We start from the raw sequence: 144,179 nt of genomic DNA, 5'->3' as shown, positions 1-144,179 counted from the left end.
CCTTGCACTTGCTAACATGTCCTGGTCCAGTTTACTGCACAGAAGCTGCACCGATTGTGTCATGTCCCGCATCCCTGCAGCCATCTCCTGTTCACATCAACTAGTTTTCTGATGCCCTTCCCTATATCTTCCACATTTGTGTTCAGGTTCCTCATCTGGCGTTGGACAGACAGGATGGCCTTCCCCTGCAGCTTTTGAATCTTGACCATGCTACCCTTCAGGCCACGGAAGACACTGGGACCCTCCACATGTGCTGCAACACTGCTATCTCTGTGCCTGCGGCGTCTGGTACCTGTACGGGCACCCTCTGCACTGGACTGCTGTGTGGCAGTGCTTCCTTCCCCAGCCAAGGTTTGAGTGTCACCCCCCTCCATGTCACCTGCTGATGATTCCATTTGGACTATTGGGGCACCTACATGCCTCTTGCTCTTTTGTGATGCTGGTGTGGTTAGAGCCAATGACGCAGTCAGTTCAGGTGAGGACAGTGGCAGAGGGGATCCTGAACGTTCTGGGGACGCCTGCAGTTGTGGAGACATTTCAAGGTCTTGGGATGATGGCTGTGTTGTTGGTGCACCTGTGTCCCCTGTGACATTCTCTGCATTTGTGGCTGCCTCCTGGCTGTCATCCCTCTCTGGTGCCGTGCCTTCCTTCTCCCGGGTACGCCTGCGAGATGTCTCACCTGTGGACATATAAGTGTACATTAGCTCTGTGCTCCTCCCTCACAGCCTCTACAATTAAATAATTCTCACTGAAACACTGTACATGTTGCCTGCGCTTGATTATGTCTGAAAAGATTTGCCTAACTTGTTGCTTGCTGTGCTGTATGACATGGTGTTTCATTTAATGACTACATGTCCCATAATGCATTGCTCCTGTATAGTGCTACCTCTACTGGACTGGGGTTAACTTTGCCACTTAGGAAAAAGGGAAGGTGATTGGGTGGGGGTGATTGCGGTGCATGCCTCTTACCTTTTCTGGTGGCAGCTCTGGCTGAGCTGTCTTTATCTCCCAGTCCACAGACGCTCTCTGGTACAATGGTGGACCCCACCAGCCCCTCCAGCTCAGTCAGGGGGTGCACGGTTCTTCCCTCCTCCAGTTTTGTGTGCCTCTTTGTGGAGCTCAGCAACTTTTTTCTTAGTCAGGCTCCTCAGGTCATACCACCTCTTTTTCAGGTCATCTATGTCCCTTGCAGTCACTCCTACAGCATTCACCTTTGCTTGTATTTCCAGCCAAATCTTCCTTTTGGCAGATTCAGCCACAGTCAGGGACGGCTTTCCAAAAAATTTCTGGTGTTCCTTCACCAACTCCTCCACGAGGACCTGCAGCTCCATGGTGCTAAATTTAATTTTTCTCTTCCTCTGTGTATGTTCCTTCTCACTGCTGCTTGCCATTTTCAAAGTTTAAAAGCACAAAACTTTTCCTGTGGCTAAGGGACTCAGCTCAGCTTTCACAGCCTCTCCAGAAGCTTCTAATTTCTTGCAGCTGCCTGTGTAACCAATTCCTGGTAGGGAGGGGGAGGGTGGTAGCACCTGATTGGCTGCCTACTTAAGTTTTACTTTTAAAAGCTTTCCTTTACCGAATCGGTATTTCCCATTCATTCCTTTGGGCCTTTGCCCATAGGAATGAATGGGAAATACCGATTCGGTAAATACCGATTCGGTAAAATCCGAATGGCTGATTCCAAATTTTACCGAATCGGTAAAAAATACTGAATATTTACCTACATTGCATTTACTGATTCTGAAATACCGAATCGGTAAAATGTGGTATTTTAGAGTCGGTAAATTGCAATAACCTACATCTAGCCATTAATGTTTTGCAAGTCTGTGGTATTTGAGAGTAGTTCGGTTTGTTTTTTCATTATACTTTTTACTGCGATGTGTGTAATTAAAGGGGTATTTAGAACGCTCAGGTCAATTTGTAGGGTTGCTGATGTCGTCATTAGATACATGGACCATGGGTTGTTTTTACATTTGAATATATCTTGCAGAATAAATGGCAAGGTACACGGCAATGCAATTATGCATCTGTAGAATACTTTTAAAAAAAGACCCCATGCTAGACCATGCGATGCCCACGAGGCCAAATTCACGTCTCACCAAGGGTCCCCTGATGTACTGGGGCAATTTGAACACTCTTTTATAAGTTTTAAGGTGTAGTTTTTCAATAGTTTTGGTGAGTTGAGCCGGAAAGGCCTTGCTGTCATAGGTAAATACAGGGGGTAGTACAGCCCTAAGCACTTTTCTAATTGGGGCTGGGGAGGGGCTTTCAAGGGCTGTATATAATTGGCAAAGTCTAGTAATTATTAAAGCTGCCTTATCCTTTAAGTGGCGCTTGTGTATTGTTGGTACGCCGTTCGCAGAGAACCAATGCCCAAATAATTGGAAGATTTAGCTCCTGAGATTTTTAGGGGACCCAGAGACCAGTGACAAATTGTTTGTTTTAGCGTCCTTCCAAAGGATAACACCTTTGTTTTGGATTCATTTACTATCATCTTGTTTGCACTATTGTATGAATGGAGTAAATTTAGTGCTCTCCAGAGCAATGTTCCCTCTAATTTTTTTCGTCTGTGTGCGGCAGTGGAGGGTCTCTGTGCACTGCAACCATGGCTTTGTACGCCAGGAACCAGACCGCGCGCGTGCGCAGTGCCAAATGTCACTCCAAACGTTTACCGAAAAAAGTGAAAAGATGGTGCATTTTCACACATACAGCGCCACGTTAAGGGTCTTAAGTTCGGTTTGCAAAGTGGATAAACACGCCATGACAATAATTGGTTACACAGGCAAGTACACTTCAGGTTTAGAAAAGCAAAAGACTGCAACTGTGGCACCATCATAAGATTTTACTAAACATTCATAACTGGAACACTGTTCATTGGGTGGGGAAATGTTGAGAGCCTATACAATGTCACATATACACAATAAGTTAAAAAAATTACATAACATATTTACAATTTGATGTGAAAGCTACTGAGTAATGTTGGGCTATTTCGCCAGAGATAGTTTGTAAAACTCTGACATACAGGCAAAGATGGACTGCGGGAGAGGGTCGTTCAGACACGTCAAGTGGCATCACTAGATGGGAGACAGGGTTGCTTCTCACAGCGATCCTTGCAATTTTTCCAGTGCTGATAAACTCTATTGAAGTCAACTTTCCCATTGAGGAGGTAGGCCTTTGTCCTCATCAGCAAATCTAAATGCTTCTGCTCTAGTTTATTTCTCAATTTACTCTTGATAGTATTCATGAGGCTGAATCCTCATTCACAATCTGCACTAGATTCTTGAAATGTTGTGTAGACATCAACAAGCTAAGACACCACACTATACTGAGCAGTATTGCGTACAGTGAAATTCATCATGTCTTGAAAGTTGGTACATGACCCACTCTTTACATATTCTGCCACCACATGTTTATAGTCTCTGTATTGGCGATCAACATTTTCTGTGTTTCAGAATCACCCAGGACCAAGACAGTGTTACACTTTTCAACAAGTCTTTGTATATTCTCACTCCCAAAATCAAAATGTGATTGTGTTGCTATTGCCTGGATTTCAAAACTTGCCCATTCTTTCAGTTGATCTTCAGGGAACATTTTTGCATATGCTCACAAAGAAGGGAAACAAAAGACAAAATAGGCCCACTGTCAAACTCTTGCCTTTCCTTGTACTACACCATCAGATCTCTTACATTGTTGCTCCAAAAGACAGTGTCCCCCAAATACTGTTCCTTAATTTTGCCAATCTTTGCTCTTGCATACTGTGCAGCTTCAACAGAAGTGAACAAACCTTTTTGGAACAGTTTGCACAAAGATGCAAATTCACTCAGAATGTCATTAACTACTACAAGGGAAATATGTTAGTTTGAGTTAGATAGCTTTTTGTAACAGTATTTAGCAATAGGATCATTCTCCTCAACTTTCTCATTCTCAAAGTACTTAAGAACAGCCTCGTAAGTCCGAATTAGAGCACCAACTGCAAAATGCCTTGAAAGCCACCGAACTTCATTCAATGGTCAAAAAGAGACCACTTCACAATCAGTCACCGGTGCTATTTCATCCAGCTTCGACTTCCTTGCAGGAGATCTGGAGAACACAGTGTAGACAGTCCTCAATAATTTATCTATCTCTTTAATCATTGGAACCCTCTTCCAGGCATCATGAACTCCCAAATCTTCTTGATGAGCAACATAATGCAGCTCAACGAGATGGGTAATGGATTGTTTAAGGCGAGTAGCACCACCATTATATTTACCCAGCATCACAGATGCACCATCGGATGTGAACATGATCATTGTCATGAGGTCCAGTTCATTGGCAGTGTAGAATCCTTTCACAGCAGTAGTGATAGCCTCAGCAATACAACTAGTCAGCTTCACTATGCCCCCAAACAGTGTTTTGTGCACTGTTGAGGTTACAGGTTGGAACTTGAAGTAAAGGATGAACATTTTTGTAACAGAAATATCTGTTCTCTCATCAACTATCAACGTGTGATACAAAGCGTTACAAAGTTCTGTCATACCTTCACAGTTTTTCACGGTATTGATGGCCTCAAGGAACTCAAAAGCATAGTTCTTGCTCCTCCAGCTGTCTGGGATCTTCACATACAAAGATCACATTGCAGTATTCATCTTGACTGCCAGCAACATGTTGTTGATGAGAATCTTTTTCTCCTCAGGCAGGGATATTTGTTGTTCAACTACTTCCATTCTATTTGCTTTGTCAGTGACAGTTTCTGTCAGCATTGCCCGTACTCCAAAACCAAAACTGGCAGCAGCACTTCTGTTTCTCAATATCACCATGGCAGACTCGTGATCTTTGCTAATTAGATGGCGTTTCAGGTAATCCATTTTCCAGCCATCACTCGATTTCTTCCCTGTAGAAAAGCCCCCAACAATCTTTGTTTCGGCACATGCTTTTCAAATCAAGCCCATGTCTGGACTGTACCGAAATAGTTCCCCAAGTTGCACGCAAACCTTGCTTCGTGATTTCTGTGTTTTGGCCTCCACAATTTCTTTCATCCACTCTTCCTTGAATACAAGGCAACATTTCCTCCTCTGTGGTGAAGCATCTCACTCTGCAAAAGGTACAGCTTTGCGCTTAAACATTTTCATGCCCACCGGTTTGAACCTGCCATGCCACAAACACGTGTTGGCTTGGGAAAATTTGAACAACTGGCAACAGGAAGACTGATTAAAAAGAAAACCGAAAAATTGACCTGTTTTGTTTTGTGTGTTAATAATTTCTGAAAAGATTCTTTTTGAACTTAAATGTGCTGGGGTACAGTGTTGTAGCTGCTGTGCCACAAAGCCTGCAACATAAAGGAACATTGATTACGTTGACGCCCATGCTCATGAACGCAATCTTTTGTCATACTACAATGTACAAGATGCTTCACAGTTTAATTCTACCAAACAATTACCTGTTCTGCTTGAACTCACGAACACCTGTTTAAATGTGTGGGGTTTTTGTCTGTGAAACTTGCAACAGAAGAAAACATGGGTAAGTATATTATACTACAATGTACAAGATGCACCACAGTTTAACTCTACCAAATAATTACCTGTTCTGCTTGAACTCACTACACCTGTTGAAATGAGTGAGGTACTATCTGCAAACCCTGCAACAGAAGAAAACATGGGTAAGTATGTAATACTACAATGTACAAGATGCACCACAGTTAAACTCAACCAAACAATTACCTGTCCTGCATGTACTCACGTATGCCCGTTTACATGTGCGGGCACTATCTTTAAAACCTGCAACAGAAGAAAACATGGGTAAGTATATCATGCTACAATGTACAAGATGCACCACAGTTTACCTCTACCAATAAATTATTTGTTCTGCTTGAACTCACATACACCTGTTTAAATGTGTGGGTACTATCTGCAAAACCTGCAACAGAAGAAAACATGGGTAAGTATGTTATACTACAATGTACAAGATGCACCACAGTTTAACTACCAAACAATTACCTGTTCTGCTTGTACTCACGTACACCCATTTAATGTGTGAGGTACTATCTGCAAACCCTGCAACAGAAGAAAACATGGGTAAGTATATAATACTACAATGTACAAGATGCACCACAGTTTAACTCTACCAAACAATTACCTGTTCTGCTTGCATTCACGTATACCTGTTTAAATGTGTGGGGTTCTTTCTGTCTGCGAAACCTGCAACGGAAGAAAACATGGGTAAGTATATTATACTACAATGTACAAGCTGCACCGCAGTTTAACTCTACCAAACAATTACCTGTTCTGCTTGAACTTACGAACGCCCCTTTAAATGTGCGGGGTACTGTCTGCAAAACCTGCAACAGAAGATGCACCAGTTTCACTCTACCAATTACCTATTTGTTCTGCCTGTACTCGCGTCTGTCTGTGCAATTGTATTCATAGTACAGTCTCACAAACCTGCAAAAGAAAAGGGGTGCAGATTGTGAATCTATTCATCCAGCAACCCCAACCCAATGAGGAACGTAAACAAATTACCTTGTCTTTGTGGGTACTCACACCTGACCACTCAAATCCAAATAACTTACAGACTAGAAACCTGCAATTGAAGACAATATAGTCAGCAAACGCTCGTAGAGTTGCAAACTGTGAATGGGATTGGTCTAAAGACCCCAAATGGAAAAATGACCAAATAATTACCTGGGATTACAGTCTAGACCAAACAGGCACATTCCCATGTACTTCATTATTAGCATCCATTATCTTAAACTGGTCTATAAATCTGTATTTTTGTTACACCTTCTGTGATGCAGCTTTTCCCTGGCATTCAAACTGTGCAAATGGTTGTGGTGGGTGAACGAGGAAATTCACAAAGAGGACAGAGCAGCACACAAGCGATCAAAAGATCCCACCTGAAGATGATGCAGTGGCATGCAAAAAACATGATAAAGATTTTCTAGCAATTTTCAGGCAACCATAAAAATATCAAGATAACTCTGAAGATTTATGGACCTGCTGCAGAGAGATCCGAGTTTTTTGTAGTGGAAGTTGACTCATAATAAAGTAGCAGAGGAGGTTAAAATGCCTGATGTAAAGAAGCTGGTGAATCATGCAGATCACAAATTGCATGCAGAGAGAAGTGGAGAAGTGGAGAAGTGTGGCTCACCGATTAGAGCGGCAGACCCTGAGGCAGAGGTCTGGCCCGGGACCAGGGTTCAATTCCCGACGCGGCAGGGTCTTGGGCTCAATGTCCACAGACTCGATAATTCTCGCCTCGGTGCCTATTCTAATCATGGGTCCCACTCTGCAACTCTGGGCAATAGCTTGCTTAATCTCCACAACGGCCTCGAAAGCGCTAGGATGCCTGGCTTCACCTTGGGGGTTCCCAGTAGGGGGCATCTCACAGTGAAAGCCAGGAAGGGTTCCGCAGCGGTATGCAGCACCAGGATGCCTGAACAGTGATAGTGCGCTTTACAAGTATACATACATTTACACATTCAATGTAAATGGGTCAGTGCATTACTGCTTCTGTCAGACAGCCCCTTTTGTTACTTGCAGTTTATAAGTTTAAATCCTAATATGGAACAGTGAGCTATTAACTATCAAAGAGCTGTATTTCCATTCATTGCAATGCCAGAAAACCTGCAACAGACCACCTGTGCGGAAGAGTAACTTAGCTTTTAATTGTAAGAACTTAAGGGCGTTTTTGAACAGTAAATACAAAAATTCAGCCTTAAATTTAAAAATCAGCATCAAGAGGAATAACCTTCAATCATGTTTTCCTTGCAGATAAGTTTAAACAAAACTCAGAAGAACGCACAGTAGGGCAGCCTGTTCAAAGGAGTTCCTCAAATACTAAAAAAGATGCCTAAATAACAGCCAACCACTATACGTCTCAAACCACAAAGTGACTAGCTAATACTCAAGCTCTGCATTTTTGACCCCATATCTCGTGCTATGCTGTAGGAACCATGAGGGAGAGGGGGTGCAGCTTGCACCACACACACTGAAGCGTCGCAGAGTAACTACATTTAATACAGTTAGCGAGATTGAGTATGAGTATGAGTGCGCATGCATGAATGTGTGTGACTGGCGCATTTCCAGTATATCACTTCCAAGTAAACGAGAAGCAGAAAGCTACAATCTCCTAGAGGCACAAAATCAGCATTGCACTTCTTGCTGGTACTTTCTGCATGAAGTGAGATAACTCTGGTTATGCACCATCTAGAGAATTGCAGTGCCATTTATGCAGTCCTTGAGAAAATGTCCAAGGGCCAAGGACAATGCCACTCATACAGTTTATGGCAAAGTCTGTCTGTTACCCAAATCATACGGCATCAAACCAAAATATCGAAATAACACAAGGCATAAACCTATTAAGATGTCAGACATACAGTAGAATGCATATCCCTTTGAAATAAGACATATTGAGGCATGAGCATCCAGTATACAACAGCCCTGCCAAGTATCATGCCAATGATCCGCATCACTGCATGAAAATGCAAAGTCACACATTCATAGAGCCTTGTGAAGTTGCTGACAACAACTTACGTAGGAGATGGGAGTGCTGATTTTAGCACTCATCTGACAGCTCAGTGTGTGACAGTCTAGTCAGACGTGCGCTGCTCTGCAGCGGCAGTCACGTGACATGGTGTCACATGACTGCAACATTGTGTCCATGAATTGCCATGGTGCAATCAGTGGGCAGCAGTATATGCTTAAGTTTCCTTTTCGTACGCACTGTTGCCTGTGGCATTCCTCATGCAAATACGTCCCTGCGACCGGACTCCTGCTGGAGACTCATTTTCGCTTGGATCTCCATCACTGACACTCAGGTCAGACTGTAATATCGGACTTTAATTTTAGAGCGTCACTGAGCAGCGCTCTCCTCAGCTGACACATCATGACGATGGTAGCCACTTACCGCCTGATGGTGGTGAGTTTGGACCACACGGAGAATATAGTTTGCCCTTCCTCTGAGGTTGTTTATTTCATCGAGGGCCCAGATCGCCGAGGCTCCGTGGCATTGCAGGCTTTGGATATCAGCGGTGAGAGGGGCACTGGGGCAGGGCTGAGGGTATTTCCCAAGGAGTGCAAGACACGAGACTGCAGCCAGTTACTGCTTTATGTTGTATCATGAAAGAAACTCCTCTGACTGCTCTCTGAGTTGCGCTTGAGTTTAGTTTCACTGAAAGGACAAGCGCGTAATAAAAGTCCAGCTGCAGCAACTCAAATTAGCATTGTGATTAATCACTTCTATGCAGTCCTCTGTGCATTTCTCTACTCTACTCAGCTGAGAGTAGGACCGGCTGTCAGAGACTCATCGTGGCTGTGGCACACATTTACTTAGGGCTCATTCTCAATATATTTATTTTAAAGCTGAGCGTGCATCAGCATGGGCCTGCAGCTCCCTGTTTATGTCCTCGGGCTACGCTGAAATGGTACCTCTGCAGGCTGGGCAGCGAGGTCAGTGGCTCTAGATAACTGATTTATATTATAGCATCCAAGATCTTTTACTGCGTGATACGATGACTTTTGGGATCAAAGCTAAAGTACTGCTTAATATAACTGCTAAAATATGTTAGCACCCTTCCATTTTGCTGTTTTACAACATTTTGTGGAGCTTCTTAGAATTTCCAGTTGCTCAAACGGAACTAATTAGTGATATTTATATATTTACCTCGTCGTTATTGCTTGATTTTGCACGCGAGAAAGTGTCACTCATAGTTGTTGAAATATCACCCATAATGAACTGAAATTATGAAATTGTCACACATAGCAATCTGAAACCTTGGCAGCTATGATACAACTGGATGAGGTCCATGTAGCCTACGATCTTCCCCGCACCGCGCTTTACTAACTAAAGAGCACAGCAGGTACAAACACACAGTGTGTACTTTTAAAAGTGCACGCTGTGTTTTTAAACTTGCTCTACTGTGATTAACATGAATACTTAAACGAAAGACCACAATCTTCCCTGCACTGCGAGTAGAGCAAGTATAAAAACACAGCGTGTACTTTTGAAAGTACACGCTGTGTTTTTAATTTTGCTGTGCTCTTTAGTTAATAAAGCGCGTTGCGGGGAAGATTGTGGGCTTTTGTTTAAGTATGTATGTGAATCACAGCTCATGAAAGGGCTGTGATTAACATGAATACTTAAACAAAAGCCCACAATCTGCCCCACAAGTGCCAACAGCCTCCAGCCCCCAAGCCCCAAAGCCAGCCTTACCCGCACTCCGAGTCCCGACTTTTCCTCAGGCACACCGCATCCAGGAATTGACTGATTTTCACGCTGCTTGCTTTTTTAAAGCAGCAGCGCGGCTCTCTCACAGTATGTCCTGTGTTTATGCGCGCTGTACATATGGCAATACGTACTCACGTTAGGAGCGGTGCACACGCACGCACCTTAATGGGAACAGTGCTCTGGAGTCCTATTACTGAATTATCAAGCAGGACAATGTCATCCGCGAATTGCAATATTGGGATCTTAGCATTGCCTATTTTTGGGGGGATTAAGTTGGCGTTGTTAATTGCCCGAAACATGTCCACAGTATATAAATTAAACAACATTGGAGCGAGGACACACCTTGCTTTAGCCCTTGATTGGTGTTAATCGTCCTAGTTAGCTTAGTATCCAACAGCTTGAACCTCACCCAAATGATGTATATAATGATATATTGGCATTAAGAAGTCCACTAGGAATACCCCACACCTGGACTTTTCTCCATAGATTACCTCTGTCCACAAGATCGAATGCAGATGAGTAGTCCACGAAACATACGTAGAGTACTGTTGTCTTCTGGCTTTTTGCCTGGTGGATAAGCTAGGATTGGGTGATTATATTATCCAGTGTGGAGGAATTGGGTCTGAAACCGGTTTGACAGAAAGGGATTATTGCATTAGTTGTTGTCCAAGTCTCTAGCTCTGGCACAGATTGTGAACAGTGAGGAGAATATTGAGGGCCATAATGCCAAGTCTTCTTTAAACAGATGGGCCAGGAGACCATTTGGGCCAGGTGCACCTGCAGATCTTGTTTTACTTAGTGCTTTTTAAATACTGTTGGACGTAAATGTGGAGACACAGCCTATTGAATCATCAGCGAGGTCTAAGTGTTTGAGTGGAAAGGCTCTTGGTAGATCAACTACGTAAAGCTTTTTAACATGCAAAGACAACATGGCTTCAGTGGTGGAATTACTCCTTATTACTTCCTGGCTTGTTTTATTTTTAACATGCCTCAATAGACTGCCTGATTATGCTTGCTCATTATTGAATATACGTGTTGAGAGTACTTTTCCCTCAGATGGTTCTTTTCTTGCCATATCATTTGTTTATGTCGTTTTCTGCCACCTTGAAATTCCAATGTTATTTCCGCTTTGGCTTGTTCATTCCGGATTTAGTTGTGTGCCGTGGTCAACTTTTGAATGTACTGTGAGCTAGACAGAATGGCTTGATTTTTATTAGGGGATTTTAGCTGGTGTTGCGGAGGGCCTACAGGGAGGTTCAGTGTTTCATGGGCGCCCCTGGGTATAAAAGCCCAATGAGGTAGTAAAAATTCACCACTTTGGGCCTGCAGACTCTCCAGTAGCGACTTTCCATGATGCTAAATTCCGTAAATTGGGATAGGCCATTTGATTCTTCGGGTTAGGTGTACTGTTTCATCATTGCAAGAGGTGCCCAAAACCTTATGGCCTTTGCGTTTGGGTAGATTAATAATAAAAATTGTACAAAGAGGCAGAAGGTCACTATCTTTGAGGGGTGCACTTTAAAGCTCATAATTTCCTGAGGCAAAAACATAGTCGATAGTGCATATCCCCCTGAAAGTTTTCAGGAACTGTGAGTTACACATCTACTGACAGACCCACACACAGTCTCACACATTCCCTCACAGACCCACTTGGGAACTCACACACCCATACAGCCACACACACACCCACAAAACCACTCACACACTGATACACTCACTCACACGTAGATACAGCCACTCACACAACAATACAGCCACTCACACACCCACTCACAAACCGATACAGCCACTTATACACCCATCTACACACCAAAACAGCCACTCACACATGCAGCTACACAATGATACAGCCACTGTCACACCAAGTGGCACACTGATTTACCTACATGCATGCAGCCACACACTGATACAGCCACTGTTGCTCCCAGCCATACACTGATAGAGCCACTTACACACTGAGACAAACAGTAATACAACCACTGATACACTTACACACTGATTCATCCACTCACAGACTTACTCACTAACCGATACAGCCACTGAAACAACCTGCCACACATCAATATAGTCACATACACCAAACCAGACACCGGTATACCATTGATACACCCAGGTACATACTAATATAGTCACGTACATACCTACTTACACATCAATTTAGTCACCCACTGATACAGCGACTCCAATACCCATAGAGTGACTGACAAACCTGCTATCACACCCATAGATTCATTCACACATCATTTGCACACCCAATAAAACACTAAAACACCCAATCAAATTTGCATATATGTAGACATATAGCAATAGGTATTCACATATTTACAAACAAACATATAACATATAGATTTTCTTTCTTTAAACCACAGCAGGTGGTTCTAAAAAGAACAGCTTTTTAAATTGTTTCTTCTTGTAGTTTTTCAAATGTGTTGTTCTATTTTTCCTGTTTTTTCTTTAAAGAAGAACTAAAAATTATGAAGGGGCAGATTTACAATAAACTAACACAGTGCGGTGCAGCAAGTCATTTTGCTGCACTGCGTTAGTTTGGAAGCACAGGGAAGCAACATTTTTTACAAAATATGTTGCATCTCAGTGCTTCTCCCTGCGCTGGTGGACAAATTGCTGCTATGCTCCGATGCAGGCACCCTTGCACCATGATGCAAGGATACCTATGTCACGGGGATGATTGTTTATGTGCAGGAAGGGTTCCTTTCCTGCACATAAACAATCGGAAATGGCATTTTACAACATCTATGTGTGCTGCATTAGCAAACATGGAACTTGTAAAATGTCTTTATTTAAATGATTGCTTATGTGCAGAAAGGGACACCTTCCTGTACATAAACAATCACCAGAGGTGATTTCCTCTTTCTATGCATGCTGCAGAATGCAGAAAGAGAAAACAAAACGAGGAGAAATGTATTCATCCCTTGGGGAGGCGTAGCATTCCAGATTTATGATTTCTTGGAAATCTGGAAATGTGCCTGCTTCCATGGGTGTTGCATTGAAACACCCACAGCAACACCCATGGAACGCCCCTTTCATGCAAAGTTGTAAATGAGCTGTATTTACGAGGACAGGAAAAGCCACGCTGGGTGGCTTTTCCTGCTGTGCAAATATGGGGCAAAGAAAGGCGCTGCTGGTACGTCACAAAAAGTGACGCACTGGCAGTGCAAGGGGCTTGTAAATCTGCCCCGAAGTTCTGAAACAAAATGCACTGAAGTTGTGCTTAACTATACTGCATGGATGGGCTGCTCCCCAACAGTGATAACTTTTTTGCATTCTCTGCAAAATGTTCGCAGGTTCAGAAATTCTGGAACTGTAGCAGAGAGGTAACGTGCAGCTGTAGGTGTCAGTTGGTCGCAAGTCGCTACCTGTAATGCAGAAGATGCTATTGGCTGCAGCACGTCATGTTCTCACTGTGTTCCTGTGAGGTGGAGAGGATGAAGAGTTTTCAGATGCTTCATCGTTCTACTAGTTCCATGACTATTTTTCTTCGAAGTGCCCCATGATTGTTTTTTCTCACAAAGGGTTCACTGCACCACTTTTACAACAACCTTCTTTTCTCTAAAATGCATGTTGGAAATTTTTGACACAATGGATTACTTAATTTTGGTGGTTTATCTTCCTCTGATGACAGATCTTTAAGCTGCTCCTCTGTACTTTCTCCATTGTTGCAACAAAAACGCACCAATTGAAATCTAAAAAGAGCAATGGAAAAAGAACTGTATCAGCTCAGTGTATCTGAAGGTGTGATTTCTCACAGCAACACCCAAAGGGGAAAAAACTAGGAGGGACTTCCTCTAAAGAGGCATGAACGGTGTTTAAACCAATGAAATTCCATTTCTGCTGTTTCACATGGTATCCGCAGAGACGTTGCGTTAATGTCGCAACATTGCAACAAATGTGTAAATATGTAATAAAACAACCTAGTTAGCTAATAATATTATTGGAATACACGTTGTTATTTTAGTAAATCATTTAAGTCAACCATCAATTTTATACTCACTATATAAGTTTGTAAGTCAAGTGTTAATTTCAATCTAACCACTACTTACTTTATTCTAATGCTGGACACGGTATATTATTGTTAGGAAATAAAATTAAAAACTGAATGGGAATTCACAAAAAAAACTAAGGTTACAGGGATTTTATAGTTAAATAATTAAGTAAGAAAGCCTTAGAAAATCACTTAAAAACCAAAGGTTACAGGGACAATATAGTTAGGAAATAGCATTAAAAAAACCTTGACATTCACAACAAAACAAAAAAAACCATTACAGGGATGTTATAGTTAGGCTCAGATTTTACATGACCATAACCATAGACATTCAGCAATTCTAGTTACCTGAGCTAACTATAACTTACAGCCCCACAATGCACTGCTTATGACCTCACATATTACATCATGATAAGGGCGGTGACATCACTGATGGCATCACTGATGACATCTCAAATGACATCACTAATGACATGCACAGATATTTTCCCAGGGATGTGGTGGTTCCACGACCAGAAGTGGTAGGTCAATAATGTGATGCTCATTTAATTTTAGTTTACTATGCATGTATGAAAGCCACCAAAATATCTTCTTACTTTTATCCTGCCCAGGAGAGACAGAAGCTTGAAACACACTGTCTTCCGTATGAGAGCAGGCTTCTTCTCTCCACTTCACCACATTTTGTTTAAGAGAAAAGCTCCCAAAAATAATTTTCAGTAGAAGAACAATAACTTTTTGGGAACATGATACAATAATTTATATGGAAGTAAATATTTCACAAAGCAGTTTTGCCTTTTTGTAGGTGCTGTAAATAGCGAGGGTTGTATTATATTAGGTGTTTCAGAGTCACAAGGGGCATGTTAACTTGCTATCTGCTCCCAAAGGTAGTTTGGCATTACAGAAGGGGCATTACAGACGCCCTGGTGGTACACTTGCACCTGGGCGATCTTCTACAGAGCATTTGACTATCGGCTTGGCTCCATGTAAATGAGTGATGTTTGTAGAGGAAGGGCAGAGGCAAAGAAGCTCTCAGGGAAGCACTGATTGTGCCCACTTATGAGGTTGCAAGAGCTAAAAAGGCTCCCATGTTGCATAGATATTCCCCTGTAGTCAGTTGCCATCACTCACTGCACCCTCCTGCAGGGGAATATCTGGTCCCCTTTGAAAGGTAGACTGCATTGTTAGCTGCAAATTGAATGATGGGATGGCTGGTTTAAACAGCCGGCCCACATTTTACAAATGTGCTGCCCCCAGGGAAGGCTTGAGTTTGTTGTTGTCTTGGAGCAGGGTATTAATTGCAATAGGACACACTGAAAAGGTCTGCACTATATTGAAGATCAGGGCTGAATTCCTAATTTTGACCAATAGATAAGAGCATATGCCAGCAGCGAGCAGTTAACTCAATTGGCCATCTCGCTTGTACTTGGAATGTGATAAGGATATTGTTTGCAGAGAGGCATACAAGCATTGCATCTGTCTATCTAATTACATTTTGCATTGGTTTTAGAACTGTAATCTTTGCACACAACCCTCTAGTGCTCAATGGACTTGCCCACAAAGTCATGGCATTTAATCTGAACAAATGAATGAATACGTTATTTCCAAAGCGCTCTGATTACCGATCTAAATTGATGTGAAAAAGGGCAGATCTTATTGACAGCAAAAATGAATACCAAGTTCTAGAGATGATGAAGACAAGGGATCTGCCCCCCAAGGGCGGAAGTGTTTTATATGTAAAGCTTCAAGGACTATATCATTGCTGGAATGTAAGCATACAGTGGGTAGATAGTGAACACGTCTGTCTTTGCTGTAAGTATGCAAGTCCAACTTGTTGGCAGGCACTGTGTTCCAGGAAAAGAGCCTTGAAGCTACACCTCTTTCTGATTGGGAGTCAATCATAATTTTGAGATGTTGCCTTGTTGGTGTGCGCCTATGAACGTTTAACACTAGCTTGGCTGCAGCATTTGCAACATTTGTTATCTGTTAAGGAGATACTCTAGTAGGACAGAGTAAATGCAGCTCCAGTTTTCCAGTTCTGTTGCAGTAATTCATAAACATCTTAGTAAATAGAGAGAGTATCCACATCTCTAAGCCCAATGTGAAGTCTTTTCCCTATCAAGTACACGAAAAATACAGAGTAAAATTCATCCAAATAATTTTAAAATTTCCTGTCATTATCAGGACAGATATTACTGACTCCTGGCATAAATTTGTGCTAAAGAGTTTGCAATGAATAAGAAGGTTGTATGTCAGTAAATTGTCTACAGAAATATAGTCTTCAATAAAGGTTGTGTTGTCTTATTGGGTTCAGATTTTCTATTATTACCTCCAATGGGACGATATTTTTGTAAATGATATTTAGGAGACAATAATTATGACAGATGACATTATGCCAACAATATTCTTGTACTACATTGATAAGAAACAATTTGGTATAAGTTACTTGAATGAGTGCAACAATACCTTTCAGAGATACCAGAGTTAAAAGAATACAGCATCGCAAGTAAACACAGATGTATATATATGTATATATATATATTTATATATATATTTATATATATATTTACTAAAAAACATAGGTTTCAGGGACGTTATAGTTAGTTGGACATCTGTCTCATATAAAACCAAATTCGCCTGTTATAGTTAGTTGAGCTAACTACAACTTGCACGCCCGCAATGGACTGCTGGTGATGTCACATATTATATCACTCATGACATGGTCAGTGACATCACTGATGACAACACTGATGACATCTCAAATGACATCACAGCGAGTTTCTCTGGTTTTATATGAGTCAAATGTTCAACTAACTATAACGTCCCTGAAACCTATGGTATTTTCAGTGAATTTCTAAGTTTTTTTAAATGCTCTAATTCCTAACTATAATGTCTGTAAAACCCATGTTTTTTTCAGTGAATTTCAAAGGTTTTTTTAAATGTTAATTTCATGTTTTACTGTTTATAAAACCTATATTTTTTCTAATTATGTTTTTATATTTTGCAAATCTATTGTCCTTTTTTTAACTTTCAAAAATATGTAATGTTTTATATCATTCCCCAAAAATATGTATTTCATTTTTATTTTTTAGAAAAATACAGTCCCGTACCAGTAATTTACCAAGCTCGATCAGCAGGCAAATCCTATCCACCACATTTAAATGATGTGCATTCCGTATTCGACAGGTTTGTGGCACCGCATCCCGCGTAACAACATATCCATATGAGGTTGCTCCAGCTGCTACTTTGGTATGCAACGAGTACGCACTACCAAGCTGCGCGTTACATCATATATGTATGGGGTCGCGCCCGCTGCACCACGCCCTGTGTTGCATCATAGACGCCATTCTCTCATTTTTTTTGTCTCAAAACTATATCTAAATAACCTTAAAGTGTATATGAGAGCAAGCGATAATGAAAAATATTTTAAACATTTATATTTTTCTAAATATAATAAACCTATATTATAGTAAATATATTTTCTCAAAATCATATCGGGTGCGGTCTCCTTGCGCGCTGGGTTCGCGATTGCCTTGTGACCATAAAAAAAAGCATATCATTTCCCATTGTAACAGTTGGAAAACGCCACCCATTTTAGTCAATCTCTGTACTGCGTTTGATGAGACACACCTCTTCTGCTTAGAGAGCTTTTTTCTAAACTTTTTGTAATGTACACATATCTTACACTACACACAACATGCAACCATCATCTTCATCAATATTCATACTTTGTAAAGTAGCCTTCCACCTGTGATAGCCATGAAGTTGAAGTTGAAGTTGAAGTTGAAGTTGAAGTTAAAAGGGTTTTATAAAGCGCTCTAATACCAAGTGGTTTCTTGGCGCTACGGAAGGACAGCCCTGAGGGGAAGCAGGAGGATTGTTACAATGGATAAGCTAAAGAGAAATGATGGGTTTTGAGGGCTTTACGAAAGTCCATATAGATGGGGATGGACCTAATGGCAAAAGGAAGGGCATTCCAGAAAGAGGGGGCAAGGGTAGAAAACCTTGCTCGACCAAGTTTTTTCCTCCGATAGCGAGGAACGCTAAGGAGGAGCCTGGTGGAAGAGCGAAGGTTTCTGCCAGGGACATAGGCACAGATCTTTGAGGTAATAAAATCTGGGACAGTGCCCGCCAATGTCATGAATATCAGGCAGCCCATCTTGAAAAGAGAGCGCTCTAAGATGGGCAGCCAATGAAGAGTCTTAACCGCTTCAGCGCGGCGCGAATTTTCGCGCTGTGCTGAGCGTTCTAAGAAATGGGTGTGGTCGTGACGGAACGGTTCCGTCATGAGCACAGCTCAACCGTCGCTCATGACGGAAGCGTTCCGTCATGAGCATCGAAGGGGTTAAGCAGAGGAGTGGATCGGTGAGATTTAGGGAGCTATAGATAAGGCGTGCTGCCTGATTTTGAATTAACTGCAGGCGCCGGCGCTCGTAAGCAGGAATACCTACATACAGGCCATTGCCGTAATCAAGGCGAGACAAGATCATGGCCAGAAGAATAAGTTTGAGGGCTTCAACAGAGAAGTAACAAGAGATTTTGCGTATAATTCTGAGAAACAGAAAGCAGGATGAGACCACCGTGCTGATCTGCGGGCGCATGGAGAGATCTTGGCTAATTTTGATACCCAGGGTTTTCACAGAATGCAGAGGGTTGGGGAGGAGAACCAAGGACTGGGGGCCAAACGACGGGGGTCCAGGGGCTAGAGGGGCCACCCGTAAGGACCAGCTCCGTCTTATCAGGATTCAATTTCAGATGATTGAGATTCATCCAATCATAGATGAATGTCAAAGTAGGTTGAAACTTAAGAATAGAGTCAGGGGAAGAAGAAAGATTGAAGATGAGCTGGAGGTCATCGGCATAATTAAATACCGTGACCTCCATTTCCTGTAGAGCGGCGATAAGAGGGTAGATATAAAGATTGAAGAGAAGAGGAGAAAGAGAAGAACCCTGGGGGACCCCACAGGAAACAGAGCGGGGGCAGAAAAGCACTCCAGTTGGACGGCCTGGGTGCGATCCTCTAGGAAAGAGGTGACCCAGGCCAAAGCCAACCCCCGAATGCCGGTGCCCCCAACACGATCGAGAAGGATGGAATGGTCAACCGTGTCGAAGGCGGCGGATAAATCGAGGAGGACCAGGGCCTGAGGAGAGTTGATGTCAGCACTCCTCCTAAGCTCATCCAAGACGGAGAGAACTACGGACTCCATAGAGTGAGCAGGGCAAAAGCCGGCCTGATGAGTGGCCAGGAGGTAGTTCTCTTTGATAAAGGTAGAGAGGCATGAGGTAATATGACTCTCCAAGATCTTTCCCAGGAGGGGGAGCAAGGAGATAGGTCTAAAGTTTGGGAGGAGAGTGGGGTCGGCACTCGTTTTTTTTAGAATCAGGATAACGATAGCAGTTTTAAACAGGTCTGGGACATTTCCCAGAGGGATAGAAGTATTGAGAAGGGTTAAAGGGGGTTCAGAACAGCTAGAGAAAATGTCCCTCAAAATATGGGCGGGACAACGGTCAGAAGGAGACCCTGATTTAACTATCCTAAGCAAAGTGAGGAAAGCCTCCTTGGATATCAGGGGAAACTGGTCGAGGGTGGGAGAGGTGAGAGGCGGTAGGGGACGAGAAACGGAAGAGGGAGGCAAGGGAATATTGCGTTTAACCGTGGCAATCTTCTCAATGAAATAATCATTGAGGGAATTGCAGAGGGATTGAGAAGGGATGGGCTTGGGGGCTACTCTGTCAGAGGCTGCTAGCTCATGAACAATGGTGAAGATCTCCTTGGGTTTATTGGCCGCTTGATGAATCTTCTGGGAAAAATACTACGTTTTAACTAAGAGTATAGCTTTTTTATAATCCCGGAGGAGGGCCGAATATTATATCTTGATTATGGGACAGTACTCGCGCCTCCAGCAGCGCTCAGCCTGCCTAAGTGCAAGTTTCTGGGTTTTGAGTTTGTTGGTGAACCATCTATTAGCGTCGTGGGAACGACAGGTTCTAAGCGATTTAAGAGGGGCGACTGAGTCCCACGCAGCAAAAAGCCAGCTGCTAATGGCAGCCACCTGAGAATTAGGAGAAGAGTCGACCAGAACGGGAGGTGAGGCCGCTAGGGAACGGCAGAGGGTGGCATAATCCACGCCTTTCCAGTTCCGAGCCCAGACATTTTTAGGAAGAGAGGGATTGTTGGCGGCCCCAAGTTCAAAAGAAAAGGAATGGTCCGACCAGGTACATGGGAGAACAGTGGGGGGTGAAATAGGCAGATTAGCTGACCAGATCTGGTCGAGGGTGTGACCGTGTGTGTGGGTGGGGAGGGAAATGTGGGAAGTGAAGTTAAGACAGGGAAGAGAGTCTGTGAGATCTTTAGCTGTAAGATCCTCACGAGGATCATTAGGCCAAAAATTAAAGTCACCAAGTATCAGTACAGAGGAGTTATTGACCACAAGAGTGGCTAGCAGTTTCTGTATCGCAGGAATAAAATGGGGCATCGCTTGAGGGGGTCGATAGAAGGGTGCGCAGGTGAGGGGGACCGTGAGGTTGGTAGAGCGGACAACTAAAAAGTTGACTGCTGTGATGGAGGGATGGGGAAGAAGTTGAAACTGGAGGTTAGAGCGGACAAGCATGGCCACTCCACCGCCAGTCTTCCCCTCCAGGCGGTCAGCCCGAAGAGCATAATAGGAGTCAGGAAGGGCCACTAGAACATCTGGCAAGGAATTGGGAGAGAACCAGGTTTCAGTGGGAAACAAAAAGTCAGGCTTAGCTGTGTCCAAGAGATCAAAGAGCTCCAGTTGATGTTTAACCTCTGACTGGGTGTTAAGGAGGTAGGCCGTGGCCACGGGAGGAGGGTTAGTACGGGACTGAGGGAGAGGGGGTGATATGGCAGAGGGCAGTACGGGTTTCTGAAATCCGGGCGTGTAAGCCGATGAAGTTGTGAGATTTAGCTGTAAAATCCCAAGATTATCAATACGGGCCAAGGCGGAATTGCTGATAGACCAATTGCCCTGGCATGCCTGCAATTGTGAAAAGGAATAATTTAAAAAACGAGCATGATGAGGGGCCCGAGTCCCGGCCAGGCGCGGACGGCTGCATACGGGCTGCCTTTGGCGTGCCGCTGGTGCGCCCGCTGCGTGCGTCCGCTGCGCGACCTGCAGGGGGTCATCCTCATATGCTGATAAGGAGTGGGCGTGGCCGAACGACTGCACCGTCACCCAGGGCTTCCCCCGAGATGGCGGCGATCCTCCCCGTAACCCGCTACAGCGCCTAATCGGCTGTACGGGCAAGATTCAATGTGTTGAGGAGGAATGAAAAATAAGGGGTAAGTGCCCAAACAATCGTAATTTAAAACACACAAAGTTTAAAAACAAGCTAGCCATGCTCCCGGCTTTCCGCCTCAGGAGTAGTCAGGGATTCCGTGGTTGAGGCGCACGAAGCAGAATGCGCGATTAAGTAGTGGAGGAGTGGGTGTGGCCGAACGACTACACTGTCATCCAGGGCTTCCCCCGAGATGGCGGCGATCCTCTCCGTAACCCGCTACAGCGCCTAATCGGCTGTACGGGCAAGAAGCAATGCGGTTAGAAGGAATGAAGAATAAGGGGTAAGTGCCCAAACAATCGTAATTAAAAACACACAAAGTTTAAAAACAAGCTAGCGATGCTCCCGGCTTTCCGCCTCAGGAGTAGTCAGGGATTCCGTCGTTGAGGCGCGCGAAGCAGAATGCGCGATTAAGTAGTGGAGGGGGTGGGCGTGGCCGAACGACTGCACCGTCATCCAGGGCTTCCCCCGAGATGGCGGCAATCCTCCCCGTAACCTGCTACAGCACCTAATCGGCTGTACGGGCAAGAAGCAATACGGTGAGGAGGAATGAAGAATAAGGGGTAAGTGCCCAAACAATCGTAATTAAAAACACACAAAGTTTAAAAACAAGCTAGCGATGCTCCCGACTTTCCGCCTCAGGAGTAGTCAGGGATTCCGTGGCCATAGACCTAAAAGTTACATAACCGAAGTTTTCTCCACTACCAGAGGTAAAATGGTTGCATACGCTGTCCACAGCATAATGTAACGTATTACGGCCCAGAGGCAGTATCATGGATAGATAATAAACACACTGACACAGATAGATAGTGGAAGTGGGTACGGGCAAGTGTGCTCGACTCCTTTTTATTACCAGTGTCACATATCCAGTGATGTCTGTGCTGGATGCGTGTGGGGTGAGTTTAAAGCAGCCCTGAGGGAATGGTTGCTGCTAGCATCAACTAAAACAGTAATCATTGGATCACACACAGAGATTCAGTATTAAAAGAATCAATAATTTGTGCTGCAGTAAGGTAGGGACAGTAGATGTGAAATAATACAGAAAAAATTCTATCGTAAAATAACCACAACTTTTGCTATACTGAGACACAGTCACTAGATCTGAAATAATACACAAAAAGGTTATATCATAAACGCTCCATCACTTCTAGTGCACTCACATAGCCACATGAAAAGCATTCAGCATGTGCACAGCCAGCGATTATGCGAGCTGCGGGCGGGCCATACTAGGAGCAATATCTGTTGCCATCAACACTGCATCGTCTGTAATAGCGACTCGATATGCATTGTGAACACTGCTGTCTGCAGTGTCAGCCAGACAAAGCGGTCAGCAAAGGCCCACAGCCATGTGGCATTGACTTGAGCTCCACAGTTTGCAGTACGTGAAGCAACAAAAAAGCATGTGCGGAGCCAGCCCTGATGCGTATGAGTGGTGCAGAGAGAGCGCACTGCAGCAATGTATTTTCCTACAGGACTGCGTCATCTACAATACCGACTCAATCTCAAATGTAAACACTGCTGTATGCAGTGTAGGCCAGAGAGAGCATTCAGCAAGGGTCAGCAGCCAAGTTCCATTGACTTGAGCTCCACAGTGCGGCGAGACCGCACAGCAGCAATGTCTTTTCCTATAGGACACCTCATCTACAATATTGACTCGATCTGAATTGTGAACACTGCTGTCTTTAGTGTAAATTGAAGGCAGTACTCACGCAGACATCCATGAATAATTTTTCTGACTTCCTCTTCACAAAATTCAACAACATAAATTACAGAAAACTCTGCAAAAAATAAATCAAAGCAATTCAAATTACGATTTCTGCTGTCCACAGTGTAGCCTATTCAGTGTTCCTTTGCACTTGCAAGATAAATTTGGTCATTGTACTAAACCTATAAGTCATCTAAAAAAATTCTTCAAGCAAGTATACTAAAAGGGTATAGTGTATATTTCAATAGACGTTCTAGTTACTTGACTACTGGATTCTGTAATTAAACAATCACCCTTAGATCTAAATTGCGAGCCCTGCTGACTGCAGTGTAGATCAGAGGCACTATTAATTAACGCCTCACAGCCACGTACCGTTGAATTAGAAAGCATGGAGTTGGTTGCACCAGATCGGAGGGGGTACACAGAAATAAACACAGACTTGAACTTCTGACATCCTCAATCATAGAATCAAGACCCCGTTTCACTGTTCGGACCTGCTGTACCGCGGTATACTCCACCGACTGGTGCCAATTAAGCACAATAATCATGTATAACAGTTAGCTATGCAAGCACAGAGTCTGATGCACCTCAACGGAGGGAGTTCTATGAAAACCAAGCAACAAGTAATATCGGACATCTTCCATTGTGAGATCAAGACACCGTTCTACTGTTGGGACCTAGAGTAGATTGCACCTGATCAGTGGGGGTACATAGAAATTATCACAGACTTTAACTTCTGACATCCTCAGTCATAGAATCAAGACCCTGTTTCACTGTTCGGACCTCCTGTACCCCCGTGTAGTCCAGCGATTTCTGTCAGCCAAGCCCAATAGTCATGTGCAGCAGTTAACTATGGAAGCACAGACTGTGATGCACCTCAATGGAGGGAGTTCTGTGAAAAGCTAGCAGCAGGTAATATCGGACATCGTCCATTGTGGGATCAAGACACCATTCCACTGTTGGGACCTAGAGTTGGTTGCACCTGGTCGAAGGGAGTACCTTCATCTCCACTCCCAGATGCAGTTCTAACATCGTCCATTATGCAATCAAAACACCGTTCCACTGTTGGTACCTGTTGGACTACTGTGTTAGTAATATACAGAGCACTCCACGGTGCTGGGCCTCAGGCTGGGCGCTGTGTGCCTGTGTTGCAGTAGCCAGCATTGATCTTATGAACATTCTGACCTTGCAGACCTTGGCCCAGGAGCTTCCGCCCGCACGTGGTGGGCCCTCTTTCACATAATGCGGGAGCAAAAGGTGAACTGTGTGGCATATGTGCGTCGCAGCGGAGATGATGGTTTCTGGATACCAGCAGGCTGAGAGCATCATTCACGCAGCCACCTTCGCTCACGGGGTCAACCTCATGGTGGTGTAAGCTGCGCAGACCTGTCAGACACGTTCGCCATTCCTGAGCAAAACCACACCCACAGAAATGTGCCTTTTATTCATACCCTTACGCTAGCCTTGCTTACGCCAAGCCAGCCCTCTACGTTAAAGATTTTGGGGGAGAGGGGGCACGTACGAGCTATCTTTTCATAATCTTCCCTACTGACTGTACTATCATGGTTGTGTCCACTGTCTACTACTCAATAGACCATAAGTGTATGTTCACATGTACATGTCTGTACTCTGCCTACTCAAGTCTGTCCGGCGCATCCCCTCAACACTTTGCATTGTATACTTTTATAATTAAGAATCACTTCCCACCTTTGCATATACTTTACTCCTATCTCTCCGCGTATTCGGCATTGTGTGGCAGCGGTGCCATGCCATGTTTGGTTTGTATACATGGCTAGCCACGGTTCCCACAGTACGTAGTGTTGTTGTGTCTGCAAGGTGTACACGTTGTTTGTCATGTTGCATGTGATTATATAAGGTAGTGTGTTTATTCATGAGCAGTGGTTTCTCCGATTTACATTTCGCTGTCTTAAAGAGGATATAGAACTTTTTTCTCACAGGTGAAAAGTGCTACCACAATTGCACTCATTCATTATTATCCAAGAATGTCCAACTGCACAACGCTTCTAAGCTTACAGCCCCCAATCGAGCGTGCTTTCTTAAAACCACGCCAACTCCAACAATCAGCCCAACATTCACACAGCTTTCTAACAGCACTTACCTGCTTCTCAATATCATGCACTCCTACAGAATATGAGCTGGCATACCGTCTGTCCGTACTGTTTCAAACTGAGTAACTTTCTGTGGCAATGTCTATTCCCACCCACACAAAACAACTCCCAAACTTCAACTTGAACTTCAAAACCTACTTTGAAAACAGATTTCATTAAACTAACCAAAGTGAAATAACTTTTGTTCAGAACAGAAGTGTGCCTCACTTCTGTAACATACATTTATTGACTGCAGGTAACAAAAAATTCAAGTAAAATACAGCCCCTTTTAAATACGAACCTCCCATTACACTTTGTGAATTGATACACAATTTTCAACACATCTCACACTCAAGGTCTGGCACACTTTTTTAACACGGTCTCCTCCGGCCTTCTCACACTCTTTCAAACTGTTTTTGGTATAATACCAGACTTCATTTATTCGATCATCTATGGAATAACAGGAACAGTGCCAATAATTCTTGCTCTCCTTGCGGACATCCTAGTACTATTTTTGCTTGTGAAAAATGGCTGCACTACCTGTGCTAACAACCATGTCCGACAGAATACGCCTCTACGCAAAGCTACATCAATACTATCAAAAAAAGGAACAACTTTTCGGCTGCCTGCCTCTACCTATTATCGGAGTCAGCTACACCATGGCATTTATTTACACATATGCAATCTGCATACAACCATCTTTTTATTGCAAAACTTGCCCATTTGACTGGGGAATGGATCTTTGCCTTGCCAACATCCCAACAATCGCTTTCGATATCCAGCATGTAATGGAGTATCTTGAAAACCCTGAACTTATTTGTTCTGGCAATAGAGAAAATGCGGATGTAACGCAAAAAGGTATTGTGGTGGAATGGGATTTCTGCGCAGCCGCAAAAGATCTCCTGCAATGTGCGACCTTTGACAACATCCCAGATTGCCTGCCAATTCAAATTACCTCTCCAACATTCGAGGAACATTACTGTCCCTTTGAGGATATGAATTGGATCGCTTCGCTTTCCTCACACGATGGCAACAATGACCTCTTGGAACTTTACGCATCTTAAGCCCCTGAAGAACTTCCGGACTGCAATCTCCAAGACTTGTAAGAAATTCACGCTATTCTTGGATTGATTTTTTCCAATTTTTTTTACTTTTCCTTTACATTTTTTTAATACACTTAAACTGAATTTTTTTCATATATTAACTTTCTGAGTATGTTCACTCATTTGTTTTTATTATTGCCCCTTACGTCTCCACTCTAACAAGGGATCGGTGATGTTTGGCCTCTGCAAATACTGTTTTCTGGGAGTTTCAACAATTCTCTATTGCAGTATAAAGTTCTTGTAACATGAACTTACTCATATAAGTTCTCTAATGACTGTTTAGCCCTGGCTCTCAGTGTAGCTTAAATCTCATAATATTACATTCCTGATATCCTTCAGTTATTGTCAGTATAGCTTAAATCTCATAATATTAAATTCTGACATCCTTCATTTATTGCCTAAATATTATAAAAGGTTATAAAAAGTTGTGCAAATCCTCCGTTGTATTCAACCCATTAGGATACTTGCTATCAAGTTCTACTATAGAGCCTGTCTCCTTTCCCCTCAACAATTTTTCGCTGTCACCACCTCTCCTTAGGGGGGCCACAGAGTCAATCACAAAGTATGAGAGGCATGCTAAGTTGTTGTCATGTGTGGCGCTAAAATGCCGGGCCACCGGATAAGCTTTGTCATTATTTACGATTGCCCTGAGATGCTGCAATATTCTGACGTGCACCTGCAGCTTGGTACTACCCACATAACGTAAGCCACAGGTGCACGCCAGAACATATACAGCAAACTCAGTGCGACAACCGTAATTGCCTTTGATTGCTGTTTGACAATTGGAGAAACGAGTGTCATAATGGGTAGTATTTGTCCCAAGTTTACACGCTCGACAAGATGAGCATTTGTAAAATCCGTCTTTGGATTTTAGCCAGGTACTGCCACTACCTATTTCTGGACTTGCTCTTACCAGTTTGTTTCGCATGGATATGGCTCTCCTATATGTAATGGTAGGTGTATCGGGTAATCTGCTTCGCAAGACCCCGTCAGTCAGTACGATGGGCCAGTTCTTCTTAATGATCGATCTGATCTTTCTCTCTTGCTTGCTGAATGTCATTATCAAGCGAGGAGTATCATTTTCCTCTGATTCATGTTTTTTTTTAGGTGTTAACAAAGATTCCCTAGACCGTTCTTGTGTCTTGTTAGTGCCTTTGATTGAGTTAGATCACTGTAACCTCTTGCTTTTAGGCGTCCTACCATTTCCTTTGCACCCTTTTCAAAGCTTTCAGGAGCGCTACAGATTCTCTTTAATCGTAAAAGCTCCCCATAAGGGGTGCTTTCAATTAGGTGTCTCGGATGCCAACTGCTGGCATGTAAAATACTACTGCGAGCAGTAGCTTTGCAGAATAGAGATGTTGCTATCGTGTGGTTTTTTATTTCAATTTGTACATCTAAAAATTCAGATTTTGTCCTACTGACATTAGATGTAAAGAAGAGGTTATGTTGGTTGTCGTTCAGTGACTCCACAAATGTCAGTGCACTAGACTCATACCCCTCCAACACACAGAAAACATTGTCAATAAAACTAAACCAATGGCGTACATGATTAAAACCAGGGGTGAAGATGAGATCCCGCTCCTCCCACCAGCCAACAGGTAAACATGCATAGCTGGGGGAGAAGCAGGATCCCATCGCCACACCCCTTGTTTGTCTCCACATGTCTTTACCGATCATAAAGAAATTGTTATTCAAACACCAGCTCATCAATTCATATAGCATTTGATTATGGCTATAGTATTCACAGGATCTCTGTCCTTAAAAATGTTGAATGGCTTCCATTCTTTTATCGTGATTGATACAAGTATATAATGATTCAATGTCCAATGTTAACATGCACCAATCATCTTGCCACTTTATCAAATTCAATCTGTTTAAAAAATCTCCAGTGTCTTTAATGCAACTTGGAAGATTTTTTACCATGTCCTGCAAATAGAAATCAATATATTGAGAGATATTTTCGCTGATGCTGTTGATTGCTGAGATGATTGGTCTCCCAGGTGTTGGGACCCTCATCTTATGTACTTTAGGTATTAAATACATGCTTGGAATTACCGGATTCTCTGAATGTAGGAAGCCAAATTCTGTCGATGATATCAAGCCTTCCCTTTTAAAAGCGGCCAATCGCTTTTTCAGACCTTCCATTGCTTTCTTGTATTCCATACCATTGGATTTAACATAGCAATCAACATTCTCCAACTGTCTCTGATATAGTCCTTTTTTCGCCAGAGTACAATATTCCCTCCCTTATCAGATTTGTTGATTACAATTTCTTTGTTTTTGCTGAGTTTGTTCATTAAATTCACGTATTGTACTTCATTGTGTGTTCTTGTATGTTTTTGACTGTTGACTTTCTTATTCAGTTTTTTTAAATCCACACATTCATGGAATATATCTACGGCGTATTTAGGCATCATTGGGACAAAAGCACTTTACTATTTAAAAGGGCTTTCTCCTGCTCCTTTTTGCACAACATCTATTCTTTGTAAGCTATTTTGAGTGCTCAGTGTTTCCATCTCATTAGTTCGTAAAGCTGTGTTAGAAGTTCTCCCCAAATCACAAAGGGTTAGCAATAACTTGAAATCTGCTGCGGCGGCTATAGGTATTTTTTCGAGTTCATTGCAAAGAGGCTTCATAGCTAAAATTTTACTATCATCATCATGAGCATTTCCTGTTTTGATTGTAAAAAACGTTCTCAACTTTAATTTTCGAATGCCCTTCATTTGTGCTGAATTCAGAGCCTGATGTACTCAACAATGACACTGTACCTCCATCCGACTCTAATGCATTTCCATTATTGCTTCTTGTTGTGTTTTACTATTGTTTGTGCCACTGAATCTTAATTTTTTGGCATGGTCGAATTTGCGAGAGAAGGTAAAAAGTTGTCCCAGTCATAATCTCTCTGATCCCTTTATCTTCATGTTTGCGCAGCCTATCGCTTATCTCTTTACGTGTTTTCAATATTGGATCCTTCTGCTCGTTTTGAACTACTTTATCAAGCTCCTCATTGATCTTTGTAATTTCTTCCAATAGTATTTGATGATGTAGCAAAGCGTATTTTATCAAGATCTTGACTAAATTCATTGAGGCGAGCAAATTACTTTCTCCCCACTCCTTCAGCATTGAGGGATTAGGCTCCTCGAAGCTGGATGCTAGCAATATTCTCAAGCCTCTGGGTACTCGTCCTGCTTCCTCGTATTTGGTGAGAGATTTGTGTTCCCACCATTTTGTGATTTCAGATTTAGCTTTTTTTTCTAAAACTTTCAACAATTGTTTTACATCCTGGTTCATGTTACTCCATTCGCTAGTCACTTTAGTTGAACTTGCACTAGCTTGCGGCGGGTTACCAAACAGCTTTTCTGCTTCTGCCTCTCGTTCCCTTTCCAGACTTGCTGACATACTGTTAGATTCGATTCGGTGCGGAAAGGATCTATGCTTTTTTGGAGTTGGCAAGCGCCATTCTCCTAACTTGGCTTGAACGCTGATACCTCCCCACCTGTTCTCCGCTAGATAATGCTACTCACCATCAGTGTGCGTTTCAACAGGTCCTCCTACCACGTCGTCTAACCTCACTGTCCGGTTTCCGTAGTTCCTATCGCAGCTGCAGGGGGCCTCGTGTGATATTCCTCGCCGGAATCTTTGTGCTTGTAGTTGTAAAACGAGGCCACTTCAAGGGAGGGGATACCGCTGATGGAGACAACCCGCTTCCTCATAACCTCCTTGAGGGCGAAATGAAGAAGCGGGCCCAACAGCTTCAGGCAAGTCGATGTTTTTATTTAATCCGACCTTTCAAGTTGACGCGTTTCGAGCACCAAATGCTCTTGTTCACACAACGAGCACCACGCCAGCCATTGCTTTTTAAACGAAGCTAGTGAATACCACCTCCCTTACTGAATCACATGACCACACCAAGAAACCAAGTAATACAGATATTCACAGTTTAGTCACTATCCAATATATTTAGTGAGACACTATAAATTACTCAAGTAAACAATCAATCATCAATCACAAGGCTACTAAATCCACTATCCAGATTTCTATATATCCGCTCATTCTTCAATGCAGATTGCTGTATATATAATACATGTTTAAATATGGAACCAAACCACATTCACTGGATTATGTCATCAGTGATGTCATTTGAGATGTCATCAGTGATGTCATCAGTGATGTCAATGACCATGTCATGGATGATGTAATATGTGACATCATCACCAGTGGATTGCAGGCGCGAGAGTTACAGTTAGGACAACTAACTATAACGGAGGAATTTCAATGGTTTTGTATGAGTGAAATGTCCAGCTAACTACAACACCCCTGAAACCTATGGTTTTTTCAGTGAATTATATATATAGATATATAATTACCTACTGGCAGTCGCCAGTCGGTAGTATAGTTAGGACCTAGTTACCATAGGAAAATCACAACATTCTATTCCCAATAACTTTGGCGCCGATTGACGAATCTTCACGAAATTTTCAAAACTTATGGCCCGCTTCTGTTTGTTCCTATCTTGACAGTTGTGGGGTGTTTCGGAAAGCGGGGGCGAGAAAAAAGGGGGTCCCAAAAGTGTTTTCTCCATGCAATTTTCCATAGGAAACTTAAGACACAGCTACCGCCCAAACTGCTGAACGGAATTACACCAAATTTGGCAAAAAGATAGCCCTTGATTCAGAAAGAGCCCTTTTTGTTAAATGGTGTAAATCCATTCAGTAGTTCATGAGAAATTAGAAAAAGAACAAGTTTCAACATCTGGGCGGAGCCTAACCACACATCTCATCGTGAGATATTATTGGCTGTCAGTACTTTATCCAAGAAGTGTTGGCAGCCATCTTGGGACCAATATACATGATAGCACCTCATTAAAAAGCATTGCAGTTAATAGAAGGTTTTAAGACTTTAGTCATATTATAAATCATTTGTTGATGCTACCATACTCATTTTAGGAACTGTGGTGTCTTCTAAGGTGATTTTACCATGTGAAAAAGCCTTCTGCTGGGATATCATGAATCATGTTTGAGAGAAAACTATTTTCTCATGCTTTTCCCACAGAGGTTTGGAATGTGTTCTATAAGCTAAACTGAGAGCATATTTCCTGTAAATTCACATAATCTTTCTCAGTCATGTGAGAATGAAGTCTGACATTCTCAGTAAAACATGTACATCCAACAAGGGCAGAGACTGTCAGTTGATTCCTTTGTGTTCTACTGCAGCTTCCCATAGTGTTCTAAAGAACAACTAGAGCGCTAACAGTCTAACTTATGACAAAAGTATGGCATACCTGAAGCCATCTTGATTGGAATAAACTGATAACACTTTAATTTAAAAAGGAACATAATGAGGGGATTCATTTTGCCACATAAAGTATGATTAGTTCTGCAGAAAGAAAAATTAGCGCACATTTTGAGTGACTTCTCAAATCCTCTTCTATTTCATTCAACAATTCTGACATGCAGACTGAAACATGCACTTTCGATACCAGCATCAGACTTTCCTGGTGAGCAGTAGCTTTACTACAGTGATCTAATAAGCATATAGAGTGCTAACATTCAGAATTTATGGCAAATGTGTGACACATCTGAATGCCTTCTTGATGGAATCAAAGTAAAACACTGAAAGTTTTTCCTACTGAGGAGACTGTTATAAATGAGGAAATTAAGAAACTTCATAACAAATAAATCTCCCAAGATGGCCACCAGAGACAAAAGAGTCAAACTGTAGCACAAATATCACCCAGATGTTAAAGTTCATTGTGTGGATCACCCAGTTGGCAGAGGTGGTGCTTTGGCTATTTTGTACAGGGAATGCTGGACCCTTCATAATGAAACATCCACTCTCTGGGGTGACTGTGAGGTCCTGGATTTTAGCCTAAAACGTTCTGCTCATTTCACTTTTGGGGGGTCCCTGATATATCCGCCACCTGGATCAGCCAGTGTCTTTTTGGAAACTTGCGGGGACGCGTTGGCAAAGCAAGCATTACGTTTTTCGAACTATGTGCTCCTTGGGGATGTCAATCTCCACCTTGACCACACGGAGACGACCGACTCTGCTGCTTTTCTTGACTCCCTTCACTTGGCCCAGCTCTCTTAATGGGTCAGTTATCCTACCCATCAAGGAGGGCACACTTTGGACACCATCTGCTCAAATTTCCCTATGTCGGTTGTGAGGCCGCTACCGGCCTCCTGGTCGGACCACTTTCCCATATTTCTCTCATGGGATATTGAGCATCCTTCATGACTGGCCAGCTGCCATCACCCCCGACCTCTAGGAAAATGGACCCTGGGCAGCTTAGTAACTTTCTGGCAGCCTTCCAGCCTTCCCTTCTAAGGGACCTGGAGGAAAATGTGTCTAGGTGTGCAGATTAGATCTCTGACTCAATCTCTGCTCTATCTGCACCATGTCAGCCAAAGCTGAGGAGAGAGACCCCGTCCAAGCCTTGGTTTACCCCTGGTCTGAAGACTCTGAAACATGCTTGTAAAGTATTAGAGAGAGCATGGCGTTCCAGTGGTTATTGTTCCACTACCAAGAACGCTGTTAGAGCCAAACAAAAACTCTACTATGCAGCTATTGACGTGGCCAAAGGCCAGAATTACTCCGCACGCATTGATCAGGCCAATAACAGTTCGAAAGAAATGTTTGCAATCGTGCAGAGTTTCTCCGCCCCCAGCGCTCAGGCTACTGTGGCGCCAGCCTCGGGGACTTGGTGTAACACCTTGGCGAAATTTTTCATCAACAAAATACTTAGCATACAAGATACTTTTTTGATTTCTTCCAGGAAGCTTATATTCCCCTCGTTAGGGAAGCAGGTGTTAGAATCTGCCTCCATTTTTTCCACGTTTAGACCAGTCGATCTGCCCAGCTCTCTCAGAATCCTTAAGGCACTAAAGTCTGGATTACCAAATGACCCATGTGTCCAGGCTTCTGTCCGAATGGGTGGATACTATCAATCCAGAGGTGAATCTAATGGTCAACAAGTCGCTTCGCGAGGCATTCATTCCAATGTTTGTAGAAGCAGGCGCTGATTCTTCCCCTCCTCAAAAAGCTGTTACTTGACCCTCTGTTACCTGAGAACTACCGCCCCATCTCGCTTTTGCCAAGCTTGGCTAAGGTCTGCGAGAAGGTAGTCACTTCTCAAATTACCAACTATGTATAGGCGTCAGGCCTGCTTCATCTGGCACAATCTGGTTTCTGTGCCTTATATAGTACGGAGTCAGCATTGTTAGAGGTGACAGAGGCGATCCGGGAGTGCCTCGATGTCGGCGGGAAAGCAGCCTTGGTTATGCTAGACCTCTCAGTGGCATTCGATACTGTGCCTCACTCCCTGCTCCTTGATCGTCTATCAGAAATAGGTATTTCTGGATCGGCTCTACAGTGCATCAAGTCCTTCTTGGAAGGCCAGTCGCAGCAGGTCTGGCTCCCTCCGTGTGCCTCCGTACCTATGCAAGTGACAACCGGCGTTCCACAGGGATCATCACTTAGCCCCCTTCTTTTTAACATCTATGTGACTCCGCTGGTCTATCTTGCTGTGTCATTAGGGGTCAAAGTGATGGCATACTCTGAGGATACTCAGCTTTTGTTTTCCTGGAGTAAGGAAGATGACTCTGTTGTGGCTGCGCAACTCTGTCTGTCTTCTGTCTTTCACTGGCTTGCGAATGCACAGCTGAAGTGTAACAAAGGAAAATCTGAGGTGCTCTTGGATGACTATTTATCTGCGGATTTCAGAAAAAGGCTGTGGCCTCCTGGCTTTCCCCGGTTCATTGCGGGAAAAAGTATGCCGTTTAGTACGATGAAAATCTGAACTTTTCGACACAAGTGAAGAAGATGGCAGGGACCTGCTTTGGCACTTTGAAAATCCTGAGGAAGTTGCTTCCCCTTATGCCTGGTAGTACCAAAGAAACTGTGGTCTGCACCCTGATCTTGTCCCGCTTGGACTATGCCAACGTTCTTCTGGTTGGTAGTCTGGGCTTTCTTGCCAAGAAATTGCAAGTAGTCCTAAACTCGGCAGCCATACTGCTATTGGGTCTGTCATCTAGGCATAGTGTAAGCACCCACCTGCTCACCTTGCATTGGCTCCAGTTGAATCTCGTCTAAAATTTAAACTGCTGTCCATCGCTCATCGGGCCCTCTACGGCTTAGGCCCCATCTATCTTCAGAAGAGATTTGTCTTCTATAAACCAGAGAGACAGTTGCTCTCGTCTGCTCAGCTTCTGGTACAGACCCCCAGGTTCAATCGCCAAAGGCTCGGTGGGAGCTCCTTTGTTCGGAAAGTTGGTCTGGCCTGGAACATGTTGCCCCTGGCGCACCGGAGCACCCAGGATCCATTGCTTTTTAAAAAAAAAACTAAAAACTTCTCTTCAGCTTATGAACTGTGTGCATCTTCCTTTCTGGACAAGCGCGGAACACTCTTGAGTAGCCATGCGCTGTTTAAATTAAATATACCATAACATAACATAACATGGGCAAGAAGGAGGGTGCAGGGGCATGCACAAAGGACCATGGAGGATAGAAGGGAGGGTCAGAACCTGGGCACAGACAAGAGAGTTCAGGGTAAGGGGCCTCACAACAGACCACGCAGGGCAGGCAGGAGGAGCAGTTGCAGCACACCAGACCAGGGAGGGCAGAAGGGCATGCCATTAAAATGGTCCATGGGGTACAGGAGGAAGGGGATAGGGGAATGGAATGTAGACAGGTAGGGTGGAGGTAGCAGGGATGTGTTACAGCAATTTGACAATGCTAGGCAGGTGGGAGGAGAGTGGCAGCTCAACAGAACACTCAGAGTAGATAGGAGTGGCAGGTCCATGGAACATGGTGGGCAAAAAGGATGGAGCAGGGGCATGCAAACAGACATCAGAGGGCAGGGGGAAGGAGAATAGGGGCAGCAAGCTAAGCACAGATGCTAAGCAGGAGGGCAATGATGGGGCATTGAATTGGGCAATGGAGGGCAGGAGGAGTGGACTGGTACATCATGCTAAATGGAGGGTAGCGGAAGCACATCAGGCCATGCATGGCAGGAGGGAGGAGGCTAGTCCATGGATTCAGACAACAAAGGATAGGGAGGAGGTAGATGGGGCAGCAAGCTAACTATTCAGAGAAGGCGGGAAGGCCAGTGGCAGAACAACAGCCACACAGGGCTGTAATAAGGGAGAAGGGACATGGACTTGAACAAGGGATGGCTAGGTGGAGGGAAGGCAGGAGCAGCAAGCTTGGGTGGGGGCAGCACAATGCCAGGCCCTGCTTCCAATCCCCACCATCCATTGTGATATGCATCTTACTTAACGTTAAACAAAAACTAGGAATTTACTGAAAAAAACAAAGATTGCCGGGACGGTATAGTTTGACTCACATTTCTCTCATACATAACCAGTGAAATTCTGCAGTTATAGTTACCTGAGCTAACTATAACTTACGCCCCCGCAATGTATTGCTAGACCTCAGACATTACATTATTTATGACATGGTCAGTCACATCACTCATGACATCACACATGACATCTCAAATGAGCAATGAATGGAATGGAACTATAACCGCTAGAACTGTATTTAGAGATAGTGTGTGTATATTAACACCCCTTTTTTTCTTTTCTTTCAAGTAAGAACCATTATAATATGCAACGTGCCCAGATTAATATGGCTGATAGCCTTTCACTTTAAAGTAATGTGTAGTCCGTTGTTTATGTTGATGTTTGCAATCCTAAGTATGTTTATTATGAATAAGTCACGTTGACGAACATGCAGGTATGGCGGTCACGGGCAAGATATGCTGAAATGAGATTGTGTGCATATTAACACTAGTTTTCTTTTCTTTATTGTATCAATTCCTGAATTTTCACTTCGTGACAGGCCAATATGGATTAAAGTAATATGTAGTCCTTTGTTAATGTTGGCAACTTTAGGCATCTGTACATTTAAATAAGGATGCTATGATGACGTCTTGTATCGTTATCAAGGTTTGGACGAGCCGAAACGCGTGGATCACATCCTTTGCATATTAAATACTTCCAAACTACAACCTGAGTGCTGATTCCTTCCTTGTAAGAGTGAGAGGAAATTAAATACATATATATAAAACTCACTGAAAAAAACACAAGTTTCAGGGACATTCTAGTTAGAAATTAGCATTTAAAAATCTCAGAAAATCAATGAAAAAAAACACTGGTTTCATGGACGTCATAGTTGGACATTTCTCTCGTACAAAACAAGAGACATTCGGCCGTTAGAGTTAGTTGTGCTAACTATAACTCATGCCCCCACAATGCACTGCTGATGACAAAACATATTGCATCGCTCATGACATGGTCAGTGACATCACTGATGGCATCACTGATGACATCTCAAATGACATCACTGATGACATCATCCACATGATCATCTGATGCATCTCCTCACACCCTAACATACAGACTACCTTTCTTGAAACCATAGTGTTAAACCTGTCTGCTTCTGAGAGTCCCCTCACCACTATGATTTCTTTTGTTCCCCTGTACCTCCCAAAATTTGTCGCTTTTCTTTGTCTGCCAGGACATTTTATGTGTTGTTTCATGGGGTTAGATGTTCCTTGGCGCCCAGTTGCTCACAAGGTTTGTGGCACCTATTTACAAGGCACCTGGCGAAACCTGTTACAAACTGGGGTTGTCAACTTGAATAAATGGCCCTAAAATGGTGGACACCCTTTTCCCTCATGTGAGTGACTCCCATTGGAGCCTTCATGAACTCTGGCCTTTTGAGGTTTTGGCGCCCTTTGTTTGGCGCGCATTCCTGACAGGGATTCCTTTATTTCCCTCAGGTACACAAAATGGCTGCTCTAGAACCACAGTACGGTGGCTGTAAGTGTCCTAAATACACCTCAAAGGTGCCATGTCATTGTCACAGCCAGAGAAGGTTCTAGAACCTTCTGGCTCGTGCCAGTACCTCAGGGCACTGGCTATAAAAAGCCCAGTCCCTGGCGGCCATTTTGGAATTGAGATTTAGACTGGACACCAGATTGACACCTGCCCTGTTGACCCCTGAGGTGGCTGGTAGCGCAGGCAGTAGAGTAGCAAAGGTCACTGGCGTTGATTCTGACTGGCGTTCCAGTCAACTGCGTGAGCGGTGATCTTGCGCCTACAGCGCCTGCCCAGCGAGTGCCTCATTACCCCCAAAGACTGTGGCCAAATTCGTGTGCCTCCCCGCCCCCCCCGGTGGTGAATTGTGACAGATTTCACGAGTCGCGAGGCGAGAGCAAGTTCGCCGCGACCGCGATCGTAAACAGTGCCCCCCTTCGCGACAGGCGCCTCCAGAGGGGAGCTCGGACGTCTCCGAGCCCCACCAGCATAGAGCACTTCCTGCGCGGACTGAAGGTGAGGTGGTGCGCCGGGACGGGGGAAGGCCGGCCTTCGTTGGGCGGGACTAGCGTCTCTGCCACTCCCCAGTGACCCGAGAGCTGTAGCTGTGGGCGGGAACCACCCTGTATGCGGAAGTCGGAGGGAGGTCCGTGGAGCCCCTGAGAACCCCGTCGCTGGCGTGAGAAGTGCTGTGCCCTGACTGAATCGCTTCCCGATTGCAGCCAATGCGAGGTGGGCCCGTTTCTTCTGGTAGGATGCAGCGTTGTGAAGGAACTGTGAGCCGGCATTGATTTGACTGAGCGCGAAGGTTGTATGACCTCTCCGGCAGCCCGTTCGTCAGTCTAAAGACTTTGAACTGGTGCCGCCTGAGTGCTAGCGGTGACAGAGCCTGTAAGCGCGCATGGACTCCACCGGCAAGTCGAGATCTCATCCCGGTGGCAGCCGAGCGCAAATGAAGTATTCACTGTGTTTCCTTGCCTTTTAGATATATGCGCATACTCCCTGAATGAACCTTAAAGAGTCCCAAAACTCATTCTGTGCCCAGAGAAGCCCGTATGCATTATCATTGAAACCAACACAAACTGTAAGAGTTATCTTTCCAAACTGAAACGTATTACAAGTGTAATGTTCCTGAAGTATTTAATTGGTGGCAGCGATACCAGAATGAACATGTGTTTATTTAGTTAAATGAACCAGTATTTATTCTGCTAGGCAAAAGTGATATTCATCCTATTTATTCGTGATACTCATTCCTGATATCTATTCTAATTATTGATGCTATTTATTCCTGATATTATTTATAGTATTACTTATTACAGAATTGAAACCCAGAACTGTGTGACCAAAAGAAATGTGTATGTGCTTTCCCAATCATCCCTATTCACAACAGAGAGCTTTTACATAAAGGAATCGTATTTTTCTACAGCAGTGGTGTGGTGTCCTTCTTTTTGGTGTGACTGCGCAGGGGGTTATTATTGGGTCAGAGCCGGCTTAACACTAAAGCTTCCACTTGCCTTGACACTTGAGCCAAGCTACCACCTTTGTGCTGGGCTTGCCCATCGCTGGTCCAACACATAGACACACCAATACTAGTACAGCTACAATTTTCTGTGCACTATGCATGCAGACCTCTAACCAGCTACATACTATTGAAACGTTCTTCTAAATACCCAGTTAGTATCAATGCAGTCTAGTAATCCTTCTGCCTGTCCCATGCACTTCTCCATTCACCCATCTAGCACTATCTACGTATCCTATCACTCCACCAATACCTAAGCACTTATACATTCACTATACACTTTGTTTGTAATACTGTAATTATTTTAGTTACTAGTCATGAACTTATGGAATGGCCTAGCTACTAACACAAGTACAGCTATAATATTTTGTGCACTATCCAAGCATACCTCTAACTAACTACATACTATTGATGCACTCTTCTAAATAACCAGTTAGTACTCATGCAGTGTAGGAATCGTCCAGTCTGTCCCATGCACTTCATTAATCATTTATCTACCACTATCTACTTATCCTATCACTCCACCAATACGTAAGCACTTATAAATTAAGTGTTCACTCTGTTTGCAGCACTGTCATCATTCCAGTTACTAGTGGTATTCTTATAAAATGACCTGGGCACCAACACAAGTACACATAAAATATTCTGTGCATAATCCCTACAAATCTTTAAGTATATACATACTATTGATCAACTCCATTAAATACTGAAGTAGTACCCATGCAGCGTAGGATACCTCCTGTCAGTCTCATGCAATTCTTCAATCACCCATCCAGTGCTATGTTCTTGTTGTATCAGTCTGCCAATACCTAAGCACTTATGGGGCAGATTTACAAGCACCCTGCGCCACCCGTATGTCACTTTTTGTAACGTAGTGATGGCGCCCGCACTCCTTCATATTTACAAGGAGAGGAAAAGACACCCTGCATGGTTTTTCCTCTCTCTGTAAATACGACCCCTTCATACACAGAACTTTGCTTTGAAGGCGCGTTCCATAGGTGTTGCTCTGGGTGTTCCCATGCAACACCCATAGAACAAGACACATCTCCAGATTTCTGAGAAATTGCAAACCTGGATGTGTGTGTGAATGCTGCACCATCCTAGAGTTGGTATGGCAAGGCGCAACAAGGAGAATTGTTTTCATTTCACCTCAATTTTTCCTCTTTGAATGCATGCTGCATTCCACAGCAGAGGAAAATGCCTTTACTGATTGTTTTTGTGCAGGAAGGTGTCCCTTCCTGCACAAAAACAATCTCCGCACGACACAGACATCCTTGCACCATGGTGCAAGGGTGCCTGTGTCAACGCATGGCTGCAGTTTGTGCAGCAGTGCAGAGGGAAGCACAGAGTTGCAACATTTAAATGTACATATGTCACATCCCTGTGCTTCGGAAGAGCCACAGTGCAGTGCAGCTAAAGAGCTTGCAGTGTCACGCTGCAGTACTTCCTCATAAATCTTCACCTATAAATTCACCATACACTACTAATGCATTCTTTCAGTCAATCATGCTGTATACAAATATTCAACCAAACGTTCACACATTACCTTGCAATTATAGTGCTTTCTTTAACCAGATAAGGTAGTTCTCTTAACAACTTTTTTTTCTTCTTTTTTCTTTTGCTTTTTTTTTTAATTTTGAACAATTTTGTATTTTTTGGTTGATTTTTCAAAAAATTAACAAAAAAGAACGAATAAAACAGGAAACATTTGGAATTACGTATCATTCCAAAAACAACAACAAAAAAAAACTTAACTACGATGGTTGCATTGTGCAGCACAAACTGCATCCTCCGACTGCTCATCGAAGCATATAAGTTTCTTACACTTCACGCAGTGTTGATCGAGAAAGGCGAATTCTGGCCTAATGTCCATTGCAGGTGTTCTTGAGGATGCTCCAGACGTAATTGCCACAGCAGCTCGCCTCATTTCCTCCCTAGCAAGATTGAGAGGATGTGTAGTCCGGAGATGCTTGTACATAGAAGCTGTGCCACAAGAGTATTTTTTTCACTGCCTCTTGACTGGACTCACTCACAAATTTTGCATGTCACCTTTCTCGCATTTACTTTCTTCTCTTCAGGTGGAAAAGTGAAGAATTTCCACACAACAGATTCCAGCCTCTGTGGACGTGGTGCCTCCTGCAAGAATTCTTCTTCAGAAGATATTTCTTCCTGCTGCTGCTGCTGTCCAGATGCCATTTTGTTGATTACTTTTTGAAAAACACTAAAAAAACAATCAAAAAGGATTCTTGTAGGAAAAGAGATGTAGCTCTAAAGATGCTCCAACAAGTATGATTAAAATGGGTGAGTTCCTTCGATAGTTACAGTGGGAATTGTTATGAACCAATGAAATCTTTTTTTTAGGTCACATGGGTTCCGCGCACTCTGCCCTCACGAAGCACGCACCCGCCGACTTCGCAAAAATAGTTTTAAAAATTATATTAGTTTATTATAAGTACAAATACAATTTTTATGAATATCTTAAATAATCTTTTGCCCTAATATGTATATTAAAGACACATACATATCATTTAAGAACATTAAAAAAAATTGCGGGAGTCGCCCACCCAGCATGCCCCAGCACGTATATGACGTCACTCGGTACCCGCCACCGCACAAGCATTGCGTACCGTAATGTGCATGTCTCACGAATGCGGGCCGGTCGCATACCAATCGCGCACATCATGTAAAATTAAATGTATACGATATAACTGAAAAACACGAAGCAATTGCACACCGTACGCGGTTACTTCATGACTTTTCTAAAATTGCTGCTTGAATCCACGCACCCACCATGATGTGTTCGCTTTGGGTGCGCGACTCCGAAATTTTGGGGAAAAAATGAAAATAATATAAACATATTGAAATAAAAAACTAAAACTAAAAAAGTAAACAATATTTCAGTTTGATTTTTTTTATTTTTATTTTGCAATTTTCAAAAAGATATATAATGTTTATAATGAATAAAATATATATAAATAAACAGTTTAAAAACTGTAGAAAATCAGTACAAAAAATAGGTATAACTACTATTACACTAAAAAATTAGCATTTAAAAACCTTTGAAATTCACTGAAAAAAATATAGGTTTCAGAAACATTATAGTTAGAAATTAGCATTTAAAAAAGCTTTGAAATTCACTTAAAAACCATAGGTTTCTGAGACGTTATAGTCAGAAATTAGCAATAAAAAAAACTTAGGAATTCTCAGAAACAATATGGGTTTCAGGGGTTTTAGAGTTAGCTGGACATTTCACTCGTACAAAACCATAGAATTTCCTCCGTTAAATGCTCATTTCTAACTAGAACATCTCTGAAACCAATTTTTTTTCTGTGAATTTCAAAGCTTTTTTAATTGCTAATTTCTAACTATAATGTCTCTGAAACCTATGGTTTTTTCAGTCGTCAGTAGGTATAGTTAGGACCTTTTGTCTATTCAAAAAGCATTTTTTTTCCTAATAACTTTAGCGCTGGTTGACGAATCTTTGCAAAATTTTCAAAACTCGTGGGGCATTCCAGTTGTCTCCTATCTTGAAAGTTTCGGGGTGATTCGGCAATTGGGGGCCGAGAAAAAAGGGGGTCCCAAAAAATGTTTTCTCCATGTTGATTCCCATAGGATACTTTAGACATGGCTCCAGTCCGGAACTGAGAAACGGAATTACACCAAATTTGGCAAAAAAGTAGCCCTTGGTTCAGAAAGATACTTTTTTATTAAATGGTGTAAACCATTCAGTAGTTCCTGAAGAAATTAAAAAAATATGGGTCGGAAAATCAATTTCCCATAGAAAACTTTAGACTCGGCTACAGCTTGAATTGCTGAAAGGAATTACACCAAATTTTGCAAAAAGGTGGCCCTTGGTACAGAAAGAGACCTTTTTTTAAATGGTGTAAATCCGTTCAGTAGTTGCTGAGAAAATAAAAAAATAAAAGTTTTGATATTTAGAGGCGCAGTGGATCCGCGCACCCTCCTGACCACAAGCTTTATTCTGATTGGCTGTCAATTCTCCAAACCAGTGTTGGCAGCCATCTTGTGCCTCGGTGCCCGAGGCACAAGAAAACCGAAAAAGAAACACAAAAAACAAGAATCGGGGGCAGGGTATAAACACCCTGACCCTCTAGGCTTGCTCAGGGGGTCCGAAAAGGACCCCAGAGCCCAAAAAAGCAATTTGTTAAAAAATTGGCCGAATTCGAGCTGGGTGTGCAAATCCGGCTGGGAAAATGACAAAGAGAAGTGCGGGCTCCCACGCTTTGTTTAATTAAGCCCCCGGGTGGGCCAGGTCCCGGGGGCATACTAAAATACAATTGCGGGGGCCCAGGGCTTTGATAAAATATTTGCGGGGGCAGGCGTCCCCCCCGCTGCCCCAGAGACTGCCACCCTGGGGGCTTTTTTTTTTCCCCAAGCCCCAGGGACCGCCACCCCTGGGGCTTTCCTTAATTATTTACGGGGCACACTGCCCCCCGCAGCCCTGGGGACTCCACCCCCGGGGCGTCTTTTAAAAAAAAAAATATACCTGTGTGTGGGGTTTGAGCCCCCGCCACACACCCTGGGGACTGCCACCTCCCTGGGGTACTATAATGCATATTTGGTGGTCCGTTACAGATTCCCGAACCCCGGAAACCACCACCTTCCCGGGGCTGTGCATTATTTGGGAGCCCTTCATGGTCCTTGGGACCTCCACGCCCCAGGGCCGGTTCCTGCAGTGTCCCGGGCTGTTTGCTCTGGCAGGGTGGGAGCCTCGAAGCTCCCACCCTGCCATAGCAAACACTGGTTTGGATTTTGGAAGAGAGAGCAGGAAACCTGCTCTCTCTTCCCAAATCCAAACCAGATTGCTTTTCCACACGGGGAGCTGCATGTTAGCAGCTCCCCATGTGGAATAGCAATGCCGGCCCCTGCAGGAGCCGGGGAGCCAGCAGGGAACGTGGGGGTATTGGGTCCCCAACGAAGTGGCCACTCCAAGGGGAATGGGGTCTCCGGGGCGAGAAGTGGCCTGGGAGGTTTAAAGTTGGGGAATTAATTCCCTTTCAATCCTGAGGGCTCCTGGAGGCCAACTAGCCCACCAGGTGCTTCCCGTAAGTGCCACTCTACTGAGTTGCAGAGAGGTGGTCCAGGCCATGCCCCTTTTTCCACCCCAGAGAGCCTCAGGATCCAAGGTGACCTAATCCCCCAACTTAAAACGCGCCACGGGGCGCAGTGGTGAAGGTAGGGGGCGGGGCCTGAGTTGATATGTCTGCAAACATGCCTTGTGGGGTGTTTTGGGTTGGGGAATTAATTCCTCTTCAATCCTGAGGGTCCTTGTAGGCCAACTGCCCCTCTTGTTACCTCAAGTAAGCTAAGAGGTCTTCGGAGGCCCTGGCCCCCTTTCTCTACCACTCTGCAAACGTGCCTTGTGGCAGACTACGGGAAGGGGGATGAAGTACAATTTAGTCATGAGGGAGTTTGGGGACAAGAATCCCTCCTGGTACCTCCTGTAAATCCTATGCAGCGCAATTCCTGAGCGTTGGTTGGACGCCCAGCACCCTTTTTCCACCACTCTGCAAACGTGACTACTAGTTAAAGTAGCATATTTCTGCATCTCTGACTTAGAGGTAGTTTTAATCCCAATCCCCCTGCCCTATTATGTGATGTACGGAGCATCTGAACCAATCAAAAATTGATTGGTTCAGATGCTCTGTACATCACCACCCCCTTTTGTACCGCTTTGTTCGCCATAAGTTGGGAGGGTATGCTCAGAGTTGAGTCCCTTGCTCACTTTGCCACTGGATTCAGAAACCCTGGCTGAAGACGGCTGAAATGCCAGAAACCGGTCCTAGGAAGCTTGTTTCAGGTCCAGGGAAGGCATGGCTTGGCAGTTCGGGCTGGACTGTTCCCATGAGGCACAGGGTCAGACTGATTTGCATATGGCCATGTCTGAACTGGGGTGGCAGAGTGGGCAAAAGAACAGTGATGGATTAAACCCAGATCTGTTGACTGGGTGTGAGTGTTTGATTGGTTCCGATGCTCCGTCCAGCACCACCCCCTTTTGTACCGCTTTGTTCACCATAAGTTGGCAGGGAATGCTCAGACGTGAGTCCCTTGCTCACTTTGCCACTGGATTCAAGCAAGCCTGGCTGAAGACGGCTGAAATGACAAAAACCGGTCCTAGGAAGCTTGTTTCCAGTCCAGGGAAGGCATGGCTTGGCAGTTTGGGCTGGACTGTTCCCATGAGGCACAGGGTCAGACTGATTTGCATATGGCCATGTCTGAACTGGGGTGGCAGAGTGGGCTAAAGAACGGTGATGGATTCACCCAGATCTGTTGACTGGTGTGAGTGTTTGATCGCTTCAGATGCTCTGTCCATCACCATCCCCTTTTGTACCGCTTTGTTCGCCATAAGTTGGCAGGGTATTTTCAGACGTGAATCCCTTGCTCACTTTGCCACTGGATTCAAGCAAGTCTGGCTGAAGATGGCTGAAATGCCAGAAACCGGTCCTAGGAAGCTTGTTTCCGGTCCATAGAAGGTATGGCTTGGCAGTTCGGGCTGGACTGTTCCCATGAGGCACAGGAATACTTTATTGTGCATGGTTATTTAAAACCTTTACAATATAAATCAAAAAGGATTCAATAAAACATAAATCAAATTTAAGCGTGTTAAAACAGAGATTCTGTCCTTAAGACAAGACACAAGAATCCATGGTGAGGTAGCAACAGCAGAATTAAAAGAAGCTTAACATCATGTTAGACAGCCTATTTATCCTAAAAGCAGAAAAATAAAAAGTACAAAATTAAGGAATAGATTCTTCCTCCTTGCCTGCCTAGGGAAGATAAAAAAAAGATGCCAAGGTGGAGGAGAGAATAGTTAAATTATGATAACAGTTCAGGGGAGCCCTATTACCAATCAGTACTAGACAGTGTAATGGAAGGCAAACCGTGTGACTCTGGAGGATGGGCTTCTGAGGTACCATTTAGCTCATCATTATGGCCCTTTACGGTGCTACTTGAATTGTTCGTTCCTTCAAAATTTTGAAGCAGGCCTCAGCTGTTTCAAGAAATTTTACCATTCGGCAACTCAGTTGGATGTCATCTCCTTTGAAGCAGGCTAGCGCCGCTTGCCTGCAGGTCCGTATGTTACGGATGTTGAAAAGTGGTCGCTGGAGGACGCGGGGATCTTGGGTGAGCTTGGTGCAGGTAGTGATCAGATGAACTATATTTTCCTTGCCAATCCCGCAGAGTCGGCATGTTGTAGGTAGATGTGGCCGTAACCATGGAGGTAGGTGAGCCGCTGACGGCAGTAGACCTAGGCGATATTTAAAGAATTTCTCTTTTGTTTTTTTAGTGAAGCATATCTGCAGATAGGTTTGAGGCATGAGCCTATTGTATGATTGAACTGTGAGCCAGCCTTGAGCCCACTCTATTAGGGCGGCTTTGTCCTGCCGCAATGATTCCTTCCGTACTATTTTATTGACCACCTTTTTGAAGAGAGCTGTGGGGCCTGAAAGTTCCCAAAGTTGCTGTAAGCCAAGGTCCTCAATGGCTGCTTCCAAGTATCGCCTTGCCGGGCATGTTTCTTTATTTTGAAGTTCCTTCCACAAGAATGCGTTTAGGGTCTTCGGGTCCCCCTGCTTACTTTATGCCAGGTTTTTATGTAGGCTCCCTTGCGCGCCAGCTCTTCTTTTTGTAACCCGAACTCTAATCTCATTTGGGCAGGCGATGCATACCTTGGAAGGCTGAAGATCATGCAAAGTGCTTTTGCTACTGTTCTGTCTAGTAAGGGAGCATCCCTCCCCCTCATAGTTTCGTTGCCATAAATGATTGCTGGAACTAATTTTGCCTGGATTACTTTTATGAGAGGAAGTAAGCTTGGCCCCGAAACTGTGTTTTTTAGATTTCTGAGCGCCGCTGCAGCGATTAGTCCTCTCCTTTTTATGGCTTCACATTGCGGCTTGAAATTGCCCTTGTGATCTATGATGACCCCCAGATATCGATATTCGCTGACATTTTCTAGCTTTCTGGATGACAAGAGCCAGTTTCGTGTTGCTTTCTTTTTAGAAAGGTTAATACATATGATTTTTGATTTTTCACGATTGATGGTAAGCCTGTTAGCAGCAGAATATCTTGAGGTGATGTCCAACAGCCGCTGAAGGCCAACCGGAGTCCGGCTGATGAGTAACAGGTCGTCTGCGTAGAATAAATTTGAGATCTGTGAGCCCCCTAATTTTGGAGCGTGCAAGTTGCATTCATTTAATAGTATAGATAGATGAGGCACAGGGTCAGACTGATTTGCATATGGCCATGCCTGAACTGGGGTGGCAGAGTGGGCTAAAGAGGGGTGGAGGATTAAACCCAGATCTGTTGATTGGGTGTGATTGTTTGATTGGTTCAGATGCTCCGTCCATCACCACCCCCTTTTGTACTATTATGTACCAGGGCCTTACAGAGGAGATCACGCTAATCATAGCAGTACCCCAACGCATAGTGTTCCCTAGTGAATGTAGGTGTTTTCACTGTATTCTAAGTATCTTTTAGCATAGCACTGGATCTATGCCTGGTTAGTCAGAGTCAGTTACCACCAGTACCGTCTGAAAAAGTTATGGGCACAGGATGATTTTGCAACAAGGTCTCTTTCTGCTCCTCTGTTGGTTCTTTCTGCACATGTCTTGCTTCTTCCTGCACTTTTCTTCGTCTTTGTGGAATTCTGTTGCTTGTTTCTGCATTTCTTTTGCTTGTTTCTGTCCTTTTTTTCTTCTTTCCTTACATGTCCCACCTCTGTAGGCATAGTTAAAAATTAGCATTTAAAAAACCTTTAAAATTAACAGGAAAAACCATAGGTTTCAGGCACGTTATAGTTAGAAATGAGCATTTAAAAAACCTTAGAAAATCACTGAAAAATTGTATGTTTTAGGGAAAGTTATAGTTATTTGGAAATTTCACTCGTACAAAATCATAGAAATCTCTCCTTTATAGTTAGTTCAGGTATAACGGAGGAATTTCAAAGGTTTTGTAAGAGAGAAATGTTCAGCTAACTATAACGTGTGAAACCTATGGTTTTTTCAATGAATTTGCATAGTTTTTTAAATGCTAATTCCTAACTATAACGTGTGTGAAACCTATGGTTTTTTCAATGAATTTGCAAGGTTTTTTAATTGCTAATTCCTAACTATACCGTGTGTGAAGCCTATGGTTTTTTCAGTGCATTTCAAAGGTTTTGTAAATGATAATTTATAAATGTCTTATTTATTATGTCTTTCTTTTTATACTAATTTCCTATATTTTTAATATAAATATTTGTATATTTTTTTTAGATTATATTTCATATTCCTATTATTAAATAATTAACTAAACTAAACTGCAAAGTAATTTTTGGATGATTTATTGCTTGACGTCGGTTGCAAGTATAACACAGCTCCAGCAATTCTCTCGGGGCCCTATGCTCACAATGCTGTATCAGACCTTACACCTGCTTCAAGCACATGCAAGGTTTTGACGCATGATAAGCTCAAAACTCACTGAATAAAATGTTATACATTTCACTCAGTTACTTTTACGAGGCCTTGCTGCACCCCCTTCTGCACAAGAAAGCCTCTTCTAGCGCAGCGCTTTACAATGTAATACACCCTCCAGATGCATCACATTGTTAATAGCACACGCCATGGCACGTCTTTTGCACCACAGCTGTGTCACAAAAGTGACGCAACGGCTGTGTAAAAGAGGCACAAGGGGATGGTAAATCCGCCCCTAACACATACAAATTCACCCAGGCACTTTCACCAGCAACGCAAATTGAAGCATACACTTGTAACATATTTATGTACATATGATACATTCAAGTGCTTCGGACATACTACAGAATACTATAGATAAACACCTTATAGATTTATTCTATAGGAGTTCCTTATAGTTCTGCACTTTCACATTCTCCAAACACTAGTAACATATTCATTCATTCATTTATGAACTACAAATTCATTCTAACAAACTTTTACACACTACAATAGAAATATAGTTCTTTCTTTGACCAGTGAAAGTACTTCTAAAAAGAACAGTTTTTTCCCTTTGTATTTTTTTTGTGTTTTCTCAACAAATTCCAAGCGGAACAAAAGAATGAAAAAAAGAACAACTAATGTCGAGGACAGCAATGATCCTGCATCCTGCTTATCATCAAGTCTATAGACTGGTCCCCATAACACAAAAGTTTATCGCAATAAATTCATAGAATTTTAACTTTAGCAAAGTCAGAATCAATTTGTGGGTGTGGACTGCTTTCTGAAAATGCTGATGCCGCAGTTGATGTGCTTGGTGCAGTAGCAGGTGGATTCTCGTGCAACCTCCGTCTTGCAGCTCGAGCAAAGTTCTTGGGGTGCAAGTTCTTCACGTGTCGCACCATATTTGCTGGGCCAAAGGAGTATTTTTTACATGATCACCCCTTGAAAAAGTTGTTTGGCAAATTTTACAGGTTACTTTTGGAGCATTAACATTTTTTTGACCTTCTGGAAAAGTGAAAAACTTCTAAATTAAAGATTCTTTCCTCTTCTTTGGACGTTATTCAAGAATTAAATCTCCCTCTGAAGAACTGCTGGTAGATGACTCCATTGCTCTTATTATGGTGATCTTCCTTCTATTTGAGAAGATTCTCAGAACAAATGCTTCTTCTTTGAAAGTCAAAGTCGAATAATTATAATAGGACGGAACTTTCAATAGTCGCAATAGGAAAAGTTATGAACCAATCAAATCTCTACTTTTAAAGTCACATGGCTTTGCGTACGCTTATGATGCGCTTGCGCAGCTCTTTCAATACGAGTACGCATGATGTTCTACCGCAATTTCTGTAATTCTTTTTAAAAGTAATATATGATTGTTACAAGTATTAAAAAAATTCATAGTTATTCCAAATGTCTGCCCTTAGTATGTACATTAAATACATACATGTTTTAAACCAAGTAGAAACATTGCCCCTTTTGCGTACAAAACGCTGTACATGACGTCACACCGAAGCTTTAATGCGACGCGTAACGTCAAAGCATATTTGTACCGTATACGCGGGTACACGCTGAGTATGATAAGCAGTACAAACTATGGTGCGATCACCCTCTCAGTGACAAGTCAGAGCTCAGGGCGCGCTAAGGAGAATGATTAGAAGTGCTGACTCATTGCAGATCCGATTCTGGGCCTGCCTCTGCGCACAAGATAACAACGCCCCCATCGCTCTCTGTTGTTAATTATTAGTGCACACACTCATACTTTTACATGCGCGGTGCACGCCCGCCCACACTACCCACATGCCACCACCTAGCATACTTGCTATCATTTAGCCTGGAAACCAATACATTACCCAATGGCATGTCCCCCAGGGCCATCATTCTTACAGACCACGAAAACGCTACCAATGACGGCCCTGGCCTTGGTGTGGTCAGCCCCCGTGGTTCCCATATAATGCCGGCACTGACGTGAGCATGCTCTCTTTTGCCTGCCTCTGCTGCGGTGACAGACAGACTGTCGAAAACATTCCAGACTCAGCGAAACTGCAGCCTTTCAAGACAAGACAAAAGACGACAGAAGCAAAGGATAGAGAAGACGTCACAACATCAGCCTCCACTGTAAATTGTATATGCATAATGCTATTGTTTTATCCTTCATATGGCTTTCCTACCCCTCAATGGTTTTAAATTGTACTTACATATTTGAAATAATTCTTATAAGTACCGAGGTCCTAAACACATCTAAACTTAAAAATTGCGTTGTGGTCAGGATTGTTTTAGTGCCACAGAAAATGAATCCTTAGATGCATATTCCTCTTACCATGTTTGCTGTAGAAAGCAGCATACATGGAAAGAGGAAGTAACTAAAAATTAAGATATTTCTCCTCTGTACAACTGTCTCCAGTAGGCGTTCCATTTTGTACAAACCCGGGTTTACAAGGTTTAGTAACTATAGGTTTGCATCAAAATACATGGATAGATGCATGTTAACACCTATTCTCCACCCATGTAACGCGTACCAAACGCCGTGTAACACAAAGTGAACCAAATCAGATCTGTTGTGACTTTGTAAATCGCGACTAGAATTTTTGGTTGTAGATGGGCCAAGAAAGTTGTGCAACCACAATACAACATTTTAGTAATAATGGTAGCCCTCTAGCTGTTCATCAGTACTCTGAGGTGACATTGCAGTGGCTAATTTAATCACAAAAATTATGTCCTCATGCTAACTTTCTAGAGCACTAACCATAATTCCTATGACAAAAAACCCCTCTCATTTGTTTGTATTTACTGCAGTGTCTTCTGTAGGATATTCTTTCAGTTTTACAGCTATTATTCTAATATGATGGCATTCAGATGTGCTACACTTATGTCATGAATGCAGAATGTTAGCACACTAATTGCTCATTAGAAATGTACGGTTAAGCTGCAGTTGATCACAACGGAGTTAACTGACTGGCTGGTGGTGGTGTTGAAAGTACAGGTTTCACTCTATATGTCAGAATGATTTACTGAAACGGACGAGGAAGATATTTGAAAACTCATAAAATTGTGTCTTCATTTTAGCTTTCAAAAGCACTAATCATAACTTCTAAGACAAAGCAACCCTTCTCAATTTTTTCATTTCAAAAGGAAATGTTTTAAGTTTTAAATCTTTGACTCTACAAAAATGGCTGCAGATGAACCACACTTTTGTGCATAAATGCAGAACGTTAGTGCTTCAGACACAGTGAGAAACTGCAGTAGATTACTAGAGACTTAACTGACAGACTGCTGCTGGTGTTGGAAGTACATGAGTTACGACCATAATGTTTTACTGAAATGGATGAGGAAGTTATTTGGAAACTCCTTGAAAATATGTCCTCATTTTAGCTTTCTAGAGCACTAACCTCAATTCCTAAGACTAAATGAATACCCCCATTCTGTTAATTTCAGAGCATTCTAACACATTAAGCATAATATCTATTATGCTAGGGAAAATGTTTATTTATTCCAGAGTAATAAGAGTAATTTAGGTAATTTTGTGTTACTATTACACAATTATACCCATACCCATAAATATGAGTAATTTGCCACAGCATCCTACCACAGCAGAACAGGAACAACAAACTTACTGAGCTCAAGGGGCTGCTGGCAGCTGCTGTTTGTGCTCCTTTGAATTTTGTGCAATTTTCACACCCCAAAATGCATCCTCAAGTACATTTTGGATGAAAGGTTGTTTTTTAAATTAGGAAAAAGCACTAAATGCTGGGTTACCCTCCTTGTGAAGTTCCACGTAATCTTGCAGAATTTTGCTGCAAATTTGTAATATACTACAGCAAATAATGCAATGTATGACCCTCCCCCAAATACCTATGTTTTTCAATGGAATCCTGTGGGAAGCTGCTGTAGAACACTGGGGAGTCTGATGCTGCTCCGGTTGGAAGTACATGTTTTACTCAGAATATCGGACTTTGTTCTCACATGGCTGAGGAAGATGCTGTGAATTTGTAGACAATGTACTCTTCATGACTTCTAAGTGAAAATCATGAGGAAAAACAGTTTTGTTCCAAACATGGTTCATCAAATACCAACAGAGTATCAACATTTTACATATGGTAAAATCACCTTAGGACATGCCACTGCCCCTAAAATTAGTATTGAACCACCAACAAACGAATTATATTGCAAGTAAAATCTGTTATTACCCTTTTATATGTCAACCATGTTTAGAGGGGAGAGCACTTGCACTTTAGCCCTGGTTAGCAGTGGTAAAGTGTTCAGAGTCTTAAGGCCAGCAAAAACAAGGTCAGAATAATGGAGGTGGTAGGCAAAACGTTTGGGCATGACCCTACAAAAAGGGCCATTTCCAACATGGTCCAACAGCTGTGAGTTCCAAGTGAAACCAGACTCAGTAGCCTTCCAAGTACATTCTGGTCAAAGTAGTCCATCCTTACAAGTTCCAAAGATGCATGAAAGATGTGGCTATTTGAATGAATAACAACTATCTTAAACAGTCAAGGCAACCCTCTGGAGCAAAGAATATTGGCCACCTGAGCTGGGATTAACCCCCAACACCACCAAACACGCCTGCAGTCTTGGCATCAACCTCGACAGCCAGCAATCAATGAAGAAGCAGATCTGTGCTGTCTCCTCAGCTTGCATTCTCACCTTCTGAATGCTCAGGAAGGCCTTCCAATGCCTGCCTCCAAAACAAATGCGAACAGTAACACAAGCACTCATCACCAACAGATTAGACTACAGCAACTCCCTCAATGTAGGAATCTCCTCCCAACTCATGGCTAAGCTCCAGACCATCCAAAACACAGCAGCCAGATTTATACTCGGCCTCCCAAGACAGACGTACATCACCCCTCACCTCATGTACCTCCACTGGCTCCCAGTCACAAAGTTGCTCACCCACCCATACAATGCTTAACAGAATGAAGGACTGGTGTACTACAAAAATGTTATCAATTTCAAACAACCTACCTGGAAACTCTGCTCCGAATCCGTCTTCCTAGCAGCCAACACACACATTCACTGGACGAAGAGTGGAGGCTGCTCATTCTCCCACTCAGCGGCCAAGGCCTGGAACAACCTCTCCCTGAACCTCAGAGCCTCACCATAACTCCAGCAGTTCAGGAAGGACTTCAATCGTTAGGACCACAGGCAGCATGAGTATGGTCCCCCAGCACCTTGAGACCCAACTGCGCTTTGTAAATCTTGATTGATTGATTCGTTGCAAATGTTTAGTTCTCCTAAAAGAGCAAAGTTTGATAACTGTTAATTTCTTTCAAATATTTCTTTTTTCTTAAGCCCGGACACATGAGCTGTTCTGTGGCGCACAGCAGGTACTGAGTGTCAAATACTGAGTAGTGCCTTCTTAACTGTTCAACAAACAGGATGGCCTATGAAGAATAAATATTGTGACTATGCGTCACTGCACAGATTTAAGCCCGTAGACTACGTAAAAATCTTTATTTATAACTGTTGCACATGAACAAACCATACAAGCATAGAATCCTTTCATGATCTCTGACCTCCTCCACACACTTAACGATGGTAAAAAATAACATATTGCACTCACATATATATGTGTGTGTGTGTGTGTGTGTGTGTGTGTGTGTGCGTGTGTGTGTGTGTGTGTACACATATTTATGTAAATAAAGCAATTGATCTGGTCATAATAAAGGTAAGCAGTAGGACTCAAAATATGAATCCAAATCTAAATGTTTTCACTTTTTGTGGTTGATAGTCCTAACTATAAAACAAATAGACCTGTGGTTGTTTATATTAAATGTTATTATCCAGCAATACATCACAGAACTTAGGGATTAAAAAACACATAAATGGCACTTTTAATTCTGTAGACTGGCACCTGAAAATAATGTAATTGAAATACCTTCCACTGGAAAATATAGCCAGTGTTTATGTTGATTTAATTTAGGGACATTTTATAAGCTGGACGTACAATATGAAAATAATTCCCTAGATGAGAAGGAAGAAATGCATTTGATTGCACAAGAGACAAGTGTCATGCTATTAAAGAACAGTCCTCCCCAAGGCCGGATGTATTTGAATATCCATTTGCAATGCAACATTTTCTCCTGGACTGGAACAATTGTAAATCTAGTATCACTTCAGATGGCTCTCCTGGTGCACAGCTGCTGGGATCTGATCCTATTATGGTTAGTTTTGACTCTTATAATTGGATGTGGATACAGTCTGTTGAATTTGGGCTGATGCATTTTGCTGGCTATCTCGTCTTAGACTTATTTGAATAGTGTTGTCATTCAACATTCAGAAATATCAATCCACAGGTCTGATAAACCCGTGATGTAAAACCAAATCAAATATTGATTGTGATAGCGATGTAAAAATTGCATTGGACTGTTGCGTTATTTAGTGGCTGTAAAGTCGATATGAAATCCACATTATTTTCTAAATGACGTCAGTATTGGCATACTGAAAAAGTATGGATTTTTCTTTCAAAGTTACTAAATAATATCATACATTTCGAAACCTCTATTTCATACTGAGACAAGACGGGAGGAGTGTAAAGCAGCCGGCCTTGGTGCCAACCATCCAACGAAAACATACCAATTCCACCCCACATGCAGTTTTGTAGACATAGCAAGCCAACCCTGTGCTTTGAATCTGCCTACACGCCTTCTTATTCTCCTCACTAGTGGTTTAGTAATCTGAGGGTATTTCAAGCCACCTGTGAAATCGGTCCCGTTCAGAGATTTAAACAGGGTAGAACGTAAGCAGGAAAACCTATTCCGCTTACTTGGGCCCACAAGGAAAAAACATAGATGGTGATTATGGGGTAGCAAATATTTTGTATGTTGGAATTGAAGGGTCACAGTACATTGCCAGTACCTGGATTATTTTGAAATTTGTAACGACTGTACCATCCATGATTTTATTTATTTGTACACAGTAGTCCATATTCACGAACAATATGGCTAGAGATTTTCATCTTTACCTGCACATTCTTAGAAGAATGCCTGAAAAGCTGTGCACTGTGCAGGTTTCAAGTGGAACTATTGGAACTTAATGTGACATTTGCCACTGGCTCCTAATACCACTGTTTATAATTCTACACAACATAGACTACAATTACACACATGGAAAATGGAACCCACTGTGCAAATACACGCTTTTTTGGGGTGATCCAGCGGCCTATAGAAAATATATCATAAACAACGCTACCCAACTTCATAACCTATAAACAAAATTCTATACTAAAATTTGGACCCATTTATAAACCTGACATATTTTGGGCCTACTGAATCAGGTGGTCAGATTAAATCTATATATACAATATCTACAAACTATATACAATTTTATACATCTGCGGAAAGAATATTGTCATTAGAATAAAACCGAACCATTTAAACGATCACCATTGGCGACGTGATCTAGCTAATAGTAACCTACACTTCTGAATAACCAAGACCAGCTTGTTTGTCAAAAGTAAGATTTTATTTACTAAATTATGGTATATAAGTTGATAGTTTTATAAATGAATTTTATTAGCATTGAAGCAAGCATGATTGTAAAGAAACTTAAGAAAAATACAATTTAAGCAAGTGAATCAAATTTAAAATGAATATTTAAAGTTTAGCATTTCTAAAACCTAAGTCCCTAACTAAGCTAAATAGATAGAAATTAAAGTAAAGTTCTTTGAGGATTCTTACGTGCTCCACGCAATGTCCGACAGCACTTCACCCTCATCGGAAAGTCAGAAAACAGCAGCCAGCCCATCCCTAGGGGCATGACTTTTTATACCTTTCTACGCTAACTAAACTACGCAAAGGAAAGTTTTCAGAAATCTTCGACGTCCCATTGGCTGAGAGTGACAAGTGACATGTCACCCACATTTCAAAAGTTCCGTTAGGTCACTTTTCTGAAGGACCATTGTCTTTTCTGTATGCAACCAGGAGCTTCCTAGGTTTGCTACAAATGTCTCATTGCTTCCAATTGACTTCCGCGGATGCCAAGTTAAGGGCTGACAAAATGTTCTTTTTCGACCTTGGCCATGTCCGACAGAATGATGATAGCACGTCAGTTTTTGCTTTGTGAACGCAGCTTTTAACGAACATTTTATTTCAGAATGGGCGTCTCATGACTTTTGCAGAAGTAAAATTCAGCTTTTTGTAGCTCGAGCAGACTAGGCCCAAAAGCAGGCAACTTATGCTTTCTAGTATAAAACAAACACAAGAAAAGTATTAATGTAAGAAATAATGTAGATTCTGTATCCACCCCAAGATTTACTAATTAATTAACCCACCCGATTAATCAAATGTTACCTAGCCAATGCAAACAAATAAAGCAGCGTTTATATCTACCAGTCTTCGATAATCCTTGAGACTTATATGCACCTAGAATAGTGGAAATGACATCACACAGACAAAGAAAAGCAAAACAAGCACATGCTTCTTTTATGTTTGCAGCAGTTAGTAAAAAACGAAAACAATAAATTATTTTATTATTTTGCACGAACAAAAAGATGCAACAATTATGCACGTTTATGAGCACACATGTTAGTCCCCCCATGTGTAAAGTTTAATCTAAGTTGTATTAGCACAACATATCACAAATCATTAATATTATTAATCATGTTATGGAAATGTGACTTCACGAGTTTAAACAAAATTTTGTTTTCTATCTCGCTCCATCAACTCCCTCATCTGGTGATTAACAAATCACCACACCAGCACTCAAAATTTTGGTAATTTAAATTTCTAAGAAATCGATTCAAATTCAATTGTATCAGTAAACCTAAAAGTCTGTTTCTGCATAATCTTTGGAATTAGCATAACGCTCTCTATGTAACTCCTGTAATTCGATCTCCCTTTCTTCTTCTTTTCTAAGTTTATAGATTCTTTTCTTTTCTTTTAACTGTTTCTTTCTTTTATGTAACAAACAACCTATTTTGGTCAAAATAAAAATGAAAATTATTATAATCAAAGGTGCCAAAATCTTGCCAAGAATTGAACTTCCGATATCATGAAACCAGTTTTTAATTGCTTGAAACCTTTTTGAAAGTTTCCCTGTAAAATCATCTTCTTCTAAAGGAATTATCTCTGAATGCATTTGTGTAATATTCTTAATATACATTTCAATATTCTTACTTTCGTCAGGTATATATGTACAACAATGTTGTACATGTAAAATGCCACAGACTCCTCCCTCTTTTGCTAGGAGTATGTCTAAAGCAAGGCGATCTTGAATCACCATGGATCTAATTGCAATAACTTCAACATTTACTAATTGAAACCCATCAGCTGTGTCAGTTGATAATCTATCAACTATAGTGGATAATTTTCTAATTCTCCCTGCATTTAAGGTTATACCAACAAAAGGTATTACTGCTTGAAAAATATCTCCCAGAACTTCAGTAAAAGTTTCTCTTTTAACTCTATTTACATAATTATGAATTTTAAACAATCCTTCTGAATCTCTGTCAACATGAAACACTTTAGGAAAAACAATTCCCACATAACAAGTTCCATACCAGTGGTCTGGAAGGTTGTAATAGGCTTTGTCACCACAAACAAAATAAATCCCAGGAAAGATTGGATCCTTTCCACCTTTGAATCCCCAACCTCCCAAAATCTGATAAGTATCTTCACAGTTACTTGCACCTACAAAGTAATTATCAAAAAGTGTATTATCTCTTCTAATGCAAAGCTTTCCACTAACTGGTTTGTCTATGTGAATTGCAATATTTTCAAGCATTTTGCCATTTAATTTCTCATCCTCTTTCTGCCAGAAACTTGACTTAGTCTGCTTGACTAATTCATTCCTCTTATAAATTGCTCTTCTCTCCTCAACCATATTCAAAAATTTCTTTCCTTCAGCACTTAATTTGCAAGTTAGATTATTTTTATAAGCATACTCATAAGTAAGTTCGTTAGTAACAAGGAAAAATTCTCTCATTTGCTTTGCTTTCTTATGCTTATTTAAAGCATTATCAATCTTAATATTTGCAAAAATTTCATCATAATTTGAATAGTAATATTCTAAACGTCCAGTTTGATAAAATAAACTAGTTAACACACTACATGTTACAGCATAAGTGAGAGGAAGCATATTATATGTTACTCCCTCAGAAACAGAAGCAGGTAACTTAACGCAGACGTAGCAGTCCTTTGCATCCATTACCTTAACATATTCACTCAATAGCTTTGTGAATGTATTACTTGAAAAATCACCAATTGATTTATCTTGATGAATGTTAGGCTGATGATCAATAACTTTTGCAGACGCACTATGTTTAGTTTGGCTAACCAGAGCTTTGCTTGTTATGTTAACTTTGTGTAATTCTCTATTCATTTCCAAAGGGATAATCACAGCTAAAATCAACCAGAGCAGAATTAAAATGAGCAGACACACCAGAGTCATCTTACAGCATCTTTTAAAAACAGAACACTTTGAAGTGCTCTCCTTAACATAAGGCATTTTTGGTTAATTTTAGCCTCAAAATAAAAATAAAAATAAAATAATTTTTAAAATTCTAAATTTATATTTACACCCCCCTTTTAAAATATATATTTTTTTTTTTTTGTTTGTCAAAACCCTAAACAAGATTTCTTCGACCTTATGTCATACATAAGTTTTCTTCAACTAAACAGTTTTTCTTCGACCTTGTGTCAACTAACAAATTTTCTTCAGCCTTTTGCCAATTTAATATATCTGTATTTCAATCATTGTCACTAATTTCTTGGATTTCGTTTTCTTCTTCACTACTATCATATATGTCAATAACAGGTGGAATTACTAAGTAAGTCCACTCAGGAGACTTGTATTTTTGGTTTGGTCTTACTATTCTCTTCCCTTTTCTCGATATTACTTCAATTTTTCTTCCAACTCCAACTTCTTTTCCAGGACTCTTTTGACTACTGATTTCTTCAACTTGTTCTTTTGGTTTCTTGATCAATCTGACTCTCAATCTTCCACCAGGCCAGTAGTCTGCTTTTCTCACGTATTTCTTCTTTGGTTCAGAATTATTTGATTCTGACTTCCAAGTCCTTTTCTTTCTGTTTTCACTTTCACCATCCACGTCACTTTCTTCAGTTTCGTAGTCTGAAATTTCAATTGACTCAGGAACTTCTCTATTCGGCAATTTCACTCCTTCAGGAATTTCACTTTGTCTTCCATCACTGGTACTCGGTAATTCGTTTTCCTCCTCTTCCTCAATTACCCCCAACTTCCCAGATTTTGGATTTCTGTTCCTTACTTCAGAGTTTGTTCTCTGCCTTTCGATACTCTCCTGGTCTGAAACTTCTTTTTGTTCTGCTTCTTTGTCTTCGATAGAGACAACCGAATCCTCAGTTATCTTTCCTTTTAACAGATTCTCTTCACCTTCAGAATCTATTTCAATGATTTCTAAGTCTTTTCTTGTCAAATTTCCATTCACTGGCACAGTTTCCAGATGTCGACTTTCTTGTCGATCTTCAGAATCTGGAATTATTTCACCTTCTGTTTCACCTTCTGCTTCAGAATCAGAATCATCTGTGGTATCACTTTCAACATCAGAACTCTCAGGAGTTGGTACTGGAATAGTATGACTAGGATGAATCCAGCGTTTCAATCCTCTGCACTTTACAGCATTAGTAGTGATCAAAATTATCTGCCTAGGTTTCTGCCATCTAGGAGCTAGACAATTCCTTCTCCGATGTACTTTCGTTCTGACCCAATCGCCAGGTCTCAGATCATGTGTCAAAACCTTTTCATCTGATTGTGCTTCAGTTCCCACCTGATTAGACACAGAAGTTACCATATCAGATAACCTTTTACAGTAATCCAAAATAGCACTGTCATTTATGCTTAACAGTTTACCTACAGGTACAAAAGCTTGCCTCATAACTCTTCCCATTAAAATTTCATGAGGACTCAAACCTGTCTTTTTATCTGGTGTACTTCTTAATGACATCAAAACAAGTGGAAGAGCATCAGTCCACTTTACACCTGTTTCAAGACACATTTTTCCAATTCTGTTTTTAATTGTTCCATTTATTTGTTCAACCACTCCTGATGCCTCTGGTCTGTATGCACAGTGTATTTTCTGCTCAATGCTCAAAGCTTCGCAAATTAACTTCATCAGTTTGTTATCAAAATGGCTTCCTCCATCACTCTCAATAGTGACTGGAAAACCGTACCTTGGGATAATTTCTCTGAGCATTAGTTTTGCTACTGTAATTGAATCACAATGTCGTGTAGGGAAAGCCTCTACCCATCTTGAAAATAAGCAAACAATTACAAGCACATATTTCAAACAATTGTGTAAGGGCATTTCAATGAAATCCATTTGTAACCTGGTAAAGGGACCACCCTCTCGACCAATTATTCCTGTCCCCACCACTGATTTTCTGTTTGGATTCATTTGTTGGCATGACAAACACCTTTGACAAAAAGATTCTGCAATAGTTCTAAACTTAGTATTGAACCATGTTTCTCTGAAAAGTCTAACCATAGAATCTCTTCCCAGATGTGCTGGACCATGATATAATCTGGCCATGTCAGCAATCAAGCAATTTGGTAAGACTACTCTGCCATCTTTGTAAACCCACACTCCATCTTCTTCACGTGGTCTACAATCTGATCTTAACCACAAGTCTTTTTCTTCATCTTCTGCTTCATTTTGTAAATCTCTAATCTCATGCCATGTTTCTACAACTGTTGTTAGCATTAATGAATTTGAATCAGTTTCTTTACTCCTCTCCCGATTGTAAGAATAATTTTTCCTTGCGCAGTATTTAGCTGTTTCATCTGCGAAGGCATTTCCCTTGGAAATATAATCAATTCCTCTAGTGTGCGCTGCACACTTAACAATGGCGATTTCTTTTGGCAATTGTATTGCTTCAATTAATCTCCTAATGAAAACTGCATTTTTAATTGGTGATCCTGCTGATGTCATGTATCCTCTCTGTGACCAGAGTTGTCCATAATCATGCACAACTCCGTACCCATACTGACTATCAGTAATGATGGTAACTCTTATATCCTTTGATATTTCACATGCACGAATTAAAGCAATTAATTCAGCCACTTGTGCTGAACGAACTCCTTCAAGACATGATGCTTCTTCGACATCTGTGACTGTACAAACTGAATATGAAGCTTTTAAGACACCTCCTTCGGATCTTAAGCATGAGCCATCTACAAAGTAGACAAAATCCGATTCAGACAAAGGTCTGTCTTTGATGTCTTTTCTTGGTTTAGTGCAGAATTCCATGACATCTAAACATTCATGTTCTGTTTCAATGTCATCAACAATTTCAGAATCAGGCAGTAATGTAGAAGGATTCAGATTTAAACATCTTGAAATCGAAACATTATCTGCTCCTAGTATGATTTTCTCATACTTTGTCAATCTGCTACTTGTTAAATGCTGAGTCTTACCTCTTGTCAGTAATATTTCTACTGAATGAGGCACAAAAACTTTCACAGGAAATCCCATAATGATCCCCTCACTTTGTTCGAGGCTGATACTTGTAGCTGCAACTGCTTTCAAGCAACCTGGTAATGCTTTTGCAATTGGATCAAGAACTGCAGAGAAGTATGCAATAGGTTTCTTTAAATTTCCATGTCTCTGAATTAACACAGATAATGCACATCCTTCTCTCTCACTACAATACAGTTCGAAATCTTTCTCATAATTTGGCATACCTAAAGCAGGAGCTTGGCATAAGCTCTTTTTCAGGTTCTCAAAAGAATCCATCTCAGCATCATTGAGAATAATTGGATCTTTTACATCTGATTTTGTCAGTCTTTGTAGTGGTTTTGCAATTACTGAAAATCCACTTATCCATTGTCGACAATAACCAACCATTCCCAAGAACATTCTGACCTGTCTTTGTGTTCTTGGTGGTAACATTGCTTGAATCATTTTTATTCTCTCTATTGTTACTTGTCTTTTTCCCTTTGCAATTCTGTGACCAAGATATTTTACTTCTTGTTTGCAAAACTGTAGTTTTGCTGGGGACACTTTATGTCCTTCTTCTGCAAGGCGATTTAACAGAATTATTGTGTCTGTCACACAATTTTCTCTTGTCTTTGCAGCTATTAACAAATCATCAATATACTGCACTAGCGTAGACCTACCAGGTAAGTCTAGGTCTTCTAATGATCTTTTTAACAGTTCATTAAAGATTGAAGGACTTTCTGTATAGCCCTGAGGGATTCTTGACCATCCGAGGGTCTTACCTTGGAATCTGAAAGCAAAGATTTCATAACTGTCTGGATGTAAGGGAACAGTAAAGAATGCATTGCAAAGATCAATGACTGTATACCATTCAGCATCGTGTGGAATCTGGAATAGAATTACTGCTGGATTTGGAACCACAGGACAACATGGAACGACAATTTGATTAACCTTTCTCAAATCTTGTACTATTCTAAATGTTCCGTTAGACTTTTTAACTCCCATAATTGGTGAATTACAAGGACTACTCTTCATTTCTTTTAATACACCTTGCTTGATTAATTTTTCAATTATAGGTGTAATACCTTCAATTGTTTCTGTTTTCATTTTATATTGTGGAATGTTTGGAAATTCTATTCCCTGTTTCAATGTAATTTTTACTGGATCTACGTTTTTCATCAGACCCATCTCATTTCCAGTAAAACCCCATATTTCAGATTTCACTGTTTCCTTGAGTTCTTCAGGTAAATCCTTTTCTTCAAATGCAGGAAACAATTTTGTTTCTTCTGCTTCCATCATCATCATTGTCATTCTGTATAAACCATCTTCCTCCATTGTTTGTAACTCAACTCCATCAGGAGAACAATATATTCTACAATTCATTTTACATAGGATGTCTCTGCCCAATAGATTCACTGGACTACTATTACAAACCACAAATCTGTGTTTGTCTCTGTAATTTCCAATTTCAACTGGTACTGGATCAGTTAAGTCAGTTTTAATTTGCTGATTACTTACTCCGACAACTTGGATGGTATCCCCAGAGAGAGGTAGGTTTTCAATTTCCACTGATCTAACAGTAGAACGGGTAGCACCAGTGTCCACTAGAAAAGTGATGTCTACATCATTAACTTTCCCGTTTACAAAAGGACCAGACTGGTCAACCTCAAGAGTGGCTCCAACAACACACTCTTCCTCCTCTCTCGGGCACCGTCAGCAATAATCATCAGAATCGCTGTCTTGACTTTCTGTTAATAAAAACTGTTGTGAAGCATTTTGCATTTGAACTCTTTGCTGCTTTTGCTGTTTTTGTGGTTTTATTACCTGTTCACTTCCCTGAAATCCCACGTTTGGATTATATTTTTGAACTCCCCCACAATTCGGAAAAGGTGGTTGTGGCAATTGGTCTTGACGATTATTCACCTGTTGCTGTTGCTGTTGCTGTAACTGTCGCTGAATATTTAATTCGTTTAACCCCTGTTGCATCTGTAGCTGTTGCTGCAGGTCAACACCATTCTGCATCTGTGGATTCAATAAGGGATTCTTTAAGTTTTTAGGAGGATGAGGACACTCGTCTCTCCAATGTCCAATTTCGCCACAATTAAAACAAGGTAATCTTTGTTTCAACTCCTCAATCTTTGGGCTAAATTTCTTTGGGAAATTATTACTTTTAAACTTTCCTTGTATCTGGTTTGTATTTTCAGTTTGAACAAAATTAGTGTTCTTATTACCCATGCTGGCAATCTGTTGCTCAGCCACTTTTACCTGAGCCCACATGGCTTTCTCCTTGAGTTTCTTCTGTTTTACTTCTATTTCATCGCTGCAATATTTAGCTTTTCTTAGAATATCATCTACAGATAATGATTGCCATCCGACAATGCTATTTCTGATCATTTCTCCAATTTCAGGTTTTAGTCCATAAACAAATCTATAGACAAAATGGCTCATGTCTTTTTCGTCTAGTTTTTCATAACCACTGTATTGTTTAAAAATCAACAGTAGTCTTTCATAAAAAGAATGAACTGATTCTTTTGTTTCCTGTTCTGTCCTTTCTATTTTAACCCAATCGACTTCTTTGGGTGGAATTTTGTTTTTCATCCAAACAATCACTTTTTCATAAAAATCCATTACAAGTGGATTTGGAGCACCTGTTTCTTTGATTCGTTCAGGTTCTGTTTTTGGCCAACTAATCGATATCTTGCATTCTGTCCAAAGATCTGATGGAACGACAATGTCAAAAAATCCATCTAAATCAATCCACAGAACTTTTGACACTTTGATAAATCTATCGACTTGCCTGTACCACTCAACTGGTTTTTCCCTCAATTTCGGAAAGTCATTTGTAAATAACAGAATGTCCTGTCTCGACCAAGGGACATGAACATAACCTCCACCTGCAATTTCTCTCATTGGAAATTGTTTTGACAATTTTTCCAATCTTTCATCTTCCTTCTTTTTCGTCCATTTTACTCTCCATTTATTCAGTTCTCCTAGCTTTTTGATATAGACAATCAAATCTTTTATATGAACTATTCTTCCCATTGAGTTCAAACTCTCAATGTCACTTTCTGAAAAGTCTAATCTGTAATGTTTCGCAAAATTCTTTTGTTTGCTCACATCAATTTCAAGTTCTGCTGCTAGATCCTCTAGTTGATCATATTTATTTTTTGTTTTCCATTGTATGCTTTTGCAAATGAACAGTAGTTCATCATCTCGGTAGTAATTTAAACTATCTGGACCAATTGTTCCAATTATTAATTCTTCGATATTTGCTTTTAATTTGGCCACATCAAGTTTTGGTGTGGTTACCCTGACTTCAGGACTCCCTATATCTGATATAGCACCCATTGGTGTTTTTGGAGATAAATCCTCATTAAAGGTTAAATCAGGCATTCTCGATTTAGAAGAGTTTATTTCAGATAAGTCTGAATAAAATTTTTCAGCAGCCTTTTGAATTTCTGTATTTAAAGGAATAGTTAATCCTGTTTTGTTTGTTTCCTTTTGGTCAAATACAGGCTGAACAGGACCAATCGTTACTGGAACTGTCACAGCTTCCATGCCTTTTGTCATTCTTTTTATTAATTCTTCTTTAGATCTTAAATATTCATTATAATCAACATCTTCAACATTTCTTGCCTCTCTTGTATAATCTTTTGGAGCTTCTCTTGCCCTTGGGGCCATTGTAAAATGTCTACCTTCATTTCGAGCATTTTCGAATTCTGGTCTTCTAGGAGTTTCAATGATTTCACAATTATTTGGATAAAGTTTAGGAGCTTCATTAATTGGGGGTGCACTCGGTGAAGTTTCAGTAGAAACCACCGGAGTAGACCATGATCTAGGAGGTCTCAAAGGCTGATTCTTTCTAGCAGTTGTATATATTTCTTCCATAACTGCATCCTCAGATTCACTTTCCATAGATTTCCCTGTAGGAGTACCCATTACCATTTCCTGAATTAAATACAATCCTTCACTCATGTTTCCCTGTCTCCACATTCGCAATCTATCTTCATGAGTTTCTCTTCTCCAAGGTGGATTTTTAGAAGGTCTTTTAATTCCACTAGCTTCTCTTTGTAATTGATACATCTCGTCTTCCCACTCAACTAAAGCTTCAAATTGAGTTGGTCTCGGTTTCGGAACAAGAGCATTCATTTTCTCTCGTAAATTTCTCAAGACTTTTACATTAAATGAACCATCATCAGGCCAAGTTAAAACACCGTCGTTCTTAGTATAGCGTTTCCAACTATCGAACCATAAGACAGTATGATATCCATATTCACCTTCCATGTACGCTGCAGGTGTTTTATACTTATGAAGTAGTTTACCACCTCGCGTTTCGATTTTCTTGTCAGGTGAAAATAAATTCTTAAACTTCTGAAATAATGTTGGCTTTTTCTCAACATGTTTAAAATGATAACTCATTTTTAAGAGTTAAATCTAATTCACAAAATCGTTCGTAAAATATTTCCGGGATGTTCCGCAAAACAACCAATCCGTGCGCGAAACACACCAACAAGCCAATGACAGTTGAGCTACGTCACTTTTCTGCTCAACCAATAAATTTGGAGTTTTTCTGAAGGACCAATCAGCTCACAGGTCGTCAGAGACTCAAGAGCCAATCAGAATATAGCTTGTGACGTAGGTCACCCAATCCCAGCGCGGCTCTGTGACGTACACAGCAGCTGCGGTTTCTCGTTTCTCACTCCTGGCGCTTACCCCTCCTTCACAAAATCTTTTCACAGCGCCATTTTAAGAACACTTTTCAGTGTAAATTAATTCTTAACGATGACTATAAGGACAACATCTGTTCGTTTCACTATTTAGGATAGTTTACATACATTCAAGTATCCACACTTCGGAATAGACGGCGCTATTCACACTAAGGATAATATTCAATTGTCAGTAGAGTAACCCTTACCCCACCCTTCTAACACGTATAATTATGAACTCGCTTTGCTCTGAACCCACCGCGAAGTGAAAGTTCTAAGAGTTCCACTTGAACATAAAATACAAATCAAACTCGCACTTTCACACTGAAAATTCCCTAATTTCAAACACACATGAAATCCGTACAGGACTCTCACCTGTTTATAGAGATCATGCACCGTTAGCAAAATAACGACGTTATCCGTACAGGGCTCTCACCTGTTTATAGATATGAAACATGTACCCGTACAGGACTCTAACCTGTTTATAGATAATCATGCACCGACGCTAATTTACCCTTCACTCAAGCTCGGATATAACTAGTACTCTTATCACAGTGAGTTTTATGGAAGGCGCTTTGTCCCTATTCTCATGCTGCTTTAATTTCTTAGAAAACCCTCACTATACAAGATTCACACCTAGCCCTAAAACTGTGCTGCTCGGCGACAACACTATGGTACACGGCGATACCTCTTGTGATACTCGGCGATATCACTACAAACAGAACAGATGGCTTGCGTGACTAATTTCTCGCCACACAATCTATACCGGTATAGCTTACAGATAGCACGAAAACTAACTTAACATGTGTTAAAACATCGATCCTATTTCCATACCATAACACTTTAGTAACCCTTAGCAACCAACATATTACCTTGGTTACCCTTAGCAACCATCAATTTCTGCTACCAGAGAATTGATCCAGCGGCCTATAGAAAATATATCATAAACAACGCTACCCAACTTCATAACCTATAAACAAAATTCTATACTAAAATTTGGACCCATTTATAAACCTGACATATTTTGGGCCTACTGAATCAGGTGGTCAGATTAAATCTATATATACAATATCTACAAACTATATACAATTTTATACATCTGCGGAAAGAATATTGTCATTAGAATAAAACCGAACCATTTAAACGATCACCATTGGCGACGTGATCTAGCTAATAGTAACCTACACTTCTGAATAACCAAGACCAGCTTGTTTGTCAAAAGTAAGATTTTATTTACTAAATTATGGTATATAAGTTGATAGTTTTATAAATGAATTTTATTAGCATTGAAGCAAGCATGATTGTAAAGAAACTTAAGAAAAATACAATTTAAGCAAGTGAATCAAATTTAAAATGAATATTTAAAGTTTAGCATTTCTAAAACCTAAGTCCCTAACTAAGCTAAATAGATAGAAATTAAAGTAAAGTTCTTTGAGGATTCTTACGTGCTCCACGCAATGTCCGACAGCACTTCACCCTCATCGGAAAGTCAGAAAGCAGCAGCCAGCCCATCCCTAGGGGCATGACTTTTTATACCTTTCTACGCTAACTAAACTACGCAAAGGAAAGTTTTCAGAAATCTTCGACGTCCCATTGGCTGAGAGTGACAAGTGACATGTCACCCACATTTCAAAAGTTCCGTTAGGTCACTTTTCTTAAGGACCATTGTCTTTTCTGTATGCAACCAGGAGCTTCCTAGGTTTGCTACAAATGTCTCATTGCTTCCAATTGACTTCCGCGGATGCCAAGTTAAGGGCTGACAAAATGTTCTTTTTCGACCTTGGCCATGTCCGACAGAATGATGATAGCACGTCAGTTTTTGCTTTGTGAACGCAGCTTTTAACGAACATTTTATTTCAGAATGGGCGTCTCATGACTTTTGCAGAAGTAAAATTCAGCTTTTTGTAGCTCGAGCAGACTAGGCCCAAAAGCAGGCAACTTATGCTTTCTAGTATAAAACAAACACAAGAAAAGTATTAATGTAAGAAATAATGTAGATTCTGTATCCACCCCAAGATTTACTAATTAATTAACCCACCCGATTAATCAAATGTTACCTAGCCAATGCAAACAAATAAAGCAGCGTTTATATCTACCAGTCTTCGATAATCCTTGAGACTTATATGCACCTAGAATAGTGGAAATGACATCACACAGACAAAGAAAAGCAAAACAAGCACATGCTTCTTTTATGTTTGCAGCAGTTAGTAAAAAACGAAAACAATAAATTATTTTATTATTTTGCACGAACAAAAAGATGCAACAATTATGCACGTTTATGAGCACACATGTTAGTCCCCCCATGTGTAAAGTTTAATCTAAGTTGTATTAGCACAACATATCACAAATCATTAATATTATTAATCATGTTATGGAAATGTGACTTCACGAGTTTAAACAAAATTTTGTTTTCTATCTCGCTCCATCAGGGGTGGGGCTATGCAGGGAAATGTTTTTCACAGTGAAAAACGAAGATTAATTTTCTGGCCATTTCCCGATTTCAGGTTCTGAATGGTCACAACTGACGTGCTGGTGCAGTTCACAAATGTTTAAAGCCAACATTCTTGAAACGACCGCTTCCCATCCATACATTAGACTTACTAATGCAAATTCACCTGCTCTTGTGGCGGAGAAATCAGGAGTAGTCAATCTATACACGCCTGTCAGGAATCATGGTGTAAATTATGTGTTTTAGTCGTAATAATACATTTACTGCCAATACGTTTGTGTCTAGAGTCCAGTGTGATTAAGAAATTGCAAAGGGCTATAGCAAGTATACATAGCACCCTGGTTTAAGAAATGATACGGTGTTCAGTGTTTGTTTGTGGAAAGACATGAGTGTGTGTCATTGTTACTCACCTATAGCACATCTCCTGATTATGACGTGGACATTGTTGCCTCTGTGCTTGGGGACGGTCTAGTGTCCAGGGGATACGTTATTGTAAAGAGAGCATTGTGGGTTATTACTTGTGAAGGACTCACAGTCTTTCCAACTAATACCCGCTTACTTACAAACATTATTTGTCTATTGCTATATTAAATGGGTCTTAGCTCAGAAGTGTTTATGTGTAAATTCGTTCCACTGTAGTCAAGCCTCTGCAGCCATTTCTTTCACTGGGAGAGACTGCATGGGGATATAGATTGAATATTAAAGGCTGTAGAGCATATGAAATCTCATCTGAAAATGTAATATAGAACATTTTGTAAATGTAATTTCTTACACTGCAGCCATACTGATATCCAACATTAATGGTTACCTATCGAACATTATCTGTTTCCAAAGTCACCTCTGACCAGACAAGTGTAATGTCCAAAGTGCTGGAACATATACAAATCATGGGTATCTTGCCACAGGGACTGCGAGCAAATGTCCAGCCTTACACACAACTTCTGTGTTCAGGGATTGGGTGATTTTCAGGTTGCAATAGAGGTGTTCAATGACAGGGAATGTCAAGACATATGTTTAATCTATGTCTTCCGTTACGTGAACACATATGTCATTCTAAAGAATTGCTCCTTTGAATTTTGTATTTTTTGGTCTATGTTTGGAAATTAGATGTGGTTAGATATTTTTGACACCATTTTTTGAAAGAAAGGAAAGCATGAAAGAACCTTGACAGCACACTTTGCAACAGTCTTGCTGCGGTCACAAAAACCTCCTGATAGCTACTAAAGGCTAGGAGGTGCAGTGAACATAATCATTGCACATGTGTGGGTATACCCACAATCCTTTGGGTGTTTTGGCCTATCAATAGTTCTCGCTCATGAAGGAGGGTAAGGATAATCTAGTCACTGAGACTTTACTTATTATCGAATTCCTCCTCTATCTGGTCAAATATTGATCCTGACCCTAAATATCCCCCCCTGAGTCTCACCGTTCTCTGCTGTAAGGGCAAAAACCCCACCCTTTTGAACATCTGTTGTACTGCAGCCATTCTGGGTGAAACAAGTTATGGTCTTTCTTTTATGTTTTGCACCTGATTAACCGCTGTTCGAAAAGGTGGTAATTTAAGTGTAAAGCAAATGATTTGCGATTGTTAACAATTTGTGAATGATTAGTACGTTTTGTTGTTTCATAATCATAACTAGAATAGCCGTATTTCAGGTACTAAAGTTGAAATGACCTGGTTGTTTGGTTTGGTTCGAATGATGGAAAAGGAACTATTTTAATATTTGGTACATTTCGCAATTAACATTTAGCAGTCTGGGACCAGTTTGTGACTGATTTGCGGCTCTCTAAACATTAGTACATCATGCCCATTATCCTCAAATGTTTTGAATATATTTGAATATTCCTGAAGTGATCACTCATGTGCCCCAGGGCTTACAGAGTCCCTATCAATCACCCTAAATGGTTTACACTCTCAAATGTGGAAGAACGGGGGGGGGCATAGGATTTTGAGGGTAGCTTAATGAAGAAGTGCACAACATGTTATTTCATCCACCGCAGCTTCTGTTTCAGCAAACCACGAAACTATTTTGAAATTAATGGAAATCTACAGCTTTCTACTCACAGCCATTGCTACATACCGATGTAATAAAGTATAGGATGATAAGATCTGTGTCCCATGTAAAAACCACTATGTACCAGTTTCTCCCTGAAATAAAGCAGAGTGATAACATGAAAAGTCTACTAGTGTGTAAATTATAATTCGGGAATGAGAAAGGGAAGACGTGTTAGTCTGTCTGATAAATATATGCAGACGTTGCTTCTACCCTTAAAACTGTGATTGCAAAAAAACATTGTTTCACATCTGATATCCGTGGAAACTGGGCAAAAGGGGTCGCCAATGAATGACAATTTAACATTTGTCAGATTCTTTGAAGTGTATATTTGAGAGTGAGAATTGATGAATCAGTTTGCGGATGTCAGTAAATTGAAAAGTGATTACGACTATTTGAAGTAGATGTGGTTTAATTTTATTTTGATGACTTATTCAAGGACTCTGCAGTTTTGTTTTATTTTGAAGTACGTACATTTTTATTGTTTCGTTTATTTTATTTTTATTAAGAAGTTTGGGACATATTACCAAGGAATTGCGATATTTATCGCTAAATGCGCTTAGCGCATTTTTTTCATCGCTGCCTATCGCTGGATATGTTAGCGGAGAAAACGTGCTATTAGCAACGTTTTTCTCCATTGTGCTAAAATATCCAGGGATAGCGGCGAAATGCGTGAATATCGCTGAGAATACAGCGATTTTCACGCATTAGCGACAAAATGCTCTTAGCCATGTAATCCACCTCCCATTGGATAACATGGCTAAGAACTGGTCTGGGCAGGTGTTAGTATTTAGAGATATTCGCTACGCCTGCCTTGCTAATAGGCATTAGCGACTGCTTTCAGTCGCTAACTGGTTGGGAACGCCCACTTTGCATGTCATTAGCGATAAACATCGCTGACATGCTAAGTGGGCCCCAAACCGCTCACTATCGCCTAAAAGCTGTCGCTAACATCAGTTAGCGACAGCTTGCTAATAGGGCGATAGGATTATCGCCGCTTAGCGGCCGAAAACGGCCTCTAAAGCGGCGATAATTGCCTGTCGCCCTGCTTGATAATATGCCCCTTTGTTTTATGCTGCACAACACCTACGTCACTAAAGAGCCCGGTAATTGAATCTAAAGACAAATACATGGAATTGCTGTAAATATAGCCAATGTATTTTCCGGTCATTCTCATGATGAAGTTGGAGAAAGATGAGTGCCTATTTGAACATTTTGTTTTCAGGAGATTCCTTCGTGACACATAGGCAAAGATCGAATGCTATAAATGAATGGCTGGTGTTGGATCAGAGAAGCCAAAGAGGTTTGCTTGTTGCTTGAAGGAGAGGAGCGCTATGCAAGGTTCTGAATGAAGTCACAGGGGCATATTCTCAAGGCGATATAACCGCGTTAGCGACAATTTTCTGCCGCAAAAGCGGCAATATTTTCATCGCCTTATTCACAAGCTGTTGCTAACAGCCGTTAGCGTAAAAGCAGCTCGTGGAGGGAGTGCTGTGGGATGGTGGGGCGGTCGGGGGAGGAGCAGGGTGAGGGGTAGTAAACTACAGAATATGGCTGAACACAGGTAAGTAAACAAATAAATAAATAAAACGAATTTCATTGCGCACGTTGCTTGCCAAATGCGATGCAGCGTGCACAACAAAATTTGTTTTATTTATTTATTTGTTTACATACCTCTGTTAGGCTTTATTCCGCAGTTTACTACCCCCCACCCTGCTCCTCCCCGCTCTGCCCCACCGCCTCACAGCACTCCCTCCACAAGCCGCTATTGCATTAGCGACAGCTTTCTGCCAATAGCAACAGCTTACAACATCGCCTATCAGGTTAGTGATACTTATTCCTATTAATATACTATGTAGGCGTTCCCGTGCAAAAACACATGCTATCACCACATCGCCCTATTCACAACGCTGGCCCGGACCTGCTATGCGATAAAAAAAACAGCTGCTAAGGGCCGTAAGCTGCAGACACTTAAGACCAACAAAAGGAGGTCTTAAAAATGGTGACAAGTGGCTGCATATAAGAGAGACTCGTCCAGACCCTCATCTGAATACCCACTGATGCCTTGGAGGTACTAATCATGCAGCTTGGAGCACCAAGACGGCCACAACAACTACTGCCACCTCCCCCAGGACCACCGCCGAGGCTGCACAGAAGAAGACAGCGGGTCCATCGCCGTCGCATCAGCCTCACAGACCTAACACCAGAAGATGTCATTGCTCACTACAGGCTCAAAAGGACAGCCATCCTCTGTATCTTGACAGATATAGCCCACCGGCTGACGGCACCAACATAGCGGAAAAGCAACATCCCTATGCAAACAAAGCTGCTGGCTGTGCTGCACCTGTTGGCTTCAGGTACCTTGTTATGTTATGTCACTGGGTATTTGTAAAGCGCACGGCTACTCTAAAGAGAGTCCCGGCGCTAAAAGACCCCGTTAAAACAGCACTGAGTGAACCTGCCTTTACAACTCCTTTATTGTTGGAAAAGCTACGTTTTAAAACTGTATCAGTCTCATAGAAGACAGTAGGCTGTTCCATAGTTTGGTGGCCACTACTTGAATAGAGCGGCCCCCATACGAGAACGATTGAACTTCGACACGATCGACAGTTGGAGGGTTGAAGACCTCAAGGTTCTGGATGGGGCATAGTGCTGAATTCTGTTGCTAATATAAGGGGCTCCTATGTTGTGGAAAGCCTTGAAGGTCAGCACCAGGGCTTTAAAGTCATACTGGAAGGCAGTGCAGGGACTTAAAGCGAGCAGTCATATGTGTCCTGGGGCTGACCATAACAACGACCCTGGCTGCCGCGTTTTGCACCACTTGCTGTCGTCCTAATAAATACTCAGGGAGGCTGAGGTACAAAAGGTTAACATAGTCCAACCTTGACATGACCAAGGCTTGAACCTTCCAACCAACAACTGTCAGAGTCGGAGGAGTCTCACAGCCAACCCTATCAAAGATCCTCCCAACAGTTTTGAATGGCATCATCAGCCTGATACCCCAGCACCTGCACTTCACCAATACTGTGCAGGAACAGCTGGAGACCAAGCAAGGGTTCTATGCCATAGCGGGATTCCCGAATGTGTTGGGGGCAATTGACTGCACACATGTCCTACATGTGCCTCCTGCTGACACTGCACACATATACCACAACAGAAAGCACACACATTCCATCAATGTGCAGGCAATAGTGGATCATCGGGGCCTGTCCACCAATGTCGTAGCCAAGTTCTCAGGCAGTGTGCATGATTCCTACATTTTCCGCCAGTCCATCATCAATCAGCGCTTTGAGGATGGCACATCTGAAAATACATTGCTCGTTGGCAAGTACTAACTAAACACAACACACACCTCAACTCCACAATCATGGAACACACAACTGTAAGAAGGCACACGTTACAAACTCACATACAACATTTCAATCTACATGCCCACCTACCAGACACAACAACACAAGTAACTGTGGTAACTGTGCTCAACAATGTAGACAAACCATCACCAAAGGTATAGCCCCTCTGCCACACATTAGCATATCTGTTTAGAAGTGGCACCCAAGTATGTGCAATGTAGGCACTCGACCTACAAAGAAAGAATATGCACAAGGCAGAGTGTGGCAGTGGTATGCTGGACAGTCTTGATTGTGTAGAGCACAGACATGTCCAAGTGGGCATATAGTGCATTTCCGTTGTCCAGCCTGATGTCAATGACAACGTCGCTGACTGCCCTACCTGAGGAGGTGTGGGAACCATGTGAATGCAGCATGTAGGATGCAGAACCTGTCAAAGCTGCTGCTGCCCACTGTCTAGACTTGTATGTACATGGAGAGGGAGGAGTCGAGTACGATGCCTATGAATCTAGAGTTATCTTGTGTTGGGCTGGCAAAGGCGGTGGCACACCAGGTGTTGCCACATGCTGAAGGTGTGGTCAGGAGGATGGGGACTAATGTCCCCTCTGCATAGAGCACCCCCCAGCTGTTGAACATCCATTATGCAACTTGCGGCAATCTTCCCTGGAACCCCAGTCTGGTTTGTGGGGGTGCCTTGTTGAGAGAGAGTATGAGCTAGGTGTCCTGATTATGGATATCAAATGCATGGATTTGCGTGTGGCTGATAACAACCATGACTGCATATTTGGTCACTGACAGTTGACTTAACAAACAGCTAGGTTTACATGCACCTAATGGTATAATGGTCAACTGACACCTGTACTGATGTGGAATGGTGTTTTGTTTATAGCAGATGTGTACAATTGGGATTGCAATTCTACCTAAGGGGGGGGGGGGCATTTTGCTACTTGCCTTATTTGTTGCTACTTTGCTATCCTTGCTTCTTGTCATGCTTTGGTTGTATTACTTCTTTACAGGGGCATTGTAGTTCTGTGAGTCTGGCACACAGACAAGTAATGCAGTACAAATTTGATTGACACATTCCTGATATGCATTGTCCCCGCCCTGTGGTGTTGTAGGCATAGCCATAGTGCTCACTGTATTACATCACCTTTTGTGTGAAGTCTGCTGTTTGAGTGCATTGTGGGATATGAACGTTTGAGCCACTTGGCTGCATGATCAGTTTGTTGTGACATTACAGAGCATATTCACAGGCGCCTATTGACAACGCAATGTCATTTTCTGTGCCGTTGTTGTGGCGATAGGGGCCTCGCATTATTCACAAGCCAGTGTTAAGCCAATTAACGTGGCTTAAAGCTGCCCTGTGAATAGGCCCCCTTTCATGCTGCGTTTAGCGTGAAAGGGGCATGCAGTGGGTTGTGTGGTGGGCATTCCCCCGCAACACACATTGATATTTACGCTGCCCCCTATTCACAAGGGCAGCCTAAATATGAGCCAACACAGCCCTTAAGACCAAGTAAACCCTTGTCTCAAGTTGACAAACAAAGGGCAACTGGTTAATTTCGCCTTTGGTAGAATTGGGGGTCTCTGGTTGGCACAGGTAAAAACTTGTGACAAGCAGGGACCCTCTCCTCTAGTCAGGGCAAGGGACTTACTCTTTAGAATATCCCCTGCTCACCCTCTATGTTGCGTGGCACGAGCAGACAAGGCTAAACTTCAGGGCGTTATGAGTTAAGCATTCATGATCACACACAGTAATTAATTGACCCACCACAAACGGACACCAGTCTAGGATTGGTATAAAAGTAAGGATTCTTTATATATCTATTAAGCAGGCTTAAATACAAGACCAAATAACGTTTTCAATGAGGCTTAGGTTAGGATTTTGTCTTAAGTCTGTCTTAAGTCAGTCTTAAGTCTGTCTTAAGTCTGTATTAATTTTGTCTTAAGTCTGTCTTAAGTCTGTCTTAAGTTTGTCTTAAGTCAAACTAAAGACAAAATCCTAACTTTACTACTACTAAGTGCCTTCTGTGAATATCAAAAGTAGTAAGTTTAGGATTTTGTCTTAAGTTAGTTCTGTGAATCGGCCCCTCCCTCCTGATTTCACAATGTGACACATTCACAACCTCAGACACCACATTTGCATGTGCAAGAACAAAAACAAAAATGACTATGTCCAGTCCTCTATTAATTAATCTTTGTAGTAATTACTCAAGTCAGGTTTACCAATAATAGAGATTTAACCAGTAAAATAAATCCCACTCTGGAGGAACTTCTGGTACTAGTAACTGCCCACAAGCAACTGCCGCTACTCAGTCAAGTGACATTCCAATACAGAACATAATGACCTCATGAATGATACACAGAACATTCTGACATCATAGGCATTGATCACTACAGTATCCCCCCTCTCTACAATTTCAACAATAATAAATCAAATATAAGCACTTAAAGGAAAGAAAAAGAGAATATACAAAACTACAAGTATACACATTAAGGTCTTCACTGTGTGTAAACTAAATATACTAAGATATGAATGAAAACAATAAGTTGATTACAAACAATTCTGAATGTTGCAAAAACCTGTTCCATATGTACATATTAGGAAATATTGAAAAATATTAGATTATTAGCAGTGGAATATCAATGATACCTGACAGGCAACATGCATTGCCGACTGCTCCTGCGAACAGCAATTTGACCTTCTGCAAGCTCTCCTGAGTATATTCCTGAGACCGCTGTCGTTCAGTGCACTCCAAATTAGTATTTTTTAACTTTCACCACTATCACAACATTCCACAATTCTAACTGCACTGAAATATACTTTATCAATAATAAGTAATTACGTATATTTCACTTCCCCTCTTTTGTGGAAATAGTAACTTTTACCCTTATTCTGTCACCAACTTTCAGTTGATGAGGAAGAACTCTCTTTCTTGAGTCAAAGCAGCAACTCTTCCAAGGAACCTTTCTGCATCATCCTGGAAATGGCGTCTTCCAGTACCTCCAATAAATTGCTTGTTTTTGCATTCACTCTCTGAGGGTCCGAATCGCTGCCACCCAACCCAGCAGTTTCTCTATCACAATTCTCGCTCTCCCATCATTTCTAATGCAAGAGCCCCTCATACATGCACATTGCCACATATCTCATACTCTTTAGACCCAAAACTGGAAACACATCTATTACAAAACTCTAGCAACAATGTGGCTCTTACTATTGTGAAAAGGTTTCATGTTTTTTACACTAACACTCTGAAACTAATTGTAATGCACTTAAACGAATGCAGCTGTCAGGACTATTCTAAAACTAAACTGTTGTGGTTTACTCGGGTAACCACTGTGAATAACTTATGCTTTGGTTGGCTCTCTGTAATAATGTTAGTAACTCCTGTAAATATCAGTTTTTTCTACAGTTTTTCCCTCTTGAAAGAAGCAACATCTGCCTCTGCAGAGCCTCCTGCTACTCCTGGCCTAGGAAAGTCATTGTAACCTCAATTCATTTTCCTTGAAGGCATTTCTTCCTAATGCATTGAAGCAATTGAGTTATGCAGTGTGAATGGTTATACTACTGCAAATGGACACACAGAATATCAAGATGCAAGAATATCATGGATACAATATCTAAGGATACAGTTACTGAAAGGTAAGTGCATATAGAGGAAGTATAGATTTACTCTTCCTATCTCCACATCTACGTAACTTGAAGATATATTTACTGTCAAAGTACGTACATTTGGAGTTAGGCATAGAAAATGTACTCTTACTTCCCTTTCGATCTTACAAATGCAATATTTTTCCTCGATATACCCACCCCTCGATATTCTGGTTTCAATAGTCAGAGTGCACACCAGTGTGACCTGCGCAAATATACAAAAAAATAAAAATCACTCTAAAAGCATGTTACAACCTGAATTCCCCAAAGATAAACAGATCCTCTATTAAATAAATATGTCTAAGAAAAGGCTGTTTTCGAAATCCAAAGTCATTCATGTGTACTGTTTGTTAGACCTTGGTCTACCCCAAACCTTTTTCTTTCAGTCCTCTTATTTTTGCTGATCTCATTTTTGCTGGCCTTAGGAATCTATGCACTTCACTACTGTTAACCGATACTAAAGTGCATGTGCTCACCCTTTAAAACATGGTAACATTGGCTTAACACCCAATCGGCACATTTCATTTACCTATAAGTCTCTAGTAAAGGGGTACTACCTGTATCCAGGGCCTGTAAATTAAATGCTACTTGCGGGCCAGCAGCACTAATTGTGCCGCTCATTTAAGTAACCCTTCCAAACATGTCTCAGGTCTGCCATTGCAGCCTGTCTGTGCAGCTTTTCGATCTGGCTAAATCAACTTTTTTCGAGGTCCAAAACTTCCTTTTGAATACATATAAGACTCCCCTAGGGTGGGCCCTAAATAGCGCAAAGAGAAGGGTGTCATGTATTTAAAAAATATGGCATGCCATATTACGTTTTACATGTCCTGGTAGTGAAGAATTCTCAGATTCGTTTTTACAATTACTAGGCCTACTTCTCGCATAGGATATCATTTTAGTTATCTTATTATATTTAATAAGTTGTAACTTCCAAATGGGAACAGGTACCCAATTCATCTTTGGTGTCTTTGGAATTGTAATAAAAAAAAATCCTCTTTTATAGTGAAATTGGATTTTAATTTACAAAATTGAAAAAATGCCATGGCTTTGTTTATTCCTCCTAGACAGTCACACACAATAGAGTTCTTAGGTATGCCTGGATGGGCCATCACTGGCAGGATGGGTGGGCGGAGCTGGACACAGCCTACTTACACTTGAATAGGCTGTGTGCTGCCTCCACACAAAGGACTGCATAGCCCCTGTAGTTAGTCTGGAGCCAGGTCAAGGAAGTCAGGACACCTGTGGACTTCAAGTGGAAACCTCAAGAAGCGTCTCTGACTTTAAAGTAAGGCCCATCTTTACATATGGTACCTCAGACACCAACCCTTCAGTACACTTCTAAACCTATGAATACTCTGCCATGAAGAAGGACTGATATGCTGCTGAACTGCTACTCTGAAGGACTGCTGCCCTGCTGTGTTGATCTGCTGCCTACAGCCCTTTTCCCTGGCGAGAAGGAGCGACCTGCATCTGCTGAACCTAGGACCCCAGAATAACTCCAAGGGCTAGCGTACTAGCCTACTGACTAGAGCCCCAGGGACAGAAAGCTCCAACATTCTTGAACCCAGCACCTGGACTCTGACATTTGAGAATCCTACTCTGCCAAGTGTTGACACCCCAGTCCTGGACCATTGAAGGAAGGCCTGAATGTGCGCCACCTGCCCATCGTGGACCCAACTGAACTGACGCATCTCCCCTGCTGCCTGGTGCAATCAGAGTAGAACCGATGCATCGTCTCTGCTGCAAGGGTTCTCTCAGTGCAAGGACTCCACATTGATCTTGAAGCCCATGTGAAACCACCTTTGTGTGAAGCTTCCCCAATGTAGGACCTTGCATCAAAAAATCTCTCATCAGAGGCAGCCTTGGTGACAATGCAGGTTCTCACTAAGCAGCCACGTAGCTGCTTGGAACCGAAGCATTACCTAAACTGCGCAACGCATCCTCGACACCGGGATTCACGATGATGACGCAAGACCTCACATCACATCCTCGCAGCTCCTCAGAACCTTTGCATCCCCTTGGCTGCTTAACACATCCTCTACACGGGACATCACAATGCCACATAACCAGCATTAAAGAAACTCTTGTTCACTGGTCCTAACTAGGTCCCTGTAGCCGGCCCACGCTCCATCACAGTCGGTCTGAATGTGTAACTTTGTTCCTGTCCAGCGTGACCAGATATCCACAGTTCGCACTTTGAGCTTTTTAATGTTATTTTAACGGAAATCTTTAGAAATGCATATTTCCAGTTTGTTGATTGGAATTTTGACATGTTGGTCTTGTTTAATTAATTAAAGAGTAATCTAGTTTTCTAAATCTGGTATAGGATCCTTTTGTTGTGCTCTTTCACTATCTTACTGTTTTAAGTGTTGCACAAATACTTTACATGTTGTCTCTAAGTTAAGCCTGACTGCTTTGTTCCAAGCTACCAGAAGGTTAAACACAGGTGAATTTAGTGTTCATCAAGAATTGTGGTTTCTGCTTGAGCAGGTTTTCACCCCCTCAGCCGGCAACCCAATGTCTTGCATTGTTGCTATTAGGACATGAGATATTAATATGTAGGCTGCATGAGTTTCTGTTAAAAAAATTATTTTCTAAGTGAACATTTAGAATACGATTGTGCATGAAATCTATTCTTAAGCTACTCATTAAAGGGCTAACTAGACAACAAGTGGTGTACTGGTTATCATGAGATATATCATTTGAATTGATTAAATTACCTAGAAGCTGTGGCATTTGATTTAATCTATATGTACAACTAGATTCTAAGAAAAACCTATTCAGCAACGTTCCTAAACATTGTAATCAATAAGAGCAGTGGTGTAACACAAAATGATTGGACGCCTCCTGCAGAATGTGAAGAGAAGCCAGTGAGTCTTCTATTGCCCACAGATAAACGTTGGCCCTACGTTGAACAGAGGACCCTGAAGAGCCGGAGCCCTAAAGTAGTATGCCCCTCCTTCGTCGCAGGGGCTGCAGGGGCCTGCAATATGTCCCTGAATATAAGCAATGCATGCTCATATTTAGTACTTGAAACACAAAGTGCTTTTTCGCCAACTTTTGATTAAAGTTTCTATCTGTGCAGGCACATTTGCCTGAGATGCACACCAGCGCATTCGTCCTGTATGATAACACAGAGTCTAGAGAGCACAGGATGTTGTGCCTGATTTAGAGAACAGGGTGCAACGTAATATTGACTATCCAAATAAAATACCTTAGAGAGAATTTAGTTGGCCAAAGTACTCACTTCCGTAATTGTTATGTCACCTAAGTTAACAAATTCGAGTAATAGATAGTTCAGAGAGTTATTGTGGCTGCAGAAGTGAACAATGTCCAAACTGTATGATGCATGATCCAGTAAAGAAACTGCGTTTGTGTAAAAACGTGCATTTAACTTCATGGATTGCGGTTTCCCATCTATTAAAATTGTTGTGTTTTAATGCAGTGAATGTGAGTGACATTCTCATTCTCTTGCTGCGCAATTTCAACCCATCTCCCTGAACTTTTTTTAATATTATCCCCTCCCCACATCTTTCCTTTTCATCAGCATCAAATTATATTTCTCTAGGAATTCCTGCTCATTCGTTCTCATGTGCAATGTATGTATTTATAGGGTATTTCTATAGCGTGGCCCTAACCAAAAGGCATTGTACAGCGGTAAGGGGTCCAGACAAACATTAAGGAAACAAGTGATGGGAGAGATTGTTTTGCTGTGGAGAGTTAATGGAGTGTGATGTAGTGTTATTTAAATATGTGAATCCTCAACTCTTTTGTAAATTAGTTCAGCACTGAGGTGACCCTGAGGGATAAGGGGATGTTGGTCCATAACCTTGGAAAAGGCCTGCTGACTTGTTTTTCGTGTTTTACCCTTCTTGATTTGCAGTCTGTTTGTGTTCTTGCTGAGGGTCAGTCGTAAATCACCAGAGAAGGTGAATCATATGCATGCTAACCGGGGGTGTTGGTTTTTATGCCTTTGTAAATGTTGCAGCTGGTTTCGAAAATCGTGCGAGCAGGCAAAGGAAGTCAATGTAGTTATATCAGAATGATGGTAAGACCTTTAACCCTTGGTCACTGGCCTGCTCTTCCCCCGCAGCTCCACGCCATCTGCCTCGCCGCTGAGCTCCAATCTCCTTCCTGAAGGGGTACCTGGCTGCTACCTACTCCGCTGTGTGACCGGAAATCATTGTGCCCCTTGTAATTGTGTTTCATTTTTTTCTGTGCCCACTGTGTGACCAGTAATCATTTTGCCCCTTGTAATAGTTTTCTTTTGTGTGCCAGCCTGGTTCTAATCGTATCCCCACTGTATTTTGTATTCAGTGATCCTGCTTCCCTCTCCCTGCCGCTGCTGCCCCTGCGGCTCCTCCCCAGCCCACGTACGTTTCTGCCTCCCAGCTGACTGTCCCCTCCCTCCCCTACTTAATGGTGGCCACTGCACTATTGCGCCATTGGCGCGCCATAGGCATGCCTAAGGCAAGCCTCTCTGCACCCGTCTACGACCCGACTGCTACCAGCGCCAGGGACCCCGGATCTAGGACCTCCCATCGCTATAACCTATCAACGTAGGCTCCGTACACAAACACGCCATGGAAATCCGAATCCTACCCAACACTCTCTCGCCCAACATCGCCTTCTTCACAGATACCGGGACCAACGCCTCCACCGCCCCCAACATCAACACCGCCATCCCGGATGGATACAAGATCCAGAGAAAGAACCCCCTAACCCCCCTGGAAGAAGCCTCACCATCACCCACAGGAGCACCCTCTGTCTCACCACCTCAAGAGAAACCTTCCCCTCCGCCGAACACCTGCACATCCAGATCCAAACTAGCCGAGGAGCACTCGTCTATGGACCCCCTGGCCCCCAAACACCCTTCGGCACCACCATCACCCCATGCCATCGCATCAATGAACTACATACTCCTAGGAGACCTGAATTTCCACCTCACTAACTTCAACGACCCCGACTCCACCATCCTCCGTGACAACCTCGCCAAAATTAAACTTAAACGAATCGTCACCACGCCGACCCACAGAGCAGGACACACCATCGACCCCAACTTCACTTCAGGAAACAGCATTCACTTCAGCCACACAACGCAACCGCCATGGACCGACCACCACTGCGTACAATTCACCCTGGACAAACCGAAGACACTCAAACCAACCCCATACCCACCATGAACAAACTACAGCAAGGTTTCTGACGAGCAAGTTTACTCCACCCTCATCCGTGGCAACCACACCTGGGCGTCCAACGCAAACCTCGCACCATCCACACTTGGATCTCCATCTGCGCAGACAAACTTGCACCACTACGCAACCCCGACAAACACCGCCCCAAGAAGGCTGCCTGGTTCACCACCAGTCTCCAAGAAGCCAGACACCTGGAGAAGAACTGGAGGAACACTAAGACAACCAAAAACTACTCTATCCGCCATTTATTCCAGGACACCGCGAATTTGCTCTCCTATTTGTTCTGTACCAAGTTGAAGCCTAATAGGCAATTGCCAATTTTGGGCTTCAGGATATGCTTTTCCTGCCCTGATTAAATGATGGGGACTCGTTCATATCATCTTGGATTTTAAGAGACCGTGCCTTCCAGTTCATTGATGATATGCGCCCTGATTAAGGAAATTCCCATTTTGGCACTGTTCCGAAACACGTGTCGGCGCTTTTCTCATGTGTCTGATGATATGTGGTAGTTGATTGAGTTGGTATGAATGTATTGGCCTGAGAATGAGTCAGTGACTTATAGAATGAGTGAGTGATTTGTGTGCCATTTTTTATTGTTCTCTGTGTCCCTGGGCTGTTGTGCACTATTTGATATGTATTTTTTATTAAATGAAGTATGTATTGCTCTCTATCTACACTTGAAATATATTTTTCAATGAATTAACATGATAATAAATAATTGAAATATATTGAGCTGTTCTGTGGGCACTTTCTATTCTTGGAATTTTGTGGTCCTCAATATAATTGGGAACTACCCTTTTCATGCTGTTACATATCCACTCAGGAGCATCCACTGACCCCTGCCTCCCCACATCTACCACAGAGCCACGGCCGACATCACACCCAAACTACAACGCACCGTCACCACCACCTTCACAACATGCACCTTCCCAGATGTGCGCACGAGTCTGGCCCCTGTTCAAGAAGCCCACAGCTGACCCCACCAACCTCAAGAACTGCCAGCCCATCTCACTCCTCCCCTTCACAGACAAAGTTGCAGAGGAAACAGTCAACAGGGAACTGACTCGATTAATCGAAGAGAACGCCGTCCTCGACCTATCTCAATTCCGATTCAGAAGCAACCACAGCACGGAGACCACGCTACTCGCTGCCACAGAGGATATCCGCACCAATCTAGACCAAGGCCACTCCACAGCCCTCATCCTACTCAACCTGTCAGCGGCCTTCAACACCGTATTTCACCGCACACTAATTGCCAGACTGCGCGATGCCGGAAAACAAGGAACAGCCCTGGACTGTATCCGATCGTTCCTTACCGGAAGAAACCAAAGAATCAGACTGCCACCCTTCTGCTCCGATCCCAAGGAAATCACCTGCAGAGTGCCACAAGGGTCATCACTGACCCGACCCTGTTCAACATCTACATGGCCCCTTTCGCAGACATCGCCCAACAACATGGTCTCAACAACATACCCTACGCCGATGACAAACAGCTCATTCTCTCCCTCACCAAAGACCCCACCACTGCCAAACTCAACTTCCAGAAAGGAATGCAATACGTCATGTTCCGTATGAGCAACAGCTGCCTGAAGCTCAACTCTGAGAAGACAGAAGTCCTCGTCCTCTGAACCACCCCTTCAGCATGGGACAACACCTGGTGGGTGACTGCCCTCCGAACCCCCCCTACCCCTGCAGACCACGCCAAAAACCTCAGCACCTTACTAGACTCATCACTCACCATGAACCGACAGATCAGCGCCGACACCTCAAGCTGCTGTAACACCCTCCGCATCCTTTGGAAGACCTTCAAATGGATCCCCCAGGAGTCAAGGAAGACAGTCGCCCACACACTCATCACCAGCAGACTTGACTATGGAAACGCACTTTACACAGGTATCAACAGGCCCCTACCCTGCAAACTCCAGAGAGTACAGAACGCCGCTGCCAGACTTGTCCTCTGCATCCCGCGACACCACCACATCAGCCATCACCTACGTAGACTCCACTGGCTCCCCGTGAAAAAAAAGTGTCACCTTCAAAATCCTCACTCACGCCTACAAAGGCCTACACAGCAACTGACCCAAATCCGCGGATCCATAAAACCAGAGCAGGCGGAAGCTCCTTCTCTCACATTATAGCCAAGACCTGGAATGAGCTACCTGCATACATCAGATGCACCCCCTCCCTGAACACCTTCAGGAAGACTCTCAAGATCTCGCTTTTTGGCTAAGCAAAGCTGCGGATTTCCCCCCTTCAGCGCCATGAGACCCTCACAGGTGAGTAGTGCTCTTACAATTCCCCTGATTGATTGATGGTGATGTGATCATATTTCTTTAGACTTGCTGCAGCATGTCATATGACCTAAAGGTTGCCAGTGTGGAGACTGAGAGGCCATTGAGTATAGCATTTCCACTATACCAGTAAAAGAGTATAAGGGCTTGAACAGCAGTACTTTAGATGCTTTCTAGAAAATTGTTTTAACTTTCTTGGAAGAGAGAGCCAGTAGCAGGCAATGTGTTCCTTGAAGGAGAGGTTGGTGTCCAGGGTGAATCCAAGGGGTTTGGCATTTAGTGAGAATTGGGGTTCTAAGCTGTCACGGTTCATTTCATTGAGCCAATGTTTTTTTGCTTGTTGTTCTTGGCAAATATAAATAGTCTGTCTCGATATGGGTGACCTTAAGGTAGGCACTGGACATCCAGGTCTAGATTAACCATGGGCGCAAAACCCGTTCCGTTCACGGAATTTGCGGATTTTTGGCAATTTCGCGGTCCAGGAATCCCGCGATTTCGATCAGCAAATTCGCAAGCTGGCGGATTTTTTTTGCTTGGTTGCGCTTGAAAAAGACAATATCCCGTGCGCGGCGGTGACTTACCGTGATTCTGTGTTCGCCAAGTTGTTTTTCTCCCGGTTTGCATGTGCTGTGCCATTTTGGATCTTGCTGCATGATCGCGCGCGAGTTTTTCGACCGCGATTACGTCATCGCGGCCCGCCATCTTGCACAGCGAGAGTTTGACAACGCGAGTACGTCATAAGCGCCCGCGATCACGCATCGCGTGAGTAAACAATTGCGAACACGTAGATGCGGCGCGCAGCTGACTTCCGGTGGGAGATTTGAACAGCTCGCTTTCCCGAACTTGCAAAAATTGCAATTCTGCACAAGAAATCCACCGCAGGCAGCATAAACCTTCTGAAAATGATGATTTTGATCAGAATAACTCCTCAGATTGACATTTGGCTGCACTTTTTTATGCAAGAAATCCATTTTTTGGGGGGGGTGGGAGGAAGGAAGTGCCCCAGAGTCTCCAACTTCCTGTTCCTGTCCAGCAGGCTCCTCCCAGTGCTTTGTCCATGTCCTGGTCACTTTTGATTTGGATCTGGAGCTGGAAGGATTACTTTTTGTGGCTGCTGCTGAATATTTGTATTTGAGGACTTTTTGGACTTTGGAGTTTGGATCACTTTTGGATTTGAGATTTTACAAGTAAGTTGGTGTTGTTTGTTTGGGGCATTGGAGTTGCTGCAACTACAATTTAAAAACTTTTTCACAACTTTAAACAAAATATATTGTGGGTAGCCACAGTATCCAGTAGGCCCAGGGTTCGTCATGGGTGTACTATACAACTGTTTCTGTGAGTTTTTTTAACTTAAATCTCATTTATGTCATGGAATTTTAGCTCACTATTATATGTGGATTTTCTTTTTTTAATTTTGGGGTGCCTGTAAAGCCTCACTAGCCAGTAGGCCCCGGGGTAGTGAGTGGTGCATGGACCAAGTCTTTCTGTGGGGTGTCTTGAATTTAAAATCATTGAGGGCATGGGTGGCATTGGATTGTGGTGATTTTTTTGTGTTTTTTTACTTTTTGGGGTGTTGTTGGGGCCTGGCCATGTGGGTGAGGGCCATTTTGAGGCCTGGTCCAGGCAGGGCCTGGCCATGTGGTGGGGGTCAAGGGGGCATTTTAAAGCCAGGCAGTGTGCTCAGGCCTGCACCCAATTTGCCTTGCTTTCATGCATTATGCCCAGGGGTAGTGAGTGGTGCATGTACTAAGTCTTTCTGTGGGGTGTCTTGAATTTAAACATCATTGAGGGCATAGATGGCATTGGATTGTGGTGATTTTTGTGTGTTTTTTGACTTTTTGGTTGCTGTTGGGGCATGGCCATGTGGGTAGGGGCCATTTTGAGGCATGGCCCAGGCAGGGCCTGGCCATGTGGTGGGGGTCAAGGGGCCATTTTGAAGCCAGGCAGTGTGCTTTGTGCCATAGGCCTGCACCCAGTCTACCCTGCTTTCATCCATTATGCCCAGGGGTAGTAAGTGGTGCATGGACCAAGTCTTTCAGTGGGGTGTCTTGAATTTAAACATCATTGAGGGCATGGATGGCATTGGGTTGTGGTGATTTATGTTTGTTTTTCGACTTTTTGGGGTGTTGTTGGGGTCTGGCCATGTGGGTGGGGGCCATTTTGAGGCCTGGTCCAGGCAGGGCCTGGCCATGTGGTGGAGGTCAAGGGGCCATTTTGAAGCCAGGCAGTGTGCTCAGGCCTGCACCCAGTTTGCCTTGCTTTCATCCATTATGCCCAGGGATAGTGAGTTGTGCGTGTACCAAGTCTTTCTGTGGGGTGTCTCGAATTTAAACATCATCGAGGGCATGGTTGGCATTGGATTGTGGTGATTTTTGTGTTTTTTTCGACTCGTTGGGTGCTGTTGGGGCATGGCCATGTGGGTGCGGCCATTTTGAGTCCTGGCCCAGGCAGGGCCTGGCCATGTGGTGGGGGTCAAGGGGCCATTTTGAAGCTAGGCAGTGTGCTTTGTGCCATAGGCCTGCACCCAGTCTGCCCTGCTTTCATTCATTATGCCCAGGGGTAGTGAGTGGTGCATGGACCAAGTCTTTCTTTGGGGTGTCTTGAATTTAAACATCATTGAGGGCATGGATGGCATCGGATTGTGTAGATTTTTGTTTGTTTTTCGACTTTTGGGTTGCTGTTGGGGCATGGCCATGTGGGTAGGGGCCATTTTCAGGCCTGGCCCAGGCAGGGCCTGGCCATGTGGTGGGGGTCAAGGGGCCATTTTAAAGCCAGGCAGTGTGCTTTGTGCCATAGGCCTGCACCCAGTCTGCCCTGCTTTCATCCATTATGCCCAGGGGTAGTGAGTGGTGCATGAACCATGTCTTTCTGTGGGGTGTCTTGAATTTAAACATCATTGAGGGCATGGATGGCATTGGATTGTGGTGATTTTTTTGTGTTTTTTTACTTTTTGGGGTGTTGTTGGGACCTGGCCATGTGGGTGGGGGCCATTTTGAGACCTGGTCCAGGCAGGGCCCGGCCATGTGGTGGGGGTAAAGGGGCCATTTTGAAGCCAGGCAGTGTGCTCAGGCCTGCACCCAGTTTGCCTTGCTATCATCCGTTATGCCCAGGGGTAGTGAGTGGTGCATGTACCAAGTCTTTCTGTGTGGTGTCTTGAATTTAAACATCATTGAGGGCATAGATGGCATTGGATTGTGGTGATTTTTGTGTGTTTTTTTACTTTTTGGTTGCTGTTGGGGCATGGCCATGTGAGTAGGGGCCATTTTGAGGCCTGGCCCAGGCAGGGCCTGGCCATGTGGTGGGGGTCAAGGGGCCATTTTGAAGCCAGGCAGTGTGCTTTATGCCATAGGCCTGCACCCAGTCTGCCCTGCTTTCATCCATTATGCCCAGGGGTAATGAGTGGTGCATGGACCAAGTCTTTCTGTGGGGTGTCTTGAATTTAAACATCATTGAGGGCATAGATGGCATTGGGTTGTGGTGATTTTTGTTTGTTTTTCGACTTTTTGGGGTGTTGTTGGGGTCTAGCCATGTGGGTGGGGGCCATTTTGAGGCCTGGTCCAGGCAGGGCCTGGCCATGTGGTGGGAGTCAAGGGGCCATTTTGAAGCCAGGCAGTGTGCTCAGGCCTGCACTCAGTTTGCCTTGCTTTCATCCATTATGCCCAGGGATAGTGAGTGGTGCATGTACCAAGTCTTTCTGTGGGGTGTCTCGAATTTAAACATCATTGAGGGCATGGTGGGCATTGGATTGTGGTGATTTTTGTGTTTTTTTCGACTCGTTGGGTGCTGTTGGGGCATGACCATGTGGGTGGGGGCCATTTTGAGGCCTGGCCCAGGCAGGGCCTGGCCACGTGGTGGGGGTCAAGGGGCCATTTTGAAGCCAGGCAGTGTGCTTTGTGCCATAGGCCTGCACCCAGTCTGCCCTGCTTTCATCCATTATGCCCAGGGGTAGTGAGTGGTGCATGGACCAAGTCTTTCTGTGGGGTGTCTTGAATTTAAACATCATTAACGGCATGGATGGCATTGGATTGTGGTGATTTTTGTTTGTTATGCGACTTTTTGGGATGTTGTTGGGGTCTAGCCATGTGGGTGGGGCCATTTTGAGTCCTGGTCCAGGCAGGGCCTGGCCATGTGGTAGGGGTCAAGGGGCCATTTTGAAGCCAGGCAGTGTGCTCAGGCCTGCACCCAGTTTGCCTTGCATGCCAAGGGGTAGTGAGCGGTGCATGTACCAAGTCTTTCTGTGGGCTGTCTCGAATTTAAACATCATTGAGGGTATGGTTGGCATTGGATTGTGGTGATTTTTGTGTGTTTTTCGACTTTTTGGGTGCTGTTGTGGCATGGCTATGGGGGTGGGGGCCATTTTGAGGCCTGGTCCAGGCAGGGCCTGGCCATGTGGTGGGGGTCAAGGGGCCATTTTGAAGCCAGGCAGTGTGCTCAGGCCTGCACCCAGTTTGCCTTACTTTCATCCATTATGCCCAGGGATAGTGAGTGGTGCATGTACCAAGTCTTTCTATGGGGTGTCTCGAATTTAAACATCATTGAGGGCATGGTTGGCATTGGATTGTGGTGATTTTTGTGTGTTTTTCGACTTTTTGGGTGCTGTTGTGGCATGGCTACGTGGGTGGGGGCCATTTTGAGGCCTGGTCCAGGCAGGGCCTGGCCATGTGGTGGGGGTCAAGGGGCCATTTTAAAGCCAGGCAGTGTGCTTTGTGCCATAGGCCTGCACCCAGTCTGCCCTGCTTTCATCCATTATGCCCAGGGGTAGTGAGTAGTGCATGGACCAAGTCTTTCTGTGGGGTGTCTTGAATTTAAACATCATTGAGGGCATGGATGGCATTGGATTGTGGTGATTTTTGTTTGTTTTTTGACTTTTTGGGGTGTTTTTGGGGTCTGGTCATGTGGGTGGGGGCCATTTTGAGGCCTGGTCCAGGTAGGGCCTGGCCATGTGGTGGGGGTCAAGAGGCCATTTTGAAGCCAGGCAGTGTGCTCAGGCCTGCACCCAGTTTGCCTTGCTTTCATCCATTATGCCCAGGGGTAGTGAGCGGTGCAAGTACCAAGTCTTTCTGTGGGGTGTCTCGAATTTAAGCATCATTGAGGGCATGGCTGGCATTGGATTGTGGTGATTTTTGTGTGTTTTTCGACTTTTTGGGTGCTGTTGGGGCATGGCCATGTGGGTGGGGGCCATTTTGAGGCCTGGTCCAGGCAGGGCCTGGCCATGTGGTGGGGGTCAAGGGGCCATTTTGAAGCCAGGCAGTGTGCTCAGGCCTGCACCCAGTTTGCCTTGCTTTCATCCATTATGCCCAGTGGTAGTCCAGGACCAAGTCTTTCTGTGGGGTGTCTTGAATTCAAACTTCATTGAGGGCATGGAATTGGATTGTGGTGATTTATGTGTGTTTTTTGACTTTTTGGGGTGTTTAACTGATGTTCCTCTGGCTCCCTTTGCTTTTAGGTGCACAAGAGAACCACCAGTGCCAGGAAGAAGTCCTGCAGCGGTTTGTGCAGCACAACGTCACATGACATCGCGTGTGGCCACAGACAACTCTGCAACTCGTGCAACTGCAGCCTGCTGTTCTGTCATCTGAAGAAGATGGGCCCAAAGAAAGGTGGCCGTAGCGCCTCTATGAAAAAAGCTGCCAGTGCCACTGCCTTTAAGAAGGAGCAGAAGAAGCAGGTGGCACCACCTACCAAGGAGACTGGTGTGCCCACAGACACCTTTTTGGGGGAAAAAAACTACGCCTGCAGCAGCAGCGGTGTCTGCCGGGGACTAAGCTGGGGATAGCACCTCCGCTTCATTGGGCTCAGTGCCACCACGCCGAGTTAGGTCCAAGCCCATGGGTGTTGCAGAGGCAGCCACTTTAATTGTTCAATCACCATCGACCAGTGATGTTGGCTCATCGCAAGAAAGTAGAATCCAATCAACGCCGGGTGTAACTCAGCTGACGAGTGTTCAACAACCACAGCCGTAACGACAACCACAGGTGCAAATAGTACAAGCGCAAAAACATGGGCAAGGAGAGGCGCAAGTACATGCGCAAGGAGAGGCGCAAGTACATGCACAAGGAGTGGCGCAAGTAGAGGCGCAAGTAGAGGCGCAAGTAGAGGCGCAAGTAGAGGTGCAAGTAGAGGTGCAAGGAGAGGCGCAAGGAGCGGCGCATGGAGAGGCGCATGGAGAGGCGCATGGAGAGGCCCACAATGCTTGTTCCTCCGGAAGGAGGGGCACATCAGGAAATCGAGATTGAAGCGGAGGTATCATCCGAGGAAGCCACTCCTCCTGATGGTGATAAATTGTCTTCCAGATCCCCAGCAAGAAAAAGGTCAAGGAGGGCTACTACAAGTTCTTCTTCAAGCCCCTTTCCTTCTGATGATCTTGATGTTGATTGGAACCCACCAATGGGAGGCACGCCATGAGCCGACAAAGGTAGCTAAGCCTAAAAGGAAGGTTCCTGCAAGGCTTTCAATTATGGGTGATGATGACGACGAACAAGAAGTGATGTATTCTGCTGCTGATGAACTGTCTGACGACGACCCAGTCATCACAGTCGTCACTCCAGCCCCATCGGGCATGCAGCAAGACATTTTGACCCTATCCCGAAGTGCTGCTGAGCGGGATGTGGGCGGTGTGGCACTGGTACCACCACCAATGCAGTTAACTACTACACCAACACGACCTGCAGCTTCCATATTTTCTTGTCAGAAGGGCCGGTAGGGACCTCCATCCAGCTCGACCTCCGTTACCTCAAGTAGTGGTGCACAACAGAGTCAAACTCGGCCACGCCCATCCTCCACTTCATCTGGCATTGAAAGTAGCACCTCCACCACCAGCACCAGAAATCTCAGAAATCTGGGACTTCTATAGTGTTAGCAAAAAGGCGCAAAACATGTTTATTTGTTCGATTTGTAAAAGTGTAGTTATTCGGGGTAAGCTTGGTACCAACTATGGTACCGGAGGCCAGAGAGGTCATCTCCAAAAACACCACACTATCATTTGGGAGTCGCACCTAAGGAAGATCCGGGAATACAAAAGTACAACAAATCCAAATGTATCCATTCACATTGCATCTAATGATGATGAGGGGCTGATCGTGCAGGGGGGAAGTGAAGAAGCGACAGACATTTTTTTCTGGTACACCCAGTACCCCTGGCAGCAGCACTGCAGTGGTAGCGTCCACACCCTCTACCCCAGCAACATCTATGAGACACACTAAGAGTCTGGGAGAGACACCAATGCAAAAAAGTACATCAATGAGCCTAACTGGTTTGAAGAAGACTGCATCATCATCATCATCATCACGTAAAACAGTCCAGACCACCATTAGAAGCATGTTTTGGTCGGAGGCGCAACCACCCAATGGTACGTCTGTATAACGCAAAGCTGGCTAAAATGCTAGCGCTGGAACTTCTCCCTTTTTCTTTCCTGGAAGGGGCGGGTTTTCTAGAATTTGTGGCAACAGTCTGCCCTAAATGGAAGGTTCCTAGACGGTCTTATTTTGCCAGAGTTGCTGTTCCAGCACTACATCAAGATTTTCTGGAGGTGATTGGCGCAGCTATTCAGAAGAGTGCTGTTCACACTATCCACCTGACAACAGACATGTGGAGCAGTTGCCAAGCCCTTGATTTCATTACAAGACCGGAGGATACCATTATGCATGCAACTTTTAATGCAGTCCAAGCATAGCCGCATATGTCACAAAGCAAAAGTTCCAACTTAGAATACATATGAATCAACAATAGCATGAATCACTAGGCAATCAGCCTCTTTTAAATGCGGCTCCAAGCAAGATAAGTCACCTCCTTACTTAGCTCTTTATAATATTGTAATTATATGTTTAAGACTTGTATTTTATTATTAATCTATATTTGTTACTATATACTGATTAACCCCTTAATCCCTACAGGAGTAATATTTATATATATATATATATACAATGTACCTGTTTTATATACCATCTTATAAGGTAGAGTAACACTTTTTTACTCCTTATACCCAGACCCCCAACCTCCAATTTACGGAGGTTGGCTTCCGCTTTCCTTTCCTGTAGTTGTCTTTATTTTAAAGTTATAATTCTTTCCTCTCGCGCGCGAATTATTCAAACACAGTGACCCGCTTTTATTTTCAGAACAATCTCCCAGACGTTCATAATTGTGCCCAATACCTTAGACTTTTTCAAAACCTTGTGAGGTACGACGCTTTGTGAATTTATCTAATTATTTATCCGTGTTACCCTCGCCTCCCTCCCATAATCAGTCTATTAGGATTGATATTTACATCGATATTGATAGAGCAAGCTTCGCATCGCGACTTGCTCGAGTCATGAACCTCGCCCGTGTGTAATCAATTAATAAAATTTGTTCGTCTTACTAATATATTTTTTTCATATACAAACGAAGTAGATGAAGCACATGTATTTCTAATACAACTAATCCATGTCCCTAAAACATGGCCGCCGCTTGGAAAATTGCTTCTGCACATGCGTCAGTCACACTCACGTGACCTGACGTAGTTATAAGTTTGGTGGGAAAAGGTGCGCATGCGTAATACACAGCTTTCGTGAATAACGTGGTGAATGCTCTTGTGTTCGTGTATATGTTGCTAATGTTTAAACTGCATAGTATATTTTTATAATGATAAGTTTAAAGTACAAAACCAATAATGTGTTTTTCATACCGTCACTTCTATGTTTTAATTTGTTTTCGCTTACTTTTCATGTATCCTCGACTCGGAGGGGTGCTGGGGCTGGGGAGTCCATCTTGGAGGGTATTTCTGCGCAGAATCACTAGAGGCTGCCATGACATTGAACTCAGGCCAAAGAAGGTTGATGCCAGAGCCACCATGGGAAAGTGCACCTTCACCCAGTAAAAGCATCATGATTATGTTCTATTGTATCGAAATGTATTCTTTCCATTGTATTCTCTGCGACTTCCCATGGGAACCCCAATCTTGCTAGGCGGTACCCAGAGATGCAAATTAGGCTTCCAAATAGTCTGTTCTGATTGGTGTGTTACCCAAATCCTACCTTAGGACCAATCCAAAAGGAGGGATTCTGACACTTTGCAACATTGGGGGGTGGTACACCGTCCCAAAACAGTATATCTACCCTGGGTTCACCTAGGGAAATTGTCCGACTTGTCTGGTTTAGCTGACCTGTCACTGACCCAACGCACTCAATAGGTGACTGAAGATACAGAGAGCTGCGGAGCACTCTGTCCGAAATTTGACCATAGACTAAGGTTTTACTAAACCTTAAAGTGCTGGCGGAGCACTTTGCTGGGAGTTCGCTGACCCAACCGGGGTCTTGATCGATAGCTGCAGAGAGGGTGGAGCGCAGGCGTTGCTACCGAACTGCGGGTGCTGGTCCTGTCCTGAGGGTCCTGTCCGAGAGGTCCTGTCCTGATTCCTAATCTGAGGGTTTCCTGTCCTGTCCTGGGTGTCCATTCTGCACCTGCTGTCCATTGAGGGGTATCCTTCCTTGAGGGTTTCCTGTCCTTAACTGACCCGTGGCCAGGGTTTGGTTTCCACACCAGTCTAGGTAAATATTCCTCTGAAAACTCTGAATCTTGCACCTTTCTAAATTTCCTGTCTTTTGCTTTAATAAAGACATACCTTTGCATATGTTACTTTTCCATGCTTTTCCGCAACCATTTCATCATAAAGTCATTTGCATTTGGTTTCATAACGTGTTCCTATGTTACCCTACTTGTTAGAAATTATATTCTGCATTGCAGTTTGTCACTTTCTCATATGGTCTAGAACTTCCTTACTTAAATTGTCTAAAGAACTTTTGCCTTGATGTATAGCGTGTTTCTCTTCATAGACTCTCCTATAGTTATATAGGATCTTTGAATTTACCATAGTATAAACTCTTCCAATAGGGAATCTCTAGTACGTGCATAAGATTGTTTCCTTAATGAATGTCCATTCTTAAAACTTTCTTCTAAAATCTGCATAACATATTCCCGTTGCATCTCATATCAGAATTTCAATGGTTACCCTGACTTTATTTCTCTATAGTTATGTACTTTTCATTATTTTGATTATTGATTGTCTTATTTTTGTAAATCTAATGATTTCTGAGAACGAACTTTAGATAAAGACTTTAAAACTTCCAGTTGTCCGTGGTCATTTACAAAGAGAATTTGAATGTTGTTTGTTGGGTTTGTATTTTGCTGCCTTTCCTTTTACAGCTAGCTCCCTGATCCATTGTGGTCATAGGTACCCGCATCGGTGGATGGTAAGTCGGGTATTCTGAAGAATAACGAAAGGAACTCACAAATTATTGATAGTAGACCGTGAGGTCATCCGATCAATGTATATGGTGATTTGAAATATATGGGCCCGAAGACCGGAAGTGGCGAAATTATTGGTCGGGTGACCCGCGCGCTCTATCAGTATTTTTCTGGTAGCAGAGTTATGGTTAGGGAATAGTTAAAGGTTAGGTAGGACTAATTAAGCTAGCCAAGTCGGTAGCTGCTAACATTATTGCTGCTATAAGAGCGGCCATTTCGGGGACTTGATCACTCTCTTGAGATGCGTTGCTTTTGAAATTTATGAATTGTTTGAAAATTGTTATTCTTGTTCTTATATTGTTATATGTATTAATCCATGCGTATGTAAAACGGTTTGTTAAGTGTTGTCGGAAATCCCCGGGGAATTGAATGGCAAGTGGTGAATAGAATCTACTTGCCTCGAGGTCGCAGGCTCAAGGAAAGTTAGGTGCAGGTTAGGTAGAACCGGAAGCACTAACTAGGGCTTTTTCTGAATACGTGTGTGAATAAATGTTAGTAACGAGGTTCATTGGCAAAATTCCCATAGTGGCGTAACCTAATAAGGGTCACATCGGAAGAGTAGCAGGTTCATCGGAGCTTGGGTGAAAGCAAAGGGGTCCGCTGGGAAACCTTAGACTCGGATATATCCCGGAAAGAGTGGATGGGTCTAGGGAAGTAACAGGTTCACTGATGCTAGAGTGAAGGGTAGGCGGAAGAGATCTACCCGTAGTGTGTGAAAAGTAAATGGAAGTAGTTTACTTGCAGTAAACCAACTCTTTCCTGTCTAGGCACTTGAGCACTGTGGCGAATGTGTATTCGTCGTAAAATAACCAAGTACTAAGCACTTTAGAAAGAAAGAAAGTTTCCGTTACCTTGTGAAGGGAGGGAGTCAGTCGCGAAGCGTCTCTGACGTCACTCCGTGCCGCGCTGGGATTGGTAGAAACAGCGGGCGGGTAGCGGGGCTGGAATTGTGAAGGAGGGGTGAGCGCCGAAGCGTGAGAACTGTCTCGCGAAAAGGCCGCGCACCCATTGGCCGAAAATATTTGAACTCGTGCACCTCATTGGTCGCACGGAATTACAAGACGCATTCTGATTGGAGGTAATTTGGTAAACAAAGTTAAGCGTAGGAATCGTATGTGGCACTCGTATACTCCAGAGACTAGACCCGATCCAAGAAACCTAGGGTGTGAAAGGGATCAGTGGAAGGCTAATAGATACGGCATTATGTACGGAAATAAGCTAAAATTGTCCCTTGTAAATAAGGTAAAGAATTACTTCAAAAAGGACAAGCCGATCAAAACTAGAGAGGGCATTGTTATTCCACCACCAAATACTCCCGCCTCTTTCATGATGTTCGACAGAGGGTACAATACATGTGTGTGGTTAGAAAATTGGGCGAAATACACACAAGATGACGGAATAATGGCCTTTCCGTTAGAAGGTACCTTTAATGGTAGGATCCTATTCAATTTAAGAACTCGAATGAATGAATTACATCCCAGACCGAGACTAACGCAGTATGAGGCATTAGAGGAATGGGAGATCGAGATTTTCCAAAGAGAAAAGCCCCGAATGGACAAAGGGCTGACAAAGTATTACCCAAAACTGAAACAAGAAACCCGAGACAAAAAGATGAAAGAATGGAGACAGAGCATGATTGTTGAGGGACTGTTTCCCATGATGCCAGCAGAAGATCCTCTTGGGGGGGGGAAAAGGACAGAGAAATCCAAGCACTGGGGGCCCCTCGGAGAATCAGATGACGAATTGTTAGATGACATATGCATGAGAAGTCCGCCTCCTTATAATGAAGGCCACCGACCTTCGAGTGCAGCAGATATTCCCCGGAGACCCCTACAAAGGGAAGAGGTCAGGTCCGCAAGTGTAGGAGGGGATTATCTAATTCCTCCTTATACTGAAAATCTAGGACCCATAGAAACCAGAAGTATTTACCCAAGGAGACCAATTGGTGGGGAGGCGGGATATTCACGGGAAGGAGATTTTTGCTCTCGTCCCCCTTACGGAGGTGAGGTGAGGTCCTTAAGTTCAGGAATGCCATTATTACAGCCACGGGATGAAAAAGATCCGAGAATTCTAGGCACAGGAAGTTTGTTTCAGAAACCTAATTATGGCGGAGGACCAAGTGAGACACATCCCACTGCCCCGAGTTATGCTCCCATCCTAACCCCGCAGGTATTACATGACAAATCTTTGGACAGGTTATTAGAAGAGAAAGAGCGAGAAGCGCTAGCAAAGCAGAGAGCTGAGATAATACAGAAAATGTCACAGCTAAATACAAGTCCTGAAGCTTTAACGATCCCAGTAACGATCGGACCGGTGGTTCCGTTGTACGGGGACCGTCAAGGAAGTCCGAAAAATCCAGTAATTACTCCTGTCATTGCACCGACCAGACCAGAACCATTAATTGTAGATGACCAGACAAGTGAGTGCGAGTCGGAGGTCTCGCTGCTAGATCTGCCCGTTAGAAATGCCAGGAAAAGGATACAGAAAAGACATAATCCTTTTAACGCAAGGGAAATTCAAATGGAATCGACCTCAGGTACTAAGAGTGTCACCTTGGTGACTCCTGAAGAAATCGAAAGATGGAGTCAAGAATTTGAAAAACAAGCGTCCCCAACGAAACCTTTAGATCTCTACAAGCTGAGAATAGAAATAGAGGAATTGATGGCAGGAAACGTAGGATTAGATAGATTAAATACCTACTCTGAAGACGAAATGCTGTTTATCTGCAAGAGTCTCACCCGAAATACCCGAGTACTTCATGAAAAACTGACAGATACTGCTGCTAGCATGGGAATAGATATTTCAAAATCAAAACCACTGCAGAAACCATATAGGGCAGATTTCTCAGACAAGGATTTGGAAAACTTGAATGTTTTAGGGAAGAAAGCACAGGTCAAGGAACTATTGACCGTATTGCAAAAATGGGGAGATGTGGAAAGATGGAAAGCCAGATGGGTCAAGAAAAAGGATGAGGCCAGGTCTAGGCAGGCAACTCCCGAATTCTTGCTAAAGGAACCTGACAAACCGGAACAGTTATGCCCTATGCGCGAAGTACCAGGTGGAAAATATGTGCACGTTCCATGGTCCAGACAGGATATTGTGTCCTTTACTAACGATTTCCCGAAATTACGCGAAAAGCCCGTGGATTGGTATAGGCAGGTAGAAAGATTCGTGAAAGTGCAAAAATGCCTGTGGAAGGACCTGGATGGGTTCTTCGACATAGTGGTCCCTGTGGATCTATGGACCGAGTGTAAAATAGCCATAGCTTGGCCTAGTGAGGAATACCCAAGAGATGACAAAACAGGGGAACCATCGAAGGAAGTAATGAGAAAATATGAGCAGGTAATACAGCATCTGAAACTAAAAGTGCCAGCAAAGGAAACTGATTGGACCAAGATAGATAGAACCACGCAGGAAAGAGATGAGACAGTGCACTCCTTTTATGAAAGACTGTTGCAGGTGTTCAAAACATACAGTGGTATAGATAACATCGAGATGAAGGATATGACACATTTTATTTACAGGTTTGTGAATGGTTTAAGACCCGAAATTTGTCAATGGATAAAAGATAACAAAATCTGTTGGCATACTAAAAAGATGGATGAGGTCCTACGGTACGCCAAGTACTGTGAGGACGAGATGGCAGAAAAGAAAAAGGCTCTCAAGGAGAAGGTTATGTGGGCTCAAGTGAAGCTCGCAGAACAGCAGGAAAAACAATTGAATAAAATGGCCAAAACTACTCAGAATCCAGGTCCTGGGGGTGGGGGTGGAGGAAAGCCCCGGCCCAAAATGAGCAGGGAGGAGGCTAAGAAGAAATTTCCCTGCCACCAGTGCGGAGAAATTGGACACTGGCGAGACGAGTGTCCCTATTTGCAGGATGATAACTCCCAAACACCTGATTTAACTCCACAGACGCAGAATGAAAGACCAAGAAAGACCCAACAACAGGTAAAAATGATTCAGTTGCCCCGAGCACCAAAGCCAGTATTTAAGGGAAAATCCACGCAGGGTGAGGACGTAGAAATCTGGGGGAGCAATGAGAACAGAAATGCAGCAACTTCGCAGTATTTACTAAATGATACCTTCTTTTGTGATGACCAGTACTGACGGGGCCTGAGAGGGGAGGACGAGGAGTGCGTGCTTGGCGCCTCCTTGCCGGTAGACCAGTCCGGACCATACATTGAAGGAAAGGTTGACGGAAATGATGTCACCTTTCTGTTGGACACTGGCGCTACCCGTTCTACTGTAAGAACAGTGGACGTTCCAAACCTACCCCTCTCGGGAGAAGCAATCCAAGTAGAGGGGGTATCTAATCAACTGATTAGTACTCCTGTTACCGAGCCCATGGAGATCTCAATTGGAAACTTTAAAGAAATGCATAGATTTGTCGTTTGTGACACCAGTCCAGTGAACTTACTGGGACGTGATTTGCTGTGCAAAATGAACTGTACCATTTTTTGCACACCAAAGGGTGTTGAAATTCAGACCCCAGATGAAGATGGCATTTATAAATTAATGTTAATCAGACCCGACTCAGAAATTAAACGAATGACTATGCAGGATTTGCCCAAAGAACTCCAAGAAACAGTGAAGCCAGAGGTATGGGACTTTACCGGGAAAGATGTAGGATTAATGAAAAACGTAGACCCCATACAGATAGCAATAAAGGACAATGCAGTATACCCTAATACTAAACCCTACAGAATGAATGCAGAAGTGAGAGCAGGTGTTGCCCTGGAAATACAGAAATTGCTAGAAGGAAACATCATACAGGAAATAATGAGTAGCCCATGCAACTCACCAATTATGGGCATCAAGAAGCCTAGTGGCAAGTACAGAGTAGTGCAGGACCTAAGAAAGGTAAACAAAATAGTGGTTCCTTGTTGTCCTATTGTACCGAACCCAGCAGTGATTCTGTACCAAATTCCCTGGGATGCTGAGTGGTTCACTGTGATAGACCTATGTCATGCATTCTTTTCCATTCCCTTGCATCCAGACAGCAAATTTCTTTTCTCATTTGCTTTCAACAGTCACGTGTATGTCTGGAACAGGGTCCCCCAGGGGTACACAGAGAGCCCCTCTATCTTTAATCAGATCTTGAAAAAATGCTTGGAAACTTTGGTCTTACCTGGAAATTCTGTTTTGGTGCAATACATTGACGACCTCTTGGTGGCGTCCAAAAGTCATAAAGATTGTGTGCTTGACACCATTGCCCTACTGAATCACCTGAGTGAGAAGGGACATACAGTGGCCCCTGAAAAATTACAGTTCTGTGCAAAATCAGTGAAATATCTGGGGCACCAGATAGAGAAAGGCATCAGGAAAGTAACGTCAGAAAGAGTGAGAATAATTCAAAAGATGCAGTTACCCCGTACTCAGAAAGAAATCAGAATGTTCCTTGGGGTGATAGGATACTGCAGGCAATGGATTCTGGGATTTGCAGTCCTAGCTAGGCCTTTGATAAAAATGACCAAGAGAGGAACACCGGATATCGTAGAATGGGATGATGAAAGCTTAACAGCCTTCACAAAATTGCGAGATTGTCTGTGTACAGCCCCTGCGTTGGGAATGCCAGACTATTCTAAGGAATTTGCCCTGTTCTGTGACACTCGCGATAATTGCGCGTTGTCAGTCCTAACACAAGAGCATGGCACAACCAGAAGGCCAGTGGCATATTTCTCTGCCACCCTGGATCCAGTGGCTGCTGGATTACTAGGATGTCTGAAAGCAGTAGCTGCTACTTGCACAAGTTTAGAGCAGAGTGAATCCATTGTCATGGGACATCCTGTAACTGTGTATGTTCCGCATGGAGTGGTGATTTTACTAACAAGAACGAAAACTCAGTATCTCACCCCTAGTCGGCTGACTAAATACGAGAGGATTCTCGTGGGTGCTGCAAATATAACAATTGTCCGGTGCAACATTCTGAACCCCGCCACTCTGCTTCCCAACTCAATGGATATGGAAGATGGAGAAGAAGACGAACATAACTGCATTGATTTAACAGAATTTAGCACAAAACCACGCCCAGACATTAAAGAAACGCCTCTGCCTATACATGACAAGGAATTGTTTGTGGATGGTTCATGCCTAAGACATGAACAAGGAGGCCTGAATGCTGCCTATGCTGTAGTCTCCTTAACCAAAATTGAAGAAGCAGGTTATTTATTTGGAGTAAAGTCTGCACAAGTAGCCAAATTGATCGCCATGATAAAAGCTTGCAAATTGGGAAAAAACGAACGCATAACAGTGTATACTGACAGTCAGTACTGTTATGGAGTTGTGCATGACTTTGGCCAATTATGGCTACCGAGGGAGTTCCTGACTTCATCAGGTACCCCTATTCGAAATGGAAAAGTTGTTCAAGACCTTTTAGAGGCAATCCAGTTACCAAATGAATTGGCAGTGGTCAAGTGTGTTGCCCATAAGAAGGGCCTTGACTCTGTATCTTTGGGAAATGATTTCGCTGATCAAGTGGCAAAATTATGCGCCAGGGATCGACTAATAATCAATCCGAAACGGGGGGGGGGGCGGAAACAGCTGCCAACTTCGAGTGTTTGAAGAAGTGCCTACATGGGATGAAGTGAGAGAATGGCAGCAGGCAACACCCTGGCAAGAGAGAGAGAAGTGGAAGGAAGAAGGGTGTAGACCAAGACGTGAGGATGGTGTCATCTTGGGCCCAAATGGTATGCCTGTGTTACCCAGACACTTGCTTGGCACAATGGCTAGACTGATACATGAGGGATCACACATTGGTAGGGACGCCATGATTCTGGTATTCCAACAGACTTGGTACAGCAAAAAGTTCAGGAAAGTAGCAGAGTCCCTCTGCCAGAGGTGCTTGTCATGTCAACAGTTCAATGCAGGCAAGAGAACAATGGTGGAACTAGGGAAAATTGGGAGGTCAGGGGGTCCCTTTGTGAGAATACAGGTTGATTTCATCACCATGCCACGTTGTGAGGGGAAGCGTTATGTCCTTGTCATTGTCTGCCTATTTTCAAAGTGGGTGGAAGCTTACCCTACTCCCCAAAGTGACGCACTGACAGTAGCAAAGTGTTTACTGAAGGAACTGATACCTAGATTCGGGGTTCCAGTCACTATTGAGTCAGATAGAGGCCGACATTTTCAGAATGATGTGATCGACCAACTCTGTAAGGCATTTGGGATCTCGCAAAAACTCCACTGTGCATATCATCCAGAGGCTTCTGGAGTGGTGGAACAAATAAACGGGACTATCAAAACAAGACTAGCGAAATTGTGTGATGCATCTGGCATGACCTGGGTAAAGGCCCTGCCTCTGGTTCTGATGGGACTCCGAAGTATTCCAGACCGGAAGACAGGCCTGAGCCCCCATGAAATCCTGATGGGAAGAGTGATGAGACAAGCATGGGTACCAGGAAGCAAACTGTTGAGTATTACTGATGATTTGGTGCTTGAATACTGCAAGAGATTAGGTGACCAAGTGCGTTATATCTCTCGCCAGATCGGAGAAGACGCCGTCGCCAATCCAACGACACCTCTTCACAAACTGGTTCCAGGGGACTGGGTCAAAATCAAGAAGCATACTCGGTCGAGCTGCCTGGCACCAAGGTGGGGACAGAAGCGCCAAGTAATCCTGGTAACAACCACAGCAGTGAAGTGTGTAGGTGTTCCCCATTGGATCCACGCCAGCCACACCCAGAAGGTACTACCAGACAAGGAGCCTGGAGAAGAAGGCCGTCCAGCAGAGGGGCCTGCAGAAGCAAGACCAGAAGTAACTGACGACGTACAGCCCAGTACCAGTCAAGCTGAGGGGTCCGCAGACGTTGGTCCGGGGGTAGTTGATGACGAGCTACCAAGAGTCAAGCCTGCTGAGGGGTTCCCAGAAGTTGGTCCAGAAGTAGCTGATGACGAGCTGCCAAGCATATGGCCAGATGAGTGGATACCCTTGATTGACCTCACCGAAGACCCCATCAGAACAAGGGAGCGAATTTGGGAAGGTAGAGAGTGGAATAGAGAGGAAAAGCAAGGCACAGGCGAAGAACCTCAGACTATTGAGATTCACATCAAAACTGAGGAAGGAGAAGGTCAGACAGGGACTGAGCAAATAATTGATACACCTCCACTGACTCCTGATGTCGAAAAGGGACAGACTAGACATAGTGTAATAGTTCGAGCAGAAGAAAATCAAGGGATCGAAGTGCTCGAACAGGATCAGATAGGGTTAGAAGAACGTGTTCAGGACACAGAAACAGAGACATTTGAAAAGCAAACACAAAACTCTCCTGAACAAGGCCAGTTTAGTAACCAGGCAGAAGAAATAGATACGAGCCCTGGAACTAGTCAGATAGGAAGGGAAGAAAAGGAAGCAGAATTGCCACAAGCAAATGAAAATAAAAGAGCAATAAAAGAAAACGAAATCCGAGTGCCAACTAAAAGACTTAAGAAAAGAAAGCACCTTGAGCCTGGATTCATAAAGAAATTGAGGCTAAGGATAAAAACGGTAGAAGAAAAACGTGCAGAAGAAAGGAGGAGTTCTCGCATAGCAGAGCAACCAGAAGACACTTCCAAAAGAAGGAGCGATCGAATAAAAAGACAAAACAAAAAGTACAAGTCTCCTGAATGGACGCTCGTTTTGGAAGAATTTGAAGATCTTGATATAACTGACAAAAGCGACGGAGAACCAGTCGCTGAGTACTCTGCCGAAGAAGAAGACGAGCCACCGTGAAATTGCTCAAAATAAACTACTCGTGCAGAGACACAAAGAGGGGTCGAGAAACTTCTTCTGAGCCAAAATGTCTGATTCAAACGTGAGTGGTAGACCTAGTCGCAGTTGTTGCAAAACATGCTGCAAGGTATGTGTATGTAGTATAATTATAGTGATATTAGTTTGGATAGGACTAACAGTTTTCATTCCTTTTGCGGTGAGCAAAAATACTAATATTGACCCTACTGAGATTGTAAATACTGACATTGAAGAACTGACAACACAGAGTGTAGCAAGACATGAGAGAGCACTCAAACAAACAAAACGAGACCTAGAAGCATCAGATGAGGGAGGACTACATTATCATGGAGTTAAGAATAAGACACATTTAAATGTTTTCGCAAACTTGTTAATACACTATGTAGAGACTATGGAAATTGAAGATTGCTATGTCTGCATGAAGCTACCTACCTCTGTGGCCGAAGGCGTGACATACCATCACCTGCCCCTGACATACGGAATATCCTGTAGCATTTTAGCAAGCTTATTTTACAAAAGAGGACCATTACAGTACTATTACTCTAACAATGACGTGATCTTTTCTGAACTTCCTATACGTGGGAACCTGAATCCTGTACATACCAAAAGTGACGTTACTCGCTATATGGGCGAATACTTTCTGACTATAGGTAATATAGACATAGGTGACGCACACCGAGATAACTTGACCTGTTCTTTGCGTGAACAGGAAAAGATGTTCCTGAACATGGCAGAGAAGAGGAGAATAAAAATTCAAAGAAAGGCAGATGACGAAAGACAGAAAACGCCAAAATGGGCTGAGGACATGGAAGGCACCTCAAAGGGTGGGGCGGGACCTGCTCTGTTGCTGGATTTTGAAAGGAAGGGAAAGCTATGTCTTCACCGCGAGAAGACTAGCTATTATAATAACATTTTCATTGGTTCCAGTGAATGTGAACATAATTACAAGGTAATTGGAGGATGGGGTTTCAAAAATGGGTCGGAGCCTGTGTTTCCTGGAATTTATTATATATGTGGAGACAAGGCTTATTTCAAATTGCCGGATCACTGGTATGGAAGCTGCTATTTTGGCATTGTCTTCCCGAAAATATACCATGTGAATGAAGTTGCTGGAAGCAGTGAAAATACTAATGGCTTAGTGCGTAGTAAAAGAGAAAGCGTAGGTGAAATAATGGATAGTATTTTCAGTGCACTGATACCTGGAGTGGGAGTTGTTCTGAACACTCACAGAATTTGCAAATTATCCACAATAGTGGATGTGTTGTCTACTGACACAGCTCATGGATTTCTGCTGGTCAATACCGAAATGGTTGCGATCAGATCAATGGTTTTGCAGAACAGACTTGCTCTTGACACCTTATTAGCAAAAGAGGGCGGAGTCTGCCGGATGTTGAAGGCGCAACATTGTTGCTCTTATATTCCGGACAAAAGTGTGCAGCTCAAAAGATATGTGAAAAACATTACTAATTTGGAAAAGGAACTCAAACCACTCGAGGTTGACAGTGCCTTGAAGAGACTGGTAGATGGTCTCTCAAATGTAGGTCATTGGCTTGCTAGCTTAGGTAAAAGCTTATTGTTTAAGGTACTGATGCCAATTGGAATTATAGGTCTTATCCTATTTTTCATATTTGTCTGTTGCAAATGCCGTAAGCACACCAGAAAGCATCAAGTGAATGCCAGAGGAGTGAAACGGAGTGTGGATGAGCTTGAATTAGAGGAAATGAATAATCAGATATACAAAAAGGTGAACAATTCTCACCCTACCAAAAATGAAAAAGAGAAGCTGAATCGCTTGCTGGAAGAGATAGAGTTGTATAAAGTGTGAGAAGTTGGCATCTGGTTCCATTATTTTTGTGATGATAGTAAATATCATCAAAGAGGGGATTGATAGAGCAAGCTTCGCATCGCGACTTGCTCGAGTCATGAACCTCGCCCGTGTGTAATCAATTAATAAAATTTGTTCGTCTTACTAATATATTTTTTTCATATACAAACGAAGTAGATGAAGCTTGCACATGTATTTCTAATACAACTAATCCATGTCCCTAAAACATGGCCGCCGCTTGGAAAATTGCTTCTGCGCATGCGTCAGTCACACTCACGTGACCTGACGTAGTTATAAGTTTGGTGGGAAAAGGTGCGCATGCGTAATACACAGCTTTCGTGAATAACGTGGTGAATGCTCTTGTGTTCGTGTATATGTTGCTAATGTTTAAACTGCATAGTATATTTTTATAATGATAAGTTTAAAGTACAAAACCAATGATGTGTTTTTCATACCGTCACTTCTATGTTTTAATTTGTTTTCGCTTACTTTTCATGTATCCTCGACTCGGAGGGGTGCTGGGGCTGGGGAGTCCATCTTGGAGGGTATTTCTGCGCAGAATCACTAGAGGCTGCCATGACATTGAACTCAGGCCAAAGAAGGTTGATGCCAGAGCCACCATGGGAAAGTGCACCTTCACCCAGTAAAAGCATCATGATTATGTTCTATTGTATCGAAATGTATTCTTTCCATTGTATTCTCTGCGACTTCCCATGGGAACCCCAATCTTGCTAGGCGGTACCCAGAGATGCAAATTAGGCTTCCAAATAGTCTGTTCTGATTGGTGTGTTACCCAAATCCTACCTTAGGACCAATCCAAAAGGAGGGATTCTGACACTTTGCAACATTGGGGGTGGTACACCGTCCCAAAACAGTATATCTACCCTGGGTTCACCTAGGGAAATTGTCCGACTTGTCTGGTTTAGCTGACCTGTCACTGACCCAACGCACTCAATAGGTGACTGAAGATACAGAGAGCTGCGGAGCACTCTGTCCGAAATTTGACCATAGACTAAGGTTTTACTAAACCTTAAAGTGCTGGCGGAGCACTTTGCTGGGAGTTCGCTGACCCAACCGGGGTCTTGATCGATAGCTGCAGAGAGGGTGGAGCGCAGGCGTTGCTTCCGAACTGCGGGTGCTGGTCCTGTCCTGAGGGTCCTGTCCGAGAGGTCCTGTCCTGATTCCTAATCTGAGGGTTTCCTGTCCTGTCCTGGGTGTCCATTCTGCACCTGCTGTCCATTGAGGGGTATCCTTCCTTGAGGGTTTCCTGTCCTTAACTGACCCGTGGCCAGGGTTTGGTTTCCACACCAGTCTAGGTAAATATTCCTCTGAAAACTCTGAATCTTGCACCTTTCTAAATTTCCTGTCTTTTGCTTTAATAAAGACATACCTTTGCATATGTTACTTTTCCATGCTTTTCCGCAACCATTTAATCATAAAGTCATTTGCATTTGGTTTCATAACGTGTTCCTATGTTACCCTACTTGTTAGAAATTATATTCTGCATTGCAGTTTGTCACTTTCTCATATGGTCTAGAACTTCCTTACTTAAATTGTCTAAAGAACTTTTGCCTTGATGTATAGCGTGTTTCTCTTCATAGACTCTCCTATAGTTATATAGGATCTTTGAATTTACCATAGTATAAACTCTTCCAATAGGGAATCTCTAGTACGTGCATAAGATTGTTTCCTTAATGAATGTCCATTCTTAAAACTTTCTTCTAAAATCTGCATAACATATTCCCGTTGCATCTCATATCAGAATTTCAATGGTTACCCTGACTTTATTTCTCTATAGTTATGTACTTTTCATTATTTTGATTATTGATTGTCTTATTCTTGTAAATCTAATGATTTCTGAGAACGAACTTTAGATAAAGACTTTAAAACTTCCAGTTGTCCGTGGTCATTTACAAAGAGAATTTGAATGTTATTTGTTGGGTTTGTATTTTGCTGCCTTTCCTTTTACAGCTAGCTCCCTGATCCATTGTGGTCATAGGTACCCGCATCGGTGGATGGTAAGTCGGGTATTCTGAAGAATAACGAAAGGAACTCACAAATTATTGATAGTAGACCGTGAGGTCATCCGATCAATGTATATGGTGATTTGAAATATATGGGCCCGAAGACCGGAAGTGGCGAAATTATTGGTCGGGTGACCCGCGCGCTCTATCAATATTTACAAACTAATTTGAAGGTAATATTAAAATAAAAAAAATAAAAAAAAGGGAGAGGATATATATATATATATTGAAAAGATTACTATAAACATATAAAAAAAAAGGCTGTACATATATAGAAAGTTTATAGAGAAAGGTTAAGAATTCTATATAAGCTTCAGACATTCTTATATATTTATTTTTTCAATTCAAAATATGTCTGAGTCAGATTCTGATTCAATTCACAGTATTACTGTTGAATCTGATTTTAATAATGATGCCATCAAAAAACTTATCCACAAGGAGATGAGATCATGTATGTTTTCTATTCTCTCCCAAGTTATGTCATCTAAGAGACCCTTGATCCATGATAATGATGACCTATCTGACTTGGACATAGCTGAGATTAATGAGCTCACCGAAAAAAGGGGTAAGAGGCATAAAAAAAGTAATAATATTGATTATACCCCAGAGAGCACGGGAGGTCCTAGCACCTCAAATGTTACAGGAGGTCCTCGCACCTCATTTGCCTCAGGTGTCCCTCGCGGCACAAATCTGAAAGGTGTCCTTAGCGGCACAAATTTGATGGGTGTCCCTCGCGGCACAATTCACCAAAGTGCTCTAGATAATGATCCAAGTGATATTGATGGCTCAGAATTTCCTGACGAATATATTCTTGACCTAGATGAGGACGATCAAGATATTGATTCCTTTCTCTTGAATGACGACAATGGTCCTTCATCTTCTAAAGATAGTATCTTGGACCGTTTAGGGGAAGAAATGTTCTCCCCTTTTAACATTAAACATCCTAGAAGCTCAGAGTGGACTCCACATGAGCACGTTTCTAAAATTCATATCTAAATGGATTAGGAACCCTTTAGAAAGGGAAACTTGCAGTCTTTTGAGGGCAGAATGCACCAGACCTTTAATTGGAGGTAAAGTCTGTCAAACTCCTAACCTTGATCCGGAACTAATTACTTATCTTTTTAAATTAGGAAGAGACCCACGCAAAGGCTTGGAAAGGTCGCTTAAGCTCTGCCAAGATAAAGTTCTCGATATCCTAGGTCCACTTACTAAAATAATCGACGCAGCTGAGGAGAGTTACCTTAATGGTTCCCCTCTTGACACACACTCCATTCGAGGATGGAGCCAAAGAGCACTTGTCCTCTTAGGAAATGCCAACGCAGGACTTAATTGTGAAAGAAGAAGAGTAGTCCTCAATAAAATTAGTCCAAAATTAATCGATATGGCTGAAAAAGAAACCTCCATTAATCCAAAAGGTTTACTTTTTGGAGAAGTTTTAATATGTATCAACCTTTACCGCTTTAGATAGAGCGCATCAAAACATGAAAAAAGTTTTTAACTACAACAGCAACCTTTTTGGAAGGGCTGGAAGAAGGGGGCAATCTTCCGGCCGCTTTAATCGACGCCCCTTCCCAAGAAACAGAGGCAATTTTGGTAGAGGGTACCAACCACCCAACTAACCACAGTTTTATCCACCCAGAGGAAGAGGTTTCCGCTCCAGAGAATTCCGAGCACGAGGAGCACCTGCTGACTCCACCCCTCAAGTGAGTACTCCTTCCCCTTCCCTTTCTTTGAATCCAAAAGTAGGTGGCAGACTAAGATTCTTTTACCACAATTGGAAAATTATCACACAAGATCCCTGGGTTCTGAACACCGTTCAAGGTTTTTGTATAGATTTCACCAAGACTCCAATACAGTACTCTCTTCCAAGACCGACACCCCTTACACTAGATCAAGAAAAAATCATAGAAGAAGAAATTTCCTCAATGCTAAAAAAAAGGAGCAATTCTAGAGGTACCCATGGAATTTATGACATTCATGAGTACTCTCTTCCTTGTGGAAAAGAAAGACAAGGGTTGGCGACCGGTTATAATTCTCATGGAACTCAACAAATTCCTTGTCTACCGTCATTTCAAGATGGAGGGCATCCATCTTCTCAGAGACCTCTTACTAGAAGGAGACTGGCTAGTCAAATTAGATCTGAAGGACGCCTACTTTAGAATTCCCATGACAAAGGAACACCAACCCTTTCTTCAGTTCATTTGGAAAAACCATCTCTTTCAATTTCAGGCTCTTTCCTTTGGCCTCTCTTCTGCCCCATGGTGTTTCACCAAGGTAATGAGAGCAGTTGCCTCATGTCTAAGAGAAAAAGGGATTTGTCTCATCATTTACTTAGACGACATCCTGATTCTTTCTCAAGACTATGCTCAAATCATCAAAGATCTGAAGACAGTTATAGACCTCTTAGAAAGTCTGGGTTTTATCATAAACTGGGAAAAATCCATTCTAGTCCCCTCAAAGAAGATGGAGTTCCTGGGCTTCACAGTAGACACAACAGAATGTCTTCTCCTTCTCCCTCCCAAGAAGATTGCCAAAATAAGAAAGGAGATAAGACATGTATTGAAACAAGAAAATCTCTCCCTAAGAGAACTAGCAAGACTTCTAGGCCTTCTATCTTCCTCCATTCAGGCCATTTTTCCGGGACCACTGAATTATCGAGCCCTTCAGAGAATAAAAGCAAGAGCTCTCAGGTCAGGTCTTTGGTACGGAGATCGAATTTCCTTAAACCCAGATGCAATCTTAGAACTAACATGGTGTTTAGACAATCTAGATGCATGGAATGGGAGAGCGATCTTTGGTTCAGCACCAGATTTTATTCTAGAATCGGATGCCAGCCTTCATGGCTGGGGTGCTTGTCTACAGAACCAGAACACTGGAGGAATTTGGTCCCAACAAGAGTCCCTGCACTACATCAATTATCTAGAATTAACTGCAGGACTTTATGCTCTAATGAGCTTCAAACGCTTTCTTCAAGGAAGATCAGTCATATTGAAAATGGAAAATATGTCTGCCGTTGCTTACATAAACCGTCTAGGAGGGACCAAGTCAGAAGACCTCTCCATTCTAGCAAAGAAGCTTTGGTTTTTCTGCCTAGAACACAAAATCTCTCTGAGAGCAGAATACCTTCCAGGGAAATCCAATCTTTGTGCAGATTGGAATTCAAGATTCATCTTGGATTACAGCGACTGGAAGCTCAACACTTCTGTTTTCAACTCCCTCAATCATTTCTGGGGCCCATCCCAAATAAATTTATTTGCGAGCAGATTGACTACCCAATTGATATCTTATTTATTTCAGCTGGATGCCCGATCCTGGTGCTCTAGCAGTTAATGCCTTTCTCCAACCTTGGGTAGGGATCAACGCTTATGCCTTCCCTCCATTTGCAATGATCCAGAGACTCCATCAGAAAGTGAGACAAGAACGATCCTCAATTGTCCTAGTAATCCTTTTTGGCCATCCCAAGTCTAACGATCTCGCTAGACTTTCGTCAACAGCTTCAACTCTCCTTGGAGAGTCATGGGCCCCTGGAACACATTACGGGTACAACAACATTTGGAAAGTCTGGTCACGTTGGTGCTTGGAAAGGGACTTGGATCCCGTGGAGGCACCTATTGTTGATATAGTTAATTTTCTTGGATAACAATTCGATAGAGGTTCAAGTTACAGATCTCTCAATTGTTTTAGATCTGCTATTTCTGCAGGACGTTCTCTAATTAACAATAAAACAGTAGGTAAAAATCCTAATATTTGTAGAATACTTAAAAGTATCACACTTAGAAGACCTCCTCAACCTAGCTATCAATCTCTTTGGGATGTTAATTTAATTCTTGACCTTTTTTGTTCTTGGCCAGTTAATTCTCTTCTCAGCAGGAAGAATCTTTCTATCAAATTAGCTACTCTTCTTTGCTTAATTTCATGCATTAGAGTCTCTGATGTTAAAGCTCTAGATATTTCTTTTAGATCTTACGATATGTTTGGAGTCAAATTTGAAATACATAGAAGAACTAAAACCATGTCAGATTCTATTTTCTATCCTCGTTTTGATACTTGCACTAAACTCTGTGTTGTTCAATGTATGAAAGAATATGATGTGAGAATGAACTCTCTTAGTCCTTTGAATGTATCTCAGTTACTCCTCTCTTTTGTTAAACCCCATAAAGGAATTTCTTCTAGCTCTATTGCTGGATGGGTTAAAACAGTCATGAAACTTCCTGGAATCAATCTGAATATTTTTAAACCACATTCTATTAGAGGCGCAATGGCCAGTAAGTCATTCTGCTCAGGTGGTAAGTTAGATAATATTCTAAAGGCTGCTGATTGGTCTAATTCTAGAACCTTTGCTCATCATTATTGCAAACCTGTTTCTCACATGTCTGATGTTGATTTACATGGCTACCAACATGCATAATGGTAGCCTCCGGTCTTGTAATGAAATTGCGATTCTCATATTTACATGACCAGAGAATCTGGATTTCATTAAAGACACGGAGGCTTACATTATCCCGCCCACCCTTCCCTGGGTGGTTGATTAAATGATATATTATATATATAATATATGTTATGATATGCTTATTTGAATTTTTTACTTACAAACAAACATTATTTTCCTTTGCAGGATTACTTACATCCTTTCCTTTGTCAGGAATTGTTATTTAGATGATTGTTTATTATTCTTGTCCTTAATACTTTTATTGGGATTTATTAACAACCTTTCTTTGCCTTGCAGATAACTTGTCTTCTTGATTTCACACCTGTGGATCAATCGTGGATGGTGTATTCTTCCGTCATCCTTCTTCAAGTTTGATGTTTCATTGGATTTGTTTGGACTTTTCCTTTTTCATTGTCACCACATTTAAAAGAGGCTGATTGCCTAGTGATTCATGCTATTGTTGATTCATATGTATTCTAAGTTGGAACTTTAGCTTTGTGACATATGCGGCTATGCTTGGACTGCATTAAAAGTTGCATGCATAATGTTAGCCTCCGTGTCTTTAATGAAATCCAGATTCTCTGGTCATGTAAATAGGAGAATCGCAATTACATGTGCATCACTGCACACTGGGTCTCTTTTGCAGGGGTTAAAGACAAGTTAAAAGCAGGTGTTCACACAGACACAGTTTTTCAAGCTACTGGGAAACATGCAACAGTAGCCATGTTTGCCATGGAGAAATCTCATACTGCACCTAACCTTTTGGAGGAGTTTTAGAGGAAGGTCTATGAATGGCTGCATCCAAGAAATCGCATGATTGGTTATGTTTCCACGGATAATGGCAGTAATATACTTAAGGCCCTGCAGCAAGGTCGCTATTTCAGAGTGCCGTGTTTGGTGCACAGTATTAACATTGTTGTGCAAGATTTCTTGAAAAAAGAAATCACAGTCAGCAAGTTACTGACCACCTGCCGAAGAATCTGCACACATTTCAGCCATTCTTTTCAGGCCCAGAAGAAGCTGAGGAGCATGCTACATGAACATAGACTGCCAGACTCAGCCAGGAGGTGGCAACATGCTGGAACTCAACTTTCTACATGCTTGAGCATCTGTCTGAGCAGTGGGGGGTAATTAATGAGTATGTCTTTGCACTGGGTTCTACTATGAAAGACATGAGGCTAGAGTTGGAGGAATGGAAGCTAGTTGCATGCCTGACAGACATGCTTCGTCCTTTTGAGGTCTTCACGCGTGAAGTCAGCAGGGAGGACTGTTCTTTGGGCAAAGCTATCCCATTGTTGCGCATGCTAGAGCACCAACTGAAGGCCGTGTCTTCAACGTTCCGAGATGATGCTGAAAAGCAAGATGCATATCCGTTGGCGGTTAGGTTATTAAGCCACCTAGTTGACAATGATAGGCTTAAAAAAATGCATACAGAACAACATTACATTTGTGCCACTATTCTGGATCCACGGTACAAAAAGGCGGTGGCCAGCAAAGCATTCATTCCTTTTAATGAAGCAGATGTTTCAAAGTACAAACATTGGCTAGCTCTGTCAGGCACTCGGTACGAAAAAGAGCGGCAGAAAATTGAAGGAGCCGGTAGAAGTACTACTGAATCAGCAGACCATCTGGCGTCAAGTTCCACTTCTGAATCTGTGGCCGAAGGGAGTCACTTTCACCCACAGCCGTTAACGACACCAGCAACCGTATCATCATCCTCACCTGCACCAGGCCCAGCCATAATATTGTCGGAAGCGGATTGGCTAACTCATCAAGGGTTTGCTCGTTCCAGTGATGCAAAGGCCACAGATGGTACGCAAAGTGGAGCAACCCTGGAGAACCTTGAGTCGATGGTGCAGGCCTATCAAGATGTCCCAACAGAGGTCTTTGTTAATCAGAACCCATTGCTGTATTGGTATGGGAAAGGGCTTCTATGGCGACTGATCACCAACCTGGCTCTAAATTATTTGTCTTGCCCACTCGCAAGGTTTCTGAACGTGTTTTCAGGGCTGCTGGTGCCATTGTAAAATGACTTCCTTTTTTTCGTTCTCATTCCCTTTTATTTCTGTGTGTCTTTCTTTGTTTTGCAACTTTTACCACAACAAAACTCTAATCACCTAATCACAACAAGGCCATCAGCAGCACTGTCTTCATCTTATTTCCTTATTGATTTGAAGGTTCCGCAGTCTGCAATCCTGAGGTTCACAAGTTCACAACTCAATCATGCTCCTCTATCCTCCTCCTCCAGACTCCCCCAAACCATTTCCCTCAAGGCAGATGGCTGGATTACGCAGAATAAAGAAACATTGTCTTCGTAGAAGAGTCCCCTCAAGTGGGACTGGAATTACTGACTACATGCTTGCTGATTGCTGACAGTTACTTCTGAAATTGACAGGAGAGGCTGCCCTGGGAATAATGAGAAGAAGATGGCATGCAGTGGACAGCAATGGCTGTCTGGCTCTGATGAAAGGAATTGCTGTTTGTTTGTTGTGCATGAAATGAATCCTATGTTTTATGTTATTATTTATTCTTTTGCACACTAAATGTGACTCAAGTCTACTCTGCTGTTTTTTTACCTTGTTTAATTCAAAGTGTACTTCAACTGCAGGGGCCACTACGTTGCATTTTCCAATATGCAAAATGTCCTTGGACTTACCGTTTGCCAATATACCATGATGATTGATTAAATAATAAATCTTTTTTCTTTACAGTCACTCGCTGGGATGGATGGATCATCAGCGTCGGTTTACGGAAGAACTATGGCCAATTTGTGAGTGGCAAACAGGTAAACCAGTCTACAACAACTACTACAGCAGAACTACATGTCTGTCTAGTCGTGGTATGGAGTGGTCGAGGCAGTGTAGTGTTGTTATGCCAGGCAGAGTCCAGACAGCTGTTGATGTAAAATTGGGGCTCTGTGGCTTGCTGCATACAATTAGATATGCTTTGTCTGTCTGTGACAAAGAGCCTAGGTATGCTACATCAGGTTGCTTCACTCAGAGGTATCTGCCTTGACCGTCTGCATGGCCCAATCCGCGAATCTCGCGAAATTGCCAAAAATTCCCAAATTCTTGAGCGTAATGAATTTTTGGCCCATGCTTGTGGCAGAGCCATGCAGACGGTCAAGGCAGGCACCACTGACTTAAGCAACCTGATGTAGGCTCTTTGACACAGACAGACAAAGCATATCTAGGGTTTAGGGCTGTTTTGAGTGTTCAGTGCGGGTTACTAGGGTTTTTGGGTTTAATTTGGTAGGGTTACCGGAGTCTAGGGCTAAGGGCCCGATGCAGGCTCGTTCATAATGATGTTGGCAAGTTTTAAGGGGGTTTGGCATTTTTTGGTCCAGAATTGGACGAAATCTGGCCTTTTTTGGTGTTTTGCGGGCGCGTGTGTTTGGGTGAAAAGTCGTACACCTTCCAGTGGATCGTGAGAGTTGGGAATGTCTAGTTTTGATTGCGAGTGGTTTGAAGAAAATCCATGGTGGAAAAGGGGTGTTTTGGGCCTACTTTCAGTGTGCGTTTTGGCACGATTTTAACTTAGGCCTCTTTGGGGATAGCAGTATTGCATGTTTTTGAGGGGCTGTTTGGGGGTATTCTAGATTTTTGGGAGTGGGTTGAGGGGTCTGGGACCACTGCTGGGAAGGTCTAATTTTTATTGCAAGTGGTTTGAAGAAAATCCATAGTGGAAAAGGGGTGTTTTGGGCCTACTTTCAGAGTGCGTTTTGGTACGATTTTAACTTAGGCATCCTTGCTGATAGCAGTATTACATGTTTATGGGGGGCTGTTTTGGGGTGTTCTAGATTTGTGGGGGTGGGTTGAGGGGTCTGGGAGCACTGCTTGGAAGGTCTAATTTTGATTGCAAGTGGTTTGAAGAAAATCCATGGTGGATAACGGGTGTTTTTTAGCAGCATTGCATGTTTTGGGGGGCTGTTCGGGGGTGTTCTAGATTTTTGGGAGTGGGTTGAGGGGTCTGGAAGCACTGCTGGGAAGGTCTAATTTTGATTACAAGTGGTTTTAAGAAAATCCATGGTGGAAAAGGGGGGTTTGGGCCTAGTTGCAGTGAGCGTTTTGGCACGATTTTAACTTAGGCCTCTTTGGGGATAGCAGTATTGCATTTTTTTGGAGGGCTGTTTGGGGGTGTTCTAGATTTTTGGGAGTGGGTTGAGGGGTCTGAGAGCACTGCTGGGAAGGTCTAATTTTGATTGCAAGAGGTTTGAAGAAAATCCATAGTGGAAAAGGGGGGGTTGGGGCTAGTTGCAGAGAGCTTTTTGGCACAATTTTAACTTAGGCCTCTTTGGGGATAGCAGTATTGCATGTTTTTGGGGGGCTGTTTGGGGGTGTTATTGATTTTTGGGAGTGGGTTGAGGGGTCTAAGAGCACTGCTGGGAAGGTCTAATTTTGATTGCAAGTGGTTTGAAGAAAATCCATGGTGGAAAAGGGGAGTTTTGGGCCTACTTTCAGAGTGCGTTTTGGCACGATTTTAACTTAGGCCTCTTTGGGGATAGCAGTATTACATGTTTTTGGGGGGCTGTTTGGGGGTGTTCTAGATTTGTGGGGGTGGGTTGAGGGGTCTGGTAGCACTGCTGGGAAGGTCTAATTTTGATTGCAAGTGGTTTGAAGAAAATCCATGGTGGAAAAGGGGAGTTTTGGGCCTACTTTCAGAGTGCGTTTTGGCACGATTTTAACTTAGGCCTCTTAGGGGATAGCAGTATTACATGTTTTTGGGGGGCTGTTTGGGGGTGTTCTAGATTTGTGGGGGTGGGTTGAGGGGTCTGGTAGCACTGCTGGGAAGGTCTAATTTTGATTGCAAGTGGTTTGAAGAAAAACCATGGTGGAAAAGGGGTGTTTTGGGCCTAGTTGCAGAGTGCGTTTTGGCACGATTTTAACTTAGGCCTCTGCGACGTAGCAGTATTGCATGTTTTGGGGGGGCTATTTGGGGGTGTTCTCGATTTTTGGGAGTGAGTTTAGGGGTCTGGGAGCACTGCTGGGAAGGTCTAATTTTGTGTCCAAACAGCAGGTTGGTCGTAGGTTGAGGAGAAAGGTGATTTGGCCCTGTTTGTAAGGTGCATTTTGGCCCATAGGCTAACATTGCCAGTAATGTGTTATTGCAGATGTCACTGGAGACAACTCTTCTGGCACTTTACGCAGCTATAGTGTAGGAAAAGCACTATACATTTACCCAACGAGGTAGCACTTACTTGATTAGCCAGTAGAAAGCACTCCAGTAATAGTTACGCAAATCACAAAAAAATCTGCGAGTTTTCGGGAAAATCAGCGAATTCGCTTTTTTTGCGATTTCCCGCAAATTCGCGGACCGCTGATCTGCACAATTCGCCCATACTTACTAATTACTATCCTTGAAAAGGAGACTCAGAGTATGCACTTTCGAAATGATGCTTGCATGTAAATATGTCGCCTCTGAAACTGAAAGTGTTATTTTTGCACTACACAGCGTACCTTATATTTTTTTCTCCATGGTGTTTTAATATCACTTCCTGTTTTTCCATCAACAATTACAGGCCGACTTTTACCCTGTGCGATTGGAAAAACGATTAACTCAGGCTTACCATTAGCGATCCGCAATTCCGCATCCGCCTGGCAGGCAGTGGACAGTGTGTCTGGTCACCAAGATTGATCGACAGAGCGTTAGATGGAATGGCGGAGTACCGCGAATAAGAGGAATGGCTGGGTGCACGCAACTTCCCAAATTCAACAGGACAACTACAACATACAGTTACAGTATCCTCTTCACTTCTCCTTATCTTTTAAATAATGTTATTGTTGTGAACTTCTATGAGTGTGACTCTGTGCATTTGTCTGCTCTCTGCTTCAAATTCGTCCCTCCAGCCATTGTATACATTTTTGTTTGCTATTTTTAAAACTAATTTCATGTACTAAGTGTTGTTTATTCTCTCTGAGGGCAGATAGGCAAGTGAAATTGCGTAATTACTGCAGCCCTGTACTGTCACATTGGTTCTTCATAGTTAGTAAGTTGTAGAAAGTACTACTTAGTTTAAGTAACCTAACCATCCATTTAGCAATCAACTTCATGCATGCAGTAGTGCATGCACTTCCTTTATGTCCGTTAAAAGATTTATGGATATCTTCGGATCCAAAGATTTTTTTATCTTCATTTGTTGTTTGCCATGCTGTGTTTCTTTTTCCTCTCTCCACAAAACTTTCTAAAAAAAAAACCATTCCCATCCAATTTTCAAAACCTAACCCTCTTCCCCCGGGCTGTGTGGTTTTCATTGAGGTGTGACTAAATGACAACAATAATTCCACACACTTGCTGGGGAGGATAAGGTCAAAGCAACAGAAAATCGATTTCAAGGCTGGTGAAGGAATCCAAGGATATATTCTTACTCAGCTTGACACAGACCCATGACTATTTGCAAATCAAATCTGATTTTCATGGGCGCCATCAACTGGATTAATCATCAAGAACATCCTCCTCCTACACGTGGTGAATGATTACACTGCTGTGCCCTTCACCTTCAGTACTATTTCTTGTAGTAGCCAAAGCCAAACTCCATGCAACTAGTAGTTATACTTTGAAGACTTTAGCATTTGTTAGGCTAAATTATGGCACTGTTCTTGTGTACTGTGCTATCTATCGTACTGTTCTAATGCTCCGCTCAGGCCACTCAAGGTTTCATTTTTTTTTTTTCATATGCTGCTACTGCCACTGTGTACCACCACTACTACCACCACAACAATGCCATTTCATCCGCCCAGGATTGCCAACCTTAATCGCCATTTGCCATGCAGCCAGCCCTGTACCTAGCCCTATTCTCAAACACGAATCACAGGTAAGATAAGCGTTTGGGGGAGGAAGAATAATGGAGTAGGAGGAGAGAGGAGAGACTGACGGTGGTACTAGTAAAGTAGTAGGACAATTGAATTCACTAACTCTGTGAGTGGCACTTACTTTTGTAAACATTTGTAACCGCCCCCGCCTCCCCCGTAAAACAGTAAAAACACGTATACTATGTTTAAGTTGAAAGTAAATAAATATTTGTATCCCTAACAAAAATAAACTATCCCGCAAGACCCGACCCACCCCCCCTCCCTAACCCCAAAGAATGCAATAAAAAAGTCCCCAGAGTCCCAAAAACCCAACTCCCAATTCCCATCCCCCCAAAAGTCTTTAAAAAGGGGGAAGGGACAGTCTCTCCTCCTCTACTGCAGCCGGCGGTGTCCTTTGGCCAGGTGGTCCCGTTGCTCCCTGCGGAGGTTCTTGAGCAGGGTTTTAACTCTCTCCATCTCCTGCTCAAGGTTGGACACCCTGAGGGTTAGGCGGTGGATGCGTGCCTTGCAACTGCTGTGGGGGGCAGCTGATTTTTTGGCGGCTTGGCGGTGGCGGGTGGCTGAGGTACCACAGCTCCGTACCGCTGGAGGCTTGCGCTGACTGGCTGACCCAGGGTGCGCGGAGGAGGATGCATCTGTTGTGGTGGATGTTGTGGACTGAGACTGCGTGTCCTCCTCCTCCTGGGCCACCAGCCACCGATATTCTGCGACAATCGCCTCCAGCTTCCTTTGCCGGGCCCGTCTAGCCAGCTCCTTCCGTGTTGGTTTGGAAGGAGCATGTATATGAAGAAATAAAACATACTGTAACCAATGCTCTTTAAGATTAACAGAAAATAAGTCAGCAGAAGGTTGTGTCACAGTAGCACTAGCAACTTGCAAGCACAGTACATAACATTTGTGGCCTGTATCAATCTAACCTCCCACTTCGTCTGCCTCTGCTCTAACATTAGTGGGAGTTTCAGGAATCAATTTTACTAGCACTATATGGACTCACTACATTAGACTCAGACAGTACACCAGTCTTCTTCTTCTTCTTCTCTCTTGTTTAGCGAAATTGGTACATAAACTTCTGGAAGCTGGCATAATTTCAGCGCAGTCAACTTGCACCCGAAAAAAACAGACGCAAGCCATGATGACACAGACTTGCGTTACTATACCACTCTAGTACATGCAGGTGGGGAAGCTCTTACTTTTCTATTACGGGTGGCACTGGCCATACTCTGTTACAAGGGCTACTGCTTAATTAACTTAACTTTCACCCTGCAGTGTGAATGACTACTAGAAAAGGAAAATGAAGAAGATAAATAATATGATTATCTATCCCTTCACAGAATATTTGCTTACATATGGGATGCTTTGTTTTTTATTGAGTGAACACTGATAGGCCACGCATGAATCACAGAGTTGTAATAAAATTATTAACAGAGGTAGTGAGTGGCCCCCATAATGGCAGGATATATGCTGTGCTTGCAAACTACTGTTACTAGTCATGGTACTATTCTGAAAAATTACAACTTCTTTTCCTCGCCTTTGCGAAACTGAAACGGACGTGCGGGTGCGGTATTAAATGCTCTTCAAAGTAACACTTACTTCATCCAGTGACCGTCTACTCTGTGTACATACACCTATGCTATCTATGAGTAAGATAGTACCATGATCCAGGCATCCATCCATTCAAAGTAAATGTCAATCATTCTTCTTAATGTCTCAACTGGACAAACCTTAGTTTTTCTCACTGAAAAACGACCTTTTTATTTTATTTTGCAAACCGCCAGCCATGCATCCGTGCTTGACTTGCATTTGAATTTGAACCAAAGGATATATTACGCACACATACAGTTTCTGTTTCACCCACCCAGGCAGTCCTCTTCCCTTTCTCCTTCCACCCATCTTTGCTTCAGCCTTCAACCGGCCATGCATCATATTCCCAGCCACCTCGGGCAGCATTCAAAAACACGTATCATTCTTTGCCAGTCATTACTTTTAACTCGCTCGTCCTTCCTTACACCCTTCTTTCCCTTTTCGTTCATCCCATCCATCAAGTTCATCTCTGATCTGACTTGGCTTCTTGATAAAACTTTCACAGCTGAGTTGAAGTCAAATTTAGAGGAGGCCATTGGTTACTGGTCAACTCCCGCCGCTAATGCTATTGCTCATGCGAAGTCAAGGGTGAATGTCTTCTACCTGGTTGACAAAAACTTACTTCTAAATTTGTAAGTCTTCTTAACAGTAAAGTGTACTTGTACTGTACAACATATACACCCATGCAGAGAGCACACTCTGCAGTCTGCAATCTCAATAAGTAAGGAATATAATAGCTTACCACTGCCCGCCACTACCGTGGGATCACTCACAGCAGTTCCGGATGGCTGTTCCACCGCCTCCGGCCCTGGAGTGCCCACCTCCGTGCTGGCCCCGGCAATGGTGGATGGCTGTGCCGATGTTCCACCTAGAAAATACATTTCATATTCTTAGATGCCATATACACCACTCCCTATTTTGTCTAGGAATAAAAAGAAATTACATAAACAAATTTAATAATTTGTGACTCTCTAGTCTCTAAACTACAAATTTCCCTTTCTTCAGCGAAGGTTTTTTTTATTTATGCTTAGCCGTAACATGTCTTGCTACACTTTTTGGCACAACTGATGAATGCTTGCTTTTTAACAGGCACCATTTTTCTCAAAACAGACAAAAGCTTCCCTTCTAAGAACAAGAGCAAGATCAGATCATCATCACTTGGAGTCAGCAACAATTCATCCCCACAAAGAAGACTTGAAGTTCCAACCAGGTGAGGGCTCTCCCACAATTAATGTGTGAAATCAGCCACTTTTCAGTTTTGAATCCTTCACCGTTTATCTTATATGATGAAGTTGATTTTAATAAATGTTTTACTTTTAATAAAGCTTTAAAACTTACATAGACTCTGTGGTTTTTGATCATGAGTGAGTGAGCGAAAGGGTTTGCAATTTGCAAGCATGAGTCCGTGGCTCATAGAGGTCGGGACTCTGACTCTGTAGTCTTATGTCCTGGGTTGTATAATAATTGGGGATCAATCATCGATGCATTCAGGAGCTAATAATGACTCTAACACACTAGCTAGTCAGTAAGGAGATTGGGGGTTCAACTTCTGTTATGACTGAGGTATGCGGAAAGTCTAACTGCGCATATTATAATTTACAACCAATGCCCTATTTCTTGTCCATAATTCTGTTTGTGCAGAATAGTCCCTGAAACAGTAGTAGTATGGATTGTCCTCCTACCCAATCAAAAAGTAAACTAGTATCTTATTCTTGGTGGCCATTGACATTTTATTATTGGGAATTGTCAAAGCATAAACATTTAGAAGACTTCAATAGACATTAAGGACAACCCAGAGGACTGCACTCAGTGCATAGAGCTATTACTGAATAGAATAGGAGTTTTGTTTAAGACCTCTTGCCAACTGTGCATGCTTAGTTAGCTACACAGACTAATAATAATCTAGTAGTACCACAGGGAGTCATACTAGAGGCAGGATAAGAATTTAGAAACAGTCTACAAGAAGATCAAAGACGATTTAGGAAAAAATAGAATGAGGAACGTTTGGAAAAAATATAGGTGCTGTAAAAGATAGGGAAGTATAATTATTAATATTAACAGGAAAACTTACTGGAGCCATCAGAGGAGCCCTCGCCGGACCGATCCTGGCCTTCCTTCTGTTGTCCCTGCTCTGCCGGCGCCGCTACCTCCTCCTGTGTCCCCTTGCCCCTGGGGGAAGCTGATCTACAACATGAAACAAATTATTTCGGGGAAATAGACAACAATTGCACTAAATTTATTGACCTATCTGATGTGGTCTACTAGGTTATTGCTGGATTCGCGGACCGTCTACTTGGAAAGTTATGTTACTCACTAAACCAAAAACAAAAAAGGTTCTACTAGGACTGGCAGGCAGCACTCCACAGCACGCGAAGTGACAGACACAGTCTGTAATGATCACCACCACTATCTCTTCTCAGTGGCAGGAATACAAAGGACGGACTGGACTTGAGTCTCTAATGTCTAGCATTACGCAGTTCTGTAAAGTACACTGATACATAATCATCACCCAGGCCAACTGAACACAAAATTGAAAACAAGTAAGCATAGTAGCACCACCAGTAAGCAGGCCAGCACCTGCAATCACAGAAGCTTTTGAAACATAATTTACCTGCAATGTAATCGGCAGCATTCTTGCTCTTCGGAAAAAAAAACATTTGCAATATGATAACATAGAGCAGCAGAAAACAGAGTAGTGATTAAATATCTACTACTACTCACCAAGCCCAGGGATCTCGACGCCTAGCAGGTCGAGCAGGTTGTGTTCCCAGGCCAGGACGTCAGACCACCGGTGAGTCACCTGGCTGCAGGTGCGCCGGACCCCAGACTCACGATACATGGCCCTGCACACCTTCCCCATAGCCTTTGACACTCCCGGAGCCCGTACCCGGCACCGAGCCTGCCGCCTGCCGCGACGGTTTCGGGGAGGTGGCATTGAACGGAGAAAATCAGTGTGGCCACCTCCACCGCGCTGAAAATCTCCCGGGCTATTACTGCTTCCCCCTTAAGCGCCCGCATGGGAGCTGGGTACGGGGTGCGGGACCCTTCCCCTTGCTCTTCCCGGCTCCCTTTGCCACGGTCCTGGACAGCTAAATAAAAAAATAGGAAAGAAAAGGGAAAAAGTAAAGAAAAGAAAAGAGTTAAAAAAGTAGCTTTAAAGTAACCAAAAGTAGAAAAAAACACAAAATATAGATATAGAAAAAGAGAGGGATAGATAATGAGTAAAAAAGATCAAAAAAAGTTCAAAGAAACAAAGGATTGCAAAGATTAGGGGAGGATTGAAAAAGCATGCCCAGAACCTTAGCAATGAATGAAAAACAAGATGGCCGCGCCCATTGAGGACCGTGTGGGTACGTTCACGCGATATTTCCCCCGCGAGCACGCAGAAATGCACGCAAACACGTAATTGCGCCCCGCGCACAATGCAAGCTTGCAAATAGCGCCCGGAAACGGAAATACGCAACACGGACAAGATGGCCACGCCCATGTATGACAGCATGGGTAGCTTCGCGGTCGAGGTGCTGCAAGCAGCCCGCGAACATGCAAAAAGTCCCGCAAACATGCAAAAAAAATCAGCAATTTTGCACTAATTCGCGGATTTTGCGGATCGCGAATGCGCTTTCGTGCGAATAGATGATATGCAGGCAGTGATTGAGGCATTCAATGTCTGAATCAGAGGAGACTTTTAAATCGAGTTGTGTATCAACAGCATATTGGTGAATCTTGATGATGTTATCTAAATGAGTAGAGATCAAGCAGCTCCCTGTACAGGTTGAAGATGGCAGGAGACAGTATGGAACCCTATAGGGCTCCACATGTGATAGGAACCTTTTGTGACCTGGAGGTGCACATGTGAACAAACTGGTGTTATATGTAACGGTGGGAGGAGAACAAGTGAAGGATAGTGCCCTGAATCCCATATGTGGCTAAAGGGTGCATATTAGGGAAGGTTGGTCGAATGTATTGAAGTCGGCTGGGAGGTCCAACAGTCTGAGGAGGCAGTGGTCCTGAACAGTGACCGTCCTGAACTCTTCAGAAGCGGTCGCTCCTCACGCTGCTCCCTAGATTGAACCGGGTATCGTAGCGCTATACTTGCAGACTACTTTCCCTGATTATTGCTCTCTGTCGCGCTTTGCTCACATTGCTCAAGATCTATTTGTGTGCCAAATTTTAAACTCATCGTAGCGCTTTACTGCTTTGCTCGCATTGCTACAGAATTTACTGTGTGCATTATAGGAAATTTATAGTAGCGCTTTACTGCTGAGCTGCGCTTTGATTTCATTGTTTATTCTGTGTGTGCCGGTGACGCTTCCCTCTCTCAGCTTTCGTTTGGGGTCCCAGTCTCGTCCTTTGGCTTGCTGCTATTTTGTTGTTTGTTTGTGCCTCACAGCCCGGCCCTCCGCCCGCTCCCGCCTCCCAGCTGACCCTCCCTCGCCCCTCCCCTCCACTATCCGCATATGACAGATGCATTCGCGCGCAGCGTCCACACGCAGCGGTCGCGCCCTATGCCCGCCGAAGGTGCGCCAAAGATAAGCCCGTCTACGCCCGTCCGCGCCTGGACCGCGCCCAGCGCCAGACCCCCTGGTCCTCGCAAATCCCACTCCACCCGCATTACATATGATGCCGCATCCCTCTCAGCACTCAACCCCGGCCATCTCCAAGATTGCTACCAAGCCGCCCCAGAACACACCCATGGACCCTTCACCTGCCTCTCCTGCAAATTCGACTGCATCAGGCCCCACACCAAATACACAGACTCCAATCAGAGCAACAACACTAACCACCTAAAGTGCATCCTACTCAACACCCGCTCGGTCCACAGACACGCCATTGAACTTTGGAACCTACTCGACACCACATCGCCGGACGTCGCCTTCCTCACAGAAATCTGGATGAACACCTCATCAGCTCCAGACATCGCCATAGCCATCCCGGACGGCTACAAGATCATCCGAAAGGACCGCACCTTCCAAACAGGAGGAGGCATCGCCATCGTCCATAAGAACTCCAAATCGCATCACGACCAGCTCAGACGATAACCTCACATCCGCCGAACACCTTCACTTCCAGATCCACACCGACCCCAAGACCACACTCAGAGGCACCCTCATCTACAGACCACCAGGACCCCGCACACAGTTCAGCGAAGACATCACTGACTTCATCTGCCCACACGCCCTCCCCTCCAAAGAATACGTTCTACTGGGAGACCTCAACTTCCACCTGGAAAAGAACAACGACAGCAACACCACCACCCTTCTGGACAACCTGGCCAATCTCGGACTCAAATAACTTGTTGATACCCCCACCCACTATGCCGGACACATGCTCGACCCATTATTCACCTCTAGCAAGCACATCTCCTTCAACAACACCACAGCTCTCCACTGGACACACCACAGCTGCGTTCACTTCAACTACAAAAAGACCACGACCCACAACCTCCCACGACCAATCCCTCTAAGAAACTGGAACAAAATTACCACCGACCAACTCCTCACATCGCTCCACCAAAACCCTCCCGCCAAATCATCGGACCCAAACCAAGCAGCCACCAACCTCACACAATGGATCACCCACAGCGCCGACGAACTTGCACCCTGAAAAACCATCAAATCAAACAAAATAGCAAAAACGCCCCCTGGTTCAACGATGACCTTAAGAAATCCAAGAAGTTCTGTCGTACCCTCGAGAAAGCCTGGAGAAAAAACCCAACCACTGACAACCTGACCACCTTCAAGAACGCCACCCGCAAACACCACCAACTGATCCGATCCACCAAGAAATCAGCATTCAAGGATCGACTTGACAATAACGCCCACAACATCAAGGAACTATTCAACATCGTCAAAGAATTTACCAACCCCACCGCCGGCACCAACGACATCACTCCATCCCAAGACCTCTGCGACTCCCTAGCCTCGTTCTTCCACAACAAAATCGCTGACATACATAACAGCTTTGAAAACCAGTCCGGAGACCAGTCCACTCCACCCCCTCCCGAACCTATACCCCCCTCTAACAACCTTTGCGCCTGGAACCCGATCACCACTGAAGACACCATCCGCCTGATGAACTCCATCCACTCAGGATCGCCAACCGACCCTTGTCCACACCACATTTTCAACAAAGCAGACTCCATCATCGCACCCCATCTCCGAGACGCCATCAACTGCTCCCTCAACTCCGCTACCTTCCTGGAAAGCTGGAAACATGCCGAACTCAGCGCCCTCCTGAAGAAACCCACAGCAGACCCCACTGAACTTGAGAACTACCGCCCCATCTCGCTCCTCCCATTCCCTGCCAAAGTTATTGAGAAAGCCGTCAACAGTCAGCTCGCCGCCTTCCTCAAATCCAACAACTCCCTCGACCCCTCACAGTCCGACTTCCGAGCCAAACACAGCACCGAAACCGCCCTGATCGCAGCAACAGACGACATTCGAACACTACTGGACAATGGAGAAACTGTTGCCCTCATCCTACTTGACCTCTCCGCAGCCTTCGACACAGTCTTTCATAGCACCCTCATACAACACCTCAGCAACGTCGGAGTACAAGGAAAAGCACTGGACTGGATCATCTCGTTCCTCGCCGGAAGAACCCAGAGAGTCCGCCTCCCCCTTTCAGATCGGAGCCCACTAAAGTCATCTGCGGCGTACCACAACGATCATCACTTAGCCCCACCCTCTTCAACGTATACATGAGACCCCTCGCATCTATCGCGCGCCAACACAACCTCAACATCATCTCCTGCGCAGACGACACCCAGCTGATCCTCTCCCTCACCAAAGACCCATACACCGCCAAAACCAACTTACACGAAGGAATGAAAGATGTAGCCGAGTGGATGAAGAACAGCCGGTTAAAACTGAATTCGGACAAAACGGAAGTCCTAATCTTAGGCTCTTTCCCATCCGCTTGGGACGACTCATGGTGGCCACCGGCCCTGGGAACAGCACCCATACCAACGGACCACGCACGTAACCTGGGCTTCATCCTGGACTCCTCCCTCTCGATGACCAGACAAGTCAACGCCGTCTCATCATTATGCTTCAACATCCTACGCATGCTCAAAAAAATATTCCGCTGGATCCCCACCGAAACAAGAAAAACGGTCACCCACGCTCTGTTCACAAGCCGACTGGATTACGGAAACACCCTTTACGCCGGAACCACAGCCAAACTACAGAAAAAACTCCAACGCATCCAAAACGCCTCAGCCAGACTCATACTAGACATCCCCCGCCAAGCTCACATTTCCGGTCACCTGAAAGACCTCCACTGGCTCCCCGTCAACAAGAGGATAACGTTCCGACTCCTCACCCACGCACACAAATCCCTCTACGAACTAGGACCCGAATGCCTCAATGCGCGCCTGTCCTTTTACACCCCCACTCGCCAACTAAGATCGTCCAATCAAGCCCTCGCCACAATTCCACGCATCCATAGATCCACCATGGGGGGAAGATCCTTCTCCTACTTAGCGGCCAAAACCTGGAATTCTCTCCCCACCCACCTCCGCCTTACACAGAACCACCTCTCCTTCAGAAAGCTACTCAAAACTTGGATATTCGATAAGTAAAGTCCCCCCCCTCCCACAAGGGCCTTGAGACCCTCTGGGTAAGTAGTGCGCTATACAAATATTTGAACTTGAACTTGAACTTGGTCTTATTCATCTGTGGCTAAGAGGGCATTGTCTACAAGGTGCAAGGTCTCTGTGCTGCAGCATGACCTGAAGCCAGACTGATAGGCATTCAGGAGATGGCTAGCATTGATTTTATATTGGATTTGAATGCAGACTGCTTTTTTAAAGATCTTGGCAATAAATAGTGGCAACTAGTCATAATATCGACTCCAAAATATCGAATGGACAAAATATCGAGTCAAAAATATCGAGTATAGGAAAATATCGTAAAAAAGAATATCGAAGTAGAAAATATTGTATCATTTAATGTGAAAATAATATAGAGTACAAAAATATCTAGTCAAAAATATCGAGTAATATTATTATCGATATGTAGTAATAGTAAAAAAAATTGAAAAAGTATAGATAAAATGGTAATAAAATATTATTAATATATTTAAAAAATAATATATATATTTATATAAATATATAAATGTATGTTAATGTTTAGGAGCGGGATGTTGGGTTAATAGGGGATAAGGGTGGGGAGTAATTTAAAAATATGTTATAAAAAGTGTAAAAATCTATAAAATATTTGTATATTTTTTAATAATTTATTTAATAAATTTTTTTATACAAAAAAATTTTTTATTTAAAAAAAATAACAAAAATCTACTCAAAAATTGGAAAAAATGTAAAAAATATATAAATAATTATTTTAAAAAATCCTATATATATTTATATAAATATAGAAAATAATGTTAATGTTTAGGAGCAGGATGTTGGGTTAATAGGGGATAAGGGTGGGGAGTAATTTAAAAATATGTAATAAAAAGTGTATTATAAAATAAAATTAAAATAAGTTTATAAATAAATTTTTTTTACATAAAATATTTTTTTTAAATAAAAATGTGTATATAAAAATATTTAAAAGTATAGGAAAACATTTTTGGGGGGATAATATATGTTAAATAACTAAATAAAAATTACAAAAATAATTTTTTTTAATTTTTTTTAATATATATATTTTTTTTATATTTTCAATATATAATTAATAATTTCATCAAATACTATAGAATATTTTAATATTTATAAATATGTATTAATATTTTTAACAATTACTATAAAATATTTTAATATTTATAAATATTTATTAAAAAAAATTCAAATATTATAAAATAAATGTATTAATTAATTTTTATTATTTATAAATTTATCAAATATTAATTTCTACCAATTTTTGCTCATAAAATAATAAGAAAAAAAATGTTTATCATAAAATATGTAAGAAATACTTAAATGTATGTAATTTTAGAACAATATACTGATACTTTAAAAAATAGATTATAAAAAATGTATACGGATAAAAATACACATAACATATATCTGAAAATAACATAAATATTCTTTTATAACACAAGATATATAATTTAATATGTGGAAAAAAATTATCAAAATATGTTATAAAATTTAGGGGTCCATTAGGATGTCGGGCGGATTGCCCCCGCCAGGGTGGCGGTGGCCACCGCCACCCTGTCGGGGGCAATCCGCCCGACATCCGCATTCTAATTCCCCCCCGCCATATTAGGATGGCGGGGGGGACCGCGGCAGACGAAAACACCGTCCGCCGCTTTTCCGCCCCGGTCGCATTGCGGCCGGGGCGGTAATGGAACCATATGGTGGCGGTGTCTATCAGACACCGCCATCCATATTAGGGTGCCTGTCTGCAGCTGCTTTTCCGCGGCGGCAATGCCGCCTCGGAAAGGCAGGCGGGGATTGCTGCGGGGGCCCCCTGCAGGGCCCCCAGGTTCACCACACTGTCAGGGGGCACATGGGGGGTACCTATGGTACCCCCCCACATTTGCATATGCAAAGCGGCAGGCACCGCGCGGTGCCTGCCGCTTTGCATATGCAAATGCAAAAAAGCATTTTTACCATCGTGGCGGGCGGTGCAGAGTGCACCGCCCGCCACAATGCTACAACTACAGGATGTGCCCGCCACTGTGGCGGGCACATCCTAATGCCCCCCACAGGACCCCCGCCCTTATGGTGGGCGGTCCCGTTTCCCACTATGGTGATGGGCGGACAAAGTCCGCCCGTCATCATAATGACCCCCATAATCTTTTGCACAGAAATTTTAAACATTTAGAATAAAATTATTAATTACAAGTAATATTTTTACAATAATTCATTATCCAAAAAAAAAATGGATATTAAAATTACTAAATGATCAAATATATTATATATAGTGTAAATCACAAATAATATGTGGACAAATTTATTTAGAATCAGTGTCCAACACCTACTCTGATATATGTCTGACTGGAGTTGGAATAGTAAATTATAATTGGTCAGTGTCCAGCACCTTCCCTGATATTTGTCTGACTGGAGTTTGAATAGTTAATTATAATGGGAAACAAGCTTTACAATGCAACTTTTACAACGTACTACCATTACAACAAAAATTTTACTACACAAAAACAATTACAACGCATGTATTTACAACGCATGTTTTTACTACGTATGTACCTTTACAACGCATAACATTACAACTTAAGTATTGGTAAGTATATAATTCTATTTTAAAAGTAATATGTTTGGGTTTTTTAAAGGGGTATTTTTAGGGTTCTGGGTCAGTTTGGGGTTTTTGGGTAAAGGGGTATTTTTAGGGTTCAGGGTTAGTTTTTAGTTTTTGGGTAAAGGGGTATTTTTTGGGTTCAGGGTCAGTTTTCAGTTTTTGGGTAAAGGGGTATTTTTAGAGTTCAGGGTCAGTTTTTAGTTTTTGGGTAAAGGGGTTATTTTTAGGTTTCAGTGTCAGTTTGTAGTTTTTGGGTAAAGGGGTATTTTTAGTGTTCAGGGTCAGTTTTCTGTTTTTGGCTAAAGGGGTATTTTTAGGGTTCAGGGTCAGTTTTTAGTTTTTGGGTAAAGGGGTATTTTTAGGGTTCAGTGTCAGTTTTCTGTTTTTGGGTAAAGGAGTATTTTTAGGGTTCTGGGTCAGTTTTTAGTTTTTGGGTAAAGGGGTATTTTTTGAGTTCAGGTTCAGTTTTCAGTTTTTGGGTAAAGGGATATTTTTAGGGTTCAGGGTCAGTTTTCAGTTTTTGGGTAAAGGGGTATTTATAGGGTTCAGGGTCAGTTTTTAGTTTTTGGATAAAGGGGTATTTTTAGGGGTCAGGGTCAGTTTTCAGTTTTTGGGTAAAGGGATATTTTTAGTGTTCAGGGTCAGTTTTCAGTTTTTGGGTAAAGGGATATTTTTAGGGTTCAGGGTCAGTTTTCAGTTTTTGGGTAAAGGGGTATTTTTAGGGGTCAGGGTCAGTTTTTAGTTTTTGGGTAAAGGGGTATTTGTAGGGTTCAGAGTCAGTTTTTAGTTTTTGGGTAAAGGGCTATTTTTAGGGTTCAGGGTCAGTTTTTTGTTTTTGGCTAAAGGGGTATTTTAAGGGTTCAGGGTCAGTTTTGGGTTTTTGGCTAAAGGGGTATTTTTATGTTATGTTATGTTATGTTATGTTAAAAAAAGACTTGATACCGCGCACATACACCAATTGGTTTCTTGGCGCTCAAAGACCAGTGGAGAAAGAACAGTGAAGTGAAGACAGCTAGCCGTGAGCAAGATGAAACAAATAAGTTTTCAAGAGTTTACGGAAGGTGGAATAGTCAACTGAAAGACGAATAGAAAGAGGAAGGGAATTCCAAGTAGACGGGGCCAGAAAGGAGAAACAGGCACCCCCATGTTTCTTACGGTTAAATCTAGGAGTGGTCAGAAGATTTTAGGGTTCAGGCCAGGTTAGTTTTGGGTTTTTGGGTTATGGGAACAGGGTAAAAATGACATTAAATTACATCTAAATTATATTAAATAATTTTGATTAAATTTAATTACATTACATTAAATTAAATTATATTAATTTCAATTACATGCGTTGTAATGGTTTTTGTCTTCGAAATATTTTGTTGTAAAGGTATGCGTTGTAAAAGTATGCGTTGTAACGTAATACATCTATAATAATTGGTCAGTGTCCAGCACCTTCCCTGATATTTGTCTGACTGGAGTTGGAATAGTAAATTATAATTGGTCAGTGTTCAGCACCTTCCCTGATATTTGTCTGACTGGACTATGAATAGTAAAATATAATTGGTCAGTGTTCAGCACCCTCACAGAAACATTTACATGACTGTGTTATAATCTTAGGAAAATAAGTACACATGGATGTTTTTAATAATTTTATTGTCAATTTGTTTTTATAACATGTACAGTACAATAGTCAAAACAATTAATATTCTATATAAGTAGTTAGGAAAAAAGGATGTGTTCATTTACATTTATTGTAATTTATAAATGTACATTTTTTATACATATCTTTTGTACTGTATTTATACAAAACATAATAATTTGTAACATATTTATATTTGGGTGACAAATTGTAATATTGAGAACAAATTATAATCATTTTTATTCACAGACTGTTTATTATTAATTTAATAATGTTAATATATTATATATTAATATTATTAAATATACATGTTTGATATATAGATTATTATAAAAAAAATGCAATAGTCAATATATGTTTTAAAGATATTATACAAAAAACATTGTTAAATACTTTGATAGATATTACATACAATGTTTTTAATAAACAATAAACATTCTTTTATTCTTGTTATATATATACAAATATTTAGGAGAAAAACATTATTCCCAATACTATATGAAATATTAAAACAATGACTTAGTTGGATATAATGTTTAAAAATAAATGTTTTTAATTTACATACATTGTTGGGATAATTAATAATAATAATTAATATATTATATTAATTATTAAAATTAATTTACAATTTTACAATAATTATAACATTTGTTACAAAATAAATATATACATTCTGAAAATAGTAATTCAATTTTAGAGTTGTCATAGTATTTATTTCCAATGATGTATTTAAATTAAATTATTAATATAATTAAATAAAAATAATTATTTATTTATACTATTAATTTACAAATGAAATAAATTGCTACATTTACTTTAATAAAGGATTTTTTTTAATAATAAATATCATTTAACATTAAACATTTAAAAGATATTTATTATAAAGTTTTTATATTTTAAGTAATATTAATATTAAATAATATTCTATAAATATTATTTAATATTAATTAAAAACGGATATCTAAACTAAATAAATGGTCATTAGTGTTACACATTTTTATTACAAATTATAAGTTTGTGTATGTATTTTATTTCTTATTAGAACATTGTATTTATTATTTTTACCTTTCTAATATACTTTAAGGGGACTACTTTTTGACCGCGTAAGGTTATTTTGCTTCATTCAGGACTGGAGAAGAGCGCGGTTGGAAGCTGCTTCGCGTTGAGAAAGGTAAGGGGAATTTTAACTAATATTTCGTAGAGAGTAGTAGTGTTTGAGACTATATTCGACGTTTTTAGAGTTATTGTATGTATGTAGTCGTCGTTTTGGTATGTTTTAGGTGAAACTTCGTATTTACCGAGGCGTCGTGTATGTTAGAGGCCTAGGGGTCCATTAGGATGTCGGGCGGATGGCCACCGCCACCCTGGCGGGGGCAATCCGCCCGACATCTGCATTCTAATTCCCCCCCGCCATATTAGGATGGCGGGGGGGACCGCGGCGGACGAAAACACCGTCCGCTGCTTTTCCGCCCCGGTCGCATTGCGGCCGGGGCGGTAATGGAACCATATGGTGGCGGTGTCTATCAGACACCGCCATCCATATTAGGGTGCCTGTCTGCAGCTGCTTTTCCGCGGCGGCAATGCCGCCACGGAAAGGCAGGCGGGGATTGCTGCGGGGGCCCCCTGCAGGGCCCCCAGGTTCACCACACTGTCAGGGGGCACATGGGGGGTACCTATGGTACCCCCCCACATTTGCATATGCAAAGCGGCAGGCACCGCGCGGTGCCTGCCGCTTTGCATATGCAAATGCAAAAAAGCATTTTTACCATCGTGGCGGGCGGTGCAGAGTGCACCGCCCGCCACAATGCTACAACTACAGGATGTGCCCGCCACTGTGGCGGGCACATCCTAATGCCCCCCACGGGACCCCCGCCCTTATGGCGGGCGGTCCCGTTTCCCACTATGGTGACGGGCGGACAAAGTCCGCCCGTCATCATAATGACCCCCCTAGTGTTTTTTTATGCTTAGGATATGTGTTTGAACATGTTTTACATAAATTTTAATGTGTATTTTGGAATCTTTGAGTGTTTGTGTGGGTGGGTTACTTAATGTATGTTTTTTTACAGGTACCGGAACTTCGCAGTATTATTCCATGGAAGGATGCGTTTTTTTGGGGGGAGATAAGATTGTATTACAAATTAATGTAATATTTTAACATCTATCTCCTTTTTTCGTGATTTCCTGGAGCGATTTTTAATCTTTTACACGATTTTTCTGGTTTTTATGGTTGTTGATTTGGAATGGATTACGATAACATAGTTTTTTTTTTAACTAAGTGTGTGTATGTTCATTTCTAAATGATTTTTACACACTTTGTTTACTCCACGTTTACTGGAGCGATTTTTTTAATCTTTTACTAATTTTCGGGATATTTGTAGGGTGTCGCATTGCATTGGGAGAAGAATATGCGTAAGTTAATTTTTTACAAGGTGTGTGTATATCACTTTAAATAATAAAGTGTCCACACTTGTATTATCGGGATTTCCTGGAGCGTTTTTCACAAATTTTTTATTATTTTCGGGTTTTTGAGGGTTTCCGGAATTGGATTTGTACTGGATTGTAAGGTATTGTATGGATAATACGTGGCTGGATGACCTCTTCTTCTGCTACATAAATTGTAACTTTTTCACATTTATTTTATTTGGGTGGGAAATGTCAATTTAAATGTCATTGCAATGTTTAATATTATAAATATTGCATATTTGTTAAATAAATCTTTTTTATAATTTAACAAATTTATTTAACAAATGTGTATTATTTATGATTAAATGAAAATTGTTATTGATTGCACAATTTATGAAATTATCAGAAGTTTTTGTTAGTTTTGGTATGATACATTATAGTAGGCTTTTAGCTATCAGTGATAGGTATTCTAAACCTCTGGTTGAAGGATATAGAGTCACTTGGCTTTGCAGGAGTCTGAACATTTGTTTTGTTTGTTTTGTTAGTTTAGGGCCAATTTGTGTAACAGATTGTTCTATCCTTAGTTCTTGGTAACTTTGTTCTTTTTTTAAAGATTGTATTAGATTTAGGAAGGTGTGTTTGGCTCTGTTAGTGGTAGCTTGGAATGCATTGTGCCATCCTTCCACACTGTTATTTGTTTTTGCCTCTTGGTTTAATGTACTTAGATATACATTCCACCAAGGTATGTGGAATTTAGGTTGGCGTCGGTGCCCAGATCTATGTAACCTTCCCACCCAAGTATCCTCAAAATAGTCCAGTAGTGGGGCTAGTTTGTCTTCATACTTTTTGTAGTATGTGCTGTTAATAAGTAAGTCATAGTGTTCCGCTACATCAGTAACTGGAACATAGGCTAGTGCTATTAATTTTTTAACTTGATATGCAAAGTTTCTATCAGTTGAGTATTGAATGCTTAACGTTGATTTTTGGAGATGTCTCCATATACTTTGGTTAAAGTGATAGTAGCAACCTTGGATAGCTGTGTGGGGAAATGTTTTCAAAATGCTATTGATCATAGCAATTTCGAAATCAATAATTATTTTTTGGGGAAAATAATTATTGATTTCATTTTTGATAACATTTAATAATTCTATATATGTATTTTGTTGTTTGTTAGGTAACAAACAGTAAATGAAAGGGATATTGTAGTGATGATATAATCCATGAATGGTATATAGTTGATAAAATGGTTTGGGACATGGTTTAAAAGTCCCATCCATCATCCATTGGTCGCATTGTTGGATTTTTCTTAAATGTGTTGCTGTTGCAAACATGATAATTCTGTTGGTGGGGCTTTCATTGTCAAAAAGTAAAAAATTATCATTACTGTGTGTTACGCTCATTTCTGGGGAAATTATTATTTCTTCAAAAGATGTAGGGTTAGGTTGAGTAGTAGTAGTTAATCTTTTAGTGCGTGCTATTGTGCGTTTAAGGGAGTCAATTGAGGGTAGCTGCCCTGAAGCATGGGCAGGAATTTTTAACAGTTCTTCTTTTAGGATTTGTGTGGTAGGTTTGTCACTCCCTGTGCTAGCTGTTTTTATAGTTTCTAAAGCATCCCTTATCTCTATCTCTGTGACATTGGGGGGTGATTATGTTCTCTGGTAGATAATACATTTGTGTCTTCAGTAGTAGCCCTACCATAGCATTTGTTAGAATAGTATTTGGTACATTTCCAGAATACTTTTCTTCCTGTTTGTCTTTCTTGATTATAAACATACCCCATATAACATAATAACAATTTATTTTTCTGTGACATAACAAATTCTGCACCTTCAGTCATTTTGTATTAATTGTTCTAGGAAAGATTAGAAAGAAACATGTTTAAATGTAAAATATTATTGGTAGTGTTTTACACATTTATATTTCACTGTTTATACTTACAGTTAGTAAATCTGGTGTTGAAAAATTCTGAAACTGTTATGTTCAATTTATTTCTAGTATGTTCCTCTTGTTTTCCTGTTGGTATGCAAAGTAAAAAATTATAAGCCATTTTTTAAAAATGTTTCTATTTTTTTGGGAGAAAGCAGTATTATATTTAGCATTTTAGGACATTATTAGAGATACTTACTTTTTAAAATTGATCACTGTTTGTCTTTGGTGGAGTAGATGAAGGATGTAATGTGATTATCTGTAGAGAAGATATAATAGACAAGAAATGATTATTAGTACATAGATTTATAATTTTTGGGACTTTGAGGAAGTTAATAAATATACTTACTTGTTTTAATTCTGTAGTGTTAGCTTAAGGTAGAGGAGATGTCGGATGTTTTCTGAATATCTGTAGAGAAGATAGAAGAAAAAACAAATGGTGTTTAGAATATAGCTTTAACTTTTTAGGGCCTTTGAGGAATTTTACACATATACTTACTTTTTTAAATTGTGTAGTCTTTGCCTTTAGTCTAGTAGATGTAGGATGTGTTTAGAATATCTGTAAGGAAGATAGAATAAACAAGAAATGGTTTTTAGAAAATAGTTATAGTATTTTTGTGCCTTGTAGAACTGTACACATATACTTACTTGTTTAAATTGTGTAGTCTTTATATTTCGTTGAGTAGAATGCGGATGTTATCAGAAATTCTGTTTAGAAGATAGAATAAATAAAGAAAGGATATTAGAAAAGAGTTAATAAGAACAGCAGTTGGTGTATTAGACAACATTTACATATACTTACAAATAGTATTTAGTGGTAAATCACTAGGAGCACATATTTTGATGTGTTTAGGAGATGTCTATAAATCAAATGTTAAAAGAGAAAAATAAATGTAATTTAAACTGTTAGGAGAAATACATACAATTTTAGTCTAGTACTTGTGTATTATAATAATTAATTTTCACTTACTTGATTAATTTTGTAGCAATCTTGAATAGTAATCTCGATTTATCAGGAACTAGTTGATCAAAGAGTTGCCTTCTGTTTTCTATAGCTTGTGCAGCAACAAATGGTAGTAGGCATGTACTCCTTTTATAGTGTGTATTTTTTGTGTTCTCTAATGTCATGGGATGTTTTAAGAAAGAGAGCATTTTATTGGGTACTTTGAATTTTTTCACAATTAATTGGTTTGTTTGTTGAAGTGGAAATGGTCGTTTGTGAAGAGTTTTGCATTAAAGCAGGTTAGTTAATTAAATCTTTTTAAATATATGTACTAATAATGTGATAATATATGTTTAAAAAATTCGAAAAATGTATATATTATTTTCTAAGTATTCATGATATGTAGGAAAAATGTTTTCACATTTAAATGTGTTATAAAAATGTATTTTAATATATAATATATAACTAGGATTGTGTAATGTATTTTACAAGAAGATTTACGTATCATTTTACATATATAATGTGTATAATCTTAAGTCGATAAATCACAAAAAACGATATTTTTGTAGTCTATATATTGGTAGTCGATATTTTTGTAGTGTTAGGGTTATTTAGGTTACAAACGATATATTTGTATTCGATATATTTTTTGTCTATATTATTGAAGTCGATATTTTATAGACTCGATATTATTTACTCGATATTTTTGTAGTTACTTAAATAAGTATATAAACTCAATATTTTTGTAGTCGATAATTAGTCAACGATATTTTGGCAACTCGATATTTTGGCCGTCGATAATATTTCAGTGATCCATAAATAGTAGGTGAGTGATGGACCGATAGTTGGTAAGGTCATCAGGATGTAGTGCAGGTTTGTTGAGGAGTTGGAGGGTCTGGCCAGTCTTGAGCATTTCTACAAAGATGAATGGGGGAAGGGGGTCTTGCCAAGGGTAAGTATGAGTAGGAGAGCATCCCCAGAGAGGGCTTTGATGAAGGCTGATGGTAAGACATCATATTCTTCAAAAGTGGCTTTGAGGGAGATGAGTATGTCATCCAGATCTGGGGGAGATAGGTCTATGAAGGCTGACCCATATGGGATTCTACTGCAAGGGGTGGGTGCGAGAGATGAAGCAATCTTGGTATCATCAGTGTGCTGTTAAATCTTATGTATTTTTTCACTGAATCAGATTTTGATGGTGTTGCACATTCCTATGGAGTGAGTAATAGCTGGGTTCATCAGTGGGTTAAAGCAGTGCTCGATTGTCTTGAACAGTGTTCAGCTTCTGTTAGTGGCTTAATTAAAAGTGATGATCTAGTTCTTTGCTTAAGTTGTTGTGATGAGCTGTGTGCATGTTGCGTGGAGGGCCTTGAGTATCAACAGTTTCTCTGGATTTCTATTTTCTTGGATTTTCCTTCTTGTCTATGGATATATTGTTTATCATCAGCAAGGTTTCCAGAAGACAGATAGATAGATAGATAGATAGATAGATAGATAGATAGATAGATAGATAGATAGATAGATAGATAGATAGATAGATAGATAGATAGATAGATAGATAGATAGATATGGAATTAATTGTACATCCACAAATGCATAGTTATACTAACTGTGACTATATTTTTGTTGTACAGATTCTGGTCATGTTTCATGATATCTTAATACCACAATGTTTGAAACTCAGCATTCTTTCACAGAATTAACACCTTATTCAGAAGTAGATGGTTCCATCACAAATCCTAATTTTACCAGAGAAGTTCTTCCCTTTCAATGCTTGGATGGTAAATAGTCCATGTACTGCTCTAGCGGTACCTTGATCCAGTATATGGACAAGGCATTAGTCATTTTCCAAACCTGAACAGAGCTTTGGCTAACACAAAACATGCTGATCTTGCTCTGACAGAGAGAATACCCGCATGTGGTAAAAGCAACAAACATAAACCAGTGCACAGTGCAACAATGTTTCGAACATGATGCCTCTTAGTTCGCTGTACCTTGCTCTTGCCTGTATCCATTTCTGCCTACTATGTCCTGATTTGTTGCCAGAATCACCACATCACCAGATGAAGCTCAGAACCCCTTGGTGCCCATTGTCCCTATGAGAGTGTCAGAGCCAGAGCAGGACAAGATAACATAAGCCATCTTAGAGTTAAAGCCAAAGCTTGTAAATGCTTAAAGAAAATATACCCACCTCCTCTACTTTGCAACTGTTGTATATGCTATGATGTTTTAATACTGTGTGAGATCTTCTAGACTGTTGGGAAGAAGTGATAAACATAAAATGTAAAGACTATGCAGTGCCCACCTTTTGTAGTGCTATGCTATATTTACTAAGCTGATGTTGCGGGAGGTTGTCCTAGAATATTTGTTATCACTGCATTATTTATATAAAAATGTACCAATGAGTGCATCACTCAAATATGTCTGACTGTCAAGTCATGATGGACAATAAAAAATATCCACAGTTTGGGACAGAAAGCAGCAGAGAGTAGGACTCGATGGCATCTTGAGGTAGAGCCTTGGTTGAGAAGGAAGGGTGGGAGGAAATCAAATTAATCTATTAAACCATTGTCCTATAAGCCCGATGAGGTAAGGCAACCAATGAACTTACAATACCAGGACTCTCTTCATTGTGTCACAGACACGATATGAGACAACCATGCAGCCACAATAGTGTTGTACTTGACTCTGTAAGAGGCTAATATGGAAAGGATGGAAGGTAAATATAATTGGTATACTGCCAGGTTTTAGGGAGGCAGGAAATTTGTATGAGAACTAAATATGTATGGGACAGGGTGAGGGGTCTGTTTCATTTAAAAAATTGGAACGTGACATGCATCGAATAATAAAAAACAGGGGGATTGTATGAGTTGGGCAGTTTGGTATTTTCGTAATACATTTATTGTGCAAAGCTTTTATAAGTGGCAAAAATGTTTTTGGTATCACGCAGTATTTTTATAAATGGCGTAGCATTGAGAAATGTTAAACCGTATTGATGAACACAATTTGTGATTGTGGTTATTTATGATGTATTCACAGTGACCTCGGAAGAAGGGCGTTGAGCCCGAAATGCATTGGGTATTTTTTATGGAATAAACGCTGCCTGAAATGAATTTATGCTTCAGTCACTTCATGCAAAAGGTCCGGATGGACACAGTTTGAACAGTAGAAAATTAGAAATGGCATGCACACTCTGCGTGTGGACTCAAATAAAAGTTGGAGAATAAGTAATAATAAGTTTCGAATACTATGGAGTACATTGATTAATAGTGATTACGGTGAATAAATAAACAAATAATTACCTAGCAGTCACAATTAACTGTGCGATTGTTTGGGGCGAGATGATGCCCCACTACAGTGACATCGCACCATGCAGGGCATCTGGATGAAGGTTATATAGCTGCAAGTATTTATTCTGTTACACACTCTGTATGCACCAGTGCTGCAGGTAGGTAGCTGTTTAAAGTGATTTAATTAGTTTTGTTAACACTTTGTGCATATCCATCAATCTGGAAGGATTCCTCACTGCTCAGTTTAGCCTCAAAACCTATTTGTATCTGCTTCTCTGTCCTGTGTTGATCTGTCTTTTTAGGTCGAGCCTAGATAGTGCTTGTGCTGTCAGGATGATCTGTTGTATGTACTTTGTGGGCTTTGACTCCTCCCATCGCTTTTGATTTGACTAGTCAGTAGTCTTATAAAAATCCTTGCTTGCTAGTTGGTAATTTGGCTTCCTGGGCCCTCCTTTTTCCAAGTTGAATGTTCACCCCCCTGTGGTATTGTCCAAGGACTTGTAGGCCTCTGCTTGTTCCACTGTAACATTTGTTAGGGACTATTTTCCCCTTATTTTTTTAAAAGCATTTGAACAGAGCGCTTGATATTTTCAGTGCTCTGAGGTCCATTTCTGTAAGCAGGGCTGTAAATCATGTTCTTATCTCCTTTTATTTGCTGTACATTCAAAGACTGGGGTCAAATATTAGAGCTGTATCCAAGTATGCCTCTCCCCCTGCCGCTTTTAAGCACCTGAGCTAATTTTCTTTCTCTGACTTCAAAGAGAGAGTATTTCCACATCCCCGAAACCCTTTCCGCATCACTGCTTGAGCCATCCCACCAATTCCTCCCATTCCTTGTGCATTCCTTTGGGCCAGCGGAGCCACCTTCCCTTTGTCGAGTCTGCAATAGCTGCAGCCAATAAGAGCTTGCTGTATGCAGACTAATCAGAATGGTGCTGCTGCAAAGGCACAAGTCACGGAAAAAAACAGGAATAGTGTGCATCCATACTTTACCCAGGTTAGCACTTACTTACTTCAGCTCTGAGTCTCCAATGACTGCACGGAGGGCCCATAGGCGGGGGCGACTGATGTGAGTTGGACTAAATACCAGTGGCCTGGGCCAGTTACAGAATCCCACCACCCAAGATTTCCAGGGTACTGGTTTCACTTGCTGAACTCACCACACAGGCTACGTTCACTTTAATCGGGAGGACCCAGGCCTGTTAAACTCATACTTTCCGTTATGTGCAATAGAGCACCAATACAATCAACCACCCATCCATCTCTGTGAAAAGCCTCAGTCAGCATACCAGGAGGCAGCTACTCACCTCCTCCCTTTCCTTCATCCACCAGTGCATGTGAGCATGAGGAGTTCACCACACCTGCAGTGCTGTTACCGCCTGTCCCATCTGCACGTCAGGGCCGTTACAAACGGAGGAACTCCTGGTACTTACTGCAAATCAAAACATAACCAATTGGCTCAGTTTCAACTGAAAAAGGATGCAACTCTAGAAAAAGAAATGAAAATATTTCAAAAGCAGTGCTTTCAGTATTGAAAATGATTCCTTTGGAAACCACGTGCTATCCTGGTGCTTCCTGTCTCTCATATGGAAGGGCTTTTGGAGATTTTCCTCTAGTGCTTTATAGATAATTGTGCACATAAAGAAGATACTGGGCCATATGTATCAAGCCTTTTGCGAATCGCAAAGGATGAAATTCGCAGAATTTCGGCCTTTGCGAATCGCAAACGGCCTTTTTGCATGTTTTGGGATGTATGAAATATTCGCAAAATAAGGAATCGCAAAGATTTGCAATTCCTTATTTTGCCATAGCATTTAAGGAATCGCAATTTTGCGATTCCTTAAATGCTATGTATGTAGCATGTTTGGGTTGCGAATTTTGGTTAAGAATTCGCAAATTACCACCAACTTGTAGTTGCACAATTTGGCATTTTTGAAGGTGGCATGTGATGCACACAGATGCCTGTAGGGCATGTATGTGCGCCATATGCACACACATGTACATTTCAGGGGTGCAGCAGGGTGTCTTTGAGACACCCCTGCACCCTTGAAATAATTCTCAAATTGCGATTAGCAAATTGCGAATTCGCAATTTGAGAATTATTTCGCAATCATTCCTATGGGCCTCATGGCCTATAGGAATGCTTTGGAAATTATTCCTTAATTGCGAATTCGCAAAATGCGAATTCGCAAATAAGGAAGATTAAGGAATCGCTTAAAAAAAAGCGAAATCCATCATACATAGCATTTTGCGATTCCTAAATAGCGATTCCTTAAAAATCGCTATTTAGGAATCGCAAAAGAGTTTGTTGATACATATGGCCCCCTATCCTTAAACGTGTGTACACAAGGGTGCTGGATGCAATTGTGTACATGAGCATGTCCTTAGACGAGTGTGCAGGTGAGTTTGAGTGTATATAAAGGTTGCTGGTGATCAAGTCTGCACCACTGAGTGCTGCTGCCCTACAACTTTCCACTGCCCAACTTCTTGCATGTTGCCCCATGCCTTCAGTCTATTACCACCCCTATTTTATTCTTTAACCATCTCTGTCTTCCTTCACCCTCCCTTGAACTCTTACTACTTTCTGATTGTTATATGCTTCTCCCCTACCCTTGCTTTCTATTTTGTCTCCACCCTTACACGCTTCCTTCTTTCCTTTGCCCTTGCTCTATTCCTTCTTTCCCATGCCCATGTACTCTTCCTTCTCTCATCCTTACACTCTTCCTTTTCACATCCACCCTTGCAGTCTTCCTTCTCTCGCCCATCCTTGCACTCTTCCTTCTATCCCCCACCCTTGCAGTCTTTC

The sequence above is a fragment of the Lissotriton helveticus genome, chromosome 4_1 (genome assembly GCF_964261635.1).
Source record: "Lissotriton helveticus chromosome 4_1, aLisHel1.1, whole genome shotgun sequence".
In the NCBI taxonomy this organism is placed as follows: domain Eukaryota; kingdom Metazoa; phylum Chordata; class Amphibia; order Caudata; family Salamandridae; genus Lissotriton; species Lissotriton helveticus.
The sequence above is the reverse complement of the archived record's forward strand: the minus strand, read 5'-3'. Positions refer to the sequence as shown.